This window comes from Tiliqua scincoides, chromosome 7, assembly GCF_035046505.1.
Source record: "Tiliqua scincoides isolate rTilSci1 chromosome 7, rTilSci1.hap2, whole genome shotgun sequence".
NCBI lineage: Eukaryota > Metazoa > Chordata > Lepidosauria > Squamata > Scincidae > Tiliqua > Tiliqua scincoides.
This window is the reverse complement of record NC_089827.1, coordinates 59,491,298-59,635,476: the sequence shown is the minus strand read 5'-3', so window position 1 is coordinate 59,635,476 and position 144,179 is coordinate 59,491,298. Positions and strand designations below refer to the sequence as shown.

At 44.4% G+C, this 144,179-nt stretch overlaps 2 protein-coding genes across 3 annotated transcripts; both read left to right on the top strand.

Annotated features, from left to right (window-relative positions):
* Positions 1-26,588: 26,588 nt before the first annotated feature.
* Positions 26,589-89,710, top strand: TCF20 (transcription factor 20). 2 transcript variants are annotated; one of them, XM_066634111.1, is made up of 6 exons: positions 26,589-26,724; positions 42,727-48,396; positions 75,197-75,290; positions 80,854-80,903; positions 85,258-85,385; positions 88,426-89,710. In XM_066634111.1, the coding sequence occupies exons 2-5, from the start codon at positions 42,763-42,765 to the stop codon at positions 85,339-85,341; spliced, it is 5,862 nt and encodes a 1,953-aa protein (XP_066490208.1). In that variant the 5' UTR covers positions 26,589-26,724; positions 42,727-42,762; the 3' UTR covers positions 85,342-85,385; positions 88,426-89,710. The 2 variants fall into 2 exon arrangements, with proteins under 2 accessions (XP_066490208.1, XP_066490209.1); XM_066634112.1 differs by lacking the exon at positions 85,258-85,385.
* An 8,977-nt stretch (positions 89,711-98,687) lies between these two features.
* On the top strand, positions 98,688-115,461 carry LOC136656787 (cytochrome P450 2D14-like). The gene is made up of 9 exons (XM_066633095.1): positions 98,688-98,997; positions 102,121-102,292; positions 104,439-104,591; positions 107,841-108,001; positions 108,097-108,270; positions 109,209-109,350; positions 110,297-110,484; positions 111,182-111,323; positions 112,104-115,461. Exons 1-9 carry the CDS (start codon positions 98,788-98,790, stop codon positions 112,280-112,282), a joined length of 1,521 nt encoding a protein of 506 aa, XP_066489192.1. The 5' UTR covers positions 98,688-98,787; the 3' UTR covers positions 112,283-115,461.
* The last annotated feature ends 28,718 nt before the right edge of the window (positions 115,462-144,179 follow it).

Below are 144,179 nucleotides of genomic sequence, written 5' to 3'. Positions count from 1 at the left end.
CCAATAGTTACTGGAGGTGAAAAGTTAACCTTAATGATACAAAAGTTCAAACCCTCCTTTGTTAAATAATAATTGCATTCTCTTAAAAAAGATCCTGGGCTGTGCAGAGCCCCATAAAAATTTTCTGAACAAGGTATAAACAAACTTCAGCTTCATAAGCTGTTCCTGAATACAGATGACTTCAATTCAGGCCTCTACCTCTGCATTAATAACTGGACTAGAATCATCTACGGAATCTGGTATAAACCAGCTCCCTCTCTGGGCTCTTTTTCCATATTGTTTCAACCATTTTTTTAAAAAAGAAAAAGCAGCAAGTGCTTTACAGATAGTCTTTAAGGTGAGCAAGTCTATTTACAGCTCTCCTAGTATATTTAGTATTGAGGGATATGCCCTGTCAACTTCTTTCTCAGGCACTGTCTGAAGAAATCTTTTCTGTAGGTCCTTCTCTTTCTATTGATTCTCTGCTGAATCCACTTCTATTAGCAGGTGGTATAGGATCTATCCCAACAGGTTCATGCTGGACCCTCTGTTGGCTACTTGCTTGTTTGTAGCTGACATACCAGTAATCATCCCATGCTTTTGCTGTTCTCAGATGTCCTTGATTATACGTATATTGTTCCATTCTCCATCTTCAACTAATTTGATAATTGATTCCCTTACAGTTCAAGGGATTGTCACTCCTGAATCGACCTTTTCAGCCACAATAGACGCTGTTCCAGAACGACCATTCAGAGCGTGATACCATAGTCTTCCGAGACTGAAGGTTGCCAACAATTTGCCAGACCTTATCCTCCTTTATAAAAGGTTGAACCCTCACAGTACCTCCTGGGCCAAGTTCTTGAAGATCCATGTCTGATCAATTATAGTACGGGGCTTGTCTCTGTTACTGCTGATTCTGTAATTGGCCAAGGGATGCCCTAATTTATCTTGCAGAAGTACAGTCAATCTTCGCTACTGGCAGATCTGCTTGTCTGCAGGGAGCAGGATTGACACCTCCCTCAATTTGCAGTCTGTTCTTGGCTATCTGCAGTCTGCAAGCCATCCACGGCCATCCTAAAGCTGTCTGAGGCATTCCTGAATGTATTCATGGGGCCCATTTTAAAGATGTCCACGCTAAAGATGTTCACAGGGCCATTTTAAAGGCCTTTGCACCATTTTGAAGATATCCACTGCATTCAGAATGCCGGCAGAGACCTTTGGAATTCTGAGGAGACCCTTAGAATGCAGCAGAGACCTTCAAAATGGCACCCACCAATAGCTATCTGCAGACATTCTGAAGCTTACCACGGCCATTTTAAAGCTCTCCACGCTATTTGCGGGTGCCATTTTGAACGTCTCTGCTGCATTCTGAGGGCCTCCACTGCATTTCTGAGGGTGAAAAGCTACTTCCAGTTTTTGGAAGCAAACCAGAAATGACGTTCTAAAAAGTGAAAGTAGCTTTCAGAGGCTTCTGCAGGCCATTCTGAGGCCTTTGGAGGCCACTAGAGCCTGGATTAGTGTCAACAAGACCCTGGAAAAGGGCCAACACAAAGGTAAGGATTTGCTTAACGACTGCTTCGCATAATAATGAGGTTTGGATTGTATCCCCATCATCAAGCGATGCATACCTTTAATGCAGCTTTGCATAGGCAATACCTGGTTGTGTCCTCCAATGTTATGATAGGATTCACTAAATGTATAACACTGCAAGCATCCCCACAATGTAATTCAATTAGTACAGTTTGATCCCCCAATAATATGATTGCATACAGTTGTATTGCCCAGGACTTGCATTGATTGTTAGCTCTCCTATACACAAAATGTCTTCCACTTCACTATCAGTCTCTACATTCACAGTATGCACTTCAGCTTTAAACTTATCTTAGACGTTTTGATGCAAAATGATCAATTTGTCATAGTTGTTGCATTTTCTCCCCCATGGTCTGAACACTTCTTTTTGTGTTCCATGTTTTCTTGCACAATATTTACACTGCTCTAACAAGTTCTATGTTGTTCCATCTAAATTCTCCTTCTGTTTCTTGTGAATTGTATGAATTGGATCCACTATATCTGTCTCCTTAGAGTTCTAATCCTGGCTTGAGACAGCTCTGCCATCCTGCAAATATCCAGTTTTCTCTAGCATCAAATTAGCTTCTCTCAGCAATGTCTCTCATACTCTAGTATCCTGGGTTCCATTTACAATCTGATCCCTTATCAGTGAGTCCTTAACAGTTCCAAAATTGCAACTTGCTACTAGTATTCTTAAAAAAGGGCAATACCTTATTGCTTTCCCCTGTTGCTTGCTCTCAGGTGAATAATCCACACTGGGCCCCAAAACAAGACATTATTACAGGTGGAGGACACTATTTGAGGGGTTTCTGCTCATAGCATCTCAATTTTCTCCTTCAGTCAAGTAAAAAATAATTTTATTTTCAAATCTTCCTCTACCTGTTGTTATAACGTCGACATACAAATTGAATTCTTCTTTCCAGGCCTTCCATGCTTGGGCTAGGACTAGCTTCTGTGTGTGCAGGTTCAATATCCCTTGTGGCTTCAGGCCTTCCATTTCCCCCTTCCCTTATTCTATTATAAGGCTTTCCCCCCCTTCAACTCACTGTTCATAGTTCTTGATCTCCTTAGGATTCAATAATGTCTGACACTATGCTTCAGGTAACAGTGATAGTGACTGCTTTCAATCATGAAGCCTCAGAAAATTTAAAACAAAATTACAGCCCAATCCTAACCAACTTTCCAATGCCAATGCAGCTGTGCCAAGTGTGCTCTGCATCCTGTGGTGGTGGGGGGGCAGTCACAGAGACCTCCTCAAGGTAAGGGAACATTTCTTATCTTTCCTCAAGGCTGCATCAGCACTGGAAAGTTGGTTAGGAGTGGGCTGTTAATATTGTTTATTTACATAAGAACATAAGAACAGCCCCACTGGATCAGGCCATAGGCCCATCTAGTCCAGCTTCCTGTATCTCACAGCGGCCCACCAAATGCCCTAGGGAGCACACCAGATAACAAGAGACCTCATCCTGGTGCCCTCCCCTGCATCTGGCATTCTGACATAACCCATTTCTAAAATCAGGAGGTTGCGCATACACATCATGGCTTGTACCCCATAATGGATTTTTCCTCCAGAAACTTGTCCAATCCCCTTTTAAAGGCGTCTAGGCTAGACGCCAGCACCACATCCTGTGCCAAGGAGTTCCACAGACCGACCACACGCTGAGTAAAGAAATATTTTCTTTTGTCTGTCCTAACCCGCCCAACACTCAATTTTAGTGGATGTCCCCTGGTTCTGGTATTATGTGAGAGTGTAAAGAGCATCTCCCTATCCACTCTGTCCATTCCCTGCATAATTTTGTAAGTCTCAATCATGTCCCCCCTCAAGCGTCTCTTTTCTAGGCTGAAGAGGCCCAAACGCCGTAGCCTTTCCTCATAAGGAAGGTGCCCCAGCCCCGTAATCATCTTAGTCGCTCTCTTTTGCACCTTTTCCATTTCCACTATGTCTTTTTTGAGATGCGGCGACCAGAACTGGACACAATACTCCAGGTGTGGCCTTACCATCGATTTGTACAACGGCATTATAATACTAGCCGTTTTGTTCTCAATACCCTTCCTAATGATCCCAAGCATAGAATTGGCCTTCTTCACTGCCGCCACACATTGGGTCGACACTTTCATCGACCTGTCCACCACCACCCCAAGATCTCTCTCCTGATCTGTCACAGACAGCTCAGAACCCATCAGCCTATATCTAAAGTTTTGATTTTTTGCCCCAATGTGCATGACTTTACACTTACTGACATTGAAGCGCATCTGCCATTTTGCTGCCCATTCTGCCAGTCTGGAGAGATCCTTCTAGAGCTCCTCACAATCACTTTTGGTCTTTACCACTCGGAAAAGTTTGGTGTCGTCTGCAAACTTAGCCACTTCACTGCTCAACCCTGTCTCCAGGTCATTTATGAAGAGGTTAAAAAGCACTGGTTCCAGGACAGATCCTTGGGGCACACCGCTTTTCACCTCTCTCCATTGTGAAAATTGCCCATTGACACCCACTCTCTGCTTCCTGGCCTCCAACCAGTTCTCAATCCACGAGAGGACCTGTCCTCGAATTCCCTGACTGTGGAGTTTTTTCAGTAGCCTTTGGTGAGGGACCGTGTCAAACGCCTTCTGAAAGTCCAGATGTATAATGTCCACGGGTTCTCCTGCATCCACATGCCTGTTGACCTTTTCAAAGAATTCTTTAAGGTTTGTGAGGCAAGACTTACCCTTACAGAAGCCATGCTGACTCTCCCTCAGCAAGGCCTGTTCGTCTATGTGTTTTGAGATCCTATCTTTGATGAGGCATTCCACCATCTTACCCGGTTTGGATGTTAGGCTGACCGGCCTATAGTTTCCCGGGTCCCCCCTCTTTCCCTTTTTAAAAATAGGCATGACATTTGCTATCCTCCAATCTTCTGGCACCGTGGCCATTTTGAGGGACAAGTTGCATACCTTAGTCAAGAGATCTGCAACTTCATTCTTCAATTCCTTAACAACCCTTGGGTGGATGCCATCAGGGCCCAGTGACTTATTGATCTTTAATTTATCAATGAGGTCTGAAACATCTTCTCTTTTAACCTCTATCTGACTTAACTCCTCGGTCAGGAGGGGCCGTTCGGGCAGCGGTATCTGCCCGAGGTCTTCTGCCGTGAAGACAGATGCAAAGAACTCATTTAATTTCTCTGCCATCTCTAAGTCTCCTTTTATCTCCCCTTTCCCTCCCTCACCATCCAGAGGGCCAACCGCTTCTCTGGCAGGTTTCCTGCTTCTAACATATTTGAAGAAGCTTTTATTATTCCCCTTAATGTTGCCGGCCATGCATTCCTCATAATCTTGCTTGGCCTCCAGTATCACCTTCTTACATTTCTTTTGCCCCAGTTTATGTTCCTTTTTATTCTCCTCATTAGGGCAAGACTTCCATTTACGGAAGGAAGCTTCCTTGCCCTTCACAGCCTCTCTAACTTGGCTAGTTAGCCATGCGGGCACCCTCCTGGATTTAGTGGAACCCTTCTTTCTTTGCGGTATACACCTCTGCTGGGCCTCTATTACTGTTGTTTTAAGCAGCCTCCATGCACTCTGGAGAGATTGGACTCTTTTTACCCTCCCTTTCAACCTCCTTCTAACCAGCCTCCTCATTTGAGGGAAGTCCGCCCGTCGGAAGTCAAGGGTTTTTGTTAGAGATTTGCCTGGTATTCTTCCCCCAACGTGCACGTCAAAACGGATCGCAGCATGATCACTGTTCCCCAATGGCTCAGTAACGTTTACATCTCTAACCAGGTCCTGCGTACCGCATTTATTTATTAATAAATAAAAATTTAAATAATAAAGATCCAGGATGGTGCAGTGATGCAGTTATTCATCTCTGTTAATAATGTTATTCAAGAGCAATGTCAATAGAATCCTTCCATTCAGACCTCTAGCTCTGCATTAAATGAACTAGGGTGCAATCCTAACCAACTTTCCACCACAGGCATAGTTGTGCCAGAGGGGCATGTACTGCATCCTGTAGTTGGTTCCCTTACCTTGGAGTTGCATTGCCCTTACCTTGGTGCTGGAAAATTAGTTAGGATTGTGACCCTATAGTTCTAAGTCATGGCCTAGAATAATATCTGAGAATAGGGTATAAACCAGCTCCTTCTTTGGCCTTTTTTCCCCATATTGCTACAAACAGCAGTTTGACCAGTCATTAGCAGGTGATATTTTTCACATCTTTATACCACCTTTCCTCTAAGAAGCTCAGGGTGGTGTACATAGTTCCTTCCCAAAATTTGACCTCACAACAACCTTGTGGTTGCGACGCCCCAGCTTGAGGGCCCTGGCCTCTGCCCCTTTAAGGGGAGGAGGCAGCAACACCATCCCCAGGATTGTATCGCTAAGGGAGCTGCAGGGGCTTGGCTGTACTTACCAGACCCTCCTGTGACCTCCCCGGGGGTGGGGGGAGCCCTGCGTGACCGTCTGCAGGGCTCCCTGAAGCTTAAGAAGTGAAAGTGGAGCAATTGTACTCCACTTCCAGTTTTGCCAAGGTAGGGTGCGATTGCTCCACTTCGCTTTCTAAGATTCGGGGAGCCCTGCAGATGGTTGCACAGGACTCCCCGCACCCCCGGGAGGCTGCAGGAGGCTCTGGTAAGTACAGCCAAGCCCCTGCAGCTCCCTTAGTGACGTGATCCCCAGGATCTTCCCCCCACCTTCCCCCTTCTTCCTCCTTCCGCCTGCCCTCACTGCCTCCCTCTGCCCCCAGAAGGACTTAGAGCAGTTTTCAAACTCCCTGAGAGTTTGAAAACCATTGTGTTAGGCTGAGAGATAGTGACTGGCCAAAGGTCACCCAGGAAGCTTCATGGTTGAGTGGGGATTTGAACTTGGTGCTTCCAAGTCTAAGTCTAACTCTAGAATCACTACACCATCCTGGATCTTTATTATTTAATTTAAATTTTTATTTATTAAATAAATAAATATTAGGAACTACTGTCTTAAGTCTCATGTCAGTGGACTCAATGGCAGAATTGCTACTCCAGGTATTTGACCCAGGGTCTTCTTCATCAACAAATATGGTGGCTGAGCTTCTGCATTAATAGTTGTACAATCTTATTACCCAATACTACACCCATTTGTGATGAGTTAGACCAGGGGTGTCCAAATTTTTTGGTAGGAGGGCCACATCATCTCTTTGACCCGGTGTCGGCGCTGGGAAAAGAAAAGAATTAATTTAGATTTCAAATTTGAATATATTTACCTAAATTTACCTAAATGAATATATTACAGGTGGAACTTATATGAATGAATGAAGATCTTGCAATAGCTCAAGGAGTATAAAAGACCTTGCACAAAGCAAAGCCAGCCTTTCCTTTGCTGCCACTGCTGCATCACAGATATGAAACAACAAGCAGTAGAGGAAGCCCTCACCAACAGCTCACACGAGAGGTTGAACAGTCATCCTCATGCTGAGAGCAGCCAGCACAGGCTTCAGCAAGTCTCCGGAGGGCCAGAGGCTCAGTGGTGACTGGGGGCTCCCCACGGGCCGGATTGGGAACCCTTGAGGGCTGCAAGTGCTCCCGGGCTGGGGTTTGGGCACCCCTGAGTTAGGCCTTCTGGGTTAAACAAAAGGATTAAATCTTACTGTGAACCAAAGAAAGGTTCCCATTCAGTCATGGAGGTTTTCATTCAATCATGGAGATTGCAATGAAAGGAGGAGGTAAGCTCCTCCTGAGTGTGTTGCCTCATGAAGAAGGTGAAAACATGGAAGAACTAGACCTTTTTTTTAAAAAAAAAAAAAGCTGTATATACAAATTAGAGTGATAAGGAAATGCTTGTAATACTTTTTGAGTAGCCAAGAAGCTTGAACAGGGAATCTCTGTGTTCTAAAAGTAGTATATGCCATTTGCATTTTTCTTCTGAGTCTTTTTGCAAGATAAATTTCTAATAGAAATTTTAAGCGTTTAATTTTATTTATAGATGTGATAATTTTCATTTACAAGGTAGTCATTTATCATGAAAATGGAAACATAGCAGGGCTCTACTTGTGTAGGGTCTTTACTCTGAACATCATTTTAGATCACATCATTGAATTCTTCTTGGTGCTGTTGAACCCTGCAAGAGACTTGGTCTGAAACTATTTTTGAACGTACAGTATTTCTTTAAAATAGGCCATTTAGATAGTGCTCATATAGCACTTCAATTCTGAGAGAACACTGACTGGTCAGCCACTAAGAATCTAATGATAAATCTTCTGGAAAGGGGAAATTAGTATTTTTCAAAAAAGTACTGATTTGAAATCTAGAAATTCTTGATATAATGTGTTCTGAAATTAGAATGTAAGCTTTGATAGAGCAATACATTAAGGCAGGGCTTTTCAAACTGGGGCATCGCGACACCCCAGCCTGTGGGCCCTGGCCTCTGCCCCCTTAAGGGGCGGGGGCAGCCTGGAGGCAGGGAGGAGGCTAAAGTGGAAGTGGAGCACGATTGCTCCACTTTCAGTTTCACCGCTGCGGGGAGCCCTGCCGAAGGTCGTGCTGGGCTCCCTGCACCCCCAGGAGGCTGCAGGAGGCTTGGGTAAGTTCACCCAAGCCCCTGCAGCCCCCTGAGCAGCGCGATCCTGGGGATCGCGCCACTGCCTTCCCCCCGCCCCCGCTGCCTCCCCCTGCCCCCACAAGCACTTACATTGGCTCAAACTCTCCATGAGAGTTTGAAAATCACTGTATTAAGGATAAGGTAGATTATTGTCAATTGGAATTTTGAAGTTCTAGAGCTTGGAAAAAAAAAACTACTCCTTATACTTGTAAATTAGAGTTTGGTCACATGCAGTACAGAACTGAGATTTCTGGAACCTGCTGTTTAATGTTTCAGCCCCTCCCACCAGAAATATTGGTGTTTTGATACTCAGTTCCTATTAACTAATGATTTGTGTGATATTTGTTGGAGAAACAGAATGCTTTTCAGTTTGGCTCCTGATGACTTTCCTGTTTGTTGAATGCAACTGATAGAAGGATTCTGGGATTCTTGGCACTGACGCAATGCCAAACAGCCACAGACTCTTTAAAATCTTTTTGGAGGTTTTATTTACATAGTTACAAGCCGATTCAGTTCAATTTGGATACAGATGTGCACTCCTTCCTTCTCATTTTGCTTCTCCCAGAACCACACCCAGAACTTCATATTAAATAACCTGAGACAACAAGACAACCATGTGACACTGCATGTCACTTCCACCTCCTTATTTGGGCATATTATGACACTGTTTAGTGCATGGTTCCAGGTCTAACTAGGAGGTCACTTTGCTCTGAAATCAAATGTTCTTGGCCCACAACTCTGGTTACACAAGTTCTTGGAATTCTACATGTTCTGTCAATGATCTCTTTAGGTCACTTTGATATAACATGATCTTTTATCTTTTTATGGGAAACACCAGTGTTTTTCTTAGCTCCTATTTCAGTTATTTTTCTTAACAAGAGAAGACAAGTTAACCCTCTAAAATCTGTATCAGTCCTCCGTTTTTTTTCTTTGGCCAAAATAGAACATTTTTGGCCAAATAGCTATATAGCTGGTTTGGGACAGTTACGCTTGTTTGAACCTTCTTTGTTAGGCCTACTTTGTTATGTAGGTGCATTTGGTTTTCTTGTTATGTGACACTGTGTATATGGCAGACTAAGGCACTTAACCACACCTTCTTGAGTGCACCTTAATAGCTTGGTTTTGAATTTTCACCTAGGCCAACTCCAGTGTCCTGCCTCTGGAACTGTGAGGGGGACACACTTCTGGTACTTGGGAGACCAGTCATGAAAGAGAGCCTGCTATGGTGATAGCCAAAGGTGTAGCTTAGAGGGGTACACAACAGTTTTCCAGGGAACCTCTATGTGCGCAAGGGGTGATAGACATTATGTATGATAGCAGTAGACTAAGATATATTTTAAAATACATATTTTACTACATAAAGTGCAATATCCTTAGCAATTTAATATTCAATTTTTACTATTTGATCTAATTGGATCAATAGATTTTGTTTTACTCTCATTTCTGTTAGTACTCCTATATTTTCACATAAATGATTGCAAAGAGCATCTGTGCCACCTTATTTTCTATGGGCTGCTGCCTTAGCCTTGCAATCTAAGCCAACTTAAGTCCCTTCAGACTTAAGTAACCTTACGATCACTGCCATTCTGTTTGCAGCTAAACTTCACATGGCCGACACAATGCTCAACGCACATTGCACTCTTTAAAGAGTACTATTTTGCAGAAGAAGTACTCCAGAATTGCTATCTTTTAACTTTTCTCTTAAATTCAAATAATACTAAGGACAGACCACTTTATATTTCTGTACAGTGTACACAGCTTAATCTATTACGAAGATGTTTTCTTATGTAGAGATATCTTATAAGTGTAGTTTGACCTTATGAACAGTTTTCTTACTTTTCATGTACGTGATTCTACTATGCATGGTAGATAATTTACTTTGCATGATGTAGCACATAGCACAAGTGTGATAAATCGGATAACTATTGTGGTTAAACACACCTAAACTGAATAGGGAATTCTTGAAAGGTATTTCTCAAAAGCTTCTAAGAGGAGACATTTTAACCACAGTGTAGTATTTTCTGGATTTTAGCACCTCCTTCAGTTAGGTGTTTCTTGCAATAAGTTACCCATTAACTTATTTTAGCTCAGTAGCTTATTTTTCTCCTCATTGCTCTTTTGATTGATTTGAACCAAAACAAAACAATAAACAGTTTGTTTTACACTTCAGAACCCCATCTACAACTTAACTCTTACACATTCACCCCATATACAATAAGAAAACAACATCACAAAACATAATACAAATTAAACATAATAAACACATCATAACATTGAAATGTGAAGAATGTTGGAACAATGGAAACACATCTTAAGACTTCTCATATCAACAGTTTAGAGCAGGGGTGCTCAACACGTCGATTGCGATCGACCTGTCGATCACGAGGCAAAATGAGTTGATCGCAGAGCCCTTAGTCTAGTCTAGACTCTAGTAGTCTATAGATCAGTGCCTGTGAGTCTACCCTTGAAGTCTGTCGCCGCTTCAAGAGCTCTCCACGCACGCTGAGCACCTCCAGCGGTTGCCTTTCTGGCCTTTCGCCTCTCTACGATGAGGCCCAGCAGTCGCCCGTCTAGCCATTTGCCCCTCTATGGTGAGGCCCACGCTTTTGTCACCGGAAGTGCTGTTTAGGAGAGGGCTGGGAAGCGGAAGTGGTTGTGGGAGGGCAGAGGGAGAAGTGCTGCTGGGGCGGGTGCCATAGCGGCCCTCGGAGGAGTGCCATGTCCGCCAGCACCGTCTACATGCTAGACCTGAAGGGAAAGGTATGGGGGGGAAGTGTGAGCAGCCTTGGGGCGGCGCGGGTCCCTTGCTCAGCAGGAAGGGGTCGGGGGAGCCTCCACCCTCCGCCTCAGGCCCCCAGCCCCTCCCCCACCGTTGTCATGGTGACGGACTGGGCTCTGCAGGAGAGCCTCCATGGACAGGGGTAGTCTACCTGCAGGCCATCTGGAAGCGAGGGGCTCTGGTTGAGCTGCTTGGACAAGGTGGGGGGGGCTTTGCTTCAGGCCTGGCGTGGCCTCTTTGCCCTCATTCTTAGCCTGCCTGTGCCAACCTCCCTGAGACTGTGAGATCCTCGCAGTGAGAGCTAGTGAGAAAGGCGGTGTCCAAATGCTTTAATTCAGTGTTTCTCAAAAGGTGAGTCATGAGCCAGTTTCAGGTGGGTCCCCATTCACTTCAATATTTTATCTTTAATACATTAGACGATGCCACCATGGTATGTGACTGCATTTGGGGAAACGTGACAGCTCTGTAGTTTTAACAGGCTCCTGTGTATATGCTTTCAACAAGGGTAGTCAATGGGACTTACCCCCAGTAAGTGTGGGTAGGATTGCAGTGCAGGATTGTTAAAAATGTTCCTGCTTGATGATGTCACTTCCAGTCATGTCATCACTTCCGGTGGGTCCTGACAGATTCTCATTCTAGAAAGTGGGTCTTGGTGCTAAAAGTTTGAGAACCACTGCATAATTTTAAATAATACTAATATTTATATTACCCATATTATTAGCTGCTAGGATGGGGGGGGAGAGAAACTGATTTCATCTAGGATAATTCTGTTATGGCAAATGCTATTATTGTAAAAAAAACTCTGGTAGATCTCCGGGCCTTGCTGGGTTTCAAAGTAGCTCTCGAGCCAAAAAAGTGTGAGCACCCCTGGTTTAGAGACTACAAACACTTTTACAGTTTGCAATTATTAAGGAAAGAGTCCCTTAGGAAAAGGTCTAATGTTCAGAGTAGTGCTTCATAGGCCATCAAACGTTTTATAATCTTTCTTTTCAAATAATGTCATAAAGTCCATTCCATTTTTTTTCTACGTCTGCAGTTGGTAGTTTATTCCAAGTGGACAGCTCTCAAGCTTTTTGTGATTATTCTTCACACACACAATCACTAGAATCTCATTGGACTTGTTAGGACCTGTGAAATAGTAAACTCAAGCAATACAAATTATTGAACTTATAATGGTCAGAAACAGAATGAAATGAAGAAAGCTTCATTTTTTTTTTATTCAGAACTGTCAGAAGGTTTCATTTTAGAAAAAAATACTATCCTGTTTTAACTTCACATACAAGGAAACACATTTTACCTTTGAGCAGTATTTTGGCAAATTCCTCAGAATTGGCCAACTTCCTAGAATTGGCTAATTTCCCAGAAACCTCTGGCAACTGAACTTCTCTGTTACTTTATGCTGGCCGCACAGCACACATTCACACACACATTTATAATTTTTCAAGTTACAGCTTTTACGACAATATGAAGATAAGAACATACAGATTAAAACAGGTAATTATCTAACTGGTCCTCCTCGACCTTTCTTCAGAATCTTCAGGTAATTTCACCTATCCTATCTAAAATCTATAGCTGCAAGGTACTAACAATGTACTAACAACTAGCTCACAGCAAGAATTTGAACTTTGTTTTACATTGAAGCGTATTAGAACTTTGAGTGATAGGAATATAATAACAAACCAAACTCACCCAAATTTGTTCTTTTGTACTTTTGTTTGTAATAATTATCATTTACTGGAACTTACTGACTTTCTTCCTTTGTTCTAATATTGTAAGAAATATTTACTCAAACTTCTTTGTTCTTGCATTGGCAAATCACCTTCTTAACACTTTCTTAAACATATAACCTATAATACATATTATCTTAACATACTACTGATAAAAGAAACAAAAGAAAACACAACATGACACACCACAACAAAATTAATCACTTCATCTGTTACTTAATCAGCTCTGTGTTTTTCCCTTTTAGAATGCAACCTTCCAATAGTGTTTTCCCTGTAAGCTAAAACTTTTAAAATGAAACTATAAGTTCCCTTTTCAGTAATAACACAACAAACAAATTATTTATTTACATATATGCTGGGGAGAGGAAAGAAACACTGATTACTGTATGTTAACTTCAGCTTTTAAAAGGACTCTAAAGGTTACTCTAACTATTCAAACAGATTCTGGTTTACAAATTTTTCTCTTTCTAATTGCTAAATAGAATGACAGACACCTATACTGTTCTTAGTCCAACAGTTTTTTGTTTTTGTTTTTCCTAGCAGATATGCTATACAGGACAGAAACAAGACTGTTTCAGGACATAGAACCAGCCTTTAAGTAACTTCTCCTTTGCATAAACTTATATTGTTTTACATTTAACTTTCTTTAAAACATAATAAGGAAATCCTTAAGGGAACATCACTATTACTTCATTGAGGGTAAATAGGCTGATCAAGCCAATTCATCCTCAATTCAAATCACAGTTGGATGTGCTCCCCAAAAACTTCCTTCAGTTAGCTTTACACATATATACTTTATTTACTGTTGTGCATTTACTGTTGTCCCAGCCAAGGTAAATTTGATAGAAATCACCAAGCATACAAAACTTAAGAAAGTGGTGCAGCCACTATTTAAATAATTTTAAGGAAATTAAAACATTATTTTACTTGCAAGTAAAAATCCTTTTTCAATTTTTGGTTTAACTGAGCACTAAAGCAATGGCTGGACAGCATTTCTGGGACTGCAGCTCACTAGCTGCTGGCAAAATGCTCAAAAGAAAACAAATATTGAGTAACACACAGAAAATAACAATAGATAAAAATCTATGCTTTAAAACACATTTATGGAGTTTAACACAACCTTCACCAATATAAACAGACTAATACAAGACAGAAACATGATGAGCTCATCACCTAAGTTCACAGTCACTTTGGAAATAACTTAATCAACATTTTTATAGCAACTAGCAATTCTAAATGGCTCTGCCATCAGCCCCACCAGCTGCAGCCAAAACTTTGGGCTTCTCCTTCTTGAAGGGTGCGCGGTAAAACCCAAGTGGCAACAACAAAAAGCTGAGCCTCCATCTGGAAGTGCTAATCTGTAAAAATAATTACTGTGAGGGAAGAAATTTGATGAAGAATACTTCATATTTTATTTTAGCTGCTTCTAATCTCTTTAGGGTTACTTCTTAATTGCCTTTATTCAAAATCAAGCCATGTGATTTCTGGCTCAATCTGAACAAAGAGGAAATACTGCAGCATTTTATCACATTAACTCTCACACATATGTCCATGGACACACTTCAAACACTCCACTGCGAGCAATCACTGCATTCACTCATACACAGATAGTATATTTTACATTAAACATGTTTTAATTTATAGCTTAAAGAATTCATCTCAAACCTATCGTTACTTACTTCAGATTTCCCTCCATTATAAGGTTCCCACAACTAAAAGCACATTTACATTACAAAATCTTACCTTTTCTCTTCAAATGCCAAAGTAACATTATCACTTTTCAGATACTAGCTTCTGTTAGATCTCATTACTGGATCAACAATGGGCAAACTTTCCCTTTTAAGTTCTTTTTAACTTTTCGCGTATTTGCTCTTCTCATATCCTTACCTTGCTCCATGTTGCGACTAACTGATTCACTCATTCACTAACTGATTTACAAAATCACACAGCACTGTTGCAAAATTCAAAAATTAAACACTGGGTGACTTACAGGGCAAAATAACAGTTTGCGCAAACTAGAGAATATTTACTTTTACTGAACAGACCAGTCTGGGATGACTGCTAAACAGAAAGACACACAGAGAGTTAGAAACACACACTTGCAACAGATTTAGAAACAGCCTATTTCAGAGCAACTTACTTGAACTGAAAAACCAGGATTTTCTCAAAAAACCCTGAAACAAGGGAACCAATTGCAATGCATTGCATTTTTACACCAGGGAAATCTCCCTAAACTGACTGGCCAGGCTAATTTACCCAGCGTGACAACCTCACTCCCAAAGAGTCCTGGTTCCCAATAACATCCTCACTGCCTTTAAGCAATAATGCTTGCTGACTCTATCTCGCCAGCTACTGCGCAGACCATTTTAAGCTAACCTTAAGCTAAGCAGAATGTTAGAGAAGCATAAACACAACCATTGAGACAAAAAGACAACAGGAGACAGATCAACAGGAGACAGACCAACATCACAGACACCAGACAGACACTTACGACAAACACTTACCTGTTTGCACCTCCACCCACAACCAGTAGAACATGCAACCAGGGGAGAAACAAAACAAAGAGGAAACCTGTATCCAAATGTCTTCTTTTTTTCATTTTTACAACTGCTTAGCAGAGAACAATCAGTGTCCCGGCGGAGTCGCCATTGATAGAAAGATTCTGGGATTCTTGGCACTGACGCAATGCCAAACAGCCACAGACTCTTTAAAATCTTTTTGGAGGTTTTATTTACATAGTTACAAGCCGATTCAGTTCAATTTGGATACAGATGTGCACTCCTTCCTTCTCATTTTGCTTCTCCCAGAACCACACCCAGAACTTCATTTTAAATAACCTGAGACAACAAGACAACCATGTGACACTGCATATCACTTCCACCTCCTTATTTGCACATATTATGACACTGTTTATTGCATGGTTCCAGGTCTAACTAGGAGGTCACTTTGCTCTGAAATCAAATGTTCTTGGCCCACAACTCTGGTTACACAAGTTCTTGGAATTCTACATGTTCTGTCAATAATGATCTCTTTAGGTCACTTTGATATAACATAATCTTTTATCTTTTTACGGGAAACACCAGTGTTTTTCTTGGCTCCTATTTCAGTTATTTTTCTTAACAAGAGAAGACAAGTTAACCCTCTAAAATCTGTATCACAACATCTCAACCACTGTTGAAAAGAGAGAATTGTACAGTTGCATTGCTATGTGTTTATTTAGGAATAAGTTCCACTGAAGTAAACATAGGTTGAACTGCAAATAAGAAAAATGGAATAAATTAATCTACAATGTAGAGAGGAGAATAGTGAACTACAAAACAATTATATATAGAATGGTAGAAATGATATAGCAACTTTAGAAATAGCTCACCTGCCAAAGCCATTATGCTTTCCATGCACCAATGCTGAATGTTGAGCGGATTGAATAAAATAGGTTATGGAAGTGTGTGCAGGGTCTAACAGGCAGCCCCATCCTATCCCTATTCCTGGCTCCGCCGCTGAGTGCAGCAGTGCCAAAATGGGTACTGCTGTATCCAGTGGCCCCGCCAGGGCCACCTGAGGTCTCCTTCGGGGAACTTTTGACCCCCCGAGGAAAGCCTTAGGCCCCAGAATGGAGCTTCTCAAGTCTGCGTCAGCTATTTTGCTAGCGCAGACTTGAGAGCCTCCGTGTCAGGTTTTGCAGCCTGGTGGAGCTGCTGGTTGCACCCCTTTCCTGGACCTGTGACACTTCTCCCTGCTCCCTGCCCCAAGGTGTTTATCACCACCTGAAGCTCTTACCTTGCTCCTGGTAGCATCCATATGGCACTTAGGAATGATGCTAACCCCCATCCTGAGCGGTCCAGCCTTACACTGAGCCAGTCGGATCTCTACCACCGATTTAGGTGGCGCAGATCCAACTAGCCACATGGGGCGGCTGCCATATGACACAGGGTAAGGAGAATGAATTTCCTTACTCTGAGTTGTGCTGCAACCCGGCCCAACTCTGCTCTGGATACAGTGCAGGCCAGCTGGCCTTCCTTCTCAACGGCAGGTTAGGATTGGACTGTTGGTTTGTTAGTTCACCTTGAACAGTTTCATGATGGATGAAGAGAGATCACAAGTGTGTTGTTCTGGCCCAAGGACTGTTCTCTGGTCTTCATAATTTGCTATGTATCTTCTAGGACTTTTTATTACCAAATATAAAAACATTACATAACAATCAATCTACAAAAAGTCACAATCAAATGAAAAACAAAATGAAAGACACCTGCCGAGAGGCTATATAAAAGGTAAGTCTGCACCATCCACTGCAGTGCTGTATGTTTCAAATAATTCAAAAAGAAATAAAATAGACCAGAATGATCAATGAAATTCTTGAGGTTTGTATGAGGAGTTGATTGTGGTATTAACATATTAAATATAGATTGATACCAAGTAGCAAAAGAGTCCAGTTTGCCCTGCCCTTTTGATAATTGCAGCTGGTGGGTGAGTGTTTCACATAATCTACCCACACTCAAGCATACCAAGAATCCACTGTATGTTTCAAAGTTGTCTTCCAGTATAGAGGAATTTCCAGTCATGGACCTACAAGAAAGAAAGTCCTTGTGAAGCAACATCATAGAAAAATCAGAAAAAATAGTTAAGAATGGGAGCAAAGGATCATATAAAATGGAACATTTAAGAATTTTAGACATCACCGTAGAAACCTTCCTTCCAGAATTTGGCTACCTTCCCACATCTATGCACTAGTCTTAGATAATTTTTTATAATTTTGGAAGAAAGGCTATAATCCTATACACACATATTTGAGAGTGATTTAAACACCTTAGGGCCCAGTTGTATCTAATTTTCCAGCACCAGTGCAGCTGCAATGCAGCCCTGAGATAAGGGAAAAAATGTTCCCGTACCTTGAGGAGGCCTCTGTAACTGACTCCCCACGACAGGATGCAGTGCACACCCCATGGGCAGGGTTGCACTGGCACTGGAAAACTGGATAGGATTGGACCCTCACTGCTATTCTGCTCAGTTTCAGGAATGTCAAACTCTAGATTAGTCTCCCAAATAAACTTCAACTCAGCTACTGTTCCTAGCATTCCTAGTAACAAAATACTATACCATACTATTTATATAAATAAATAATTAGTATAACTGAGAAGTAAACCAGTGGTGGTACTGGGGCTTCTGTCACTCTGGAATGGTGTTAACACTGCCCCAACTCAGAAGTAAATGTGATGTGCTGACATCACTGCAAATTACAGTCCTGCCTTAGTATCCATGGGGGTTCTTTTCCTGGAACCTCTGTGGCTGCCAAAAACCATAGATAAATCTGTGGGTCAGGGGCCTGCCAGACCTCCAGAGGTGTTCTGTACCTTTTTAAGGTCTTCCAGAGGCCTTAGAAGGTCTTCTGGGGGCTGGAGAGGCCCTGCACAGCCTCTCTGGTCTCCAGAACATCTCTGGACATAACTAGAGTGTCACATCCAGAGGGTATGGGGAGGGCAGCTCCTGCTGGCAGGCTTCCTGGGTGGCAAAGCTGGGGGGAGCAGTGGATGGTGGCAGTCCTCCCCCCAGCCGTGCTGCCTGGGGGCACTTGCACCCACTGACTCGCCTTCAGGTACACTAGTAAAGTCAACACTTTAGAAGAAAGATAATTTGGCACAACATTTCTCAACTTTTGCCTCCTGCTGTACCACTTCACATGGGCCACCTATTGGAAGTACCACCAGAAGTAACTGGTGATGATGTCATCACCAGTTATTTCCAGATTGGGATGTCAGATGCAACATGACGAACACCAGTGAGAGGCTTAGGGTGGACAGGAAGGTTTTTCTGAGTGCACAAAATGTGCATGGTGGAGCCCTGCCCACCAAACCTCCCACTGCTGCTTGTCATGTTGCATTCTGGTTTTGCTGCCAGATGCTAGGGGTCTGGGGGTCCTTAGAGTACCACCAGACATCACCTCAAGTACCACTGGTTGAGAAAACACTGATCTAGCACTATTAGACCTTCAAATGTTGTTAAAAGATCTTAAGACCTGCTGTTATATGTAGTAGGATTCGTGATACAGTTTAAGGCTTGGAAAATGGTATTAGTGTACTGCAGGCTCGGGTGAATTCCACCCCAAGGGCCAGATCCGGCATTCAGCTGAATCTGTCCCTCTGGTGACTGGGATGCTTTGTTCCACACAAATGCCTGTCCTGAGATCGGAATAATGCGATGCTCTGGCAGGCATTGTGACCAGATTGCACCACAGACACGACAGATCAGAGTGTCGCATCATCCTGATCTAGGGACAGGCACTTGTGCAGTGCTCCAGAATGCTCCACACATTCCCGGTGTGCAGTGGCCAGCACTTTGCCTGCCACTGGTGTACTGTATTGGTTATTTTTTCAACTTTTCTTTAATATGTATATTCCTGATAGTGGTTTCTCTGTGATGAAGAAATCTCTTTGCATTCTATAAAGGTTGCATATATCCCATCATCTAAATTTTTCTGTTTTGTAAGTTGACTGAAAAGCAGGTGAATCAAAGAAGGAACAAGGAGAAATCATGGGAACTAATTCTTATACCATGTTTTCCAGATTAAAATAGGTTTTAGAAAAGGATTATTAATCATACATAAGTGATGTGTTGTAATATGACAAAATCAGTATCAGAAGGACAAGGATTCAGTAGAATACCAACATATATCATAGTGAGCGTAAAAAAAAAAGATTTATAAGCTGAAGAATTTGGAAAATCTAAATTTGTAGGATTTTAGATTACAAAACCATCAGATGACCTATAGAGTATAGGTCTCAGATGTCCTATAGAGCCTTTCCAAACCAAGGCTTCTCATTGGTGTGTATGCATTGGCATCCTTCAGTCTTGGAAGATTATGGCATTGCACTCTGAATGGTGGTTCCGAAACAGAATGTCCTCTCCAGAGTGTGAAGTCTTTACCCAAAGTAGATATGGAGGACAGACTGTTTCCCATGCAGCAAATCCCCCCTCTCCACGTCACTGAAATGGTCCAATGGAAAGGCAGAAGCCAATATGGTTGGTTCCAGTGGCGTTGCAGGAGTTGCCAGAACGTGACTGCGTTCAGCCATGAACTGCCTCAGGGACTCCAGCTACAGATTTTGCCTCGAGGTTGACTCCTGAAGCCTTTTCCATAACTGGATGTAGCCACAAGACAGTGGAGGTTTGGGATCAGTTTTTCTTCTCTCAGATGAGCTGACTTCCCAGGCTATCGAGTCCCATCTACCCGGTGGTTGTTTAGTCGCCTCTTACGACAAGTACAGCCAAACTGAGGGCCTATTCTTATCCCCCATCCCCCAGGTGTGGTGTGGTGTTTTTTTTTTGGGTGTGTATAAACCAATAAATAAGCCTTTGCCATTTTACAGAAAGGCTCTTATTTGAAGTCTAAAAATGTTTAATTTCATAAAAGGTCATATGGTTTTGAGCAGGGAGTGACATTATTGGAAACACAATTATGTACAGAAGATGGAAGAGTTATTGCTAAAATGTATAAGTTAGGCCGCAATCCTAACCAATTTTCCAGCACTGACATAAAAGCAATGCAACTTTGAGGTTAGGGAACAAACATGGCCTTACCTTGAGGAGTCCTCCATGACTGCCCCCCAACTGCAGTATGCAGCACATGTCCCACTGGCACACCTCTGCCAGTGCTGGAAAGTTGGTTAGGATTGCACCCTTATTGTCATATTTCATGACAGAAGAGGAACCAATGAAAGACTACATGATTCAGTGGGTGAAAAATATGGGTCATGTCATCTCTGAACAGTGAGAGAAATTACAAACTAAATGAATGAATTTTACATTGAATATAAATCTTAAAGAGAATTTTTATTAAATGATGTACAGATGGTATAGGATTCCATGTAGATTAGTCGAAGTGTATGATACTATGCCAAAGAGATGTTGGAAATGTCAAAAACAAGAAGGTTCTTTTTTTCATAAATGGTGGACCTGTGGCAAGGTGAAAAAATGTTGGATCCAGAACCATCTGCAGATAAAATGAATTTTAAAAGTGAACATACAGATGAAAACAGAAGCCTTTTGTTCGGTTTGGTAGATGATCATGTTGGGGAAAAAAAACTTTGAAATGTTATTTTTATGTATGACATCTGCAGCGAGAATGCTTTACACACAATAATGGAAAACAACAGAAATACAGTCGTTTGAAGAATGGTGGATGAAGATTATGGACTTTGCCGAAATTGACAAATTAACAATTCTACTTAAAGAGAAGTCAGTAGTTACTTTTACGAATAATTGGAAAGCACTCATTGACGTTCTGCATACTAGAGGAAAAAAATGACATAATGATTTCTGGATTTGAGGACTAGAGAGAAATGAAGTAAACTATAATCTAAGGACCTGATCCAGATGGTTTGTACTGGCTCAGCACCAGCATGCCGTGTTGCAAACATTCCATAAGGCATGCTTGTGACACTGCTGGGAAAGTCAGCACTGGATGGAGGATGGGTGGCTGCCACCCAGAGCTCCATGCAAGTGCCGGGCAGCGGAGGGGTGAATGGGGGCATGGGGGAAGGTGTTCTGGAATGGGGGAGGAGGGGGAAGGTGTGGGGGGGAAGTGGGAGGGGGGCTGGATGGGCAGAGCTCAGCTCCACCAGGTCTGAAGCCCCATGTCAGGTCTCTGAGCCCGACACTGGACTACTTTACTGTGTCTTGGCTAAATAGCTGGTGCAGAGTCGAGTAGCCCCATTGCAGGGCCGCTTCCCTTGCTTGGGAGAATTGGACAGATGTCTCCTTTCCCCAGGGAGATGTTGGAAGCCACTCACAGCCACCTGACATCCATAGGGTGGAGCGGCAGCCATTTTGGTGCTACTGCAGCCTGAGCCGAGCAGCTCAGGATTAGGCTGTAAATAACTAGCTGATAATTTAAGAAGAAAAGAATTATATAAGAAGTGCAGATGGAGATGTACTGTAGATACCCACCTACAGGGTGAGAAATTTCTGCCAATAAATCAAGCTTAGATCATCAACTCACCTTATCTCCAAGGTCGCTCAGGGGGCAGAACTTTTCAACTCTGCAGAAGTTGCTTTTCAGGCAGCATTGCTTTTCAAGCGCCACAGGAGAAGCAATGCAGAGATAATTAGAGGGTTGTTAATCTATAAGGCAACCCCTGGAAAGCTGCAGCCAAAGTTAACCTTTTCACTGCTCCTGAGGCTTCCATTGAATTGCATAGAATTGAAGCCAGCCAGCTTCTCTAAATCTACAGTCTACTGCAGCCTCATTCAGTTTTGCAAATGCTTGCGTGTTGCAGAGATCTGTTTTTTTAAACACCAGGATGTCATCCTCGTTTCCATTTGAAACAAAGTCCCAGCTACAATTCAGTACACCATTTCTTAAGAATAACACCCATGGAAAGCAGTGGGTCTGCTTCTGAGTAAATAGGGTTGCAACTATGTGCAGCTGCACTCACAGACATTCCTTGTTGCTTGTCTCTCTGCTGTGAATTGAATTGCACACGCCCAGTTATACAGGTTGTATATGTTGAACCTCTGGCTTAACACACCAGACACCTTAGAGGAGGATTTGATTAATGGTTCTTCTGTAGTGGTTCTAAATCTTTGTTCACTTGCGTATCCCCTGGCAGCCCATTTCCATAAATTGTACCCCTCATATTAGCTAAATGTTTGTAATTAATAATAATATGAGCCTTCTCCTCCTCCATATTTCATATATTAATCACAGTATTTTTTCTTTTTATCTATTTGAAGACTATGCCTTTGCAGTGTTTTGCACCAGAAGTGTCCTGAGAAATTCTGGGTGGTAGATCACTTTTTTATGTTTCAGGTTTTTTTCCTGTGCTGGTTTTCAATCACTGATTCATACATGAATTGATGACCAAAAATTAGCTATTGGTGGGGCTTTCACAACCAACTAGCTACCTCCTTTCCTGCCTTGCTAGCCCTGCAAGGCATTCTGGAGCACTACCTGCCTTTTTCTGCTATTATTCAATTCTTTTTCAAACACTCCTAAAGGTCGAGTGTCCCTGGGGGTTCATGTACCCCAAGTTGGGAAACACTGTTCTGCTGGTATGTTGTTTACAGTGCACTTACTCTGATAATGTTTACAAAAAGGTTGTGAAGTCCAGAATTTAAAAAGTTAAAGAATAAAAATGTATCTTATGATCTTTTACTATATTTTTAATAAATTAAGAGACTGTACAGTTCTTAGGGAACAATTACTGGTAGGTTATTTTTCAAGATAAAAATCAGGTAAAATCAGACAGAACTATAGTTGGATGCCCTCCTAAGTTTAACCCCCAACTTATCCAAGAGTTATAGAAAATTCCTTGATTTTCACTCAAAAACCTGCCCTCGACGTACCTATGAGATGGACTTGTAGGTGAGTGTCTGTGGTATATTTCTTGATATTTGGAGTAGATCAGTGGTTCTCAAACTTTGAGGGAGCATTACTCCCTCAGTCAGTACCTGTGGGGGAGGGGCTAGGGCAGTGACGTGAGGGAGTGAGGGGGGTACTTGTGACATTTTACAATGAAGGGCTGCAGGAGGTGCTGGGAGCCCTGCGAAGCCCTCTGCAGCGCTCCCTGACGCTTGGAACCTGCAACAGAAGCAGGCACAAAGCACTTCCGTTTTGCAGGAGGTGCTTTGCGCCCACTTTGATTGCAGATTCTAAGCTTTGGGGAGTGTAGTGGAGGGCTGCACAGGGCCTCCTGCAGCCCGCTGCAGCCCTACATTGTAAAAAATAAGTCACAAGCACCTCCCTCGCCCCCCTTAACGATGTGATCCTGGGGATTGGGTCACTGCCTCCTTCCCCTTAAAGGGACGGGGGAAATGTTACATGAACTGGTGGGTTGAGACCCACCAGTTTGAGAACCACTGGACTAGATGGTAGGGAATTTATAGTTAATTAGGATACTCTGTATACTTACATGACATTTATAGGGTTATACACATTTTTTATAGATTTGATTGTTGTTTAGTTGTGTTATTAGTTTTTTGTATTGCATTTTGGTTTTATTTGCTATAAATAAATATTAGAGATTTAAAAAGATTAAAAAACGTTTAATTTCAGCAGCATTATCATTTTAACTGTTGTAAACTGGCCCAAGCAGGAAAGTGACAGTGTCAACCACTGTTGAGCTTTGATTTAATCTTGTGAAGTAGAGGTTTATAAAGTAGAGGTTTATACTGTAATTCAGAGTGCCGGCAGTATGAATGTACCGCTAGTATTGGGTGCTATATACATGCCGTAAGGCACAACTGTGACACCCTGTACCAAGTAGGCGCCAGCCCAGCCAGATGCTGCCAGCAGCTAGGTGAGACCTCTGGGCAGCATTGAGGGCCTTGGGGTGGGGGGAGGTGTTCTGGGGTGGGGCAAAAAACCAGAGTGGGAGGGGTGGGACTGATGAAGTTCTGCTCTGCCAGATTCTGAACTCTGTGTTGGGCCAGAAGTCAAAACAGCCGATGCAGGCTTGAGAAGCCTCATTGCAGGACTTGGGGCTTTCCCTGGAGGAGGGGGCAAAAGTCCTCTTCCCCTGAGACTCTGGTGGTTGTCCCTGGGCTGCATGATGCAGCGGTAGCTACTTTGGTGGCACTGTATCTGGTGGAAGTGCTGCCTTTAGCCCTGGGCTGCCAATTTCTCAAACTAGGCAATTTTTGGGGATGTGTGCCAAATATTTAAAAGAACTCTGAAAATATGTTTTTACTTAACAGTGATGTAAGTTGTTGGTCCATATAGGAAGATTCAAGTATAAGAAATGTGATACAGTAACGGTTTGTGCCCATTTGAGTGCTGGGCTAGATGTGGCATTGTTTCAAACAGCTTTTTTCTTAGTAAACCTACCTACTTGATTTCCTATATACATTTAACTGGAAACCTTATTACAGAGGGGGATGCATGAACAGAGGCAAACTGGAACAGGGACTTGGTTAAGCAAGTGAAGGAGGCAGGAGGGCAAAAGGTCTGGCTCAGCTGGTAGAGCTGCTGCCTTGTATGCCTGAAGATCTGAGGCTGCTGGTTTGAAACAACCGGAAGTACCCGAGAACTGACGACACGCTGATATACTGATGAGCTGACCCTCGGTGGCAGAGAGGAGTTGCAGTCGAGTGTGGAAGGCAAAGGGCCAGAGAGAGGCCAAACCGGGAAGGAATCCAGCTGGAAAGAGGAGTTCTATGAAAGACTAGAACTATTCAATTGTAAAAATCCCTACCGGGGGGGGGGGGGGGAGGTTTAGAACAGCCTGCCTATGCAAACCGCCTTGATTAAAGTCTGAGGAGAAATCTGACCAAAGAAAGGCGGTATATAAATAAATAAATAAGTACAGGTGAACCTTCATTATTTGCAAGGGTTCCATTCCTGGAACCCACATGAATACCAAATTTTGCGTGAAATGAAGTCACACAAAATTTGTGGTCCATCAAACTCTGAATGCAACCAGAGCCTTCCTCCAGTCACCTCTCGAGGCTGAGTCACCAGAGCCCTTTCTGAGGCTCATGGAGGCTGCACACAATCTCCACAGGCCTCAGAAGAGCCTCCAGAGGCGACTGGAGCACAACTCCAGTCACGTCTGTTGGCTTCAGATTGGGCCGAATGTGGCTGAACATAGAGCCAAATCCGTGGATGGAAAATCCGCAGATAAGTAGGCTCAACCTGTACTCTAGTTCCTTGCTTAAGCAGTGAGGAAGTTGAAAAACTGAATTGTTTGGATCAGTTAGTAAACAAGGCTGCACTGAGTATTCTAATATTTTACATAGCTGCACAGTAGAGTCAGGTCAGCCAAATATGTTTTTGTTTTTTATATAGGTCCGTAGGGTTTCATGGCCAGTAACAATGTAAGTATTCAATGTATCTGGGTGGAAAGACCATGGTTGTGTTAAAAGATTAAAATATACGTGGCTTTTATTTTTTATCTTTATTACAGCCCAACTTTCTGACTTTTCCCTCATGTTTACTAAGAATCAGGTGATGTTGGCAAGGGGCTAATTTTGATTCTTGATCCTTATGGCTGTTTTTCAGATTTCAGCAGGACACATGATAGGCAGGTGGGACCAGGAAATGTGAGCACACCCAGCTCCAAGATGAGGTGGTGGTGAACTTACAAAAGGCAGGGTGAGCAAACCGAGTGTTCTCCAAAGCAGCCTCCAAGTTCAAGAGACAGTGGTCCTGTGGAGGCAGGTGCCTGGCAGTCCTTGCCACCTTCTGGAACCAGGAATGAGTTTGAAACTACAGTACGTGCCCCAGACCTGTAGGTTTTGACCAGGGGCATGCAATGGGTGGGAGGCAGGTGAAGCAGAGCCTCCCAACTGAAGCCCTTCGCAAAGCGCCGCCGCATGAGGTTCTCACACAAGCTTGACCCACATACATTGTGTGTGGGCTGCCCGAGTGCCTGACATAGCAGCTGTGGCACTTCTCACGGGGCTCTGGTGGGGAGGCTCACCCGCTTCCCCACCCACCTGACACCCTGACAAAATCCTGGTGGCAACCTCCGTCCCTTCTGGGAAGGAAGCGGCACTTGTGCCCCCAGGGCTGCGGCCTCCTCCTGTCGCATTCACTGAGGCAGTGCCAGTCGGCGCAGGGCGGTCGCTCCCAGGAAACCACAGTGGTCTACGCCTTCGCCGCCCTTCAGCTCCCTCTGCAGCGTCACAGGCAGGCACGGGAGGAAGCTGGTGAGGGTCTCCCTCGAGGCTTCGCGCAGGCGGCAGACGTGCAGCTTCTGCCGGGGCGGCCCCACGGCAGGGAGAGCGCGATCCCAGGCAAAAGCAAGTCCCGTCGCGGTCCATGGGCCGAGAGCCCGTCCTGCACGCGCCTGCTCGGCGGGGCTGACTCCCGGGAAAGCGTGGCCAGGACTGCGGCGGAGGCACCTCGGAGGGGATTGGGCGCGAGGGCGCGTGCGCATGCGCGCCCCTTCGCAGCCGGCCTGCGCTCCGCCCCTTTGCGCGCGCTGCCCCGCCGCAGCCCCATTGGCTGGGCGCAGTCAGCTGACGCGGTGTTATTTCCTCTGTGCGCGAGCGTGTGAGGGAGAATGGAGAGGGGAGCTTGCGAGCCGCCTCCGTGGAGCCGTCCCCGGCCCGGAGTGGGGCTGTGCCGCCCCCCGCGCCATTGAGCGGCGTCGTGCGCCCCGCGCTCCCCGGGGCAGGAGGAGAGCGGAAGAGGTAATGCCCAGCCCTCGCGCGGCCCGGTGGAAGGGGCGGGGCGGACGGGAAGGCGGGGACGGCGCCTGGCGGCCCGGCCTGCCTGCGATGCGGCGGCGGGGCCGGTCTGCGGAAGCCTTTGTGGTTCCCGCCACGCTTCCTCCACCGCCCGCCTTCGGGAGCGCTGCGACGCTTCCTCGGAGTCCCGGTCCTCCCGCCCCTCCCGAGGTCCGGGCCGGGGGTGAAGGCGCCTGCGCTCCCCCGGCGCCCGCCCTCTTTCTTGCGGTGCCTCCGCGCCCCCGGTCGAGGGGAGCGGCAGTGCCTGTTGAATCCAGCCCGGACCGCACTCCCGTCCCCAGCTCCGGGTGCTCTGAGGCCGCTCCGTAGGAACTTCATTGTCTCGTCATTGTGCCCTTGTCCCAACTTCACTTGCTCCGTCGGTGTTTCTCAGAGTGAGTCGGGACCCACTAGGTGGGTCCTCTTTCATTTCAATGTTTTACTTTTCATATATCAGTCCCGATGCGCCCATGGCCTGTGTCTGCATTGGGGAGATGTTATAGCTCTGTACTTTCGATAGGCTACTATGTATATGGCTTAAGCAAGGATAGTCAAGGGGACAAGCTCGTGGGTGAGTGTGGGCAGGTTTGCAACCTGGGACTGTTAGAGCTCTTCCTTCTTCAGGATGTCTCTTCTGGTCATGATATCACTTCCGGTGGGTCCTGAGAGAGTCTCATGCTAGAAAGCGGGTCCCAGTGCTAAAAGTTTGCGAACCGCTGCTCCATCATGACTCTTCCAGTACATGATTAATGAAGTTATGCATCCTGTGTTGGGGGCGGGGGCGGGCGGAGACCTCAAACTAGAATTGAAAACCTTTTGTAAGTCTCCATTTAATTGAGCAGTATTAAACCTGAAATATTTCTATATGGCTGCCCAGAAACAATTCATTTGCAGTTTCTTCTGTGTTGCCCCAAGGACAATTGCGTGAGATCATTTTGAGGGTATGTTTGGTTCTGTTCAGGGTAATGTATTGTAAGTGCTGTAGCGGTGAGGCAGAGCCTCCCCTCCATAGTCCTTTGAAAAGCGCCGCCATGTGAGGTGTGCAAGCACTCACAACTCTATGTGTGGGTTGTGAGTGCTAGCACACCTCACATGGCGGTGCTTTTCAAAGGACTACGGAGGGGACATGATTGAGACTTACAAAATTATGCATGGGAAGGATAGAGTGGGTAGAGAGATGCTCTTTACACTCTCGCATAACACCAGAACCGGGGGACATCCACTAAAATTGAGTGTTGGGAGAGTTAGGACAGGCAAAAGAAAATATTTCTTTACTCAGTGTGTGGTTGGTGTGTGGAACTCCTTGCTACAGGATGTAGTGATGGCATCTGACCTAGACACCTTTAAAAGGGGATTGGACAAATTTCTGGAGGAAATGTACATTACAGGTTACAAGTCATGACTTGTATGTGCAACCTCCTGATTTTAGAAATGAGCTATGTCAGATGAAATGGAGGGCACCAGGATGCAGGTCTCTTGTTACATTTGGTGGGCCACTGTGAGATACAGGAAGCTGGATGAGATGGACCTGTGACCCAGTGGGGCTGTTCTTATGAACAGCATGTCCTTGTACTGTAGTCATATATTGGGAGCAGTGCTGAAGAGTTTTTTTTGGAATTGTTCTTATACTGTCTACGTTGACCGGAATTGCAAGTGGAAAATGTAGATTCTCCTATCTTCTCAGTTTAGGTTTCTTAATAAAACACACAAAAAACTTCATGTAAGCATGGGCACTGTTCACATTGTTATGCATACATGCTCTCTAACTTCATCATTACCACTTCAGATTCAGACCACTGAAACTGGCAAGAAACTAGGTGTTTGGCTATTTCCAAAACCCTTCCTAACAATCCAGCGTGCATTTAATCAGAGTTGGTATTAAAGTCTCAGGAATGGAGTGGAGAGACTTGGATTTAAAAGCCTGAGGCAGACAGATATTAATGATTGTACTATGCTTATCCTTTTCCAACCTTTTCTGTTCCAAAGGATGGTTTCTGGGACAAAGTTGTGATTACCCAATGTATGCTGTCCTGAACTCCTTACTGGGCAAGATACAAATGTGAGAATTTGACTGTCTTGCATCTGGCTTTCCAGTCTTCATAATTTGTTGAGTAGCGATATCGGGAAATGGGACTTGGTTAACTCACATGTTGAGTTGATCTTTTAACTGTAAATTTGCCAAATTCCATGCAACAGTAGATACTGCATTTTCTGGGTGTTTCACCAGTTCTAGTTTTGGTGAGAGTCTGTGATACCAATTTTAGTATGTAGTTAGACCACTGCTACAAAATGTAGCAATCCTGTTTCTTTTCTGGGGCTCAAAAGCATTTGTCCAATCTGTCAATATCTTAATCTAGCGCAATTTGATCTATTGAGAGTTCTATGTATTATATACTTATGTGGTATTGAGACTAGGGATAACTATCTTTCTGAGGACTTAGTTCAGTACCTCTTTCTGTGGAAGTAATCCAAGCATTTTCACTGTATACCTGTTGGCATATTGCCGAAACTCAACTACTTAAGTTTGCTTTTGGTGCTGGATAAGTACTGAATTATTTTGATTCTGGATGAGTATGCTTCTGCTTTTTGTTTTGGCTTAAATTTGTATTTTTAGTTCTACCTACCGGAAAAGGTTGGTACATAAGCCTTTAAAAATATTGTCATTAATTATGAAATCACCTTTTCTCAGATAAAATCATGAGCAAAGTTTCTACTATACCATGTTCAAACTTGATAGGGTACAGGCAGTGTGTGGGGAGCAGTTAAAATTGCTTTCTAGGTTGAATCTAGGCTGGTGCTTCCCAAATTTTATAGTACAGACCCACTTTTTAAAACTATTGTATCCACTAGAAATGAAAAAAGTCATTTATTAATTGCTTTATAATCGGGGTCCTGTGCTCCTGAGTCTGCTAGAGACCGTAGATGGTGTGTGTGTGTGTGTACATTTGCTAGACTCTACCTAGAAATGAAGCTTAAGGATTGTTCCCTTCCAACCTTCAGTCATTCTAGGGCAGGGGTGGGCAAACATTTTGGCAGGAGGGCCACATTATCTCTCTGACACTGTGTTGGGGGCAGGGGAAGGGATAAGAATTAATTTATGTTTCATATTTGAATGAATCTACATAAATGAAGTTTACTGAGCTTATTTGTAATACACAGGAGAACTAAAATACAGGCATGTAGAACCACATGAGAACTATGAACTGTTTGCCACACACCTCTTGCACAGTGAAAACATACAGACCAAGCAAGAAACACTTGGAGATGTAAGTTGTTCGGAGCCGTAGGGGGTAGTTAAAATAATGCCCAGGTCTTGCTCTAACTCGGCCCGTGGCTGGCATCTGGTGGTCACAGTGAACAGTTGTGGGCCAGCATGGGCTCCAACAAGTCTCCAACGGACCAGAGGCTCATTGGAGACGAGGGGCTCTCCGCGAGCCAGATTGGCAGTCCCCAAGGGCAGTAAATGGCCCCCCGGCCAGGGTTTACCTGCCTCTGTTTTAGGGTACCCAGAAGGCTGAACTGGAGATCAGTATGTGTAGTTAGGGACTTCCAGGCTAGCAAAAGACCGACACTTGATTCACACATGATCTATGGCATCCCAATTACTAGAGAAAATCAGAACATGTGCCACTTTAATTTGGGGGTATGAAGATCTCTACCTACCATTGGTTAGGATTCCAGCTAAGAATTTTTTTTTGCAAGCCAGGAAGGGGCTTTGCAAAGTGGTTATTCTAATGTTTCAAAAACTTTGTGACCCACCAAAAATTGACTCCCGGCCCACAGTTTGGAAAACACTGATTTAGGTTTCCATTTGCTGTGTCTGCTCTAGACGTGAAATTACAGGAGACAGCACCACTAAAAGTTCATTCACACAGAAGTTTGGAGATCTGCCTCTATGTACAGACAACTTTGGCTGTAGCTACTCCAGTAATTGTTACAGATAGTTCTGTTTGCATCTTCTCAGCAGTGTTACTGTCTTCACTTTTCCTTGGTAATATCTGGCTTTTTCAAATAGAGGAAGGAGAATGATGGTGCAGTGATGTTGGGAGGGCTAGAATGGGGTTCACTAGATGGCTGTAACAATTTTCTTGCTTGATGATGTCACTTCCTTGCATGACATCACTTCTGGTGGGTCCTGAGAGATTCTGTCTCTAAAAAGTGGGTCCCGGTGCTAAAAGTGTGAGAATGACTTCCTTAGGGTGTTGCAGCACACTCACAGTGCACCCCTGTGGCCCTTCCTACCTTCTCCCCTGGGTGCTGCCATCTTGGGTCATTTGAAATCTTGTGAGTTCCAAGATGACGGCACCTGGTTGAGCTGGGAAGAAGAGTTTGTGGGGGTATTATTATTAACAGTATTTATATATTGTTTTTCAACAAAAAGTTCACAAAGTGGTTTACAGAGAAAATCAAGCAAACAACTCATGGCTCCCTGTTCCAAAAGGGCTCACAATCTAAAAAGATGCAAAAGAACACCAGCAGACAGCCACTAGAAAAGACAGTGCTGGGGTGAGGAGGGCCAGTTACTCTCCCCGTTAAATAAAAGAGGAGCACCCACTTGGTATTGTAAACCCAAGTTTGGGAATTATTGGGTTTAGCTTTATAGGTTTCTTAGTATTGGGAGCAATTTGCAGTATGAATTAGCCACATTATTGTACTGCTTTTTCAACAAAAGTTCACAAAGCATTTGCAAAATAAAAGAAATGAAGATGGTTCCTTGTTAGCCCTTTAGGGCAATCTAAAAAGACCCACCAATAAATGACCGATTGCTTTACCACACCTTGGTGTAAGACAGGGGTTGGCAACCTTAAACATTCAAAGAGCCATTTGGACCCGTTTTCTGGAGAAAAGAAAACCTCAGGAGCCACAAAACCCTTTTGACATCTAAAATGAAGATAACACTGCATATATAGTTTTTTTTACCTTTATGATCTGCTGCAAGCTCCCCTTCCTGTGTTAACCAGACAATATACTTATTGTCAAGATAGATATATCTTGACTGAGGGCCCAATCCTATCTAACTTTCCAGCACTGATGCAGCCCAGACATAAGGAAACAAATGTTCCCATACCTTGAGGAGGCCTCTGTGACTGACTCCCCACTACAAGATGCAGTGCATGCCCCATTAGAATGGCTGCACCGACACTGGAAAACTAGATAGGATTGGGCCCTGAGACGGCACTCTGAGGCACACACAGGATGACCAGATGTCATAACAATAAAAGAGGACAAAGTCACCCCAAAATGTAGGATATTGAATAAAAATGTAGGACCACAAAATAAAAGCTAAAAACACTCATCTGTATTGATTATATATTGATCAATATATTTATTATATATTGTATTATTGATCTCATGTGCCTAATTTAAAATTACTTATTATTGAATTTAAAACTGTATTACATATAATTTATTAATTACAAGAGGGGATGTGTTGCCTGCTCACAGGGAAAAGCAGGACATTTAAGTTCTTTTCCAGGACTTGGGGCTAAAAAATAGGACATGTCCTGGAAAAAGAGGACCTCTGGTCACCCTGGGCACCCTTGAATTTAGCACTCTTCATTTTTCCCTGGTCAACCCCCATCTTGCTCCTGAAAGAGCACCCCTTTCTAAGGCTCCCACAGCCCCATCTCTGCCCTCCTGCTCCCCTTGGCACCCCAAAAAAGCAAGGTAAAGATGGAGTTACACAGGCAGCCCTTCCACAGCCTCCCTCTTCCCCACCCACCCACCCTTGCAAAGTGAACACTCCCCCCTCTCCCACTGCTCTGCCTCACCTATTGCCCTACAAGACAAAAGTGAAGTCATCCCCATTGCCTCACTGTGCCAAGCCCCACCCCACAGCTGTGTGCACAGGAGATGCCCACAAGGGGACTGCAGGCGCCTTCTGCCCTCTCCTGGGAGCTGCCCCTGCCTCCCCCCACCCAGGCAGCCCTGCCTGGGCTCCCCCTCCTGCCTCTGTGCCCCCCACCGATCCCCCACTGGAAGCCCACCCGCCTGGCGCCCCCACCCCTTGCCAGCCACACTCAGGGTGGCAGGAAGCCAGGAGGGGAGCCTGGCTGCTGTCAGCCACACTCACCATATACATGACGTAGAGGGCGCACAGCGCATTACGGGAGCAGGCGAAGCCCCAGCACACCGTCTTCCCAGGTAGGAGCGGCCAAACCCCCCTTTCCCTCCCCTGCAGCATAAAACAATCTCCTGCTCCCCCCAAGGGGAAAGCAGCAGCAGCCTTGAAATCCCAGCCTGCAGGAGCCAGAACAGCAGCAGCAGCTGGTCCTGCCCCTTTAAATCCCAGCCTGCAGATGGCTGAAAGAGCCGCATGCGGCTCTAAAAACACAGGTTGCGGATTCCAGGTGTAAGAGAAACACAACTTAATGGTTCCTCTTTACCTGGTTCTCAGGGGTCTATTAACTGGCTAAATTGATGTGTTTATAAAACTTGTATTGGTGTACCACTGCACTTATTTTAACTGTTCAGTGTTCATATGTGCGTGAAAAGGACTTTAGATTTCTTTTAAAAGAAATGTGCATTTTAAGCATGCATTTTAACAAGCGTGTGGAAACAATTTCTTGCACTTATTTCAGCTTCTTGGTTCTGTAGAGGTACACCTCTGCTTACGCATAGATTGGTAATTTTTATTCAGAATGTTAAGCACATTGCAAATCCACAGATTGAGTAACCCACTGGAATTCAGATGATCAGAAGTAATGGTATGTTAGGATTAGGAAAACAACCCACCAGGGAAATAATCTACCAAACTGGACTGTGCTTTCGAAGTATATTAGCTTTGTTCAGCAGCATCCAACCCCCATATTCAGAAAGTGTGTGAAAAGGATGCATCTGCTAACCACTCTCCCTGATATTGGCTATATTCCCTGGGTTCCTGCACTTTTAGCGTTTGTCTGCAACTGAGTGTTGAGGGCTCTACGGGCAAAATGCTGATCATGCCGATTTGCTAAATGTATGCAGCGTGATTTGTCAACAGGATTGCTTAGTGCTATTTGGTAAACATTTTGGTCATTTTGTGCTCTCAGTTCCTCTTACATCTTTTAAAAATTGTTCTTTGAGGTCTCTGTGTAGTCACCCTTATAGAGCATAATAAGGGCCTTGTTGGATCAGACCACAGGTTCATCTAGTCTAGCATCCTGTTTCGCACAGTGGCCAGCCAGATGCTTCTGGGAAGTAGAGGATGTAGGCAAAATAAACTTCTGTTGCTTCACTGAGCTGATGTTCAGAATTCATCTGGGTTCTCTGCCTCCTTAAAGCCAACACTGACATTGTTCTACAGCTTCAGCATTGGCTTGAGGGGAGATTTCTGACTCTTTGTCCATGCCTCAAGGGATGAGGCAGACTGTTTCCTGCTTGATGTTTTGTCTTGATTGCTGCAGCAATTTTGACCTTAGTAACTTTTCTATGGAAGTTTTCTTCACAGTAAATTTCAGCAGTTTTTTAAAATCTCCTTCCCCCTTTTTCATATTCTTTTAGCAAATAGCATGCTACATCTTTTTTTTTTTTGCATTGATAAAATAAAATAAAAATCTAGCAAGCAATTTTAATTTATCTTCTTGGTTATAGCATTTTCATAAAAGCACTGCCATTCCCTGACCCAGCCCATGGAATGCCGGGCTGTAAGTATTGAGAAAAATTATTCATTCATTCAGGAAAATTGTTCATTCCTAGTCCCTCTGATGCTCATGAATACTGGGAACCTTTGAAATGCTGTCCCTCTGGCTTCAGACCTAAGCACTGCCCCTCGTGCAGTGCCTGCTTGCTTGTTTGCTGCCACTTAAAACTTGTTTTCATTCCCCCCCATTTCATCTTAATCTCTCTGTGATGTGGTGTGTTTTTGTAGTAATCTTTGCATCTCCTTTCAAGGCTTATAAATAAGAGTACAGCATTTGATCATGGTATTTGTGAATTGTATCTTATTGGTCAGTTTTTATTACTGTTTTCCTTCCTTTGGAAACATTAGGGACTGCCTCAAGTAGAACTAGGATAGATGGATAAATTTTAAATCATAGGTTTTTAAAAATTGCCAGCTCAGGAAAAAAACTAGGTTCTTAAAATGGAAACTTTTTATCCACTATTTAAGTAATTTGTGAAGAAAAAATGCATGCATTTTGATTTGCTTCATTTTGGAAACCAGGCCAAGCATATCTGCTTTTTTGGTTTTGGGTCCTCAATTTACCCCAAAGGAAGGGAGGAATGTGCACAGAATCTTGACTTTTGTATGTGTTTCTAGACTAGCAGTTTTCAACCTTTTAAATCTTGCAGCACATTGGCAAGTCACTAAAATTGCTGTGCACCATCGATTTTTTACAAGGCATACTACATTGCAGGTGGGGGGCTCGCATCCCCCAGTGGCCCTATTAATGACCCCTAATCTCCCACTGCATTCCTGGGCACACTGGTTGAAAATAGCTGTTCTAGACCATGTAAATACAAAACTAACATGAGGCCCAGTATTGTCTCCAGCTTTCTAGCACCAATGCAGCTGCAGTGCAACTCCAAGGTAAGGGAATACATGTTCTTTTACCTTGAGGGAGGCCTCTGTGAATGCTCCCCCACTTCAGGATGCAGTGTACTCTCCATTGACAAGGCTTCATCAGTGCTGGAAAGTTGGATAGGATTGGGCCCTTGGATAGACAGGTTTAATGTGTGTCATTAGTTCTGTAGATGTTTGCCAGGATGGTAAACATGGGAATGTGGATCTGTGATGAGCTCTCTACATTAACTGGTTGGGGATTTTGTTTTGGGAGCAGAAGAACAATTGCCATCCATAGTTTCCACCGTTGTCATGTGGCAGAATGTGGGACAAGGAGCAAGAAATTTCGGTTCAAATCCCCACTTGGTCATGAAGCTCATTAGGTGGTCTTGAGCAAATCATCTTAGTCTAACCTACTTCAGAAGGTTGTTTTGAGAAATAAAATGGTTTGGGAGACATGTCGTCTACTTTGAGCATGATTTGGGGAGCATACTTCTCATATGTATATTGGTGTAGGGCAGGGGTCTCTAAATTTTTCAGCCAAAGCGCTACATCAAATATCTGGCACAGTGTCAAGGGCTGGAAAAAAATATAAAATTTAAATAAATATATTTGAATGAATGAATGAATGGGCTCAAATGCCCAGGATTTCTCCAAGTACCAACACATCCTAAGTAACAAAGCACACACATAAAAGGGCCCCCATTCCTCCACCTCCATTTGGGCTGGGGCTTGGAGACCCCTGGTGTAGGGGAAGCATATGTGATGTTACTTTAAGTCCCTTTGGGGAGAAAGGCAAATAAAAATACTGTAAATAAAATGTCATGCACAAACAGTGCTTTCAGCCAACCATGATGCTAGGGTGTCTTGTCTCATTCTTGGCAGTATGAATGTTTGGTTTGTAGTAGCCTTAAGCTAGATGTTAAGGTGGCATGTTGCCTAGGGTACCACTTGTCACACTTTCCTTTTTAAAAATGAAACAAATTTCTTCAGAATATCAGTAGTGATCTGTCTAATAGCTCCCTCAGTCTGGGGATTGTGTTGGTAGTGCAGCGAGAATGGGGGCCTAAGCCCTGCTGTCAGGGTCCACAACTGGAAACCCATGGCGCCTTACACCAGAGGTGTCAAACATATGACCTGTGGAGCCTATTTATATGGCCCAAATAGATGATGATTGCTGGCTCAGCTGCTCCATACTCATTCTGAGACCCCTCACCTCCTTTACTTCCCCACCTTGCCTCCCCAACCAGCAGCAGCTTTACACAGTGATGACAGTTGGCCTCTGGCTCACTGTGTGTGTGCGTACCTTCTCATGTGTCTAGCTCGGTGATTTTCAACATTTTTTATCTTGTGGCACACTAGCAAGGCACTAAAATGGTCAAGGCACATCATCAGCTTTTTGACAATTGACAAAGCACACTGTGTCAATGGGGGCTCACATCCCCCACTGGTCCTATTGATAAATGACGCTCTCCCAAATTCCTACGGCACACCTGGGGACCATTTGTGGTACACCAGTGTGCCACGGCACAGTGGTTGAAAATGGCAGGTCTAGTTACTGCTGGCAGCTTCACCTCCCCCAGCTCTATCTGTCAGCCATATGTCCACTGGGAAGAAACCAGCTTTCGCTCAACCCTTACCCAGGCCAGACAACAGGCACCTTCATCCCATGATCATACTACTTGCCTCATTTCTCAGCAAATGCTTTCAAAAAGCTTTGCTTGATGCTGAGTGGGGGTACAGTCTGTGTACCCAAAAATGTCAAGCTGCATAATGGAAGTTAGGGAGGTTGCTGAGTGCACAGTAATGGTAAGTATCAGAGCTGGGTCACTTGCAGAACTGGCAAGGAATTTCCCTTTCCTTACAGGTCACTGAGCAAACATTTTTTGTGTCCATGCATCAGAGCATCCTACCTGAGTGAAAAATAGCAAGAAAGGGGGGAGAAGGAGGGATTCTAGGCACTAGCTGTGAGGCAGCCTCTCAAGAGCTCCAAATGGTGCGTTCTCGATTTTCAAGCTGTTTGCTGGAATCTTGAGCTTTCACAGAAGGGTGAAGAAAATTTTATTTGCACAACTTGCTGCTTTGGAAATGATGTAAACTGCGATGCAGATATTTTCAGTCAAATGTTGCTTATGGCAAAACAAGCAGCACATTGGGTTTTGCTTTACAATCTTTTTTTATGGGTACACTGTTCAACACAGGGTTATGAATGCTTATGCCCCATTGATTTCAGTGGCTTAACTCTGGATTGTGGCTATAGTCCCAAACACACCCTTTCCAGAATATTTCTGTTTACTTCAGAGCAAATCAGTCAAACTCAAAAATGTTTCCAGTACAAATTTTTTGAAATGTAATACCATTGGTTTAGCTTACTGTTTTGCTTATGAGCGGCAGCAGTGCTGAATAAGTCTACCATTGCCACTACTTTAGTCGTGTTTGAAAACTACATGCGCACACACATACCATGAGAAGAAAAACATTGAAAATCATTGACCTAACAAACAATATTGAATTGGTATACAGAACTATAGGAGTATATGTGGATATAGCCGTAATAATTTACAATCACTATGAATAGTGCTTACCCCTTCGGTTTGTTATTGTCTGTGTGGTTATAAAATTTGATGTACAAAACAGATGCTGCAGCAGGCGCTATGAATCCTGGCTGGCTGGTGTATGAAATGAATTTGACACCCCTGCCCTGCAAACTGTTGCTATCTGTTTTAATCTGCCCCTTTTCTTTAGTCATATAACACTTCACCCTGAATCATTATCTCTATTTTTCACCTCTTCTTATAACCTCTCCAAAAATATACTGGGCAGATTTATGTTTTTCATCAAATGTGAGGTAGATGTTTGTATTCCTTGGTAGGTAGAGTTAGAAGTGCAGATTTTGAGTCATGTGTGTTTAGGCTGTGTGCTGTTGGTGCTGAGACTGCAGTTCTATGCATACAGTTGGAGCTCAGTATGTGCAGGAGATTCATTCCTGGACTACCACCATCCCGCTGCAGATACTGAGATCGACTGAATGGAGGATGAAGGACATCTGAAAGTGCCTTCTGGTCATGTCCAGGGGTGTTCTGGAGTGTGGGGAAGCTGCCTGCAACCCACTGTATGTTCAAGAAAGTAAGTCCAGTAGTACTTACTACTGAGTAAACATGAACTTGCACTGTATGATTTGCTTACAGGGTAGGGCAGTGGTATTCAGACTGGGGCATCCTGACGCCCCAGCCTGAGGGCCCTGGCCTCTGCCCCCCCTTAAGGAGTGGGGGCAGTGGGAAGGCAGCAACGTGATCCCCAGGATCGCGCTGCTCAGGGGGCTGCCGGGACTGGGATGCACTCACCAGTCCCTGCAGCATCGTCCTGGGGGGTGTGGGGAGCCCTGTATGAGCGCCTGCAGGGCTCCCCAACTGGTTTGAAGTGAAAGTAGAGCGATCGCACTCCAGCAAAACTGAGTGCATCCCAGTCCCTGCAGCCCCCCTGAGTGGTGCAATCCTGGGGATTGCATTGCTGCCTTCCCCCGCAAGGACTTACTGCGCTTTTCAAACTCCTGGAGAGTTTGAAAATCGCAGGGGTAGGGAATGAGCAGTTAATAGTGACTGAATATACAGAAATTCTTCAGCAGAATTATTCAGTTTTGTATAGTATTGGAAATTTTTGGCAGTTTAAGGGGGAGGGAGTTCTTAATCTTATTAAAGATGGAACTTCCTAAGGGTCCCCCACCATGTTCTTGGAGAAAATAATTTACACACTGTTACGCTAAGAACAGGATCTAGAATTGTATAACAATCCATAAACTTCCTTATTTCCAGAGAGCTGTAAAGTAGCAAAAAGTCTGATGAAACAGAAGGCCATTTCCTGGGTTCCCAATAAGTGTAAGTGGTGAATATGGGGCCTGTAATCTGTGAACCTGCCTAAGCTGAGAAGTAGAACAGGAAGGATAAGAATATTGTCATTGGAGACATTCCTGAAAAGTGGCAGTTGTAGATTTTAATTTTTCCTTGAAAAATGTAGATACAAAATGCTTGGCTTTCTATGAAAGAAAGAATAATCTGTATTTAAAAGGGGAAGCATGCTACCTTTATTGAGGGCTGGTTTCCATATCTGCAGATTTGGAAAAATGTGAGGAAGTGAGCCCTCCTAGATTTACCATTTCAGGCGACTGCTTGTTTAAATAATTTCTTGCCACCACATTAAAAAGTACCATGTTGAAGAGAAGGGTTCTAACCTTCTTTCTAATGTTCTGTTTAGCTAGTTACTTTGTCATGGAGAGCATGCAAACATGCTTTCCATTTGCTGACATAAGTGGTAGTTTCAAGAAAGGCTATATTGTGATATCTCTGAAATTGATAGTTGAGGCATAGTATCTAATAATTTGCCTACAGTTAGTAGAGGTGGGAGAAAATGGTATTAAAAAAATAAAAACACATAGTGCTGCTTTCTGTACTTCATTTTACATTTTTGTAAAACAACAACAAAACTCAAATCTGCAAAAAAAAAAACACACCCCATTTTTCTCATCTCTAACAATTAGATAATGGCTTAAATACTTTTTGTGTGTTTTCAAAAGGATCTCCATTGCTACTTCGTCTTAATACGCCTAGGTATAGCCTAAAGCAGGGTGGTTCATCGTGAGGCACGTGGGCTGTACACGGGCCCTTTTTGGCAGTTCTCAAAAAGTCCCACTGCTGCCTCCTGCTTCAGCTGCTCTTCTGTCTCGCTGCTGCACTATTCCAGCTTCTCCTTGGTACAGAGCAGCAGGGAGACAGAAAAGCCCCGCTGCACCCACCCACTCAGAACCTGAAAGTAATTGGTAGTGATGCCGTCATGTCACTGCTCATTACTTCTATATCTGCACACTTGGAGGAGGTGAGATCAAGATCTTGTGGCCCCCTAGCTGTTAAAAATTGGACCAGCCTGGTCCATTTCTGGTATAAGCAACAGCAGAATCCTATGCATGTTTACTCATAAGTATGTCTGCTAAGTGGTGCTTACTCTGAGGTAAGTATGCACTGAATTGTACTGTAAAGCTTTGGGCTTGTCCACATTTACCTGAAAGTAATCCCAATTGAACATTGTGGAACTTCCCTTCTAATTAAACATGTATATCATTATGCTATAAGATCTTTCTCAAATATCAGTTTAAGCCTGAAGGAGTCTGCAGAAAACGTGTGCCCTGTACTTTCAAATATCTGTTTCAGTAGTTCCCAAACTGTGGGCTGGGATTCACTGGTGGGTCATGACCTGAATTTTGGTGGGTCCCATAGCATCCAAGCAGGGCTTCCAATGAAAACACAGGTGTTGGAAGCATCGGATAACTCCCTTGCAAAGAGCTCCTGCAGTTTGCAAGTTTGCACCTTCATAGATTTCTTTGCATTTCCTTAATGTATAGTACTGTTCCCCCCCTGCTTCCTATTTTTTATCTCCCACCTTTCGTTTTCAGTGGAGTAATCTTCCTTCCCCATTCAACTTAGCCCTCCAAACCAGGTTTGAAAGTTTCTTCCCAAATACGTTTTCACAGCCACTGTAAGGAGCACAACTTACGGACAGAACTGCTCTGATGGCTACTGGGATGTAGCAACACTCATTGAAGTCCTCTGAAAATCTGTAATATTCTTTCACCTGTGCTGATGGCTCTAAGTATCTGGCATGGTCTGGACCAGCTTCTATTGCCATCTGTAGCAAGGAGATGGCTTGTTGAATTGATAGTGAAATCATAGCATTTGTTCATGTGTCTTCTGTACTGAAGAACATAGGACAGCACTGTTTGTAAGGTGCCCTTTTACATGTTGGAACCTGGTGTATAAGGTGGTTTTTCATGGACTTGTTATGACTATGCCCTGTGACACTTTGAAGGCCTACAACCATGTAGATGGGGCTGATCACATGAGTTTTACCCTGCCTCACTTGTATCCACTGTAAGTGGTGTTGTCTTTCCAGTGGAAATGGCAGTGTTAATGCCTGCACTGATGTGACTGCAGGCCACTTGAATCACTTTGGCTAATCTGTGGAAAAATTCACAGAAAAATGACTCCCATGGTGGAACTGACTGAAATGTATACAGCACTAGCTTTTTGATGCTGGGATGGAGGCAAATGTCTTTCTTGCACACTAATTGAATCTACATTGATTGCCAGTCACTTTGTTTCTGTTGCATGATGTAATTGGTTGTTGAGTAGATGTTGCTCACATCTGCTCCTATAACCCATAGGGCAGCTTCATAACAGTTGTTTGTCTCTTCAGGTGTGTTAGCTTTTCCCAATCCTAGCCAATGGATTTTTAACACCTTTATATTGTTGTAATGCTCAAGAATGAAAAGATTTGTGCTAAAGATTGTTGAGGAGATAAATGAATTGGTCAGCTGAAGTTGTTGACCCCTTCTCTAGCAGTAGGATCTTATCGCTTTAATTGTTTAATGCCTTCCTCATGTACCTGGTGTCTTGCAACAAATTCGGCTTCTACCAAACATTGCTTCAAACCAGTCTTGGAGCATAGACACTCCCTGCGGTTGAGTCCCTCCAGGGAGAAAGGCGGGGTAGAAATAAAGTTATTAATAATAATAGACACAATCTGTAATCTGAATTGTATAAACAGTGTTGCAGGGAAGCATCATGAAAGTGCTTCATGCGAATATCCTAGACTGTCTTTTCTTGCACAAACTTAACCTGCTGATTTTAAATGGGAGAACCTGGCTAAATGCAGAACGCATTCAAGTTAAAGATACATCAGTGTGAGCAGATAGGGGTGTGTTTACCTGACCTCAGTGCTTAAATTATAGGTGTGGGACACACGGCAGGGGGGTCCTTAATAAAGTCATAAGTCCTATCCCCTGACTCCCTCGTAGCCCCTTCATATTCTTCCCCCACATTTGTCTCTCTTAAATTAGCAGGTTTCACTAACGTTTGGGGCTACCCCCCTGTAGTTTAAGTGCTGACTAAAATAATTGACTTTTTCCTCAAGTTCAAATTGGTTTGTATGTCAGGTGATCTTGTATGTTTCAATTGGCTCTGGTTCTTGTTCATGTTTATTTTTCTAGCAGTACCTGTATCGATACACATGTGGTAGACGGAAAGTCCCCAACATTTTTGTGGTTACACTTGTTCAGGCATCTTTGTTGTGGCATGCTGCTGGCAGTATAGCACTGCTGTTTGGGAGAGGGATTGTTTTTTGTTCTAACAGTTCCTCTGCCTGAATATGATGTAAATTTAGCTATCTGTCAGACACTCTAAAATGCATTAAAGTTGGTTTCCCATTCCACCTATAAAGCTTTCAGTTTCCTAGGGTGGAAAAGATAGACCAAGTAACTGATTAAGAGAAGGGGCAGTAAAGAGGATCCTCCAGATTGGAATTGCGCCACCCCCCCCAAAAAAAACTCAGGCTGGTTTTAAAAAGCTGTAACATCAATTTAAGAAAACAAAACTGGTGACGTGACTGGGAAATGTCAATTGTTTTGCTGATATTTTTGTCTTTTTTTCCTCCCCCAGGCTGGCTGTTGAGCTGTCAGTCTGCAGCTGAACAGCATGCAGTCCTTTCGGGAGCAAAGCAGTTACCACGGAAACCAGCAGAACTACCCACAGGAAGTTCATGGTGCATCCCGGCTAGAAGAATTTAGCACCCGCCAGCAGGCTCAGATGTTTCAGAGCTTTGGGGGAGGTGGAGGTGGTGGTGGCAGCGGCGGCGGCAGCAGCAGCAGCAGTGGGCGCCGTGGAGCAGCAGGAAGCTCTGCCTCAATGGCTGGTGAGAGTTCTGGACATCAGAGTTGTCAAGGTTTCAGAAAAGAAGCCGGAGAATTCTACTACATGGCCTCCAGTAAGGATCCTGTGACAACAGGAGGACAGCAGCTTCCTCAGCGCAGGTCTTCAGGACCAGTGCAGAGCTATGGACCACCCCAAGGGAGCAGTTTTGGGAGTCAGTATGGGAGTGAGGGTCATGTGAGCCAGTTTCAAACACAGCACTCATCCCTTAGTGGGGTGACTCACTATCAACAGGATTATACTGGTCCTTTCTCTCCTAGAAGTGCTCAGTACCAACAGCAGACTTCCAGCCAGCAGCAACAACAGGTTCAGCAGATGAGGCAACTCTATCAACCTCATCAACCCTTGCCACAGGCATCCAGCTCATCTCATTTGCCAGCAATGCAGCGCCCTTCAGCCATTCCTTCATCTGCACCTGGCTATCAGTTGCGAGTGGGTCAGTACAGCCAACACTATCAGTCTCCCGCTTCTTCCTCTTCTTCATTTCCTTCTCCTCAGCGTTTTGGCCAGACTGGGCAGAACTATGATGGCAGTTACAGCGTGAATTCTGGATCACAGTATGAGGGACATGCTGTGGGTTCAAGTGCACAAGCTTATGGGACTCAATCAAATTACAGTTTTCAGGCACAGTCAATGAAGAACTTTGAACAATCAAAGTTGCCCCAAGCAAGTCAACCTGCACAGGGACAGGCACAGGCACAGCAACAGCCTCCCTCACAGCATGTAATGCAGTACTCCAGTACTGCTACTAAACTGTCTCTGCAAAGTCAGGTGGGGCAGTACAATCAAGCTGAAGTCCCTGTGCGATCACCCATGCAATTCCATCAAAACTTTAGTCCTATTTCTAACCCGTCACCAGCTGCCTCTGTTGTTCAGTCTCCAAGCTGCAGTTCCACACCATCTCCTCTCATGCCAAGTGGTGAGAATCTTCAGTGTGGACAAAGTAACGTAGCCTCTAGAAACCGCATCTTGCAAATGATGCCACAGCTTAGTCCAACCCCATCCATGATGCCAAGCCCCAATGCTCAGGGTGGAGGATTCAAGGGATTTGGGCTTGAAGGACTGCAGGAAAAGAGGCTTACAGATCCAGGACTAAGCAGCTTAAGTGCCCTAAGTAGTCAAGTGGCTAATCTTCCCAATACAGTCCAGCACATGTTACTCTCAGATGCTTTAGTACCTCAAAAGAAAAGCTCCAAAAGACCATCATCAGCTAAAAAAGCTGACAGCTGCACAAACTCAGAAGGCTCTTCCCAGGCAGAAGAGCAGCTCAAGTCTCCTCTGGCAGAGTCCATTGATGGTGGTTGCTCTAGTAGCTCAGAGGATCAAGGTGAGAGGGTGAGACAGTTGAGTGGTCAGAGCACCAGTTCTGACACCACCTACAAAGGGAGTAACTTAGAGAGGTCCCACTCCTCACCAGCACAAGCATCTCAAAATGAGCCCCCAAAGCTCAGCACCAGCCCTGCAGATGAGGAAGAAGCAGCCTCCCCTCCTGATGAAAAGGAACCCTTAGCAGCTGTGGAGTCTGCCCCAAAAGTCAATGAAAAGGCAGTTGGTGTAATAGTCTCACGAGAGACTATGACAGGAAGGGTAGAAAAGTCAAGTGGACAGGATAAAACCCAGCAAGATGAAGCTCCTACAGGTTCTCAAGGACCTCCTTCTGCCAGTGGGATGAAAGAGGCTAGTCAAATGGGACTACAGCAAGAACCACAAGGAGGGAGTAAAGGGAGCAAGAGTGGAGACAGCAGCACTAATCACAATGGAGATGGGAACAATCAGCTTGGACATGCTGTCATTGGCACCAGTTTTCCAGGCAGAACAGAGCCTTCTAAATCCCCTGGTAGTTTGAGATATAGCTTCAAAGATAGCATAGGGGTTGGTGTGCAGAGAAATGCTGGCAACTTCCCTCAGTATCCTTCAGGTCAAGATAAAGGGGATTTTCCAGGACATAGTGAGCGAAAGGGTCGGAATGAAAAATTTCCCAGTCTGTTGCAGGAAGTCTTGCAGGGCTATCACCACAACCCTGACAGAAGATATGCTAGAAATACACAGGATCATCATGGGATGACTGGAAGTCTGGAAAGTTCTATGCGACCCAATGTCCTGATCAATCAAGCCAATGAATTGAGTAATAGGGGTCTTTTAAATAAAAGCATAGGATCTCTCTTGGAAAATCCACATTGGGGGCCCTGGGATAGAAAATCAAGTGGCACTGCTTCTGAGATGAAGCAGATAAATCTGGCTGATTATCCCATGCCTAGAAAGTTTGAGATGGAATCTCAGTCTTCAGTTCATGAAGGGGTTGGGCTTTCTGAGAGGAGATCAGTTATTTGTGACATATCCCCTTTGAGACAGATTGCTAGAGATCCTGGGCCTCACTCTGTGGGACACGTGGGTTCCGATGGCAGGAGTGGAAGAAGTCCTGGTTCAGGTCAGTCAGTCATCCTTCCTGGTGGTCTAGTGGCCGTGGAAGCCAAGATGAAATCTCACACTGGGCAGATCAAGGAAGAGGATTTTGAACAGTCAAAGACCTCCATCAGTATCAACAATAAAAAATCAGGAGACCACTGTCATCTTGCCAGTTTTAAACATGAGTCTTACCGTGGGAATGCTAGCCCTGGAGCTGCAGCACTTGATTCTGCCTCAGACTACATGCTACAACAGGAGAGCCGATCAGCACAGCTGAGGCGGGGACCTGGTAGAATGGGAAGCAGCCGTGATGGAATGAGAGGTAAATCACCCTCTCAGTTCCATGATTTGGCTGACAAACTGAAGATGTCACCAGGTAGAAGTAGAGGTCCAGGGTCAGATCTTCACCATATGAATCCACACATGGTGCTCTCTGACAGGGTCAACAGGGGTTCCTTGCACTCTCCATTCCCCCCAAATTCTGAAAGCTCAGCTTTGGCATCGGCCTATCACACGAACACTCGAACTCATACTTTTGCGGATCCTAGCCAGGGATTAAATTCCCAGTACCACTACAAAAGGCAACTATATCAACAGCAGCAGGAGGAATACAAAGATTGGAGTAGCAGCTCTGCCCAGGGAGTTATTGCAGCAGCACAGCATAGGCAGGAGACAGCAAGAAAGAGCCCAAGGCAACAGCCATTCCTGGACAGAGTAAGGAGCCCCTTGAAAAATGACAAAGATGGAATGATGTATCTTCATTCTGGTTCTTACCACAATGCTGGAAGCCAAGAATCTAGCCGTTGCTTGTTGGGAAGTGATGGTGCTCTTCAAAATAAGTGTGCTGAAATGAAACATATGAACCAAAAGATTCCACAACATGAGTCTGGCTGGGACCTCTCCCGGCAGATGGCTCCTGGAAAGAGCAGTGGCTCTCTAGGGGCAGCCAATCAGAAGAGATTTGGTCCACAAGATAGTGATGCACACAGACGTGATGATACTGGAGATGTAATTAAATCTGGTAATGCAATGGGAAGGATCCCTGGCCAAGAAGATCAGTCTCCTCAGAATCCTTTGATTATGAGAAGGAGAGTACGTTCTTTCATTTCTCCTATTCCCAGCAAAAGACAATTGCAGGAAATGAAAAATAGTAGCACTGAAGAAAAAGGGCACCTACTTCCCTCAAAGGATGGAACTGAAAAAGCATTTAACTCTTATGCTCACTCCTCCCAAAACCAAGATGTTGGCAAGCCACTCTCAAAAGGAGAAATCTCCAGGAACCTTCCAAGTCCTGATAGTAGAAATTGCTCTGCTGTTTCCCTCACAAGTCCAGCTAAAACAAAAATTCTGCCTCCACGAAAGGGACGTGGATTAAAATTGGAAGCGATTGTTCAAAAAATAACATCTCCTAGTGTTAGGAGAACTGCTTCCACAAATTGTGCTGAAGCTGGTGTAGATGCAGTCACTCTGGATGACATTCTGTCCCTGAAGAGTGTTCCCCCTGAGGGTGGGAATGGAGCCAATCATGGGCTGGAGGCAGAAAATATAAAAGAAGAAATTGTGTTGGATCAAGAGAGCCAAGAATTAACCAGTGAAGTCTCTCTTATAGTATCTTCTGAAGAATGGCATGGTGATGGGGATGAGGTGGTGAAGAACGAGGTGTCTGAACTTGCCACTGTTGGCAAGGAGGGCTCAGTGTCTGCTATGGTCCCAGCACCTTCTCAAAAATCTGCCGGTCTAGGACGAACAGATGGCTCTCTAACTGGAGCAGGATCTTTAACCTTTGTTGAATCAAAAACTCTCCCCCCATCCAGTGTCTTGACTTCTGAACCAAATCCAAAGTCTGAAGAAAAAGACCAAGATGCAGTTATGACACCCAAACCAGACCCCTTTCCTCCAAAGGGGTATTTTCCTTCAGGTAAGAAGAAAGGAAGGCCCATTGGTAGTGTGAACAAGCAGAAGAAGAAGCAGCAGCAGCAGCAGCAGCAGCAGCAGCAGCAGCAGCAGCCGCTACCACTGCCACCGCTTCCACTGCCTTCACCACCTGTAGCACTGCAGCCATCAGGAGAACCTAAGCCTAAGAGGCAGCGAAGGGAGAGGAGGAAACCTACAGCACAGCCGCGGAAGCGGAAACCAAGGCGTGCTGCTCCAATTGTGGAGCCTCAGGAACCAGAAATCAAGTTAAAATATGCCACCCAGTCTCTTGATAAAACTGACACCAAGAATAAATCTTTCTTCCCTTATATTCATGTGGTAAACAAGTGTGAGATCGGTGCTGTGTGCACAATAATTAATGCAGAGGAGGAGGAGCAGAATAAGCTGGTGAGGGGCCGGAAAGGACAGAGGTCATCAACACCACCTCCCAGCAACGCTGAGAGCAAAGCACTGCCTGTGTCCACTTTCATGCTACAGGGTCCTGTAGTAACAGAATCCTCTGTCATGGGCCACTTAGTCTGCTGCCTCTGTGGCAAGTGGGCCAGCTACCGCAACATGGGTGACCTCTTTGGACCTTTCTATCCCCAGGATTATGCAGCCACACTGCCCAAGAATCCCCCTCCCAAGAGGGCCACAGAAATGCAGAATAAGGTCAAGGTACGGCATAAAAGTGCTTCTAATGGTTCCAAGACAGATACAGAGGAGGAGGAAGAGCAGCAACAACAGAAGGAGACCAGAAGCCTGGCTGCCCACCCTCGCTTTAAGAGACGACATCGCTCTGAGGATTGTGCTGGGGCCTCTCGGTCACTTTCAAGGGGTGCTGCTTGTAAAAAAGCAACCGGTGAGAGTGGCAATGTTGGCGAAAAAACCCCTTTGGACTGTAAGCCTCCCATGTCCACTGAAGGTGGCCCTGAGTTGGAGTTACAAATTCCTGAACTACCTCTTGACAGCAATGAATTTTGGGTCCATGAGGGCTGTATTCTCTGGGCCAATGGGATTTACCTGGTCTGTGGCAGACTCTATGGACTGCGGGAAGCTGTGGAAATAGCTAAAGAGATGGTGAGTACCACAAATAATTTTGTCATGTTTCTCTTGATCTATCTTAATTGTGTCCTGCTTAATCTTTTTGCCACATTTTCAGCATGCCATTGTAATTGTGTAGATTATTCATAATGTATTCATGTTGTGTTCAAAATCTGTTTACATTATGTGCAAAATTATTTTGAACAGAGTTCAAAATTACCTTGTGCTTTTTCTGTTGGTTTTGATCAGGAATACTCATGAACTCTCAAACCAGGTACCACCAGGGGTTATAAACAACATTCTGTAAATGGAAAAGATAAAGGACATGCTAGCAAATGAGACCTACTCCCCCTTTTATGTTTTAGTATTTTCATTACTACTTGGACCCCAATACTTTCTTCTCTGTTGCAGTGAAGCACTGAAAGTGTCTGTATTTTATAGGGAAATGATTAACTTCCTTACTCAGAAGGGAAAGGCTTATATTTGCTTTTGGAATTGGGATGAGAAGTGTATCTGCCAGAAGACATCCTTAGGCAGTGGAAAGATTTAGTTGAACTCCGTTCTATTTTACCTTGCTGCCAGAGGATAACCTTCTGGCTCAGTCAATATGAAATTAATTTTAGATGCCTTGTACATATGTATGTATAAGATGTGTCTTCTCTGCTCCAGTGATTTGTTTTTATTTGCTTCATCATTTCATTATTTCAGATTATACAGAAATGCAACACATAATTTAGTTTTCCTAAATGCAGTAGATCATTAAGGCAGTCTGGTCCTGGTTAGGGTAAATGGTGCAAGTCATTGTCTCCAAAAAGATGCAGATGGAATCCATGTTCTGCTCTAAAACTTCAAGCAAATGCTTTGGAGGCTTATGGGATACCATTGGTTTATAATTAAGACTCTCAAATTTAAAAATAGCTTTGTTCTGATCACGATTATTGGTTCCCTACTTGGAGAAGGCAGGATGTGTGGTCTGGAGGGTAGAGTCACCATTAAGCCTGAAGATTAAACGTCTGAAGGTTGCCAGTTCAAGACCACCAGAAACCTCTGTGAGCAGTGAGACTTGGAGAACTGACAAGTTGAGCTGAGCCCTTTTGGGTGAGAGCCAAAAGAAGCCGGCTGTAGCTTTTTCTGTGAGAGGGAAAGAAAGCTGTCTGCATGGGAGGCAGCATGCAGCCAGAAAGTTTACCAGACCATAATGAGATCCACCTGGAATGTAGATCTTCTTGAAAGACAGAACTTATTTGTGATTGTAAAAACCCCTCGGGTGTTTAGAAAAAGCCTACCTGTGTAAACCAGCTTGAATAAAGACAAAGGAGCAATCCAGTGACCAGAAAGGTGGTATATAAATACCAGTCATGATTTTATTTTAAAATATAGACTACAAACATTTTGTAGCTTGCAAAATACTTTACTTGATTCTTTCTCAAGATTTATCGACTTTCTATTGCTATGCCCAGCTGAATACTGACTAGGGTGGAAGAACTGTGGAAGTGTGGGCCACCTGGAGGTGGGGTGGGGGGGGTGAGGAGCCCATGGTTGCCTCCACATGCTTCCAAAGCAGCAGAAGGCTTAAAGTGACCACAACCTACTTCTGGTTTCATGATCACAAACCAGAAGTGGGTTGTGATAACTTTTTTTCAAGCATTCTGTGACTTGGGAACCTTGCAGAGATATCCACAGGCTTTCTAGACTCTCCAGGGGGCAGGCGCTGCCCCAGTAAGTTGAAAACACTATCCCTGGCAGTGGTGCAATCCAGGCAATTGTGTCACTGCTTCTCTGCGCCCCTGCAAAAACTCGTGTGGTTCCCAACTTCCCTATAGAAGTTTGGGAACTGGTGCTCTACTCAAATCATCACCTATATAGATGATGCTAGATAAATAACCTATTCTGCAGTAAACCTAAGTTCATGTTGAATCTGAACTGAAATAGAAACCTTTGTTTCCAACTAAAACCACCATGAAAGTTTCCATGTTAATCTTTTATATACTGAAGTGTGTGCTAAACATACAAAATGAAGAGTAATTAATGCCTCAAAGGATACTAATTCTGGTTAGCCATTTTATATGTATTGTGTTTTCAACAGCTTTTGGTGTCTGAAAGTTTAATGCCTAAACACATCTTGTACCAACGGACTGATCCTCGGTGTATTACACGTACAAGCTTCCGTGATTTTGTATGGTTTGCTTGCTGTGGTGCTACAATCTGGTAGGCAGAAGGAGACCCAGCCCTCCTCTCAAATTTGGAGCAGAAGTGGGTAGAGACTGCCTCAACAGTGCTGGCAATCCCCTCCTATTCTCCAGCATCAAGTTTGTGAGGAAAACTTTGGATTGCTTGGTTGTAATATTTTCAAGGTGTCTCTTGGACAGTGCGCCTTGACTATACAGGGCCAAAGAAACAAGTTCTGTACTGCCTCCTTTCTGCTCTTAAGCAGGAACACGAGGAGGAGGTGGGGGATGCTTTATAGCTACCTGACTTTGATAATTACTGAATACCTTTCCTGAGCATTGGGCAAGCAGGGCAGCCCTTACTCGCCTTCCTGCACTTGAGCTCTGTAGCTGAGCAGTGGATAACTGGATTGCCTGCTCTTGAGCAGTAATGTGAGTTGGAGAGGGGTTGATGTGCTTGGCTATCACTTAGCCGTGGTGTTCCAGAATGCCTCAACTAGTAGCGCCAACAGATTGCCTCTTGCCCTACTGATCCTGCTAAAGAGTCAGAATAGGAGGCACAAAGATGCACTTGGCTGCTCTTCAGCTGTGGTTCCCCGAAAGACCTTGGCAAGTGGTAGCCAAATAGATTGCCTGCGTCCCCTGTTCCTGTTCAACGGAGCAGCCAGATGGATCATGTTCCCCCACCCACATGTACTTCATTAGTGAGGAAGAAAAAATCCAATTTACTAAAGAAAAAGCAGAGAAAAATTGTACATATATATATAACATTGATACTTAAGGAAAAATGAAATTTTTAAGTAATTTATGCTATAAACCTTGTGAATCTGGTATCCATGAGTTCAGTTATTTGTGGATGCATCCCCCTCCCCACAGGTCCATTAACATTGTTGAAAGGCTTACTGGGGCAAATATGTTCTTACTTGTACAGTTCCTATAAGCATTCAAGCTTATAGCGATGTTCAGGTAGGCTGCCAGCAGCTTAAGTGCTTGAAAAAACTAGATTAACGCTAACAGGAAGCAGTTAACTTCTTACTTTCTGAACAACTTCCTGTTAGCGTCAATCTAGTTTTTTCAAGTATTCAGGCTACTGGCAGTCTGCCTCAGTGTTGCTATACGCTTATAGGGACCCATCCAAGCAAGAGCATTCTTTCATTGGTAAGACTTTCAACAATGTTAATGGGAGGGTGGGGGGTGGAGACAGGACTCCCCTGTATCAGCAGTTTCTGTATCTGCGGGGGGGGGGGCTGCAATTAATCCCGACATATGTGGGGGCCTGCCTGTATATCCATTCGTGATTGTCATCTACAAGCCATTTGTTCAACTGTTGGTAGAATTGTAAGGTCCTCAATCCTTTGTGTTATAGAAGGACATTTTCCTTCCATGTTTTGTGGAAAGGGTACTGAGAATCTACTGATGGCTTTTCTGCTCTTGAGCAGGAAAAGGAAGCATGGTTGTGTGTGTCCGTCATTGATCAATGGCCACAATTGTGGCTTGGTGACAAAAGCCAGGTGAAAATTGTGGGCCCATGAGAAAGTTTTGGCAGGGTGACAGGTGGCATTATGCGACCCACCAAAAATGAGGTTGCGACCCATTTGTCAGTCACAACCCACATTTTGAGAAATGTAGCTTTAAGGTATTATGTGCATTAATAATTGCATTGGATAGCACAGATAGCATCTGATGTTGGGGCAATTTTTAGTCAGATTTTCAAAGCTCTCTAGGAAAATGCATGGTCTCAGATACATAATTAGTTACTTTCTAGAATCTGACTTTATAGCATCTCACACAACCTAGAAAAAGTTGGTTTGAGGGTAAGTAGTATGTACATCATCTGATAGTAAGGGATCCTTGCATTTCACAAATCTGTGTGTCCAACTGTGTATTATTTCATTTAGAAGCAGGCACGCCTTACCCTGCACATAGTTCTTCTATGTCCCTCCAAGGAATTTTGTGGGAAGCTACTTTGTGTTGAGAGAGGAAACTAAAAGAAGTTGTTTGTCTTGTATTTATATTTGTATATCATTAGTTATATAGCAGGAGGTCTGGTCTAGATGGCAGGAGGTCTGGTCTAGAGGGTAGAACCTCCATTAGCCCGAAGATAAACATCAGAAGGTCATCAGTGCGAGGACACCTGCAGCTCCCTGATCGACTGAGAATGGCGAGACCTTGAAGCAGCTGACAAGCCAAGCTGAGTGATTCTACCTGCTCGTGGTGTGAGCAAGCAGCGTCTTGGCTCATGTGAGAGATGGAGCTGCTTGTCAGCTTGCGTGGGAGAACTGGAGGCCAGAAGTGAGACCAAACCAAGAAGATCCATTCTGAAATGTTGTTGGTTCTTGAAAGAAAGAACCTCTATAACTGTAAAAATCCCCTTGTGGCATTTAGATATGCCTGCCTATGTAAACCGCCTTGAATAAAGTCAGAGGAGTAATCCGATGACCAGAAAGGCAGTATATAAATACCGAGATTATTATTATTATTTATTTGTAAATAACAGTGAATGCCAATTGAATTGTTTCATAGTAACAGTTCATTCATTTGAGCTTTAAATTGGCCCATTCTGTCTTCCTATTCTAATAAATGCTTCTAAGTATTTTTGATATGACCCTTTTTAAAATCTCCCACTTTATTTTCATTTTTGAGCTTGGTTGAGGGAGAGAGTATAACTAGAAATGTGAGCTTAAAAAGTATACTGTAATAGCCATTGTGAACTTTTTGAAACTGGGAATCATTTAGTTTTGCTGTGTAAACTGGCTTCTCAGCTTTTTATTGAAAGGCAATTATAAATATAAATACTTGTAGTATACTACTTGCAGTTGATCCTTAGTGTGTTTATTTGACAAGAAGTTTACGTACTCCTTATTACCAGTTTTTTAGGATTCCAGATGTGCAACTCAGTTCTTTGTATGTTGGAAATAATCCTACTGAGTTCAGTGGGACTGACTCGCAAGTGAAGTGTGCATGGGATTATACCTTAGCCTGCTCTTTTGGTCCTTTTAATAAAGAGCTGCCATGGTGTCATCTAGTATGTTTTTGTTTTAACAAAGTCCGATTTCATGGACTTGTTTGACAAGTATGTTGGGTCAACTAAGTCCTAGTATTGAAGAGGCAGAACAAATAAAGTATAGGCTAACCAGTTCTTGCACTAGTATGTAAATGCAGGGTAACCATACTTTGGGTCCCTTTGGGGGAGAAAGGTGGGATCAAAATACTGTAAATGAATACTTGTCATTGCCTTATGTTGTATTTAGTTGTAGGTAGGTAAGATTACTTGTGTATGTCAAGCAGGAATACATGGGACTAGGATGAATTAAATACAGTGCTCATTTCATGTTTAACAGATAGGGTCACCACCTTCATTGGTCAGCCACATAAAGATAGCCTGGGAATTTAAGTGGATTAAAGTTTGGGTTTAAGCTAGACTTTATGAACCTTCACAGCAAAATTCAGAACTATACTTAAAATAAAACACTTACTAAGGAACAGTAGAAGAGAACTGTATAGGCTTGTATCCTACATTTCTTCGAACAGAAGGCGCTTCTGTTCATGGTGGAGGGATAAGACAAGACATGACATGCTTCTTTCCAATTTCTCTTTAACTCTGCAGCACTCTGCCCCCTTGGCAAGCCTGTTCTGAACTTCTTGTGATTCTGTAGTGCAATGGTTCTCAAAACTTTTTAGCACCAGGACTCACTTTTTAGAATGAGAATCTGTAAGGACCGACTGGAAGTGATGTCATGACCTGGCGTAACATTGTCAAGCAGGGAAATTTTTAACAGTCCTAGACTGCGGTCCTACCCACACACACCCAGGAGTAAGTCCCATTTACTGTCATTGTTAAAAGCATATACATAGTAGCCTGCCAAAAGTACAGTCACATACCATGGTAGTATCAAGTCTAATATATTACAAATAAAATACTGAAATGAATGGGGCCCATTTGAAATTGGCTCACGACCCACAGGTTCAGAAATACTGCTGTAGTGGATTTGCCTTTTGGCAGGCAGCTTTGCTGAGGCAGTGATGGGGAAGTTGACCTATGACTTTCTTCTGCTGGCATTCCTTAGAATACAAATCAAAATCCCACATATAGACAAGCACAAAAAATAACACATGTACTGAATTGCTTGCTTAGTAGTAGGTGCGTTAAACTACAAAATGGGGGCAAGTTATCTGAAATTGTTTCAAACTTGCATAATTTAATCATGAACTTGTTCAGATGATGCTACTTTACTGCCCTCTTGTCTTTAAGATTTGGCTCACCTGCTACTATAGATAGTACTGACTGCAGTCAGAGAATGTGGGATTATTTATCTTCCTGATCATTCCACATAGAATTCAATAAAAAGCAGATTCTGTATCACATGGTGCATATATTGGGGGTATAGAATAGAATGTCATTATCAAATGCTGTGCCAACCAATAGACCTTTCATTAATTGAGGCTAGATGATGGGAATGAGATTAATTACTACTTTTGGGCACTGTGCAGAGCGACACAACAGCTGCCATTTGTTGTTTCTAAAGGTAGCAAGAAATGCTGTGAGAAAGACAGACCAGTCATTTCATATCTCAACCTAATGAAATGAAGTTGGTAGTAGAACCCTTGCAACAAGATGGAGAGCTTAATTAATGTAATACAAATTAAGGCTGTGTGTTGAGTTTTCTGCAAGTCATTCTTAAAATAAATTTACAGATGAGGAGACTTAATTTCATATTATGTTCTTGGGACTAGGCACTTGTATTTTGAGTCCAAAGTCTCACCCTGAGTAGTCAGTTACCTGGAGCAAGGTAGGACTAGACAGGACTGCTGGCCTAGGCAAACTAGTGTAGCAGTCAAACTGCCATGACTCCTTGCCAACATAAGCATGAAGCGTATAGTAGAGAGCAAAGCAACAGAAAGCAAAAGCAAGAAAGGTTAAGGCTGACAAGATGAAAGGAGAAGAAACAAGAGTGATGATGTCATTGGAGAGAAAGGGAGGTTAGTGATGATGGAAAGAGTTATTTAAAATAGTTGGTACTTCTTCCTGACAGACTCTTACCTAGCATTTTTGTCTCTAAAGCAATATACTTTCTTTGGACAGGTGGCGCAAGTCTGAGTAGAGCAGAGTGGCTTGAAGCTGCTCCAAACTCCCTGGGAACGGGTTGGGATCCAGCATAACGGCTAGGTCCCAGCTCCGTCTCCTGCTTCCCTGCCCCAGTAAACTACCATATGAATAGTGTACTATTCAGGGTCACGCTATAGGAAAATTGCAGAAGTGCCAAAGCTGAAGTACTAATAAAAACCGACAGAAATAGTTTATTTTCATAGGTTTTCAGAACGGCCACTTGAAAATCGCCACAGCGGGCCATAGAAATAACAGATGGCAATTGATGGGTTTGTGTCTGCAGGATAGTGAAAGATGGGTCTATAATATGTAAGTACCTCTCTAAGTAACTTCTCGTTGGAGACTGTGAAGCTTGTAAGTCTGGAAGGGATCTACAAGACCTGTCTATCCTTTCTTTCCCTCCCCATCCTTTTTAGTATTTCAGATCTGTGTACTTAAGAGTTTTCATGTCCCAAGGATCTGTGTTCAGTTCTAGTCTTACTGCAAAAATTGTTGCTTGGAACTTCTGTTCCCTTGTCACTTTACCCATGTGCTCTTATGTCAAGAAATTTGCCACAGACTCTTGTTGCACTATTTGAATCTTGAGAATGAAGTCTCACTGTCTTTTAATGAAAGAGCAAGTTTAACTCTCATGGCCTTTTCCATCTAGTTATTGCATTAAACAAAACATTATATAGTTATGTTGAACAGCATCCAGGCATCTTTTTTCAGATAGTGGTTCTGTTTTGGAAATGCTGTATTTTCTCTTAAATTGCTTGTTGTGCATATGCAGTAAAAAGAAATGCATTTATGCTCTCCAAAATGGTGGTAGAGTGCCTATTGCAACATGTGAAGCACCCAGGCCTTTTCATACTTTATTACAAGAATTGATTGTGGGGAAGACCACTGTAACCAGTTATCTGTCTTTTTCACTTTTGTCCCTTTGGAGCTACTCTTTAAGTGCTTATATCTGTTTTAGAACAGAGAAAACCAAGACCAGTCACTGTGAAATTTTTTCCTCTGACTGCCAGTGTCATAATGAAGACTCAAGGAGAAGGTGATTATAGATTTTTAATGCCATAACTTTGCATTTCAAAGAGATTACTGCCATCTGCTGGGGAATGGATGTAGACCTGTTGTGAAACTGGACATTAAGAAAAAGGTGGCAGGTGTAGTAATTGTGTGTTTATTTTAAATTCTTGTCCCATTGGCATTTTCTTTTTAAAACATGCCCCCAAGCACCTAAAATACAAATCATTAAAACCAGTCTAAAAATAATGCAGCAGATCAAGCCATAAAAGGTGCAAACCCCTAAACCTCAGAACCAGCAGTAAACAGAAGCAGCAGTACCAGTAATTGAAAACCTAATCAGGAGTCAGCACTTCCACTACCAGTTTTCCCCAGATATCCTTGTTCTCACCAGGTGACAAAAAACTAGTAGGACCAAACATATTGATATTTTTCTTGCCTGGAAGGTTGCTATTGACTTCGTTACACCCCAAGTACAGGGTGTGTGTACTCTGTATCCTCAGCTTAGGTCTTCTGTCCTCCTGGTTGAAAAAGCTTCAGATCCATTCTTGGTTGCTTTTAAGCTCTGCTGTTGGTTCTTTTTCCCCCTCTACTAGAGTCCCTATTTAATAGTTTTAAGATTCTTACTCTACAGCAACCATTTTCAACCAATGTGCCATGGCACACTGGTGTGCCATGAGTGGTCCACAGGTGTGGCACAGGAATTTGGGGGAAGGTCATTTATTAGTAGGGTCAATGGGAATTTGAGTCCCCCACTAGCAGTATGGTGTGCCTTGTCAATTGTCAAAAACCTGATGGTGTGCCTTGACAATTTTAGTGCCTTGTCAGTGTGCCATGAGATTAGAAAGGTTGAAAATTGCTGCTCTACAGGAACCTCAAGCACCAATTGGCAAGGGCATGCATAAACATTTTACTAACTTTGTGAGACAAAAAAAGTAGCATTCATTCAGCTTTATTTAGATTTCTTCTGAATTTTTCTAAATTTTCTTGTGAGGATTTAGTGAATTGTCTCCTGAGCAGTGAAAGTGCAATATTTCTGCTTAAGCTTTTCACTCCTTCCCTCCAAGGGAGGTTCTCCATAAACCCTCCAGCTGTTCTAAGAATCAAGGTTAGAATACAACCATTGTTGTCATACTGTTGCCCTGCCCAAAAAGTCCCCTAAGTTGGTGGCTCCCAAACTTTTAAGCACCAGGACCCACTTGTAAAATGACAACCTATGTGGGTCCAAATGACAGGACCCACCTAGGTTTGAGACTTTAAATAAATCTTTCTATATCTTTTTTAATTTACAAGTAATAATAACCAGAAAAAAGATGCTCAAACATTTATCTCTGTTTATTTAGACACACTTGCAAAGTGCAGGAGCTCAGCTCTTTGCAGGACACTTAGCAATCTGATTTTTGAACAGTCTCAGGTCTTGAAGCAGTTACCTGATCTTTTCATCACCCATGTTTTCATTGGAGGCGCTGCTTGGCTGCTACAAGACCCACCAAAAATTGGGTCGTAACCCATGGTTGGCAGCCACTGCCGTAAGAAGTTTACACAGCTGAAGAAATTAAAATGTGGGCAGTGCACTTTTACTTAGAAACTACTGCTTTGAAAGTTACCCTTTGATGCTTCAGTAGCAGAGAAGGATTCTAATAATTTTCTAGAAAACATCTAATTGAATAGGGTAAGGTGGTGTGGGGTCTCCCCTCCTCCCTTGGGTGCCCTTATCCATAGGAATCCTGCTTCAGCTGCTGGTCCTGTCCTTGTGAAATAAAAGGACACAAACCAATACCAGATGTGATTAGTTGTTGGTTACAAGTTCCTGTAACTTTCATAAGCAATCTTGTTGCTGCACAGCCTGCCCTTTTTGCATAGTCTTTTTAACACAACTGTTGTCTTTTTCCTTCCGCTAGTAGCCACTTTGGAATCCTCAAGCCTAGATTGGGTGGAGTCCTCTTTTCCTGTTCTCTAAGTCTGGGAAACTTGGGGTTGGTAGAGGGATGGCCCTGGGGAGGCCAGCTTGGGGGGAGGTCTGCCCTTAGTGCCTGAAGATTCAAAGTCCCTTCTTGCTTCTGGCTGATTCTTCTCCTCCCCAGCCTGCTTCTGTGGTAGACCTGGGAGGCCCCTCCCTTACATCCCACTTCCTCTTTTAAGGAGCTGCTTCACATTGGCTGGGCTGTTGCCGCACGTGGCTGTTTTGCCAAATTCCCTTTACAAACTTGCCTAGAGAACTTATGCCCACTTTAAGCTAATTGGTTCCCTTCTTAGCTCAAAATAACCCTAATTCTGCAGAAAGCACTGCTGAAGGCTCACCTAAAGAATATATAAATATTCTATAACAATAATAATAATAATACAGTTTTGTTCTTTAGAGACCCATTGCACCCACTGAGCAGCCATAGGTCATCAGCTGCATAAATCAACCTGGCATGTGGAGAATTTGTAGCAGCTGCTGTCTAGTGGTGGCCTGCTTCTTATATTAGTGTTGACAGCTGTTTTGCAGTTCTTGTTTGGATTGCAGCCTGTATACTGTATTGTAGTGTCCCCACAGAAGTGCATAGACTGCATCTCTCTGCCTGCTTTCTTATTCAGTGGTTCTCACTGGATTCTGTGGCAGAAAGTTAACTAGCTGCAGTGGGAGTTGCAGTTGTCATGGGTAAAACCTTCTCCCTTATATCTCATACAGGTGATTCTGATTTCTAGGGTAGGTAGTAGATTTTGTCCCTTCCCCTCAACTGTTTCTGGGAAGCCACTTTTATTTTAAGCCATCTCTTATACTGCTGTTTGTGAAATTTCGTTGTGGTTTACAGAGTTAAACTCACATCTAGTAAGTTTCTTCCAGTAAAACAGCAGTAAAACCATCACAGTTACAGAAACAAACAGCATTCAAAAGATGTTATGAAAAACAACAATCTCCATTTGAAAGGATTTGAGCCTGGAGCCTGGGCAAAGAGACACTTTTTTGAGTGGCTCCCCTCATATTTAGCAAAGGGAGAATAGATTCATCCCTGCACTGTGTCTTTTCCAATGGCTATTTGCCGATGTTCTGTCTGCATTTTGTTTTTTAGATTGAGCCCTCCTGCAGCAAGGAACCATTTATTTTATTTTCTCTGTAAATGCTTTGTGAACTTTTTGGTTGAAAAGCTGAATCTTAAATATCAATAAATTGCATTTTTGGGAGAGATGTCAGAACAGTGGGGTTGCATCAGAGATGGCCCTGTTCTTTGTAGAGTCTAATGCAGCAGGGATCAAATGTGGGCTGGGCAGAAATGGGTTAAAGAAAATTGGGACTAAGAACCAGCTTTTCATTTATTGTTATATAAACCACTTTCAACTGTTCATTAAAAAGCAGTTTGTAAATATTTAATAAAATGTTGGCTTATTGATACAGTATTACTATCAGGCTGTTTTAAATATGTATATAAATAAAAGTTTCTAAGAAGCAAATGAAATGTAAAGAAGAGCAAGATGCAATCTCTTACTTATGATGTAGATATGTGGGCATTGTATTGTACTTCATATGTTTCTGGTTCTTATAGTATGATGGGAGGGCACGGATTCAAGTGCACATCATGAACTGAAGACTTGCAAATGTCCTGCTGTTCCCTGAGTAATTGCACTCATTGAATCTGCTGACCTCTTGTTAATTTCCTTATCCAGAACCTTGCCTGTTTCACTAATCTAGGCAGGGAGGGGACATATCCTATCCCTCTTTCCTGGTCTGATTTCCTGAGCTAGGACTGCTTGGACTTGCGCTAGTGATTTTGCTGGCGCAAGCCTAAGTAGCTCTTTAGCATTTGCTGGGATTTACTTTTGAGGGAAGAGGACGAATGTCACCTTGCCTCAGACAGACCTCAAGCAGACTCTTCCCACGCTGGATTCTTTGGAGGCCGTTTTGGTGCTGCTGTTTCTCAATGCTGAAAGTTAGGATTGGGCTGCCTAACAAACATCTCTTCGTATACTTCAGGTATAGGAAACCAACCAGGGAGATGGAAGGGCCTATAGATGGCAGAAGGATTACTGAAGGACGAGAGGGAGATGGCAGAAAATCTAAATCAGTTGTTCCCAACCTTTAGGAGCCTTCGGACCACTGAGGCAAAAACTGGAATCATCGTGGACCACGAGCAAGCCCCCGCAATCCCTCCACACACAAAATACAATTAAATTTGTAATTAGAGAAGATTTATTAGAGATTTATTATTTATAGAGAAGATTTGGGTTGCTGCTTTTGTTGCCCGCTGTGATTCTGAGTAGTCCATTCTCTGGTGGTCTATGGGGAAGCATCTTCTGAGTGAGTGCTCCCCCATGAACTAGCAGAAAGGGCAGAGAATGACTCCCCACAGCCAGCTGTGGGCAGTCCATTCTTCGCCCTCTCTGGTGGTCCTTGGGAGAGTGCTTGCTCTGTGAAACACTGAAAGCGATAGAAGGCTATCTTTTTTTTCTTGAAACCTAGCGGACCAGTTGTTGGCCATGGACCACAGGTTGGGAGCCAGTGATCTAAGTGAATGCTTTGCCTTGCTCTTCATTCCAGAAAACGTTTGGCACAGGGATATAGCCTCCCCTGTCCTGCTCTAATGAAAATAGCCCTAGAACCTCACATGCCTCCAGTGACAATAGCCTCACATACAGGTAGAGCTTAGAGCAATGACAGCTCAGCCTCCCCTGTGATTGCACAGATGTTGGGGCAGCCCCACTGAATGCCTTATAGCAGAGGACTTAAATGCAGCTCAAATCAAACCCCTTCCCTGCCATGGTGCTCTCTCTGCCTCTATTGCTTCCTACTTTCACTCTGCCTTTTAAAACTGAGCGCACTGAGCTGTTGCTACACCATTCTTTCTGGAAGCAAAGGAGTGACTGGGCATCAGAGTAGCAGTGAGTGGCAGTTGGCCACTACTGTGTAGGCAAAGATGAGGAGCTGCAGCCACCTGCTTGCCTACTGGGCTGTTGGTGGGTCCCATGTTGTAGGGTTTGAGTTGAAAACCTCTGTTCAACATGATGCACACAAGTGGGGCTCCTTGTTGCGGCTTCACATTCCCCAAACACCGGCCAGTGCTGGGTGAGCGCCAGGCTAGTGCAGGACAGGCGCCCAACATCTGCTGCTCGGTGGACTCACGAACTGTCGAGCCACGGCACAGTAAGCGGGGGAGGGGGTGTGGGGAGGGCAGATGGGAGGCGTGCCAGGGGAGGGAGCGGGGAGGCGGGCCTGGTGGAGCTCAGTTCCGCGTTCGTGAAGGGCTCGGCGCCCTACACGAATGGCTTTACTTTACTGCTGACCTTTTGGTCAGCGGTAAAGTGAGTAGCCCTGTTGCAGGGCTGCTTCCCTTACCTGTGGGAAGGGGATGAAAGTCCCCTTCTCCCCAGGTGCCGCCGGCGGTAGCCCGAGGTGTGCAGGATCCGGTGGCAACTGTTCTCGGTGCCGCTGAGGCTCGGTGCCCCAGTCATCTCACCCCAGTGTGCTATTTGAAGCAACCATTTCAGTCACCCACATTGTTGTGAGAGGAGGCATAGGGACTTTAAAGGCTGAGGATTCTGCTCTGTGTGCAGAAAGAAATACAGGTAAGCGTCAATGTTCCGACCAGCAACAGTCCGCATGTGCGATGGCCGCAACTAATCCCTGTTCACCCCTCCAGCCTCCAAAGCCGAGGGGAGCTATACTCCCCTCACCTCTGGAGGCTTTACATAATGTCAAGCTTCACTTGGTGACAGGGGTGGGGGGTGCCAGTTGCACTCCTGTTGCTAAATGACACATCATTGTAAACAAAAATACCAGCACTTGGTTCTAAAAATTCTATTTTGCAACATAAGGATGCAAGTTGGCGGGTATCTAAAAAGCTTGTGTGCTACCCATCTTTCAACAGCTTTTTATACATTCAAAAGGTCTGTGCAGCACAGTATGTTTGTTTTTACATAGTTGATTATTACTAGTAAATATGTCATTAACTATTTTAGTTCCTTGCAGGAAGAGGGATTATTGGTTATCTCTTGTTTTTCTCTCGGTAAGGTAATATTATCTCCGTAACTTGGTTGCCTGGGGTCCTTCTGAGGTATAACAGGAACAGTATTTAAAATCAGTTGATGTTCCCACTTAACAGCTTGATGGACTTAGTGGATTCCTTCTTGCATCCCCTTGTATTCTTGTAACTCAAGGCTCTTCCCTAAATTTTTCATTGTTTGTTCACTGTCTGTGTTTGCTCCTGATGTAGCAGGAATCTCCTTAATTTACTTATTTACCCTTCCCTGGAAGACAAAGGATGAGTGAGGAATTATTCTGCTTCCCAGCCCTTTGCCCTTTTGATAAAGTTTCAACTAATTGTATAGTTAATTAATTGGGGTGTCTCTAAAATGTCTAATAGACAGAATACACTTCATTCAATTTGTTTTATAATATACTCTTATTTCAACATGGATAGGTCATCCCTGGATCAGACCAAAGATCTGCCTCAGTCCGCCTTCTGTTTCTCATAGTTGCCAACTAGGGAAGATATTGGAGATAAAATGGACAGGGTCATAAAGTCTTTTATGTAAGACAGTGATGTAGCTGCATTTGAAATGTTGCATATAGTTCTGATCCCCCATTTTAAGCTGTTTCTGCCCAACGACCAAATGTGTACACCTGTGGGCTGGGCAGAAAGGGGTAAAAAAAACAAAAACCAAAACAGCAAAAATTACAGATAAGCTGGGAATTAATACCCTGTGAACAAGACTTGTTTCTCACTTTCACGTTGTTGCATTATCTGGGATTCAGTCTGTCCAATTATCTGCCTGTTTTCCTTGGACTATGGTGCAGCAAAGAGAAAAGGCATTAAGACTTCTTCATTGGGACTGGCAAGTGGTTTCATTGTTAAGTTTTGCTAAAATTGAAGCATCAATAGTTTAGGGATCAGCCAGTTGAAGATGAATGAACGAGAGACTGGTTCAACTAGTTCTACAGTGTATTCACATGTGCTCCCCCTTGCTGCCTCCACTACTGCTGCCCCACTGTTTGCAGCTGCTGTGATGATGCCACAATATTATGGCAGTTGTACATATTTACTCTAGCTCTTGGTCTTAAGGGCCTCTGAATGCTCTTTCTGCTTAACCGTGTAAGGCCAGAAGACTAAGGATGTGTGCAGCCAGCATAGTGGCGCTGCTTCCTTTCAGCAAGAGTGTAGAGCACTTTATGTGGACCCTGTTAACTCCTGAAAGAAGCAGATGGCTTCAGGTCCCAGGAGGTGGAGAAGCTGTAACTATTATGCTGCCAGTGGACTGTGGAAAGCAGCAGCATCTGCCAGATTGAAGACGTGTTCAACAGCAGGGGAGCTGGCAGCAGTAGCAGATGAATGCTACCTGGCACAGTCAGTTAACTGCATTTCAGTAGGAAACTACATTTGTGTGGGTGGTTGAGGATAATCTAGCGGGTTGGGCAGACTGTACGTGGGAAATAACTGCTCCCTGTAGTCCTTTTTTTCTGTTCATTAAAAAAAAAACTCCTATTGAGCATTTAATAAAAGTAGGGAGGTGGTTTTTCTTGTACTTTGAACAAGGGATGTGGCAAACAAAGAAGAACTGAGTAAACACTTGCCCAGAGTTTTGTGACCAGATTCTTTTTCAGAATAAAGAGTAGTTGGGCAAGTTTATGGTATTTCCAAAAGAGTCCATGAAAGGTCTTCAGTCACAAGGAGGAGTTGTTGTAAAAAGTTAAATTAGAAAATGAAGTCTGTTCAGTTTCTACTTTCACCTTTTTTATTGTCTAATGCCCTGCTGAAACTTTTGTAGGCTTGGAAGATGCCGTGCTGTGATGGTTCTGTGCTCTGTGGGAAACAGTGCAAGGAAGATGCATGTTAGAATATCTTCTCATTTGGATTGTTGGCTCTATATACCTCAAAAGAATTAAACAAAGTAGAACTTAATTCATGTGGTAAACTGGTAGTCTGAATGAGTCGTCTCATATCTGGGAGAGAACATTAAAGATAGAATTTGGTATTTATTTTTGATCTGGAAAAATTCCAGTTGCCTCTTTTCCTGAGCACTAAGAATTTGAAAACTTCTTTCAGTTCTTTAGAACTGATACTGAAAACACTTTGATGCTTACTTTCAGAACTTTTCCAATGTTCAGTATACACTTTTTACTTGTCACATGGTAAGATAATGTTGGGGGAAAAATAAATGCCTGGTTGCCAGCATCTTATTTTTAGATGTTTATCCTGCCCATGACTGAGATTATTTTTAAGGTTTCAAGGGCCTGGAATCCAATTTCTAGGCAGCAGAATGACATGGCAACTGGTACTTCTATCCTTAGTGATCTAGTGTAAAAATAATTTTTGCCATTGTTAAGACAGATCTACAAATAGCGACTGGACCTGCTTGCCAGCATTTCTTTGTCCCCATCACCATTCCCTGCCCTCATTCACATCCTTTGCTATGCAGTGAGGGCTGGGAGGCAGCAAGTTCATTTTCACTGGAACATGCTGAAGGTGAAGACAGCAGGAATGTCTCTCATCTTCTCCATACCTTAGCACAGTGTTTCTCAAACTGTGGATCAGGACCCACTAGGTGGGTAGCAAGCTAATTTCAGGTGGGACCCCATTCATTTCAATATTTTATTTTTTAAATGTTAGTATATTAGTATATTTGATGCCACAATGGTATATGACTGCATTTGGGGAAATGTTACACATTTCTACTTTTAACAGGCTATTATATACTATATTCTTTTAACAATGATAGTTAATGGGACTTACTCCTGGATAAGTGTTGGTAGGATTGCAGCCTAGGATTGTTAAAAAAAAAAAAACACCAAAATTTCCTGTTTGATGACATCACTTCCGGTCATGACATCACTTTCAGTGGGTCCTGACAGATTCTTATTCTAAAACGTGGGTCTTGGTGCTAAAAGTTTTGAGAACCACTGCCTTAGCATAAGCCAGAGCTTGGAGTGAGGATACTACTGGCCATCCATCTCACCAAGAGGCCAGTGGCCAAGCAAGTGAAATTGTGTGTTGTAAAAAGAAACATGAAATCATGGGAGTAATAATAACTAGAGATTTTTTCTTTCCTTTGTGAATCTATTCAGATACACCACAGAACCTGACATTTCCAAGTAGAAACACTTGCTTCATGTCCACTTGTTTTTAGAACATAAGACTAGCCCTGCTCTATCGCCAAATGTACTTCTAGTCTAGCATCCCTACAGCGGCCCACCAGTTGCCTTTGGTAAGCCCATAAACTGGAGGTAAGCCCATAAACTGGAAGAAAGACCTACATAATACTGCTGAACCCAGAGATAGCAAATAGTTGTCATCTCTGCTAGCCATTGATTGGCCTGTCCTCCACAAGTCTATCCAGTCCCTTTTCAAAGCCATCCAAGGTAGTGGCCTTCACCACATTTTGCAGCAACACATTCGATAGGCTAATTATGCACTATGTAAGTACTTCCTTTTTTTTTCCTGCCCTCAATCTCCTATCAGTCTGCTTCATTGGCTGTTCTAGGATTGTGGAAGAGGGAGAAAAACTTCCCTCTCCCATACCATGCATAATTCTATAAATCTCAATCACGTCCCCCTTTAATTACCTTCCAAATTGAAATGCCCCAAGCACTGTAGCCTTTCCTTATATGAAAACCACTTTAGCCCTCTGATTTAGCCCTCTGTATGTTGCTGTCTTTTGCACCTTTTCAAGCTTAACTTGAAGTGTGATTAAAAAACCTGTACACAGTTACTGTATTCCAAATGTGGCTGCACCATAGACTTGTATGGAGCAATGTTGCTCTTAATCCCTTCCCTGATTACTCCTAGCATGAAATTGGCTACCTTCTCAACTGCTACACATGAGGTTGGCATTTTCACTGAGCTCTCCACTTCAGCCCCAAGATCACTTTCCTGGTTCATAAGCAACAACTCAGATTCTATTAGTGTAGTTGTGGAGTTGAGATATTTTGCACCAGTGTGCATCACTTTACACTTATTCATAGAACTACATTTGCTATTTGGTTGTTTGTTTGCCCAGCCTGGAGAAGTCCTTTTGGAGCCCTTCACAACCTGCTTTGTTTTAAAACCCTCCCCACCCCCCATAGTTTGGTGTTATTTGCAAACCTGGAACATTTATCCCAACTCCAGATCACTTATGAATAAACTAAAAAGCACTGTTTTCTGAGACAAGTCCTTGTGAGACCCTACCTCTTGGTTCCCACAACTGTGTAAATTACCCATTGATTCAGACTCTTTGCTTCCTGTTTTTTAACCAGTTACCAATCCAGAAATTTTATTTATTTATTTATTCACATTTTTATACTGCCCTTCCTCCACAGAGCTCAGGGTGGTTTACACAGCTGCTCCTCCCCTCCTGCTTGTCCTCACAACAACCCTGTGAGGTAGGTGAGGCTGAGAGAAAGTGACTGGCCCAAGAAATGAACCTGTCATCTTATTCCATGAATGCTAAGGTTATTCAAGACCTTTAGGAAGGCCTTTGTTAAAAACTTGCTTTAAAGTTTTTTTAAAAATCCAAGTGGGGCCTCAGTATTCATGGGGATTCTGTTCTTGGACCACCCCCCCCCATGGATACCAAAAATCGCAAGTAAAGAAATCTGTTTTTTTTTTGCTCCTTTCACCCTCTACTAGCTTCAGACTGATTTCTGGAGCCAAAAAAGCTGTTTCCTAAGCGAAATTGGAAGTGATGTTAGGGCTTGGGGAAGCCCCCAGAGAGAATCCGGAAAATTTCAGGAAATCAGAAGTTGTGTTTTTTTGGCTCTAGGAGCCGGTCTTAAGCCTGCAGTGGGCGGATGCGCACTGCCTCTATGGACTTCAGAAAACCCTCTGGAAGGGACTGGAGCACAGCTCCAAGTCTGGCCCAAGGTGGATCCGGGGGATCGGAGTTGAGCTAGATCCGCAGATGTAAAATCCACCTGTATATAGTGTCAACTGAATTGCCTCTGTCCATGTGCCTGTTGACATTCTGAAAGAACTCAAGTATCTGAGAAACAGAGGGGATAGGGCAAAATGTTCAGTTAGCCCAGGTATTCACAATCCTCCCCTCTCCCTTTAGCCTTCCTTTCTCCTCTCATTCTTCTATATGCTTAATTTTATCTTTATTTACATGTTCCACCAGTTTACCTAGAACAGACGTTAAGCTGACCAGCCTGTAATTTCCCAGATTTCCCCCAGATCTCTTTTTAAATACCAGTGTAACCTTGGTTACCTTCAAGTCCTCTGGAATAGAAACTGATTTAAAGGACAGATTACATATTTTTGTAAAAAGACCAGCAATTTCACATTTTAAATTCCTTAAGAACTTTTAGGTCAGGGGTTGGCAACCTTAAACATTCAAAGAGCCATTTGAACCCGTTTTCCGGAGAAAAGAAAACCTCAGGAGCCACAAAACCCTTTTGACATCTAAAATGAAGATAACACTGCATATATAGTTTTTTTTACCTTTATGATCTGCTTGCAAGCTCCCCTTCCTGTGTTAACCAGACAATATACTTATTGTCAAGATAGATATATCTTGACTGAGGGCCCAATCCTATCTAACTTTCCAGCACTGATGCTGCCCAGACATAAGGAAATAAATGTTCCCATACCTTGAGGAGGCCTCTGTGACTGACTCCCCACTACAAGATGCAGTGCATGCCCCATTAGAATGGCTGCACCGACACTGGAAAACTGGATAGGATTGGGCCCTGAGACGGCACTCTGAGGCACACACAGGGTGACCAGATGTCATAACAATAAAAGAGGACAAGTCACCCCAAAATGTAGGATATTGAAGAAAAGTGTAGGACCACAAAATAAAAGCTAAAAACACTCATCTGTATTGATTATATATTGATCAATATATAGATTATATATTTATTATATATTGTATTATTGATCTCATGTGCCTAATTTAAAATTACTTATTATTGAATTTAAAACTGTATTACATATAATTTATTAATTACAAGAGGGGATGCGTTGCCTGCTCACAGGGAAAAGCAGGACATTTAAGTTCTTTTCCAGGACATGGGGCTAAAAAATAGGACATGTCCTGGAAAAAGAGGACCTCTGGTCACCCTGGGCACACACTGGGACGGTGCATGCTAAGACGGCACCCTTGAATTTAGCACTCTTCATTTTTCCCAGGTCAACCCCCATCTTTCTTGCTCCTGAAAGAGCACCCCTTTCTAAGGCTCCCACAGCCCCATCTCTGCCCTCCTGCTCCCCATGGCACCTCAGAAAAGCAAGGTAAAGATGGAGTTACACAGGCAGCCCTTCCACAGCCTCCCTCTTCCCCACCCACCCACCCTTGCAAAATGAACACTCCCCCCTCTCCCACTGCTCTGCCTCACCTATTGCCCTACAAGACAAAAGTGAAGTCATCCCCATTGCCTCACTGTGCCAAGCCCCACCCCACAGCTGTGTGCACAGGAGATGCCCACAAGGGGACTGCAGGCGCCTTCTGCCCTCTCCTGGGAGCTGCCCCTGCCTCCCCCCACCCAGGCAGCCCTGCCTGGGCTCCCCCTCCTGACTCTGTGCCCTCCACCGATCCCCCACTGGAAGCCCACCCGCCTGGCGCCCCCACCCCTTGCCAGCCACACTCAGGGTGGCGGGGAGCCTGGCTGCTGTCAGCCACACTCACCATATACATGACGTAGAGGGCGCACAGCGCATTATGGGAGCAGGCGAAGCCCCAGCACACCATCTTCCCAGGCAGGAGCGGCCAAACCCCCCTTTCCCTCCCCCGCAGCATAAAACAATCTCCTGCTCCCCCCAAGGGGAAAGCAGCAGCAGCCGGTCCTGCCCCTTTAAATCCCAGCCTGCAGGAGCCAGAGCAACAGCAGCCCGTCCTGCCCCTTTAAATCCCAGCCTGCAGGAACCAGAGCAGATGGCTGAAAGAGCCGCATGTGGCTCTAAAAACACAGGTTGCCGATCCCAGTCTTAGGTGGATGCCATCTGGACCTGGTGATTTGTTAATGTTTCTTTTGTCAATACAGGTGTGCCCCGGTATCTGGGGGTTCTGTACCAGAACCCCCTGTGGTTACATGAAACTATGGCTACTAGGGAACGTCTCCCACTCTGTGCCACTGAGGTCTTCCCTGGGCCTCCTAATGCCTTATAATATTTTTAAAATGTCGCTACTGGTTTTTCAAAAAATCCGAACAGAATTTTTAAACCTCCAGTTGTCATTCTGAACCTGGCAGAGACCAAAGGCGGATGCACGCAGTCTCTACTGGACTCAGGACCTTTCTGAGGCGAGGGGAGTAGAGCTCCCCTCACCTCTAGATGGGGGGGGCACGAGCCCGATGCACAGATAAGTGAAACCGCTGATACGGGATCAGCAGATAAGGGGGTGCCCTGTACTCTCCAGAACTCCATGCCTTGTCACTTCACAGAAGCAAATCATTTAGCTTTCGTATAATCATCATATCCTCTTTATTATTTCTTTTTATATTCTCATTATGTAACAGTCTTACCATCTCACTGGCAGGTATCTGGCTTTTGATGTACTGAAATTAAAGGACCTCAAGTAGCAGGTCTGGGGAAGATCTTGCATTGCCAGTTGGGCAGCCCTGGGTCTGACAGTGCAAGGTACCTCTTCTGCAACTGGGGCAGGGGTTTCCTGTATTGCATTGTTGTGGGGCCATAGCCAACAGCATTGCAACCATAGGGAGTTTTCCAGGTTGGATGCAAAACAGGGATGTTTACAAGTAGTGTTTAATGAGTGGCTGGTATGCTGCATATGGTCAAGGCAGAAGGGGGATGAAGATGTAGCAGGTTTACTTTTGGGAGTTGATGAATACATTGCATGTTGCCCCTTTCCATACGTAGCGCAACTGTGAAAAATAAAGCATACCAGGTTATTGCTGTGACTTGGAGCACTTTTGACCAGTGCTTTCCTGGACTTATTGGTCAGAGTGACCCACACCAGTTCTTTCTGAACTCCTCATTTTTGTAAAAACAGACAAAAAACAAACCCCCAAACTGAAAACATGAAACAGTTTTCTAACATATCTACCTATTGGTAATGACTATGGCTGCATCTGTGGACACTATACCACCTTATCACCTACCTAGTACACTTTTAAAGTGATTATAATTTGTAAAAATGAACTCTTGGAATAAAAACACATAACGCTACTTTCTGCACTTCTCATTTTTACCAAAAAACAAAATCTGTGAAAAAATAAAACTAAAAAAGCACACCTCTACCTCTATGACTTGAGACCTGGCTACTGGCAGGACTACCTTCTTCCACATGTCCTATCCATTTTGTGCATAATCAGTATAAAGCGTCTGTTGCCTGCAGAACAGCACAAACAAGGGCTTTTCAGCATCTATACCCAGGTTATGGAACTTTGTCTAGAGTAGTGGTTCTCAAACTTTTAGGTAGATTTACTCCCTAAGTAAGTCTTTGTGGGAGGCGGGCAAGGGCAGCAACGTGAACTCCAGAATCGTGTTGCTGGGGAGGGGGCTTGAGCAAACAGCAGGAGGAGTGGGGAGTCCCGTGTAGCCCTCTAGGACTCCCCGAGTCTTGGAATGTTAAAATAAATAAACAAACCAGTGCGAGCCACCTACTGGCTGCATTCACCAACTGGAAGTGGTCTGCACTCAGTATTTTTGAACATTCCAAGTCTCGGGGAGCCCTGCGAAGGGCTGTGCAGGGCTCCCTGCTCCTCCTGCTGCTCCAAGTCCACAGTAAATAAAAGTGCCCCCTCTGAAGTAACGTGATCTTGGCAATTGTGTTGCTGCCTCCCCTCTTCTCCTGCCCCTTAAAGGAACAGGGGAAGCTTTACTGGAACTGGTAGGTCGTGACCCACCAGTTTGAGAACTACTCTTTAGAGAGAACTTTGGCTATCCCAGATCTTAGTAACCTTCAAATGGGCAGTGAAAGCTCATTTCTTTTGGTTGACTTTTTGTCTTTGTTTTGTTTTTAGTTGTTTCTTTTTGGTTGCAATTATTAGCGTGGTTTTAAGGAGACCTTTTTAAATGTTGAGTTTTTAAATTGCTTCCTATCCTTTGCAATAGTATAGAACAGGGGTGCCCAATATGTCGATCGCGAGCTACCAGTCGATCTCGAGTCGAAATGAGTAGATCGCAAGCTTCTCTCCCGTCCACGCATCCCTAGGAGTGAGCCCCTGGCAGGCTTGTGAGCCCAGGGAGCGAGCCCAGGGAGTGAGTCCAGGAAACCTAGGGAGTGAGCCCAAGGAGCCCAGGAAGTGAGCACCTGGCAGGCTCCTCCCTGGGAGAGGAGCCGCTGGCAGGCTTCTCTCCCGTCCACGCATCCCTGGGAGTGAGCCCCATTGACTCTACTGGGGCTGACTTAACTTTACCCTCTTTTTGCACTGGTATATATGGAGATCTGCCCCCCCCAACTTCCATCTGTTGGTTCTGTGTGCAAGGGGTTTTGCACTGGTCTTGCTGTGATGTCTATACAGAGATCTTCCCTCCCCCCCCCCACATTTCCCCTGCTTTTGCACTGGTATGTATGGAGATCTGCCCCCCCCAACTTCCATCTGTTGGTTCTGTGTGCAAGGGGTTTTGCACTGGTCTTGCTGTGATGTCTATACAGAGATCTTCCCTCCCCCACACCTTTCCCCTGCTTTTGCACTGGTATGTATGGAGATCTGCCCCCCCCCCCACTTCCATCTGTTGGTTCTGTGTGCAAGGGGTTTTGCACTGGTCTTGCTGTGATGTCTATATAGAGATCTTCCCCATACCTTTCCCCTGTTTTTGCACTGGTATGCATGGTGATCTCCCCCCCCCCACACACACACACTTCCATCTGTTGGTTCTGTGTGCAAGGGGTTTTGCACTGGTCTTGCTGTGATGTCTATACAGAGATCTTCCCTCCCCCACACCTTTCCCCTGTTTTTGCACTGGTATGTATGGAGATCTGCCCCCCCCCAACTTCCATCTGTTGGTTCTGTGTGCAAGGGGTTTTGCACTGGTCTTGCTGTGATGTCTATACAGAGATCTTCCCTTCCCCACACCTTTCCCCTGCTTTTGCACTGGTATGTATGGAGATCTGTCCCTCCCCCCCCCCCAACTTCCATCTGTTGGTTCTGTGTGCAAGGGGTTTTGCACTGGTCTTGCTGTGATGTCTATATAGAGATCTTCCCTCCCCCACACCTTTCCCCTGTTTTTGCACTGGTCTGTATAGAGATCTGCTCCGCCCCCCCCCCCACTTGTATTGGAATCTAGTAAGATCTGATGAGGACGTAGATGTGGTGTCAGCAGCAGTGGCCCCTTTAAGGGTAAGGCCTGGGCATCCAGCAGAGTGTGCTGCACAGCTGCAGCCACTTGAAGGCAATAGGGCCCTCAGGGATATAAGAGCACCTGAGGCAGGAAGGGCTCCACTTATTTATGTGAGTCAGCCTTTTCCTACCTGAAGATCATTAAATCCAAGTACCAAGATCATTAAGTTCCACCATGCCTGATGAACATTTGGAAGTGTGCTTGAGGCTGGCTGTCAGCAGCTACTGTCCGGACTATGCATCCTTGGCTGATTCACTTCAGTGCAAGTCATCAAAGTAAACTCAAGTAATTACAAAAAATGTTTATAGTTAATTATGTTGTGTTGTGCAATATTGGCTCATGCGGTTATGCAAGGTACACCAACATACATTGTACACATAAATGTTATATGTTATGATGGTGCGAACATTAAAAAAACTCTGGTAGATCTCCTGGCCTTGCTGGGTTTCAAAGTAGCTCTCGAGCCAAAAAAGTGTGAGCACCCCTGGTATAGAAGAAAGGTCATGTTTAGCAATCATATGAGAGCAAACATGACTGCAATAAACTGAATGGGGGGAGGGGAGAGTGACATCAAAGAGAAGACCAAAGCTGTGTGCCTGATCTACAGGCACAGGTGGATGGTGACACCATCAAACAGAAAAGGCATCTGAACGTGTAAAGGGCACTTGAGTGGAAGAGTTCAGTCTTGGACAGATAGAGCTTCAGGTGCCATGAAGTGGAAATACCAGAGTGGGACTTGGAGATTTGAGATTCGATGGAGGGAGAATGTTCTGGGGTGGGGAGGTAGAGCTGGGTATCATCAGTGTACTGTAAACCATATGATTTGGTGAGGTCCCTCCGGGATAGAGTGTAGAAGGACAACAGCAGAGGGTCAAGCCCTGAGAGACTCCAGTGGAGAGAGGGAAAGCAAATGAAGGGTTTCCCTTTATGGAAGAGAACTAACTTGATGACAGAATTGCAACTTGGGGGAAAATGAGTCAAGTGAGTGAGACTTGCAGAGTTTCAGTGGAGTGTTGGAGGCAGAAAAAAAAAGGATTGGAGGGGTCCAAAAACAAAGTTGGAGGAGAAAAAATGGTGACAGTGGCAGAAATTACTTTTTGAGTTGCATAGTAAAGAATGCTTTCCCTTTGTATTTTCCTCTCTATTTTAGTTGATCTTTGATAACATTGTACATTGAGGTATGTACATAACATGAATGTACCTAACTTGAATTTTGTTGTTGCTGGAGTGTGCAAGGTAGTTAAATGGGGTATAGGTAGATGCTTAAGAGCTGACCAAAAGGGAGGCTCACTAAGATGGCTGTGTGTTAGTATCTTGAATGGTGCACTCTTTTTTTTTTTAAGTGGCAGGATATGATAATAAGCACAAAGATATAAATATTATATTACAAAAATGGAGCAAAATATATTCTGCAGTGTACAGCTTTTCCATCATTGTAACATTATGATGAGAAAAGCAAAGTTCCTTTCTTCTGTGCAGCTCTAACAGGTATGGGATCTTGTTAGATGAAGCCTGAGGAACTTGGAAGCCCTACAGAGGTAGCAGGGAGGCACACTGCAGGCGCAATCCTAACCAGATTTCCAACACTGACATAGCTGTGCCAGTGTGGCATGCACTGCATCTTGCGCTGGGGAGGCAGTCAAGGAGGCCTCCTCAAGGTAAGGGCATGTTATCTTGGGGCTGCAATGCGGCTAGGCCAGTGCTGGAAAGTTGGTTAGGATTGCGCCCTGAATTTCACAATGTGGAAATTAACCAAATCTACTTTGCAGGGTGGAAAGTGAAGCAATTTTGGTCTGGGCCTCAGTTGCCCAGCCAATCTCCTTTGCAGGGCATGAATGACTGATGTAGTGGACAGACCATAGCACCAAGCATTGTTTTGCCTCTCTCCTTCAATGGAAACAGCTCTGCCTTCTGAGAAGAATAGATGTTGTTGCAGCTGAGAATGACTGATGAGGCAAGATGAGGAGGATCCCAGCACCGCTCTTCCCTCCCTCTTTCTGGGCTGCAGTCCATAGATGGGCCACAGTGGTGGGCTTCTAAAGGTTGTGGAGTTGTGATGTGCATATAACAGTGTATTCTTTAAGTCGTTTTGGGGTAGTTAAGGATTTTTTGTTTTTACATGGGATGTGTGTTTAGGGTTTGTTTTTTTCCACTCACAGTTTTGTTTGACTTAAAAAGCTGTTTTGGGTTTTTCTCCCCCCCAACCAAGTATTCAAACTCCTTGGAATTTTCTTTGTGGGTTTTTGTTAACGTAAGGAACTAGTGTCTGGTCAGATGGAATGTTATATGATGGCAATAGAAGAAAAATCTAAGGTTAATATATAAGCTATAAGAAGTTCTTTCCATTTTTTCCCCAGAAATGTTCTCATTGCCAGGAACCAGGAGCCACCTTAGGCTGCTACAACAAAGGCTGCTCTTTCCGATACCATTATCCGTGTGCCATCGATGCAGGTAAGAACAAGACAGTAATGTAAAAAAAATTTTTTTACTGACTCATTCCAGAACATTGTATAAGAGCCTTTATTTGAAAACCACAGGCCACCAAAGTGGAAAAGTAACCCGTGGGACAGAATTTGGTACCATTTTATAATAAATTGCAGTGAACAGTGGAAAACACATCTTCAAGCATCAGATTTTGTATTCACAGTTGTCAACCAAAAACTAGATGCTGACCTGTGATGCAGAGATGAAAGCCTGTTTCCTCATGAAAAAATGTTTTATATTTTTCTGCTGCAAGCCGAACTCTAAGTGTCTTTACTTATGTGTTCTTTGACTTTCTTACATGAGGGAGTTTAGTGATTTGCAATGCATGTTTTCTGTCTTAATATAGGGGGATATAATCATATGGCATTTGAAGTGCCAGAGATGGAATTATACTCAAACCTAGAGACTGGCAAGAGACCAAAACTACAGACTAGTGAATAGGGTTAGAGAGGGTAGCTCTTGAAGCTGTTTGGAAACTGTTTCTTTCAGGGCATCTGCTATGACGACATGATTTGTGTTTTCTATCTGTTGCATCTTTTTTATTGGATTATAAAAATCCTGGTTGCAGATGCTCTTGTTTTAAAATATGCTTGTATAGTGCCTGTCATGATTCATCCCTGACCTGAGATACTTTGCATGGGTGTGCAATAAAGCCTTTTCTATGGTTTGTGGAACTATTGTGTTGTAATAAGCTGTCCCTATTCACTGCTACAAAATGGCTTTTCCAGGGGCTGTTTGCTGGTGACTTGTTGTGTCTTTGTTTAGATTGTGAACCTGCTAGGCAGGCAACCATGCCTTCACTTATTTTCCTATGTTGATCAACTTTTTTTTAAGCAAAAAGTGCAATATAAGTAGTTTTTAAGAATAATCTCATGACTGAGACCCATTTAGTCAAGGGAGAGATGTCTTAACAAAATTTTGAGTGTCAGTTTGTGATATTGTCCTTCGAGCAGAACTATTCAGACGTGACGCCCCAGCCTGAGAACCCTGGCTTCTGCACCCTTAAGGGGAAGGGGCAGGAGGAAAGCACGATCCCCAGGATTGTGTCATTCAGGAGGGCTGCAGGGACTGGTATGTGCTCACCAGTCCCTGCAGCAGGATACTGGGAGTGCGGGAAGCCCTGCGTGAGTGTCTGCAAGGCTCCCCAGCCTTCCAAAAATGAAGGCAGAGCAATCGCGCTCCATTTCCGGTTTTGCGGAGGTGGAGCACGATTTCTCTGCTTTCACTTTTAGAAGGCTAGGGCGCCCTGCAGATGCTTGTGCAGGGTTCCCTGCACCCCTAGGACGCTGCTGCAGGGACTGGTGAGCACATCCCAGTCCCTTCAGCCCCCCTGAGGATCATGTCGCTGCCTTCCCCCCACCCCCGCAGCCTCCCTCCCCTTCAAGGACTTACTGCAGTCTTCAGACTCCCTGAGAGTTTGAAAAGCACAGACTTAGAGGAGTGGAATATTCATATTCAGAAGAATAAATGTTACCCTGGATTTCTAAATGACTGGGAGGACCAACAGGGCAAGGTTGACTTCAGAACATTGCAAGTGCCCCAGGGAGATCTTGCTGGTTGTTGTTGGAGTTAGATTGCTGGATTGGAGGAACTATGGGCTCATTCACAAGTGCAGTTCTTGTGTTTTTATAAATTGTTTGTGTTTGGAGGATGTAGAAGGCTTCCACTTTCAGCAACATTTGACTATGTTTGCCTGTAAATCTTAAAAAGTAATATAGATGTGCCCCAGTATCCACTGGAGTTCCAGTCTGGACTCCCGGATACTGGGGACACCTTTAAAAAGATAAGGGAAAGGGAAATTCCTTTGTATTTCTTTACCTGATCAGTGATTGGTGGCTACCTTGAATGTTTTAATTTTGTTTTCTTGTTGGATTGTTTATGCTAATAAAGGTGGAATGAATGAATGAAAGATAAGGGAAAGTTTAAAAAATCTTGGTAAAACAAGATTTTTTAAAATGTTCCCATAGCTTTTTAATTGGTGTCCCTGATATCCATGGTATCCGTGGATAACTGAAACTGTGGATGCCAAATCCTTGAATACCAGGCGCATGCCCATATTTGGTTTGGAGAGTTCCTGTATTGGGAAGAGATGATTAAATGGTTACTGCCTTGTATTATGCATTTGTAGAATGAGATCACGCAGTTATCCTAATTCATTGTTTGCATTGTAGCTGCTGACTAGGCTACATACTCCTTTTAGTGCATTGTGCTAATTATTTTAGCCTTTTGCATACTTTGTTCTTTTTAGCTAGCATTAATGGAAAATGGACTTGTTGCCTTGCAGCAAGGGTAGCTGGGCCAAAATCAGAGTGACGACAGATTTTTTCCTTGTTAGTCTCATGTTAATTACTGCAACTTTTCCAACAGATTGCAGCAACAGAGGAATTTGATAATACCTCATATTTCAAGAGGGTTTCAATCAGCACGTGTTTATTTACCACCATGAGAGTTGCTTGGAAGTTGTAGAGAATTCTAAGGATGAGCTCTGTAAATGGTTTTCTAAAGTCTTGCTTCCTGACGATACTTCTGAAATATAGTAATTGGAGAGCAGTTGGAAATAATGCCAGACATTCAGCATAAACAGGTGTCTAAGAGTGGAACTAAAATCTGCACTCATGAAGAATGTCTAGGGAGAAGCATGTGGTTTTTAAGCCTATTTTGCTGTAGCTAAGTTTGATTGTGGAATGAATCTGTTGAAAAGCCTTTGTAATGACTTAAGATTTTGGAAAACGGGGTTTGCTGTGGCTGCTTGGCTAGTGAGCACCTTAATTTGTTTTATACAAATGCCAAACAGTAGTGTTGAAACCACTTTCCTTTCCATATGATACAGAAAGCCTCACAAAGTATGGAAAATGTGTTTGCAGTAAACCATTTATGGTCCCCATAGCAGACACTAATACTTGAAGGAGAGATATGCCTGCGAGCACAAATGTTTGCTTACCTTGAGGAGGCCTCCTTGACTGCTCCCCACCACCATAGGATGCCGCTCATGCCCCATTGGCATGGCCGCATTGGCATTGGAAAGTTGGATAGGCTTGAACCCTGTGGTTCCTGGACACATAGACTGTCTGCAGACATAAATCTTCCCTTTGAACATTATTTGAAATTTGAAGTTGACTGTTTGCTGTGGTGTCATCAGACATCTTGAAGTAATGGAGAAGCATATGCTAAATACAAATTCATAAATGCATCACAAAGATTATCTTTCTTAGAGCCCAACCCTGGGCTCAGCATGCCGGCTCATGACATCAATAAGTCACCGGGCCCTGATGGCATACACCCAAGGGTTATTAAGGAATTGAAGAATGAAGTTGCAGATCTCTTGACTAAGGTATGCAACTTGTCCCTCAAAACGGCCACAGTGCCAGAAGATTGGAGGATAGCAAATGTCACGCCTATTTTTAAAAAGGGAAAGAGGGGGGACCCGGGAAACTATAGGCCGGTCAGCCTAACATCCATACCGGGTAAGATGGTGGAATGCCTCATCAAAGATAGGATCTCAAAACACATAGACGAACAGGCCTTGCTGAGGGAGAGTCAGCATGGCTTCTGTAAGGGTAAGTCTTGCCTCACGAACCTTATAGAATTCTTTGAAAAGGTCAACAGGCATGTGGATGCGGGAGAACCCGTAGACATTATATATCTGGACTTTCAGAAGGCGTTTGACACGGTCCCTCACCAAAGGCTACTGAAAAAACTCCACAGTCAGGGAATTAGAGGACAGGTCCTCTCGTGGATTGAGAACTGGTTGGAGGCCAGGAAGCAGAGAGTGGGTGTCAATGGGCAATTTTCACAATGGAGAGAGGTGAAAAGCGGTGTGCCCCAAGGATCTGTCCTGGGACCGGTGCTTTTCAACCTCTTCATAAATGACCTGGAGACAGGGTTGAGCAGTGAAGTGGCTAAGTTTGCAGACGACACCAAACTTTTCCGAGTGGTAAAGACCAGAAGTGATTGTGAGGAGCTCCAGAAGGATCTCTCCAGACTGGCAGAATGGGCAACAAAATGGCAGATGCGCTTCAATGTCAGTAAGTGTAAAGTCATGCACATTGGGGCAAAAAATCAAAACTTTAGATATAGGCTGATGGGTTCTGAGCTGTCTGTGACAGATCAGGAGAGAGATCTTGGGGTGGTGGTGGACAGGTCGATGAAAGTGTCGACCCAATGTGCGGTGGCAGTGAAGAAGGCCAATTCTATGCTTGGGATCATTAGGAAGGGTATTGAGAACAAAACAGTTAGTATTATAATGCCGTTGTACAAATCGATGGTAAGGCCACACCTGGAGTATTGTGTCCAGTTCTGGTCGCCGCATCTCAAAAAAGACATAGTGGAAATGGAAAAGGTGCAAAAGAGAGCGACTAAGATGATTACGGGGCTGGGGCACCTTCCTTATGAGGAAAGGCTACGGCGTTTGGGCCTCTTCAGCCTAGAAAAGAGACGCTTGAGGGGGGACATGATTGAGACATACAAAATTATGCAGGGGATGGACAGAGTGGATAGGGAGATGCTCTTTACACTCTCACATAATACCAGAACCAGGGGACATCCACTAAAATTGAGTGTTGGGCGGGTTAGGACAGACAAAAGAAAATATTTCTTTACTCAGCGCGTGGTCGGTCTGTGGAACTCCTTGCCACAGGATGTGGTGCTGGCGTCTAGCCTAGACGCCTTTAAAAGGGGATTGGACGAGTTTCTGGAGGAAAAATCCATTATGGGGTACAAGCCATGATGTGTATGCGCAACCTCCTGATTTTAGGAATGGGTTAAGTCAGAATGCCAGATGTAGGGGAGAGCACCAGGATGAGGTCTCTTGTTATCTGGTGTGCTCCCTGGGGCATTTGGTGGGCCGCTGTGAGATACAGGAAGCTGGACTAGATGGGCCTATGGCCTGATCCAGTGGGGCTGTTCTTATGTTCTTATGTTCTTATGACTGTCGCAAACATGCCATAAGGCACGTTTGAGGGCCCTACCGCTGAGCGAGCGCCAGTTGTAACCAAGCACAGACCCAACCTCTGCTGCTTGGTGGTTGCGCAGACCGCCAAGCAGCGGAGAGGTAAGTGGGGGGAGGCAGGGAGGAATTGTTCCGGGGAGGGAGGAGGCGTTATGAGGAGAGGCGGGGAGAGGGCGGGGGGGAGCGTGCCTAGGAGAGGGAGCGGGGCGGGAGGGAGGCAGAAGCCGAGGAGCCACTGGTGACTACCTGAAGTGTGCAGGATGCGGCAGCAGCCATTTTTGCTGTTGCTGCAGTCGCGTGCCCCGGGCAGCTCAGGATTGGACTGCCCATTTCATATTCTTAATGTTGAGAGAGTGTTCTTCATTTTTATTGAACAGCTTTGTGATAATTTGGCAGTTTGGCTCTGCATGTTGAACAAATTCCATTCTCCTCTTTTATAACTTCTGCGGTTTCTATGAAGATCAGTGCAGTCCTTCCTATGTGAAGTTGTGAACCCTTGCGAGCTGAATTAGCAGACGTAATGTGATATTTTGTTTTATTTTAGAAGTAATCTAACATGCTGGTTTTTTTCTTCTCTTTTAGATTGTTTACTAAACGAAGAGAATTTCTCAGTGAGGTGCCCCAAGCACAAGGTAATACAGATATTATCCATTTGGTATTGCGTCTTGCTGACTTAATTTTGTAGATAAATCACAGTTTATTTAAGTTGATTTTATATCTGCTAATGCATTCTAAAAGGATACACTCATAGGTTACCATCTCTACAGGATAGCATCTTTCAAAAAGATCAGAAGATACAAGAGTTTTCATATGCTTTTCCAATGGAATTTATTGGCTTCTGTATTGCTACTTGCCCCGTGAAGCTACCTCCATGGTCTAGATTTTGTCTTGAGCATTTATTTTTGGCTATGGCATTCAACACATGTTCTGCTAAAAGTGGTTTACCTCTCTGGAAATATTCTGAGAAAGGGAAATTCTCCAGTGGGCTCTCCATGGCACGGTCAGTCTGGAACAGGTGGTTGCTCCTCCCTCTCAGGCAGGCAGGTCAGGCAGAGGTCCCGGTCAGCCCAAATCTCCCCTTTTAGAAGTGGGTGGTTAGCTGATGGGAACAACTTTCCAAATAATGAATCTGTTGGAGATGAGCAGTAGTTATTTATTTAGTTCCTGTTCTGAGCACGCTTGGCCAGCTAATTCCAATCCACTTGGCTCAGTCTCTGGACAGATATAGTTAAAATACAATTCAGTAAAATAACCTCAAGTAGCTAGGCAATCTGAAATATAATTTCTGCCATGGTGCAAGTGGGTATTAAATATAACCTACAGACCGAATTTACAGCCCAATCCTTCCAGCAGTGTAAGGTCCTTTATGCCTGTCACAAAGTGTAATGTGCCATTCAGTGCAATCTGGCCACCGCCACAAGTGGCAAGCAACCAGGTCCATGCACCAGTGTATGGAGAAAGAGCTCAGGTGCCTCTAAGTCAGAACAGGGGGTGGGCGGAATGGGGTGGAGATCTGGATGGAGAGCAGGGCGAGGGAATCTTTGGCGATGCATTAATGATGTGGGGAGGCATATCTAATAGTTCCTCTAATACCCAGGATGCTTCACAACCTATCCAGAGTTAAGGGTGTGCGAAACCTCTCCTTTTGTCTCCAAAATTAATTGAGTTTTTGAAGTGTTAAGGTCAAAAGTTCAAAAAAAACTTGAGGGGCCTTTTAAGTATTTTGATTAGAAAAAAATGCTAGAACCTGACTCCTTCCCCCAGTTCCCCAAGCCTCTGTTGCTTCCTGCCTTGCTTGTCAGACCCTCCCCACTTCCTTAGCACAGATAGAATGTTATTTAGGAGGGGATAACAGTCCAAAGTCCAGCTGAAATGTCTGCGTGACTTCCTCTTTGCCGACAATGCAGCTGTCACTATCCACTCTGCCAAAGATCTCCAGCAGCTCATGGATCGTTTTATCAAGGCCTGCCAAGATTTTGAACTGACAATCAGCCTGAAGAAAACACAGGTCATGGTTCAGGATGTGGACTCACCTCCCTGCATTACAATCTCTGCGCATGAACTGGAGGTTGTCCATGACTTTGTGTACCTTGGCTCTACGATCTCCGACACTCTTTCTCTCAATACCGAGCTAAACAAACGCATCGGTAAAGTAGCTACCATGTTTTCCAGACTCACAAAGAGAGTCTGGTCCAACAAGAAGCTGACGGAACATACCAAGATCCAGGTCTACAGAGCTTGCGTCCTGAGTACACTTCTGTACTGCAGCAAATCATGGACTCTTCGCTCACAACAGGAGAGGAAACGGAATGCTTTCCACATGCGCTGCCTCACAACACAGTCCTGGAACGTGCTGGAATCCCTAGCATGTATGCACTGCTGAAACAGAGACGCCTGCGTTGGCTCGGTCATGTTGTGAGAATGGATGATGGCCGGATCCCAAAGATCTCCTCTATGGAGAAGTCGTGCAAGGAAAGCGCCCTACAGGTAGACCACAGCTGCGATACAAGGACATCTGCAAGAGGGATCTGAAGGCCTTAGAAGTGGACCTCAACAAGTGGGAAACCCTGGCCTCTGAGCGGCCCGCTTGGAGGCAGGCTGTGCAGCATGGCCTTTCCCAGTTTGAAGAGACACTTGGCCAACAGTCTGAAGCAAAGAGGCAAAGAAGGAAGGCCCACAGCCAGGGAGACAGACCAGGGACAGACTGCACTTGCTCCCAGTGTGGAAGGGATTCTCACTCCCGAATTGGCCTTTTCAGCCACACTAGACGCTGTTCCAGAACAACCATTCAGAGCGCGATACCATAGTCTTTCGAGACTGAAGGTTGCTTTCATCAGGTGGAGTAGGACAAGGTAGCAGAATGGGAAATGGCTACAAATGATGCTCTTATCTGTCATTTTCTTCCTGGTATCATCAACCAGTCACCTCTGTGTGAGCTCCACAAATACTGTGGAGAAATGGTGCTCTTTGAATGATTATCTGCATAGTCACACAGTTTCCCTCCTTCCCTGTTACTGACATTGCTTACATTTATTTGAATTGATACCATTTAAGAGACATATAAAAATAATCTAAAGTATCGTTTTGAGAGGAAGGACAAGATCACCAGCTTCCTGACTGAATTCTAGAGTTCTAGAATATTCCTGGATTGGCATACAGAACTATACCAAGTGCAGATAAATTTTTTTGGGGGGGGTACATGGGGATGAAAGTACTTATGCAGTTAATGTCTTTCTGGTCTTAAGGGTCATGAATGCCTTCCATTTTGTTGCCAAGTGACAAGTAATATGAAGATAAAATCTATGAATTTATCTCTGTAACTTGGGATTTATATGAATTATGTCAGTATTTGCTCTTAGGCAGTGAGATGGAACAGCAGCATAGTTGGGATCTAATTGTTTCACTCCAGGCCATCTGACCAGTGTTAATTCATTGGGAGTGTTGGCAGAAGACTAGTTAGTGGGAATTTAGAAGGGTCTTATGAGACGCTAATACCTTGTGAGACAGCCTAACATAAGCTGAGGCCCAGGTTTCCACAGCATTTTTGTATGAAAATGGGTATTCAGCTCAAGCAGTTCATTTCAGTAGTTTCTTTGCTGCATATTTTTATTCTTAAAGTATTTATGCTCTTTTTTAAATTCATGAATCTACAAGTTAGCCTACAAAATTCTTAAAAACCACAACATGTTAACAGCAAGATAATAACAAGATAATAACAAACAGAAAAGAACAATACCAAATTCATAACTCATCATTTGAGTAAATGGCTCTTCCCTGATCTATTTTATTGCTCTATCATTGACCTGATCCAGATGTTTTTTCACAGAGGAGTATGGTAACATGTGCTAAAGAATTGGAAGGCATTTTCTTTGAATCCTATTCCTCTTGTGTTTTGTACTGATAAGTGGGTGTGGTAATTCCACTTGAAAAATCACTAATGTCCTTATTTTTTAAACTTACAAAACAGGGCTGAGTGTGCCATGAACTTATACATAAATCTTGTGTATCAGGCAGATTTGCAAATGGTTTTTATTTTTCATAATTCATTCTGCTCCTGGTGCATGTAGACTGGCGCAGGGCACTGAAATCCCATTCCCCCAATCACAGATAATCTCACAAAGCCCCTCTCTGGCAGTAGATGTTTTATCAGACAGTGCACATGGGTACAGTTTCACACCAGTCTTCACAAACAAAACAGCTAGAATCTGCTTTAAAAAGAAAATTAAAGCTGTTGTTTTCAGGTTTCTGATTCTGTACACATTAGCAATCTTTGCTTTTGTTTTTTCTTCATTTGTACAGAACCAGGGCGTATGTACAGCCCTATTTTAGAATCTACATTTTCTTCTAGTGGAAGCCAGCTGTCCTGCTCAGTCAGAGGTCATAGTGTAGGAAGAGTTGCTTTCACTTAGCTTTAATGGATATACAGAAAAAAAAACTTACTTAAATTGAGAGGGCTTTCAGACATGCTCTTTTAAGCTGATGTTAACACCTGTTTTTTGTAATGAGCTAGCTCTTTCAGTTAACATGTGAAAACAAGGTGTTGCTTTATTCTGCTAAGACCTCCAGCAAATTTAGTGTCAGTTCTGACTTTCCCGATATAAATGGTTAAAAATAACTTGCACTGAGGAGTATCAGTCTTTGTCAAAATGTATTTTTGGATCAGTCAAGGAAAATGCATAAAAATATGTTAACGGCAAGATAATAAAACACAGTATTTAGTGCCTTGTTTTAGTGCTCACCTTGTCAGTTCTCTGATTATGCAGAGGGTGCTGCTTTATTTTCTTGCTAAACACAGTGTGCTCCTTACATGGTCCTCATGCTTCACAAAAATGCCAACTGCTGTCATGTAGAAATCCTGCCTGAAAAATCTGTTTGGTTCCAGTACTGATGCTGCTTTCTCTCTTTCACTCTCCATTCTTATCTCCGCATCTTCCCTTTATCATCTCCTTTCCCCTTCACTACCTCCTTTGCATACTGGACCATCAGCCTCCCCTCCCTTGCTCTCTACCCTCCTTGCAGAACAAGATGGTGAAAGGCAGCCTCAGCACAGAGCAGTCGGAGCGGGGGTGAGGGGGGAAATGTGTTCGTGGGAATGAAAAAAAAAGCAAGCACAGGTGAGTTGAGGGAAGGACTGTTAGTTTTCCCTCTCACCTCCTTTCTAGTTTGAGGGAGAAATAGGTGGTGATCTTACCATGCAGTTTTAAACTTGGACGCCTTTTCTCTTCAGGTTGCTGGTTTTACCGGTGTATTTCTGTCCTTTTTTCTTTACCAGTGAAAGACAAAATTGAACTAATGCAGTGTTTCTCAATGTTTGACCTCTGTTGTACCACTACACATGGTCCATCTATTCGAAGTACCATCAGAAATAACTGGTGATGACTTCATTGCCAGATACTTCTGGGTTGGGAGGCCAGATATGTTGTGACAAACAACAGTAAGAGGCTTTGGGTGGATGGGAGAACTTTTTCAAGCACAGAAAAGCATGTTTTGGAGCCTCCTGCTGCTATTTGTTGTGTCACATTACTGATCTCACTGCTGGGCGGCAGGTGTCCAGGGGTCCTGCGAGTACCACCAGGTGCTATCTCAAGTACCACTGGTGATACTCATATCACTGGTTGAGAAACAGTGAACTAATGCTCTTTTCTTCAGTATGCTAAATGACTAACATGTTTTTTCTATTGGTCCTCTGTTCCATCTACTTACATGAATACTAAAGGGTTAACATTTCATCACACTACCATTTGGATAGACCTGTTAAGGTTAGTATTTTTTTGAGCCTCAGCAGGTCAATCAGTTTCCTATTGGGCAGTAACCACTCTTGTCCAAAGCTTGGTGCAGGTGGACTAGAGCAGTGGTTATCACATATTTAACACCAGGACCCACTTTTTAGAATGAGAATCTGTCAGGACCCACCAGAAGTGATGCCATGACCAGAAGTGACATCATTAGCAGGAAAATTTTTAGCAATCCTAAACTACAATCCTACCCACACTTACCCAGGAGTAAGTCCCATTTACAATCATTGTTAAAAGAATATCATAGTAGCTTGTTAAAAGTCAGGTCTGTTACATTTCCCCAAATGCAGTCACATACCATGGGATCAAGTCTAATATATTAAAAATAAAATATTGAGATTGGCTCGCAACCCGCCTAGTGGGTCCCGACCCACAGTTCTTGAGCAAGCCCTGAAGAGACTATGCTCTTCAACTCTGATCCAGGCAGTGAGGTACATTGCAACAACAGGATTGGGCTGCTTGTGTCTGAACATATTTCAACCAAGTGTGATTATATGTGGGCTGATGTGTTGGTATGGTGGTGTTTTGTTTTCACCTAATGTTAGTATACAATTTTGCATTGTATATATCTACTTGGAGTTCCTTGACAAGAAAACCAAGATATAGATTCCAGTCATGACCTGTTGATATCTGTGGGAAGGCTGTTTTAAAAAGTACAGCATGTTATAGTTTTCAAATACATGCTTAAAGTGGAGCGACGGTTCTAATACATGCTAGTGAGAATGAATAGCCAACCAAGGGTGAAAGTTGAATTCATCTGCGGCAGAAGGGTATGAGGGTGGGTTCATGGTATGGCTGAGTCTGGAGTCTCTTTGTCCGATGCTGAAAAAAGTTAAGGGTAACTGAGGCTCAACTGAGATGTGCATTTACCTTGTCTATGTTGCCACACTTTCCTGTCCAGCTTCAGCCCCATGCAGAGGCATTTGTTTTATTGCAAAGCACATCAGTGACAATTTGGTTTGAAAATCTTCTTTTTGGTGTCATTCTTGGATGACTCTCTATTGGATTGATGTTTAGATTGTTGCTGTCCGATAATTGTCCAGAAAGAAGAAGATGATGATGATGATAATAATACAGGTATTTTATATACCGCCTTTCTAGATCCTCAGATTTCTCCTCAGACTTTATTCAAGGCGGTTTACATAGTCAGGCTAATTTAAATCCCCGTAGGGATTTTTACAATTGAAAGAAGGCTCTATCTTTCAAGAGCTACAACAATTCAGATGTTTCGTTCTGATCTGGCCTCCATCCTCCTACGCTCAGAGCAGATGGAATAACTCGGCTCAGCTTGTCAGCTGCTTCAAGGTCGCATGGTGCCAGTGGCCTCGAACTGGTGACCTTTGGATGTTATCTTCAGGCAAACGGAGGCTCAACCCTCTAGACTAGACCTCCTGCCCCGTAGATGTGACGTCTACAGCCCTTTCTCTAGTGGCCAGATGTCTGTGTCAAACTGCACCACTGGGACTGTTTAGCAAAGGTGCATCCTGTGCTTAAATTAGCCCCACACTGTGTGTTCTCCACTAGCCAGTGGTGTAGTTGGGTGGGAAGCAACAGGTGGAAATGCTCCAGGCACCACACCTGCAGGGGTGGCGCTTCCAGTCTCGCCCCCCAACAGCCCATTTTTTAATCTGTTTTTTAAAAAAAGGAAGCAGCTGGCAGCTCCACTGGTTTCTTTCCCTTTACCCTCATCCTGATGAAGGAGGAGTGTCTCAGAAATGCACCTGGAGTGCCTGTAAGTTGCAGCCACTCTGGGCGCAATTCCATGCTGTTCTGGACTGCCCCTTCCTCTCCTCCTTTATAGGAGGAGAGGAAAGACATGGCCAAGAGTGGCATTGCGCTGGGAATTGCATCCCCTCATGGCGTGATTCTGCACTGCGATGCAACATTATGCCGGGAGAGGCTTCAATTCCTGGTGCAATTCTAGAAGTGATTGCAGTGACATGAAGACATCATCACAATTGTTTCTGGGTAAGGGAGGAGAGGGGTGGCAAAGTGGGACGTGGCTCCAGGCGGAAAAAAGCTGGTGTCACTGCCACTAGCCTTATATTCTGGGCTACAAGTGAGGTGAATTCTGTCATGGACACCTGGACAGAAATAAATGGACTCTGGTTCTCTGTATTTCATGTAATCTCTGCAGCGTGGCTTCCTTTTTATTATTTTCTTTAAAAAACTTGCTTTTTAAGAAAGAAAAATTATTGGTAAACTTCTAGAAGCCGTTTCTCCAAGTGTAAGAACTTCTGGCAGTATTGCTACTATACATGTCTCTTTGGCCTTTATGTTAATTTTGCTATGACAGTTAATGGGAAAGTTATATGTTTAGATATTTTTCTAAGAGCACTTTTATCTGTTTGTTCTGCAGGTTAGGCTGTTGAGATAAGAAAGCTGCAGACATTCAAGATGGAATGGATTCTTTCCCACTGTGCAGTCATGCCCCCTCTTGATGTGCCTGCCAATGCCAGCACTTCCTTCATCAATTCTTTCATCACACTTGACCGACAACATCACAGAATATGATCAAGGAGTCTGAACCAGCTGTTTTCATGGACACAATCTCCATAGTGACTATGGGAAGGGGAGGGAAAAGGTGGGGAATTAAAGAGGGAGGGATAAAATATATATATAGATATATATATATATATAAAGATCTATTTTTAGTCTTGATAGACTTGTTTTAAATGAAAGGTGCGCTATCCCTTTTTATGCATTTAATTCAATTTTTAAGATCCACATACGTTCCAAGTTGCTCATAAACAAGTATACATAAAATCCAAACAAGGCCTTTGAAAATGAATCTCATCTTATTTTAAAAGGAGGTCTGGAGTTATGAGCTTGCTTAATCAAATTTGTCTCTTCACTCCAACTTCCGTAACAGAAAACCCAGGTTTTAAAGAATGCTGATTTGTTGTGTGTGTGTTGTCTGTAGGGGCAGAAGGTAGGAGTGAATGATTGCAAGAAATGAGATGTTTGTATTTTGTGTCTGTATGAAGGGGGGATTTTTTTTTTTCCATGTTAAGAAACACTATTTATTTTTATTAAGAAGAAAAGCCTGAGAAGCATCGGGAGACTCCTATGTCATGTGACTTGTGAAATCAGAGTGACTTCTACTAGCTTCATATACAGATGCTCTGACTTTAGAGACATGACTCTCTCTGAACCAAAAGGTAGGGGGAATTTGAGCCATTCTTGGCATTGACAAATACTCCAAAATCATTCCAAGGAGCTGCTGCATTTTCAAGAGCAGTTTAGAGGAGGATATTGGCTTGCCTATTGGAAAGGGGCATTCAACAAAAAGTCTGAATGTTGACATACTCTGTGTGTGTTAAGCTGACCAGGAATATCCAATTAACCCTTCTCTTCTCTGTGTTTTGTTTCTAAGAAGGAAGGGAGAATGTCAATTTAGCAGCCTGCACCACATGGTTACTTATTTTTGTTTGTTTGTACATTGTGTAATTTTTAAACATTTGAGTTTAAGAAGTAAAACTTTTTCTCTTGTTAAGGCCTTAAGAAGGGGTTAGTGCATCTTTCAGGGGTCACTCTGCCATGGGAATAAAATAGCTGTTTCACAAACAGTTTTATATATAAAAAAAACCTAAAGCAAACAAAAAAAATCACAAAAAAACCTAATAAACTTCATTTTAACCTTGCTTCTTCTGTGTAATTTCATGTCTTTTGCCCTCCTTATGAACAAGTCTCATTTCTGTAGTTATATTTTGAATTGTTTACACACACATACTTGCACACACAACTATCACTAACTATTTTAGATGGGACTTCATAACCTGGTGTAGAGCCAAAGATCAACACCAATATGCAAGAATATGCAATATGCACCAATATGCATATCTTTATCTGGATATTCTCTATCCAAGACCATCGGAACTGGTCTTGGTAATCTAAAATATCTTTAGTAGGTTTCTGCCTCCTTGATGAGTTCAAGGCTAGCTTTTCTTTATCATTTCAGTATGTCATCCTGTCAACTAGGCTGACAGTAGTTGACAGGATGTTGACTAGGCTTACAAATACTCGTTTGAGTGCGAGACAGAAAGATGCATATCCAAGTCAGGACTGATGAACAGACTCAGCAACCCAGTACTTAATCCTAAAGAAAAGATAATTGAATTTGAAATGCTGTTAAAAGAAAATACAAGATCACAAATGACTGTTCACCATTTGAACAGCTGTCTTAATGTGGAAAGAGCTGTGCAGTCTTTACGGGTTCATCCTCATAATAACCTTACTGGGTGTCAGGCAGCCCACTCCCAACGTTCCCTGGAGCAGGCAGGCCAGCAGGCCTGTGCTGCATCCAGAGTAGGGTTGGAGCTGACTGTGGCACATTAATTAATTCCCCTTGCTCCAAGTAACATGGCAGTGAGCCAAATGGGACTACCTGAATCTGCACCACCTAAAGAGGTGGCGTAGATCCAAGCAACCCATGTTAGGCCAGGCCACCTGCAAGGGGGATTAGAATCAGGAGTAAGTATTGGATCCTGGCGCCACGCTGCTCCTGGGTCCAACCTGCCCACCACCCATCCACCCCCAGCCCAGAATGCCCTCCTCCTGCCCTTCCCAAACCCCTGCGCCTGCGGCCTACCACCGGTGCAAACTTACCTGTCTGTGCAGGCGCAGAGGCAGGATCTAGCTTCTGTGAACCAGTGCACATCTGTGCGCTGGCCCAGCTGACTGAAGGAAGCGCAAACATGCCTTACAACATGTTTGTGACACTCCCTGGCCATGTAAGGGACTTACACTGGCCCAGCACAATCTTAGGCTAATGACAGAAATAAATTTTCTAATGAATAATTTATTTTCTAATAAATGTTTTCTAATGAACTCAAGCAAATAAATGTTGCCTCATATTTCTTCCAGATTGATTCAAAGAGGATTAAAATCTGTTTAACATTTTCTCCAGTTTGAAGTATATGAAAGGATCGTGTTAATGAACCTAAGAAGAACTGGGTCAGACCAAGGTTCTATTGAGTTTGGCATCCTGTTTCCAACAGTGACCAGCCAGATGCTTCCAAGAAGTCTACACACCAGATGTGAGGGCAACAGTTCTCCTGTCTTCTTTTGCAGCCCAGCCTCTGGTTTTCAAAAGGCTACAGCTTCTGAATCAGAAGATATCATTTAGCAATTGTGGCTAAAAACTGTTAAACAGATAGCCATCAGTTGACATACCGAGGAATTTGTCTAATCTTTTAAAGCCACTTCAAGCCAGTGGCATGACTATACAGTACGAGACAGGAAATTTCATGAATTAATAATCTGCTGTGGGAAGTTCTTTGGTTTGTCCTGAAACTGCTGCTTATCAATTTTGTTGGATGCCCCAGGTTTTCGCATGCTGAGGAGCAGGAGAGCAGTTTTTCTGTATCCACTTACTTATATATGTATCTTGTCCACCCAAAGGTGCAAGATATTTTAGTTGGCTAAAGCTCATCTAAAGAAAACAGGAAAAAGAGTGAAGGAGGGAGAAGTCATCAGTCATGCCATAGAGCAGGGGTGTCAAACATAAGACCTGGGGGCTGGATGTGGCCCGTGGAAGCTTTTTATCTGGCCCTCAGGCTCTCAGCTGCTGAGGAGTGCTGAGGTTTTACTGCTAAAAGGGCAGCCCCCCAGAAAATTGGGCTCTCCCATATCTTGAAATATGATAAAGATTTGCGTGTTTTCTGTTATTTGCAGCTAATGAATTTCTAAGTGAAAAAAGTGCTTACTTTTGGTCATTACTTCGTGCCTAATGACATCACTTCTGGCCCTCAGCAAGCATCATGAATGCCATTTGGCCCTCAGTTTGAACAGAGTTTGACACCCCTGCCATAGAGTAGTACCTTTGTTAACCTTGGGGATCTGTTTCTGGATGACGAAGCTTGGTCTTAAACAGCACTATTGGAGATTATTGCCCCCACCTACCCAGAACGCACTGTTCCCATTGGCTACAGTGGCTGTCAATCAACCGGCCTTTTCAGCAGCACCGCCTCTGCCGAGGTGCCAGGTTTAGGTATACACCTGGTTTAGGAGTACGATAGGATGTCAAGCTGGTTTTGTCATTAAGTCAGACGACCCTATGATAGCAGCAACCCTAGATTTTTAAGTGCACACAAAGGGAGGTTCTGGATTGTTAATTCTTGGCGTGTGCCCATGCATTCATAGGAGTGCAGGAACTAAGCCCTCCCTGCCACTTCCTTTGGACAATGTGAGTAACCAGGGCCAGGCCATGACCTACTGGCACCTGAGCCAGATGCAGCCCTTCCCCCACTTACTGGTTAGCCTCTGTTCTTTTGACTCCCTGGATTGGAAAAGGAAGAGACAGATAGAGCAGAAAAGGAAGTGTGGAGGAGAGAAGAGTGGAAGGCTAGAGTGGTGTTTCCCAAACTAGGTTGCAACCCACTGGTGGGTAGCATGCCCATGTTACCTGGACTTGACACTATGGTCCTGGTGGTGATGGAAAGCTTTTGGGAGGCCTGGGAGGCCTCTTCTTATTTGCTAGTGACCCACTCTATTGGCCTCAGGGCTTCAGAATGATCCGCAGAAGCATCCAGAAGTGACTTTCAGTTTGTGATTACAACTTGTGGTTTGAAGTAGCTTCTGTGGGCCATTCAGAGCCCCACAAAGGCCAATAGGGTGGGTCACTAGTGCAGTGTGGCCTGCAAGAGGCCTCCAGGGCCTCCCCAAAGCATTCTGGCACCGCCAAGAGCATCTCATTGTGATCCACCATGGAGGATGAAGTGGTTTGTGGCACTGAAAAGTTTGGGAACCACTGGGCTAAAGAGCTTCTAGTGCCTCTGCACTTGCTTCATCCTCCTCTTTTCCAACCTAAGGAATGCAAGGAGGAGGGCAGTGGAGGTGAATGGGCTGGTGGAGATGGTGACCCCCACCAATCCGTTGCCTTAGGCAACGGCTTCTGTTGGCCTCAAAAATAGGTTAGTCCTGTGAGCAGTTAAGAGGAAAGTATCCAGCAACTTGCTTCAGGGACTTTGTTTTGTTTTCCACTTGTCAAGCTTTGCGCCTGCTTTTTGCCAATTATCCAGCCAGTCCTGTTTCTCACTTTTGATATGAGTTTTGCTTTTGGAATCTCTGCATCCCCACCTTTCTTTCTATCTTTCTTTCTTTAGACCTTTAATAAGCTCCTTTTTGTTGTTGATTGCCGGTCTGTCTCAATTCATACACAGCAAGTGAGCCATGCTTTCCTAGATTGTTCAGTTTTCAGTACTTTTTGTTTATACTTTTATCTAAGCGAAAATCCTCCAGATTTGGGACCAGTTCAGAAAGGGAGATGTTTCAAGTGGCCTCTATCTGATTTCCCCACCCTTGAGGGCCAGTGAAAGCCTTTCAAGTTCCCAAGTGCCTGCAGACCTAAAGCAATGGGAGAGGGAAGGGAGAGAACAAGAGCTGGAGGGTTGTCACTACATGTCTAGGCGTTCTGTCTGTTTTGCCCTTTGCTCTATTACCAAAAGAACTGGCAAAGGGAATTATTAATTATTAACTTAATTGTCTCCTTGAGGCATGTGGGGGTGGGGTGGGGGAGTCCTTACTTTTAACTCTCCGAGAGAGTGAGCCAATATGGTCAGTATGGAGCACACAATACGGCTGTATTTGATATATGGATCTTAAACTGGGTAACAGGTCAGCATAATGCAGAGAACTAAGAAGACACTGAGGGCCCAATCCAGCACTGGTGCAGCCATGCCAATGGATCCTACAGTGGGGAAGGGGAGACATAACCTCCTCAAGGTAAGGGAAGGTTGCGTCACAAGGGTCTGGCGCAGAGTTCGCTTTTTAACAAGAGTTTCAGTGTGCATGTCCAGTGAGTCCACAGCGTGGTCCTCGCGGTCTTGGCAGCAGTCTGGATCCAGCAGCTGGTGGAGGACTCTCTGATGCTCTGCCAAGAGGGGTTCTTAGGTAATCCCCAGTGGTGCCCTGTAAGTCTTGTTTACCCCTGAATATACGTATATAGGTGGCCACCTGGTTGGTGCTGCCTGGAGTGGTCTTTGGGGCCAGCCAGTCTGGTACCCCAGCTGGGGTTCTTCCACAGCCTCCAGGTGCCCCCTGTCCTTTTCTGGTCCTGGGGCTGATCCAGCTTCCCCTGCCCTGCTTCCAACAACAGGGCGAAGGCCCCGAACAGAGGGGCATCTCCTGCCCCTCCAAGGCAAGGGACAAAAGAACATAAGAAGAGCCCTGCTGGACTAGGCCAAAGGCCCATCTAGTTCAGCTTCCTGTATCTCATAGTGGCCCACCAAATTCCCCAGGGAGCACACAAGACAACAGACACAACCTGCGTCCTGGTGCCCTCCCCTGCATCTGGCAATCAGAGGCAGCCTGCCTCTAAAACCAAGCACATACCTACTATGACTTGTAACCCATAATGAACTTCTCCTCCAGAAATTTGTCCAATCCCCTCTTAAAGGCATCCAGGCAAGATGCCATAACGACTTCCTGTGGCAAAGAGTTCCACAAATTAATTACGCGCTGGGTAAAGAAATATTTTCTTATGTCTGTCCTGACTCTCCCAACACTCAACTTTCGTGGATGTCCCCTGATTCTGTTGTTTTGTGAGAGGGAAAAGGGCGTCTACTCTGTCCACCCCTTGCATGATTTTGTATATCTCAATCATGTCCCCCCTCAGGTGCCTCTTTTCTAGACTGAAGAGGCCCAAGCGCTTTCCTCATAGGGAAGGTACCCTAGTGAATTTGCAGGCAGAGGAAAGGTGATGGGGCTGCTGCTGCCTCCCTGGCCATCCTCCAGGAGCCCGAGCCCAAAGAAGAGTGACCCCTCTCCTTGGCAGCTGGGGTCCCTATGAGCCCAGCTGCTGAGCCTCCACCACTTCCACTCTCAGGGAAGCACTTCTGGAGCCCAGGCGGCCATCAGGAGCAACCGTGCACTGGCTCTGTGGCTGTCTCCCTGCCTGGCACCCTGCCCTTAGGCAGGCGCTCAGAGCTCAGGAGCGGTTCCAGGCTGATTGTGCCAAGTGTCCTGTCAGCCCCCCAATGGCTCCCATGGTCAGCGCTCCCCTCAGCTGACACTTGAAGGGGTCTGTGCCGGTCCACCTCCCAGGCGATTGAGCCCAATCCTGCTGCATGGCAGGTGCCCAGGCTATAGTGAGAAATTAGTGCAATTGTGCGATAGTTGGGGCAATCTTTGGCATCACCTTTCTTTGCTAAAGGGATAAAAATAGATCTTTTCCAGTCTTGAGGCCATTTGCACATGGACCATATCTCTTGACATAGGGCAGTGATGGTATTAACTGGCACTGGTCTTGGCAATTCTGCAGATATCCTATCAATACCGGGAACTTTTTTATCTGGCAATTTCACCATGGCATAAGAACATAACAAGAGCCCCACTGGATCATGCCAAAAGCCCATCTAGTATCTCACAGTGGCCCATTGGATGCCTCAGGGAGCACACAAAACAACAAGAGACCTACATCCTGGTGCCCTCCCTCACATCTGGCATTCTGAGGTAGCCTATTTCTAAAATCAGGAGGTTGCACAAACCCATCATGGCTTGTATCCAGTGATGGACAGAAATTTGTCCAACCCCCTTTTAAATGCATCTAGACCAAATGCCAGCACCACTTCTTGTGGCAAGGAGTTCCACAGATTAATTACACACTGTGTAAAGAAATATTTTCTTCTGTCTGTTCTAACTCTCCCAAGGATGGAAGAGAAGGAAAAGAATGCCCCCCATCCACTTTATCCATCCTCTGCATAATTTTGTCTATCTCGATCATGTCCCCCCTCAGGCACCTTTTTTTCTAGACTGAAGAAACCCAAACACTTTCCTCATAAGGGAGGTGCCCCAGCCCAGTAATCATTTTGGTCACTCTCTTCTACACCTTTTCCATGTCCACAATATCCTTTTTGAGATGTAGTGACCAGAACTGGACTCAATACTCCAGGTGTGGCCTTACCATCGATTTGTACAATGGCATTATTATATTAGCCATCTTAGGGCACAATACTTTCCAGCTTTGACATAAGGACAATGCAGCTCTGAGATAAGGGAACAAACATTCCCTTACTTTGAGGAGGCCTCCGTGAGTGACACCCAACTGCGGGATGCAGCACGCATCCCATTGGCATCACTATGCCAGTGCTGGAAAGTACTGACATAAGGGGTTAGGATTTCGCCCTTAGTCTCAATTCCTTTTCTAATGATCCCAAGCTTAGAATTAGCCTTCTTCACTGCCATCACACATTGGGCTGACACTTTCATCAAGATGCCTACTAGCACCCTGTCATGAATATGTACAGGCCTAGTAGCATTGCAAGGCCTGAACCAAGTAACCCAGTAACACAGAAGGGGCTTGCAAGGGGCTTTCGGTCCTAGCTGCTAAGAATTTACAATTCAATGGAAGGTGATTATGTAGCACCTAGGCAGCCAGAAAGAAGCCCATCAAGGATGGAATGCAGGTAGATCTCCAGGGGGGAGGGAAGAGCTGAGAGGGGAGCTTCCAGCCCCACTTCCAGAGGACAGGGTCTTTGTTCCTTGTCTCTTGGTGAGAGAGGTGGTGGGTGCACATCCTGCCTACCAGGACCATGTGGCCATAGGTAACTGGCCTGAGGATCTACAAAAGAAGCTGACCCAGGTGAGGGTTAGGAAATAATAGTTAGCCAGTTAGCTTTGTTGTTTTATGCTGTTATGTTTCCTAGAAGTTTTATGCCTCTAGCATATGCTGCCTTTTGTAACCTTTTGTAACCCTATGTATTTAATAAAGTAGAAAATCTTTTTACCATGTTGGTTCATTGTCTGTTAGGGACAAAGGTTCAGAATCCTGCCTAGCCGTTCAGCAAGCTACCAAAAATCCTCATTGTGGACTAGTAACTTGAGGACTGAGACTTTAAGTAAAGAAAGTGCTCAGTGCCTACAAGGGATACAGTTAAGCCTAAAGGGTCTTGGTTTCCCTGGACTGAGGCACTGGCTCTTACAGGGTGGTGGCAGTACTACCGAACAGGGATCTTTGAGGGCTCTAGGGTTCAGAACCAACAACTCTGAGCACCCAAAACCCTGGGAGTGAGACCCAAGTTTACGACACACCCCAAGATCCCTCTCCTGATCTGTCACAGACAGCTCAGAACCCATTAGCCTATATGTGAAGTTTTGATTTTTTGTCCCAGTGTGCATAACTTTACACTTAGGGCACAATCCAGACCAGGATTGGGCTGGCGCAAGTCTCTTGCCACGGCCCAGAAGGGTCACAAACATGCGCCTCCTCGAGAGTCAGCTAATATGAATTCAGCCTCCACGCTGACGGAGGGAGCAAGCCTTGCATTGGCCGAGCTCAGCCAACGTAAGGCTCTGGGGTGGGCAAACAGGAGGCGGGGAAAAGGCGGTAAGGGACCATGTCAAACGCCTTCTGACAATTCAGACATATAATATTCAGAGGTTCTCCCACATCCACATGCCTGTTGACCTTTTCAAAGAATTATAAAGTTTCCTGAGGCACAATTTACCCTTACAGAAGCCATGCTGATTCTCCCTCAGCAAGGCTTGTTCACCTATGTGTTTTAAGATTTTATCTTTGATGAGACATCTTTGATGAGACATTCCATCATCTTACCTGGAACAGATGTTAGGCTGACTGGCCTATAGTTTTCCAGGTCCCCCCTCCTTCCCTTTTTGAAGATTGGTGTGACATGGCTGTTTTAAGGGACAAGTTGCATATTTTTAGTCAAGAGATCAGCAACTTCATTCTTCAGTTCTTTAATCATACTTGAGGGATGCCATCTGGGTCCGGTGACTTATTGATCTTTATCATTTAGGTCTGAAACATCTTCCCTTTAACCTCCATGTGACTTATAGCCCAATCCTAATCTGCCCCGGAGCAGGCAGAACAGTTGGCACCTCAAGCAGATATGAACCACCGAACAGTGAAGGGGGGGGCGTTTGGGGGCAGGGGGTGGTGGGGAGAGGGTGGGGAGGAGGTGTTCTGGGGGGAGGGAGCGGGGTGGCAGGACGGTGGGACTGGTGGAGCTTTGCTCCACTGGATCCAGAGCCCCTGTGTTGGGTTAGCCGCCTGACATGAAGACTCTTCATTCTATGCCAACCTTCGGAGTAGCAGGGCTACTTGCTTTACCCAGGGGAAGGGGACAAAAGTCCCCTTTTCCCAAGGAGGAGGCAGCTGCTCCCTGAGTGTGTTGAGTGCGCCATTTTTGGTGCTGCTGCAGCCCTGCACCCTGGGCAGGTCAGGATTGGGCTATATGTTAGTGCCCCTCCCTAGATAAGGGGAGATTGTGACTTTTGCTCAGTGTCTGTAGCTGCAGAGGGGGAAACAGGCTGGATGGAGCAGTCCAAACATTCTGTCCAGCTCACAGTTCAACCACCTATTTATAGCTACTTATAACTATATAAGTATAAGCCTGAGAGCAGGGCTGTAACACTGATAGTTTAACAGTACCTAATAACTGTGATGGCTGCTTTATAAATGAAATGCAGTGATGCCAAGAGAAATCTGAGGCCCTGATAGGAAGAAGGCAGAGCACAAACATCTTCTTTTATGAGGGCTGAGTTAGCCATCATTACCACTCCCACAGGGTTTTCATTGGTGGTTGTGGAGGTATGCTAATAGGACACTTGAGTCTGGGAGCTGGGCCCCGAGGAGAGAGGGCACAGAGCCAAAGCAGAAGGAACAAGAGTGGAAAACAACCGATCCGGGGCCAGAAAGCAACGGAAGACAGGCAGGAAGGGAGAGAGAACACAAACAGATTGACTTGGGAAAAAGCAGGCCATGGCACTGTTCATATGGGTGTCTTCCCTGCTCACGGCCATATGGAATAACCTGACACTGCTGGGCTTCTCTCTTATTTTTTTTGTCTTCTTCTTTGATTTCATGAAGCGCCGGAGAAGCTGGAATCACCCTCCAGGGCCAATCTCCCTGCCCTTCATTGGCACCATGCTGCACATTGACTTCAACAACCCCCACCGTTCTTTCACCCAGGTAAGTGCCAGGAAAAGGGTTCCTTTTGCCTAATGGGCTGCTGTCTCCTTGCAACTGGAAAGAACCCTTGCTCTGCAACCCAAAGAATATTCCTCTCAGATGCCTGTAGAAATCCTTGGGTAAGGTTTTTCGTTTATAGTGTTAGTGTTATATAATGCTATTAAGGTTCTCAGTAGTTCAAGGTTTCCAGAGATTTACTGGATACAAATTAACTTTCACCAGTGGTGTCGCTAAGGTGGGTGAGTTGTGTGAGTGTCATCAAGTTGGTCAGTGGTTTTTTGTGGTTACTGGTCAGGAGGCTCAGCTCCAGGGCTGGCGAAGGCTTGCAAGTGGAGGTCTCTCTGCCGAAGGCACTGGCCTCTGCGTGGTTGCAACATACTTTATGGTACATTTGTGCCCACGAGTCTCCCTGTTCCACTGGCGGGAGCTGGATTAGGATTGAACCATAATGCTGCAATCCTAAACACACTTTCATGGGAGTAAACCCCACTGAACATAATAGGACCTACTTCTGAATAGATATGCATAGGATGTGTGTTCAGTATTTAGTTCACTCTTAGTGCTGTATTGATTCCTTTTATGCTGGTCTGAAACAGAAAAAAGATGTTTGTCACTCTTAGTGAACAAGTATGATAAACTTAGTGAACACATTGTTTGGTTGAATCAAGAATTGCTGCAGATCTGTTCATCTTGCATTTCCTCAGGTATCTTATTAACCTCAGACATGTTACTGCCTGCAAGCAGAGTATTTTCATGTATACAACTTTCTTTCTGTACTTTGAATAAAAAGTGTTTGTCATACTTCGCCCTGCCCTGCATTCTAATCAGAAGCTCACAAAGTTGGAAAGTATTCCAGTTTACTCCTGGAGGTGGAAGAAATTGGCATATTTTCTGCATCTTGTATAAAGCACATGCATTTCCCATACACCCAGAGCAAACATATTTTGTTTTGCATTCCTCACTGAATGGAAGGGAAGCCAACACTACCTATAGCAGTGGTTCTCAAACCTTTAGCACTGGGACCCACTTTTTAGAATGAGAATCTGTTAGGACTTACCAGAAGTAGTATTGTGACTGGAAGTGACATTATCAAGCAAGAAAATTAACAATCCTAGGCTGCAATCCTATCCATACTTACCCAGGAGTAAGTCCCATTTACTATCATTGTTAAAAGCACATACATAGTAGCCTGTTCAAAGTACAGGTCTGTAGCATTTCCCAAAGCAGTCACATATCATGGCAGCATCAAGTCTACTGTACTAAAAATATTGAAGTAAATCAACACCCACCTGAAACTGGCTTGCAACCCACATAGTGGGTCCTGACCCACAGTTTGAGAAACACTGACCTACAGAATTCTGGGTAGAGACTAGCATTTGTTTACTAGCTCTTTGCTAATAGAGCATTGCCCCCTTGTGGTTATTACAGAAACTGTAAAGCCCCATTCCTGTATACACCTTTCCTTACAGATACCTAACCCATTCCTAAAAACAGCCCTTGTAGTGAAAATCTGGATAATGAGTACAATTATGATATAATTATATAATTAATTAACTTATTCCAAAGCCATTCTAGGTTCACCCAAAAGCCACCCTAGATGCCTAATGTCATAAGGAATTGCGTAGTTTTGGATAAACCTAAAGCAAGGGATAAGTCTTTTGGTCTTTCACTATGTTAAGCGCACTTCAGCATCTTAGGCTTCAGCTCCAAATTAATCTCTCTTAAAACTCTCTTACATTTCACAGGTTTTTCCACTTTTCCCATTCTCCTTCTCACTCTTCTTCTTTTCTTTTGAACCCATATTGCAAACAATCAGAAGAATTGTGCTCTAATGAAGAGGGACAGTTACTCTCCACCTGCTAAATTTAAGAGGGCCACCACTTGAAAAAGTGGCTCTTTACCCAGTTACCCAGGGTAACTGTATTTTGATACATGGGCATATGAGCTGACTCGGGGCCCACTCCTATCCAACTTTCCAGCCCTGGTGCAGCTGCAGTGCAGTCCCTAGGTAAGGGAAAAAATGTTCCCTTACCTTGTGGAGGACTCCATAACTACCCTCCCACCACTGGATGGAGCACAAACCCCACTGACATGGCTACACCAGGGCTAGAAAGTTGGTTAGGATTTGACTTTTGCGGGGGAGGCACAAGTAATTAGCTTTTCCCAGGGTGCAAAATAGCCTGGGAGCCTTGGTATAAGTGAAGATCCTTACAATGAACATAATGATAGTGGGGAAAGGGTGTATTTCAATTACAATGATGATATGATGGTGAAAAATGTATTATAGTTCTAGATAGAAAATGGCATAAAAACACAATTCACTTGACTGGTAGGATGTGGCGGTTGAGTTCATCGTGTGACTGCCTCAGATACATCATGCTTGGAGTACCAAATAAGGCCATACTGAACATGCAAGAAACGGATCTATGATTGCCATAGCATCAGTGGAATGAAGTCCATTGCCATAGCATCAATGAATGTCATTGAAGTGTGTCTGTATTGGAGATGTAGAATTAATGTGTCCTTTGGGATGTACTGATGACCTGAGTGGTTTGTTCTGACAGAATTTGCAGGCTCAGCTCCCATCATACCCAAGATTCTCTGTGTAATATCATTCTTACTATTCATTTAGTGGGTTGCCAGCTCCCCTTACTAGCCTTTTATTTGACTTTGGTAGCCTTCATTCAGGTAGTCAGCCTGCGTGGGAGAACTGGAGGCCAGAAGTGAGACCAAACCAGGAAGATCCATTCTGAAATGTTGTTGGTTCTTGAAAGAGAGAACCTCTATGATTGTAAAAATCCCCTTGAGGGATTCCTGCCTATGTAAACTGCCTTGAATAAAGTCAGAGGAGTAATCTGATGACCAGAAAGGCGGTATATAAATACCTAGTTGTTGTTGTTCTCTTTGCAAGTTTTTAAATAACACATCTCTGTACAGTTCTGACCCAGGAATGCCTTCCTTTCAGGAGGTCACCTAATTCTTCCTGTAACCTGTAAGAAGTTTTAGAAGATGATCTTGAAACATTTAGTAAAAGACATTTCTATTCAGTAGGTTTTACCATTTGATGTACATTTTGGGTGTGTGTAACAAGAAAATATATTTTGCTTTTTCTTTTCTTTTCAGCTAAGTAAGAAGTATGGAAACATTTACAGCCTTCAAAATTGCTGGAGTAACGTGGTGGTATTGAATGGTTTCAAACTGATTAAAGAAGCCTTGGTGGATAAATCGGAGGATTTTTCTGATCGCCCCCACTTTCCTGTCTACAAATGGCTTGGCTGTGGAGAAAACAATCAAGGCATGTTGTAGGATGCTATGTTTTAGAAGGAGAAAATGAAAAGAAGTCTGAAGCGCTTTGCTTCAACCACTGATCAAGCTAGCACTGCATATGTGGTACACCAAAACCTATTGTTAGGTAGTTCTGATATCCTTCCTTATCACCCTGCTTCAAGGTGGCTAAAAAATGTAAAATTAATTAAAACAGAGAGAAGCAAAACAACGAAACCAGCAGACCCCACCCCATTCCACAGCAGTACCCTGTACCCCACCGAAAGGTCTTTAAGGTAGGTAGGGGTGTGTGTGTGTGTGTGTGTGAGAGAGAGAGAGAGAGAGAGGTATTTATTTTAAAATAAATCTATCCTGCCATTCTTGCCTATCAAGGCAACCCAATGCAGCTGTACCTGTTGAAGTTTCTGAATGGTGCTCATAGGCTGCTTCAAGTAGAGCACATTATAGTAGTCCAAGGGGGGGAGGGGGTTTGACTTTAGAGCAAGGATAACTCGAACCAGGTCAGACCTCTCCAGAAAACCCATAGCTAGTGAATCAGCCAAAACTGATAAAAGGCACTCCTCATCGCTAAGGCCACCCGGGTCTCTAGATTATGTGGATCCAGAAGAGCTTCTGGATCCTGCAAACTCCAAACCTGCTCTTTAAGGAGGAGGGAGTGCAACCTCATCAAGGAGAGCTAGACACCATCTCTCAGATCAGTAGAAGTATCTTGTTCAAAACAGGCCTTATCCCCAGTGCCGTCGCTAGGGGGGGTGCATGCCGCACCAGGTGACGCGCACTGGGGGGTGATGCTCTAAAATCGTGATGTTTAGGGGTAACCCATCATGTTATATACCATTGGATGTGGAATTTCCAGCAGAATGCAATGCAGAAAACCAGAGTGAAATATCAAAAGTTATTGGCAAAAAAACAGAAAACAAAAAATGCATGGAGCCCAATGGAATGTGAAACCAAGCTGTATCGCGTGTTTACTTGCGAGTAGGTGAACTTGCCTTAGTGCATCGGAAAGGGCAGGCTGAGAGTAATCCAACAGCACCAGAATGGTCCTGATCCAACTAATGTAGCCCCCAAAAAACACCCGAGAAGGGCTGGTTTCCCCTTATTTAATTGTTTTATTTTAATTTAATTATTTATAATTATTTATTTTAATTTGCTTTATGATGGGTCCTGGACAGATTGTCATTCTAAAAAGTGGGTCCCAGTGCTAAAAGTTTGAGAACTGCTCCAATAAGTTGTTAGTAAGTTGACACCCTGGGGGGAGGTGACAAAACTAGTGATCAAAATCACTAAAATCACAGTTTGTAAAAATAATACCATCATGTTATATATCAATCAATGTGTAATTTCATGCAGAATGCAATGAAGCAAACTGTGTTGACAAATCTTTATTCTATCAAAATAAAGACCAGTGGGGGCGGGGCGATGGTAGACACCCCGCCCACCACCTGGGGTGGTGCCCCGCCCACTGCATGTGGTGATGCCTCCCGCTCCGGGTGACATGAGCCCTAGTGACGCCACTGCTCATCCCATTTGTCTTCATTGTTCTAATGTGGTGGCAAAGTCTTCAGTACATAGCAGGAAGCTGTTTCAGTTTGATCTCCTCACCACTATCTCAAGCCTCTTATGTTTTCCTTTTGTTTTATCACGACACACACTTGTTTTCCACCCTCATGTTTTGCGAAATTACATGATGTGTTACCTGAAATGTTTCCCTCGCCCTGCCCACAGTACTCTGTCTCCAGTCTTCTAGGCTCCATGTGACTGTTCATTGTTACATAGACGGGGCCCAACAACAACATGTTGTGAATTATCTCCAGCTCTGAACAGGAGTGCTCTTGTTCAGACGTCCAGCCAGATCCCATTTCCCCCTCCCAGGCCTGAAAGCCCTATGTGGGACTTCTTGGTTTTGGGTCTGCAGATTCTCAGGTTCTGCCAAACTGAGGAGACCATAGCGGCAGCTGGGTCTCTACACAGGAGACCTCCAGCTGCCTCTCTGCCTGCATGGGATACATTCATGGCCATTCACCAGTGTCATATTGCCCACCAGTGTTGTGGGTAGTTCAGTTAGGATTAGGCTGCCCATTTTTTTTTAAAGATAAAGAGGTGTTTATAAGAAATGTCATAACAGAGTCCCTTTGCTTCTTTTCCTTTGCCAGGATTGATAATGGCAAAGTACAGCCATGAATGGAAGGAACAGAGGAGATTTACCCTTTCCATACTGAGGGACTTTGGGATGGGGAAGACATCCCTGGAGCATCTAGTGATCGAGGAAGTTGGACATCTGTGCTCTGCCTTTAGCTCTGAGGAAGGTTTGTCAAATCCAGGTGTACCGAGAACAGGAAGAAAGATGAATTTAAAAACCAAGCAATGGCTTAGAGTTGTCCTCCTCCTCCTAGAAGTTTGTGGAACATTTCAAATGCCATCAATTTCCGTACTTGGTTGTTTTTTTGAGGTTCTGTATCTCTCTGGGAGCAGGATTACTTCTGCCTCTAGATAGGGTAGTATGTCTGATAAGCTCTGTAGTGTGGTCAGTTTCTGCTGATGACACCCCAGTAGATTACTTAAATGAATGATGCAACTAAGGCCCAAATTCTAGGACATGTGCTGCATCCTGCAGTTGGGTGGCACTCATGGAGGCCTCCTCAAAGTAAGGGAATGTTTGTTCCCTTACCTTGGAGCTGCATTGCCCTTATGTCAGTGCTGGAAAGTGGGTTAGGATTGCGCCCTAAGTGTGTGTTATTGTATACTTCTGTGGTGTTTTTAGTCTGGAAACTGCTTTATGACTCTTTATGAAAGAATTTATTATCTACTGCCTTACTGGTACGTAATTCCTGTCCAGAAGTTTAGGTTAAAATTAAAAATAAGAATTCAGAAGAATGCTGTCCCTGTAGGAATGAGAAACAACTGCCTTGGGAAAATGCAGAATCTCTTTCCTTGGAACATTAAAGGAATGATTAACAGCCCAATCCTGAGCTGCCCGGGGCGCCCAGGCTCAGTGGCACTGAAAATGGCTGCCGCCAGATCCTGTGCACTCCGGGCTACCATGGGAGGCACCTCAGGAGAAGGGGATTTTCATCCCCTTCTCCCGGTCAAAGGAAGCAGCCCCGCAATGGGGCTACTCACTACCGCTGACCAAAACGTCGGCAGTAAAATTTAAATTACTGAAAGGCAAAAACTGAGTCACCTGAACTCAACCAAAGTATGAGCTTTCTTATAAATGAAAAACAGGGTCTTATGAATCTTCAGCTGCAATCCTAACCACACTTTCCTGAGAGTAAGCCCCACTGAACAAAATTGGACTTCCTTCTGAGCAGACCTAGTTAGGATTGTGCCCTTAGTGCAGTATTTAGAAACTAATCAAACCATGAAGTTATACCCTCCATTGTAATGGAGGGAATGATTTCCTTGGAAGTACAGGTGGAGCCTTGATATTTGTGAGGGATCTGTTCTTGGAACCTCCGCGGATACTGAAAACCAAGGATACTGAAATCAGATGTTTCAGTCCCTTTAAAGCTTCTGAAAGTGACGGGAGCTGGGCTCAGGTTGCCTCCGGAGGCTTTCTGAAGCCCACAGAGGCTGTGCATGTCTGTCTGTGGCTCTGCAGGCTTCAGAATTGCCTAAAAGGTCAAAAAACTGCGACTTGTGGTTTCCGGAGGAAAGTTGGAAAATACATTTTTAACGCCTTTTCACAGTCCAATCCTGAGCTGCCCTGGGCGCCCAGGCTCGGTGGCACTGAGAACGGCTGCTGCTGGATCCTGCACGCCCCAGGCTACCGCGGGAGGTGCCTCTGGAGAAGGGGACTTTTGTCCCCTTCCCCCGGGTAAGGTAAGCAGCCCTGCAATGGGGCTACTCACTTTACTGTAAGGCAGTGTTTCTCAAACTGTGGGTCATGAGCCAATTTCAGGTGGGTCCCCATTCATTTCAATATTTTATTTTTAACATATTAAGCTCAATGCTACCATGGTATGTGACTGCATTTGGGGAAATGTTACAGACCTGTACTTTGAACAAGCTATTCTGTATATTCTTTTTTAACAACGATAGCAAATGGGACTTACTCCTGGGTAAGTGTGGGTAGGATTGCTACAAAGGTTTGTTAAAAATGTCTCTGCTTGATGATGTCACTTCCGGTCATGACATCACATCCAGTGGGTCCTGATAGATTCACATTCTAAAAAGTGGGTCCCGGTGCTAAATGTGTGAGAACCACTGCCGTAAGGTAAAGGCACACATGTAGGGCGCAGAGACCTCCACGAGTGCCTTGGATCTTGCAAAGCGGAGCTCCACGGACCCACCTCCCTCCCTCCCCTGGCACATCACCAGCCTGCTCCCCTCCCCATGTCACCTCTGTGTCACGCCTCCCCCCTCCCAGAACGCCTCCTCCTCGCCCCGTCCCTGCCCCCACTTACTGTGCTGTGGCTTGGCAGTCCAGGAGACCACTGAGCCGTGGAGGGTGCGTGACCAACCCGCACTAGCCCAGCATCTGCTGGCGCTGGGCTAGCACGGACGGGAGCCCGGCGGAGAGGCTCACAAACGTGCCTTATGGCACATTTGCGACAGTGCTTGGCGGCACGAAGCCGTGCCGCTGAGCACAGGATTGGGCTCTAAGGCAGTGGTTCTCACACATTTAACACTGGGACCCATTTTTTAGAATGAGAATCTGTCAGGACCCACCACAAGTGATGTCATGACCGGAAATGACATCATCAAACAGGAAACTGTTTAACCATCCTAGGCTGCAATCCTACCCACGCTTACCCACCAGAGTCAAGTGACCCATGTTTTTCACTGACTCGAGTCTGCCTGTGCCTGGATATACTTGCTTACTTTTTTATGGTGTGAAAACCTCATGGGGTCATCATTCAGACGGAGCAAACAGCAGGGAAGTTCCAGCCAGGAGGCAGAGAAGGGTTAATGTTTTTGTTTTGCATCAACCAGGAGGCAGAGTGGAGGTGGGAGAGAGCTCTCTTTTCTGTCTCTGAAGGAGCAGGTGATCATTGGACGAAGGATGGGTGGTCAGATTTGTTTCTTTGAATGAGGGAGGATAGAAGGAGGAGCCCAAGGGGGTTCTTGCCTTAGAATTGGCTGGAGGAGCCCAAGGAGAGGGAGGAAGCAGTGAGGCGGGGGGGGGGTGGCAGTTTGTAGCAAGCACACTTTCCAATCACATGGCACCTTTTGGCTCCGTTGTTACTTGGGAGAAGGAAGCCTCATTGAACAACTGGAGCAAATGGGACTACTTCTGAGTAGAGCTGCAAAGCATTGGGTCTTACTGGTGAGCCTTCCAGCTGCTGTGCGTGACCCTCCTCCTTCTTCTGTCCCACTCTCATGCAGTCTGTTCGATGCCCTCCCGCCTTGTTTATAGATGGGATGGGACATCAAAGGAGTGTTTAAAGAGAACTCCAACACACAACCCACTGGCAGCAGCTCTGTTTTTGTCCACCCGTTGAGATTCATTTTCAAGTTGAGTCATGGAGGGCAGAGATTCATGACCTGAGTCAAGCCATGTTAGATTTGCCCATCTCTGCTAAATGTCATGTTTGTTGTGCTGTCTTTTTCAGGTCATCCATTTGACCCACAACGTTACATAAACAATGCAGTCAGCAATGTGATCTGCTCCCTCACTTTTGGCAATCGTTTTGACTATAAGGATGAGAAATTTGAAAAGTTACTTCTACTCTTAGGAGATGGTTTAAAAGAGGAAGCTGGATTCTTGCCTCAGGTATGATAACGTGCTCTTTGAACAATGGCACTTCCTGGCACCCCAGGATTCTGGATGCTTGATTTTTTCTTCTCTCTCTCTCATTGTGGCATCAGTTCCTTCACGAGGTGCCTTTTTTGCTGTACATCCCTGGAATTGTGGAGAAAGCCTTTCAACATCAAAAAGCTTTATATGCCTATATACATGAGCTTGTGAAGATGCACAAAGAGACTTTGGATCCTTCCTGTAGAAGAGACATCACTGATGCATTTTTGGAAGAAATGGAGAAGGTACGATTTGGGTTTTCCCAGGGTTTGGGCTATGACATGTTGGTGAGGAAATACAACCTTCTAATTGGTCATGCATTAGAACACACACAGCAATTCAGTGAGGGATTCCTTAATTACACTGGAGGACAGAACTATACCATGAATGCTTTACTAGGGTGACCAGCTGTGACAGTGTTGCACCTGAATTGCACAAGAATCACTGCACTGTGGAGTTCTCTGACTTTTCTTCCATATAAAAATGACCATAGGCTGAACGGAGCATCCCTATGTGGGGCTGAACACAACCACCTTGGACCAGCCCAAGTTTTCCCAGCACCTGTGGAGGTGCATCGTGCTGCTTCACTTTACCTAGTGAAGTATGGACCTCTCTTTCTCCCACTCCCTGCATTGGAAAATAGAGAGAGGAGTGAAGCAGAAGTGTGGAAGAAAGGAGAGAGGTGGGCTAGAGCATCACGCTACATCTCCTTCTTTTTCTGAGTCAGGGAGTGGGAGGAAGAACATAAGAAGAGCCCTGCTGGATCAGGCCAGTGGCCCACTGAGTCCAGTTTCCTGAATCTCACAGTGACCCACCAAATGCCTCAGAGAGCACTCAAGACAAGATACCCATAACCTTCTGTCACCACCTTGCATCCAGCATTCAGAGATAGGCTACTTCTAAAACTTGGAGGAGCATTGGACCAGCTCCCACTTGTGGAGTCCTCTCCTTCATAAAGTTTACAAACATGTTGTGACAGGCTGACTTTATATTGTAACTCCCACACCACAAAATTTGTTACTGCTGGCAGGAGGGGGGCATTTGCAGTGTGTTTGCATAGTATCATGAGCGACTGTTCTTTCAGAGGGGAGAGAACTAGACATAGAGATGCTATATTGGGAAGCAGCCTTGTGGTATGAGTAATGTGTGGTTCTGGCCTCAGGAAATTATTTCTTTTCCTTAGAGAAAAGATGATGTAAACAGCAGTTTCAATGCCCAAAACCTCTCTTTCGTAATTGCTGACCTGTTCTCTGCTGGTACAGAGACCACTACTACAACTTTGCGCTGGGGATTGCTCTACATGATCCTCCATCCCAGTGTCCAGAGTAAGTGCTACTACTGGTGATTGGTCTATCTGTGTATGAGTTCCTGTCCATTCAGGTATTCTGAGGAAGTCCTTCTTCTACCTGTGACATAATATGAAATGGACACAAAGTGTAAACCCTTCTCTACTTTAGCCTTAATACTATGGAATTCTCTCTGGTTGGATGGAAAACTTGGCACCTGATATTCCTGGCTTTAAAAGTTTCTGTGGAACCTTTCTTTATACACTGTCCTTTAGTAAGCTGAAACAACTTTGAACAGGAAGCCTGCATTGTGTGTGGCTTTCTGCTTTTATTAGCTGTCAATTTTTTTAAAATTGAAGTTGGTTCTTCTTAGGAAATGTTGGGTGTGCATGAATAAAGGCTCGTGCACTGTACATTATGAAGACGAACTCAGTTTCCAAATGATGGCCATATTCAAGCCAATGTAGCTGTTCAAAATAAGGGAGAGCTAGCTAGCTAGTGTGTTAGGGACAAGGGTTGTAACTCACCCAACATGTTATCAGTCAGCCCAATGCTCATATAACTCAATGGTTGGTCTAAAGATGGTTAAAAAGACATTACAAACTCAATATTGGGATAACTGTTTTTCATTCTTAACAGCATAGCTCTCAAATACTGCCATGGAAAGTGAGACTGCTATGTCTTAGCAAGTAGCGTTCAGGGCAGTGGCAAGTCTGAAGGCAATTTTACCAATTTGCCAAATTAGGCCTTGCACCAGAAGGGGCTGTGCACTGGAGCAGCTAGCAGAGTGCCCGCAGCCATAGCCTGCATCTCACTCCATAGCTGATGCTCCAGCTCGAAATCTTCCATGCCAAGGCGTAGCGAGGAGAAAATGGTGAGCGGAGCATTTCTACTGGGCTGAATGTGGAAGACCTTCCAGACTCTGCATTGCCAGCTGTAGAGCACTGGAGGTTGCGCCCTTCCCACTAAAGGGCTTCTTTTCCAGCTAAGGTCCAAGAAGAAATAGATGAGGTGATCGGCAAGAACAGGTCACCCAAAATGGAGGACCAGGCAAACATGCATTATACTCGTGCTGTGATCCATGAAATCCAAAGATTTGGAGATGTTGTTCCAGCTGGTGTCCCTCACATGACATTCCGAGATACAGAGTTGGCTGGATTCTTCATCCCAAAGGTATGTCAGGGCAGGAGAGGAGACGTAATGCAGTGAAATGGGCAGCAATGGACAATGTAAGAATGGACCGGATCGGTACCATGACAGATGATTAAAATATGTTGCTTTTTTGTCTTGCGCATATCCAGAAGTGAACTTCTTTAAGGCTTAATCAGAATCTCCTCCACCTAGAAAACGCTCTCCATTACATGAAACTGGTGAACTTTGAGACATACAGGACTCCCTCACAGCCAATTTATTACTATTAAAAATATTTATACGCTGCTTTTTGACAAGAACAAGTTCACAAAGCGGTTTGCAGAGAAAAATCAACAAACTAAATGGCTCCCTGTCCCAGAAGGGCTCACAATCTAAAAAGATGCAGAAGAAATACCAGCAAACAGTTGCTAGAAAAGATACTGGGGTGGGGTGAAGAGGGACAGTTAAACTCTCCCCCTGCTGAATATCAGAGGAGCACCACTTGAAACAGGAGGATCTAGCTGAGATACCAGCATCCAAAGCTGGGGTTTCTAGTATTTTGCAACACAGTCTGAGGCAGAGCTGAGTTTAGGTTTACGTTTTGGGGTTTGTTATATCCAAAGTATTCCACAATGCCTTTCCTGAAGGGGAGATATTTGATAAAAAAAAGATTATCAATCTTTGTTGTTTCTGAAGTGCGTGCAGTTCTGAGATGCATTTTGTGTCGGCATGCTTTTAGGGCACCACAGTTATCACCAACCTGTCGTCTGTGCTGAAAGATGAAGCCATGTGGGAGAATCCACACCAGTTTTACCCTGAGCACTTCCTGGATAAAAATGGGCAATTTGTCAAGCGGGAGGCCTTCCTGCCTTTCTCTGCAGGTAAATCCAAGGGAAGGAGGACTAGGAAAGTTCATTCCAGATTCTGTTCTAGGTTTGTCCTCCCCAGGTTTGTGAGGAATAATCTCTCTCTTTCGCCTTAGCCCAAACTGGTCTTCTCTAGAGGACTATGTTGGCCCATTTCAGTGTGATGCTCACACCATCTTCTTAGCAAGAGAAATGAGACTGGTCTGTGCACAGATGGTTGCTTTTCAGAGAGGTTGAATTAACAGGGGTGGCATCAGAGTTTGGCCAGGTTGGGCACTGACCAAGGACCCACACCTCTCAGAGGGCCCACTTGGTTAGGATAACCCCTGATTGTATTGTGACAGCAATAGTGCCCACATCTCCATTAGAGGTCAGATGGGATACCTGGTGCCAGAACTGAGAATTTGTCTGGTAGAACTTTGTTAAAAAAATCTTTGCTTGGGAAATCTGCTGAGAATCTCTAAAATGTCTGAGCTCCTTCAAGCCCAAACCTGGTTAGTAGTAGAGTTAGAACTCAGTCATGTGCCTTCAGATCACTACTGTGTCCAGAAGGAAGACCTTTATAATTTTACATATTTTGTAAATATTTGGCAAAATGTGCACTTTCCAATATTTTTTTAAGCAAATATTTAACCCTTGTGGAAAAACTACGCATTCACAAGTGTAAATTAGGATCAATCAAATTAAGTGGTGTCAGGCATGGGGGGTATCCTTGTGTAACTGATACAAGAATGACTCCTTACTAGCAAAGTGAGCAGGGATTGATTTTTGGCTTGACCTCCTGTTTCTCTTCAGGTCGGCGTGCATGCGCAGGAGAACAGCTGGCCAGGATGGAGCTTTTCCTCTTCTTCACCAGCCTTCTGCAGCATTTCACCTTTCATATGCCAAAGAATCAGCCCAGGCCAAGAGAGGATGGATGTTATACTTTTACACTTATCCCACACCCCTATCAGATCCAGGTTGTTTCAAGATAAGGGCAGATGTCCCTCTCAGTTCTTCTTGATGTTCTGAGATCTTTCATCTTTCTTATGTCATTCTTAAGTTCGCATATTATTATATCATATAATAAAATGTTAAGGGAGTATTATATTATGTACCTGTGGAAACAGAAAATAGTGAAGCTGCAATCCTATGCAGTCTTTCCTGGAAGTAAACCCTACTGAACACAGTGAGACTTACTTCTGAGTAGACATGCACAGGATTGTGCTGTGAGCCTCTTCTCACTGTATGGTCACATGACTGGTGCTCAATGTGGTTTTTAGTAAGCTCAAAAGGCAAGTGATTCAACATACTCTCTGCATTTGTGTTTGATCTGACCCGGTCCATCTGTATGTGTGAATACTCTTTATATTTGTCATATATGACTGAAATATTATTTTAAAGGTTTCCCTGAAAAACACTGTAGAGATTTGGGTGACACAACAGTTCCCTTCTGGACAGAAAGCAGGAACTACATAAGACATCCATAAGAACATAAGAAGAGCCCTGCTGGATCATGCCATAGTCCCATCTAGCCCAGTTTCCTGTATCTCACATGGACCACCAAATGCCCCAGGGAGCACACAAGACAACAAGAAACCTACATCCTGGTGCCCTCTCTTGCATCTGGCATTCTGAGGAAACCTATTTCTAAAATCAGGAGGTTGCACATATACATCTTGGCTTGTAACCCGTGATGAACTTTTCCTCCAGAAATTTGTCCAATCCCCTTTTAAAAGCATCTAGGCCAGACGCCATCACCACTTCTTGCAGCAAAGAGTTCCACAGACTAGCTACATGTTGAGTAAAGAAATTCTTTTGTCTGTCCTAACTCTCCCAACACTCAATTTTAGTGGATGTTCCCTGGTTCTGATGTTTTGTGAAAGGGAAAGAGCATCTCTCTATCGACACTATCCATCCTCTGCATAATTTTGTATATCTCAATTATGTCCCTGCTCAGGTGCCTTTTTTTAGACTGAAGAGCTCCAAACGCTGTAACCTATCCTCATAAGGGAGGTGTCCCAGCCCAGTAATCATTTTGGTCATTCTCTTCTGCACCTTTTCCATTTCCACAATATCCTTTTTGAGATGTGGCAACCAGAACTGGACTCACTACTCCAGGTGTGGCCTTACCATTGATTTGTGCAATGGCATTATGATATTAGCCATCTTATTCTCAATATCTTTCCTAATGATCCCAAGCATAGAATTAGCCTTCTTCACCGCCGCCACACATTGGGTTGACACTCTCATTGAGCTGTCCACCAGCACCCCAAGTTCTCTTTCCTGATCTGTCACAGACAGCTCAGAACCCATTAGCCTATTCATGAAGTTTTGATTTTTTTGCCCTAGTGTGCATTACACTGAAACGCGTCTGCCATTTTGCTGTCCATTTTCCCAGTCTGGAGAGATCCTTCTGGAGCTCCTCACAATCTCTTCTGCTCTTCCTCAGAAAAGTTTAGTGTTGGCTGCAAACCTGACTACCTTGCTGCTTAACCCTGTCTCCATGTCATTTATGAACAGGTTGAAAAGCACCAGTCCCAGGATGGATCCTTGGGGCACTCTTCTTTTCACCTCTCTCCATTGTGAAAATTGTCCATTGACATCCACTCTCTGTTTCCTAGTCTTCAACTAGTTCCCAATCCTTGAGAGGACATGCCCTCTGATTCCCTGACTGGAATTTTCTCAGCAGCCTTTGGTGAGGGATGGTGTCAAACGCCTTCTGACCATCCAGATACATCATATCCATGTTGCTTCTTCCTCCCATTCCATTTATTCTACATCCAACCTCGGGAACATTGAAAGAGAAGCCATGTTGTGACAACTGTTATCTCAGAGACACCTGTTTACTAAGAAGTAACTGCATCAAAATGCAAATTAACAGTATTTAACAGTATTTATATACCGCTTTTCAACTAAAAGTTCGCAAATGTTTTTGCCCCACTGACAGCAGGACTCCATGTTTCTGTTCTGTGCCTTCCATTTCATTAGTTTCCAGGCAATAAAAAAGCCTTTCAGCATAAAAGTCTCAAGATGCTGGTTGACATGTGTCAAATTCTCCAATATGGTGAAGAAGCAGCAATGGCAATAGCCAATGTTTAGCCTACCATTGTCAAAATATTGGATATGTGAATATAGTGACTTCTTTTAATAACTCAGCTACAATTCACTGGGAAAACCCAGAATGTAAAATCTAGACTGGTGAAGAAAACAAGCACAAGGTATCCAAGGAGAGTTTCTAGTGCAGGAGTATTAAGCCCGTGGGCCAGATGTGCCCCCCAGAAGCTCTTTATTTGCCCCCATTATAATTGGGCTCTTCCAGAGCCACCCTTTCAGCAGTGCAGCTTCACTCTGGACATCACAGAGCACTTCTCAGTTGCTAAACTACAAAGTGAAACCTCGGCAGAAGCAGCACTGCTGAAAAGGTGACCAGGCCTTCCCATACCTTGAAAGTATGATCAAGATGTGCATACTTTTGCTTCCGCCAATTGCAGCTGATGAGTTTCTACTTGGGAACTTATTACTTGATGGCTTATTCCTGACCATCATCTGCTTAATGATGTCAGTTCTTGCTTAATGACGTCACTTCTGGCCCCTCAGCCATGAACATTATTCGGCCCACAATATGAAATCACCCCATTCGAGTGCCTAGTCCATCTGGGCCTAAGACTGTTCAGGCTCTTGAGGGACCACACAAGCATAACCACTCACATAAGTTCTGCTTTAAAACTGTTATCCCAATTTGCTTTCCTGATCTCCTCTTCCTGGGACCTTCTGGGCTTGCCTCTTATTAAGGCCCAAGTGCCACTAACTTGTGCGCTCTGCCTTGTTTTGTTTTTTTTTGCTTTCCAGACTAGCTTCTAAAAATGAATAATGCTAATAAATAAAAGCCATAGGCCCTCTGTGAAATTCTGTATTAGTCAAATGTTTCAGATACCTGAGTTGAACCTGTTTTATCACCAACCCCAGAATTTTCTTTTAACCCTTAACCCCAAATCTTAGTGTACCCCCCAATCCTGACTCCCAGTTCCACTCTTGCACCTCCCTCTTAAAACTGGATCACAGTGTACCCCCATGATTATGACCAATGTATCTTTAAGTGTCCTCAGATTATCTTAATAGTCCTTATAGCAATCCTGCAAGCTCTCATAGTTCTGGAATATATCCAATTTAACCCCATAATCAAGGGAATTGCGCATTTGTAAACCGCTTTGTGAACTTTTAGTTGAAAAGCGGTATATAAATACTGTTAATTTGATGGTGTGTTCCGATGTCCTGCTCCAAGTAAGTTTCTGCAGCATCTTTGTTGCTTCTGGTTCACTTTACAATAAAAGTGTGGTTGGCTCACAAATTGCCTGGAAATACTGGCATTCCTGAAAGGGGGTGGGATGGGAAATGCTAAGATTTTCAGGTGCCTGAACACCAGTGTAAAGCGGCCCCCTCGCCCAAGCCATGAGAGAACACCAGTGCCTGGAAGGACTGTATTCCATCAAGTAGCATCTTAAATAGTCTAAAAAGGGACTTCTTTCTTCCTCTTTACTTGAGGGTCTTATGTTTACTGGTCTCTAGGATATAATTTGACTGCACATCTTCTTCACCAATAACCAGCATATTGACGTGTGGTATTGGCAGTGAAAATCTCTGACTTTTGTTGACAATTGGAAACTATTCTTGCGTGCGATGGGGAAATGGGTTTAATGAATTATGGATTTAATGAATAGATAATTGATATATAGATAATCTTTTTCTTTGTTGCTGAAAATGTATTTTAGACATAACCAATTGACTGTTTAAGATATGATACCTAATATCTTATATGATCTTGTAGAAGAAGAAAGAAATGTAGATTCAAAACTCCATACTTGCCATACAACTTCCAATACCTGTTATTTTTATTTCTACTTTTATTTTAATCTCTATTTCTAACTTTCTGAGTTTGTATTTGTTAATTTTTGGTATTTGAAAATAAAATTTTAAAAAAGGAAATAACATACAAAAAAGGAAAACCTCTGATTCTGCCCTCTTTTTTGGTCTAATTTTGTTCACCCATTTTGGACCTTCTGATCACTTTGAGGACTGCTGCATGGATTTCAGCATCCTAAAGGAGCTGCTGAGACAGTCCAAGGTAGTAGCCATTATTGCTCTACTGTTGTTGGTTGGTCAACCATGTTGACCACTTCCTGACATCTAAACCAAGGGCCTGGCTTTGAACCAGCTCATTGCACTATGAAGTCCACACACAAACTCCCTCTTTCCACCAGAAAGGTTGAGAGGAGCCCTAGACACAATTATGTATTTCAGTGCCATACAACCCTGAATGCTGTGGTAGCATCTCTTTTGCCCAAAGATCTCGTTTGCCCCGAGCCAACGTAGGATCTCCTCTATGGAGAACTCATGCAAGAAAAGCGCCCTACAGGTAGACCACAGCTGCGATACAAGGACATCTGCAAGAGGGATCTGAAGGCCTTAGGAGTGGACAGATGGGAGTGGACAGGTGGGAAACCCTGGCCTCTGAGCAGCCCGCTTGGAGGCAGGCTGTGCAGCATGGCCTTTCCCAGTTTGAAGAGACACTTGGCCAACAGTCTGAGGCAAAGAAGGAAGGCTGTTCTGCCAAATCCCAATCCACTGGGCCCTGTGCCCGCTTAAGGCTAATTAGCTTCCTTTGTTAAACTCACAAGTGCAGCAGGCAAAAGTCAGAGTCCAGTCCCAGTCCAATAAGTGCAGATTGCCAAAGCAGAGTCCAGAAACAATATGCCAGGTCACAGTACAAGGTCCAAGGTCCAAGGTCCGGTCCGGTCCGGTCCAAGGTCCGGTCCGGTCTCCTCTGGATCAGGTAGCATCTCCCTCTGGGTTAGGATAGCCTTTGGTCCTTCTGAAGCTGCCTTTTATCCTTTTATCCTGAGCTGGCTGTCTCATAATCCAAAATGCAGCTCAGCTGTGAGCTACCTTGCTAGCCCCTTGTTAAGTCCAAATTAGGCTCAGCTGAGCCATCTCTTCAGTCCATGTCCATTCAAAGTCCCATCAAGGTCAAATGGAAGCTCAGGTGTCCATCAGAGTCCCATTGTCCTTGATTGATTACAGCTGTGGAGCCAGCCCTGCCCTTCCCAGAGCTGTCAACCAGCTGTCAAAACATGGAATCGCTGTCAACACCACATCATCCACCTGATGATCTTCTGATTTTCCATTACACCTCTGTCTATTGAGCCAGAAATGAAGCCACGTGGCTGCATTTACTTGCGAGTAGGTGAACTTGCCTTAGTCCATCGGCAAAGGCAGGCTGAGAGGACTCGAAGGACGTCAGAATGGTCCTCATCCAATGAATGCAGCCCCCAAAAACACCCAAGGAGCTTCCTCCCTCCCAGCTGCAAGGCTATGGAGCCCTATGGGAAGCAAACAGCCACATGGTCGCATTTACTCATGAGTAGGCAGACATGACTTGGCTGGTGGTAAGGCCAGGCAAAGGGGAACGTGAGGACACCAGAATGGTCCCGATTTGATGGAGCTGGAGTGCAACAAATGCTTCAGAAGGCAGCCTCTCTCTCTTCCCCCACTAAAAAGGACAAAAAAGTGGCTTGAACTGGTCAGGGGAATGTTTTCTATTTTGCACTTGCAAAGCCAGGTGGGTCTTTGCATTGATATGCCTGAAACAGAAGGACACTGGGGAGGGCTGGAAATCTCACTGATTCTTTTTGGGGGGTTGTTATTGCAGGCAGACTACAGAGTAAGTTCCATTGACCACTATGGGACTTACTTCAGAGAAGACATGCATAGGCTTGAGCTCACAGGCTGCAATTCTACCCACACTTTCCTGAGAGTAAGCCCCATTACTTCAGAGTAGACATGCATAGGATTGGGCTTACAAGCTGCAATTCTACCCACACTTTCCTCAGAGTAAGCCCCACTGACCACAATAGGACTTACTTCAGAGTAGATTCACTTGGTGGAACAGGACTGGCTCCTCCTTATTTAATTATTTCTTTTATTTTAATTTAATTATTTATAATTATTTATTTTAATTTGCTTGATGATGTCACTTCTGGCCATGACATCACTTCCAATGGGTCCTGGACAGATTGTCATTCTAAAATGTGGGTCCCAGTGCTAAAAGTTTGAGAACTGCTGCAATAAGTTGTTAGTAAGTTGACACAGGGGTTTTGTGTGTGTGTGAGACTCTACCAGTTTTCAAAATAACTAAAATCAGAGTTTGGAGGAATAAGACCATCATGTTATATATCAATCAATGCATAATTTCATGCAGAATGCAATGAAACAAACCACATTGAAATATCTGTGTTCTAACAAAAGGTAGAGCTAAAAAACCACTGGGGGCGGGGTGATGGTACATCACCACGCCCACCACTTGTGGTGTTGCCCCGCCCACTGCATGGAGTGACGCGCAGGCCTTCTGCACCGGGTGATGTGAATCCTAGTGACGCCACTGAGTTTATGAGCTTAGACTCTCCACAGGAGAAGGACCTTAATTGCAGTAGCTCCTGATTTATGGAATAACCTCCATGTTGGGGTCAGAAGTTAATTAGTCCTCCTTCTCTGCTTTTTGTAATGTCAGGAAGAGGTTTGGTTCCCTATCTTTAAAAAGGGAAAGAGGGGGGACCCAGGAAACTATAGGCCGGTCAGCCTAATATCTATACTGAGTAAGATGGCGGAATGCCTCATCAAAGATAGAATCTCAAAACACATAGACGAACAGGCCTTGCTGAGGGAAAATCAGCATGGCTTCTGTAAGGGTATGTCTTGCCTCACAAACCTTTTAGAATTCTTTGAAAAGGTCAACAGGCATGTGGATGCGGGAGAACCCGTGGACATTATATATCTGGATTTTCAGAAGGCGTTCGACATGGTCCCTCACCAAAGGCTACTGAAAAAACTCAACAGTTCGGGAATTAGAGGACAGGTCCTCTCATGGATTGAGAAGTGGTTGAAGACCAGGAAACAGAGAGTGGGTGTCAATGGGCAATTTTCACAATGGAGAGAAGTGAAAAGCAGTGTGCCCCAAGGATCTGTCCTGGGAACGGTGCTCTTCAACCTCTTCATAATTGACCTGGAGACAGGGTTAAGCAGTGAGGTGGCAAAGTTTGCAGACGACACCAAACTTTTCCGAGTGGTGAAGACCAGAAGTGATTGTGAGGAGCTCCAGAAGGATCTCTCCAGACTGGCAGAATGGGCAGTAAAATGGCAGATGCGCTTGAATGTCAGTAAGTGTAAGGTCATGCACATTGGGGCAAAAAATCAAAATTTCACATATAGGTTCTGAGCTGTCTGTGACAGATCAGGAGAGAGATCTTGGGGTGGTGGTGGACAGGTCGATGAAAGTGTCGACCCAATGTGCAGCGGCAGTGAAGAAGGCCAATTCTATTCTTGGGATCATTAGAAAAGGTATTGAGAACAAAACGGCTAATATTATAATGCCGTTGTACAAATCGATGGTAAGGCCACACCTGGAGTATTGTGTCCAGTTCTGGTCGCCGCATCTCAAAAAAGACGTAGTGGAAATGGAAAAGGTGCAAAAGAGAGCGACTAAAATGATTTCGGGGCTGGGGCGCCTTCTTTATGAGGAAAGGCTACGGCATTTGGGCCTGCACAGCCTAGAAAAGAGACACCTGAGGGGGGACATGATTGAGACATACAAAATTATGCAGGGGATGGACAGAGTGGATAGGGAGATGCTCTTTACACTCTCACATGACACCAGATCCAGGGGACATCCACTAAAATTGAGTGTTGGGAGAGTTAGAACAGACAAAATAAAATATTTCTTTACTCAGTGTGTGGTTGGTCTGTGGAACTCCTTGCCACAGGATGTGGTGATGGCATCTGGCCTGGATGCCTTTAAAAGCGGATTGGACAAGTTTCTGGAGGAAAAATCCATTATGGGTTACAAGCCATGATGTGGATGTGCAACCTCCTGATTTTAGAAATGGGCTATGTATCAGAGTGCCAGATGCAGGGGAGGGCACCAGGATGAGGTCTCTTGTTGTCTGGTGTGCTCTCTGGGGCATTTGGTGGGCCGCTGTGAGATACAGGAAGCTGGACTAGATGGGCCTATGGCCTGATCCAGTGGGGCTGTTCTTATGTAGTGTTTTGTCCCTGCTTGTGTTGGGGGAAACTGGCTGTCAATGCATTAGCAGGCTCTGGATTCTGTTGCAGGGCCGTGTCAACACCCAGGGCTCTCTACAAGTATCCCTTCCCTTCCCTTCCTTCAGCCAATGCAGATCAGAGCCCCCTGGCTACTCACCTAAGCGGAACCCCTTCTGCCAGTCCAGTGTAGAGACTTTTTTGATCTCATCTTGTGTTGGGGGAAACTGGCTGTCAATGCATTAGCAGGTTCTGGGTTCTTTTGCAGGGCTCTCTACCAGGATCCCTTCCCTTCCTTCAGCCAGTGCAGATCAGATCAGAGCCCCGGACTACTCACCTGAGTGGGGCCTGTGCTGTCAGTCAAATGATGCCTGGGCGCCCCCCTGCCTCCTTCCAGCCTCAACATGGATGGTCAGTAGCAGAAGCCTCACTGCAGGTAGCTGGGGGAGTGAGAAGCATCCAATGCTGTGCTTGGAGCCCTCAATATTTAATGTTGGTTAGCTGCCCTCTGCTGGAGGAAAAGCAACAGACATGCTTTACTTCCCTTATTCAAATAGAGGAGGCACAAACCTCCTTACTTCTAGCCAAACAAGAAACCTGCATCCTGGTGCCCTCTCTCCCTTGCACAACCTCCTCACTTCTAGCCCCACAGAAGCCTGCAGCCATTGTTGTCTGCCGTCTAGTGACCGGACAGTGATATGTGCCTGCCTTGACAACTTGTCACAAGACGATCTGTGCACTTTCCCATTCCAGCCTCTGTAGTAACACTGAGAATGGAGTCCAAGAGAGCAACTGCAGAGAGAGAATGCCTGGGGGACAGGGAGGTGAAGGTCCTGCGTATAGATTTTTCTCCACACCTCTTCCTCCAGCCCAGAATTCATGGCTCAAGTTGCCTCTCACAACTACCTCTGTGGATGATGCTTCATGCTGCAGAAGCATAGAGCTCCATATGCGGGAGGCTCACCAACATGCTCAGCCACTCTTGCTTATGCTTCTAAGCTGCGACAGGGAGGTCCATCTGAACTTGGATGGCTCTGCCAATGCTTTGATTTGTCTGGAAGAACAAGAACAGTGCCTCACTCCCATGGCTGACTACATCGCTGGAAGGGTCCAACAAGGCAATGAGGCTGGAGGAGAGAACACCTTAGATCAGTGGTTTTCAAACTGGGGCATCATGACGCCCCAGCCTGAGAGCCCTGGGCTCTTCTCCCTTAAGGAGCGGAGGGGAGGGAGGCAGAGATGCAATGCCCAGCATTGCACCTCTGATCTGGGCTCAGGGGTGCACTGCCACTCACTGCCACCTGCAGCAGCAGGGGTTGGGGGAGCCTGGCACCTCAGCATAGGATTTCAGCCTATGATTGTTAAAAGTTTCCTGCTTGATGATGTCACTTCCAGTCTTGACATCACTTCTGCTGGGTCCTGACAGATTCTCATGCTAAAAAGTGGGTCCTGGTGCTAAACGTTTGTGAACCACTGCTCTCGAGCATCAAACACTGGGCAAAAAATAACATGAAGGCATTCTCTAGGAACGGCTCAAATCTCAAAAGGGAGAAGAGCAAATGTTGTGGCAATCTGCCCATCTTCCTTGGGCCTGGAACAGGAATGCAAAAGGTGAAATGCTGCAGGAGGCTGGTGAAGAAGATGAAGACCTCCACGTTCGCCGGCTGTTTTCCAGGGCAGGCACAGCAACCTGCAGGTAAGACAGGAGAATATTTTGTGAATGAGAACAAGAGGAAGGAGAGCACAGTGTCCATCTGCCCCCCCACCCCAGGCCAATTTCCAGAATCACTTTGCATTAGGCTTCAACAGCCACATCTGTCAGACAGCTCATCCTGCATTCAACCTCTTCAGCCTGTGCCAAGCTAGTCGTATGTGCCAAGCTAGTCACTGTACTTCTATGGGCTTAACTCAGTCCAGCTTTGGCCTTAGCACATCACCACAAATTCACATTTAAGGGCTGCAAACTGGAAGAATATGGAGGCTCTTGGGATCCATGTAAGCAAACACATACACACATTTCTCAAACAGAAGCCAGTAGTAGGAAGTACATACTTTATGTCAAACTAACTTTGACAGCTGAAGCCCCGCCCCTTTTACCAGAAATCCCGCCCCTAAGGGGGTTCAAGTGACCCCTCAAACAACTCTCCCAAGACTGTCAACCACTAGGGAAGGGTTTTGTAGCACCCCGACATTTGGTTTGGCGGGAAAAGGAGCCCCCCAATAAAGTGTTGGAAAGGGGTTCATGTGACCCCCTCAAACAACTCACCCTGTTCCCCTCGACCACTAGGGAGGGGTTTTGTACCACCCCGACATTTGGTTTGGCGGGAAAAGGAGCCCCCCAATAAAGTGTTGGAAAGGGGTTCATGTGACCCCCTCAAACAACTCACCCTTTTCCCCTTGACCACTCGGGAGGGGTTTTGTACCACCCCGACATTTGATTTGGCGGGAAAAGGAGCCCGCCAATGAAGTGTGGGAAAGGGGTTCATGTGACCCCTCAAACAACTCACTCCGTTCCCCTTGACCACTAGGGAGGGGTTTTGTACTACCCCGACATTTGGTTTGGCAGGAAAAGGAGCCCGCCAATGAAGTGTGGGAAAGGGGTTCATGTGACCCCTCAAACAACTGCCCCATCGCCGCCGACCAATAGGCACAGGTTTCATAGCTCTCGGACCACCGTGTGGAGCCAATGGGAAAAAAGGGGGGAGTGGGAACAGGTCCGGACATGTCCTTGTGTTTAAGGCCCAGGGCCTTTGGGGGGAGGGATAAACCCGTCCAGCCTTTGCTGTTGCTGCTGTTTCTGCCATGGCCTCCCCTCTGAAAAGCTCTCCCACATCGCCTTCTGAGATGGAGGCTCCCCAGTTGGAGTGTGAATCCCCTGCTGGGGAGGAGAGTGAAAACCACACTATGGTGATGGTCAAGATGGAGAGCCCCGAGGAGAAGGAGAACGTGCTGCCTTCTGAGGGGGGGAGACCCCGGTCAGGCCCATGGATTCTCAAAACTACGTTCGCAAACTGTTCAAGATGGAGAGCTGCGATGAGCCGGAGACCCCAGACAGACCCACTGATTCTCAAAGCCTACCGCAGGCACCTATGAAGAAGAAGCAAAAATGTAGGCGTTATGAGGATGACGAGGAGGATGAGGAGGATGACGTGTTACCGTTTCCATCTTTGAACCTGGTTTACCAATTTGCAATGGAAGAACCACCTGTACCTAGAGAAACTGAAGCAGAGGTAAATCATTGTGCTTGAGTGCATATGTGAGTGTGTTGCCTGAAATGTAAAATCAAAAATACTTATTTGTGTTTTTTTTGTAGGCTATTCCAAAGAAGGATGTGAAGCAAGACGCTTTCAAAACGTTACAAAACATTTTAGGGGTTCTCCCGCTGGACAGACAGAACAAAAATCTGACATCACAAACACAACAAAGAATCATGAAAAGTATGCTGAGGGCAAGTTTGTTCACCATTGTGAAGTATTGTGTATCAAAATTTCTCCAGGTGTCCTGTGAGGGATGTTGAATGAAGGCCCCAAACCAGGATGCCCACGTTTGCTTGGACTGGACTCAGGAGTTTATTCGAGACATGTTGCGCAGGGTTATGAAGAAATTGGATATTGGAAGTCTGTTGCACACGTGTATCTGTATTGCATTTTCATTAGGTTGTCTTGAGATCAAGCAGGAATTTCCTGAATACGTTATGTCATTATTGGATCATGTATATAAATTTGATTCTGAACCCCATAAAATAGCCGCTAAACTGCTTCAACCACAAGACCGTGTTTTTCTTTTTTCTGTTGAAAGAGTGGTCAAAGCCAAATCTTTTTGGTTTTATCTGAGATGAGCGGGTGGGGCTGATTTATTGATATCTGATTGTATGAAATAAAATACAGGTCTTGCATGCTAGGGAAAATGAACATAATGTAGAAGACATGAGGGATGTGAGGGAGGGGTTGTTTATTAAAATGTGCATGTTTAGGAATAAAAATTATATTCTTTATATGAACTTTTGACTGTTCTGTTGCTTACAGGGGGGCTTTATTTCAATTGAATTTTAGAAGACATGGGCTTGGGGGCATGGGAGAATAGAACCTGCTCACATAGGGGTTACACAAAAAAAAAAAAAAGGACTGAAAATCAGAAGCTGATCAGACACATTTCTTTTCTATATGGGAAAACAATTTCAGCTATTTTATCAATCCATGAGACTGGGAATAGAATTTGGTGTCTGGTTTTTTTGCACGTGCAAAAATCCAGACACAGGTCAAAACTGGGGTTAATCCAGGACTATTGCATTCCAATAACTTGGAAATTTTTCAAACTTTTTGACATGGGAACAGAATCTGTATCTGGATTTTGCATGTGCAAAAACCAGACACAGGTCAAAACTGGGGTTAATCCAGGACTATTGCATTCCAAGAACTTGGAAATTTTTCAAACTTTTTGACATGGGAACAGAATCTATCTGGTATGCACAGATGTGAGATTTTCCCTATAAAAGCAGGACACATCTTTTTTTGCCACACCACACCTTTCCAAAAGAAAGAAGGCTGCAGATTTTGGTGAGTATATTATTCTCTGATCATGGGTTATGTATGATGTGTGTGTGTGTATGATCCTATTAGGAAGCATGTCTTGAAATTTTGTCCATTAGGACAAAATGTCTGGATTTTTGTGGGGTCTGATGTCTTTTTTTTTATTCTGTGCATGCTCAGGGGTTAGTATTGACAGGGGTTTTTTAAAAAAAATCCTAGCTCTCTCTCTCTCATTCTGGTCTGGATTTTTGTTCAGAGTGAATCTTTTTTTTTTATTCTGTGCATGCTCAGGGGTTAGTATTGACAGGAGTTTTTTTAAAAAATCCTAGCTCTCTCTCTTTCTGGTCTGGATTTTTGTATGTGTGAGGGTGCTTGGTCCTCGCCTTTTTTCATGGGATTTGACTGCCCCCTTGTGTCAAACTGTTGAGGGGTTTATTCAAGGGTTGAGGGGGCTCTCTTGAATTTTGACCATAGGGGCAAAAAAAATGTCTGGATTTTTGTTCAGAGTGAATCTTTTTGTGGGATCTGATGTCTTTGTTTATTCTGTGCATGCTCAGGGGGTATTTTTTATGACAGGAGTAAAAATCCCTACCTCTCTCCCCCCTTCTAGGTGTGACTGTTTGTCAGAGTTCAATAATTATGCAGGGTTTTATTCAAGGGTTGGGGGGACTGTCTTGAAATTTTGACCATAGGGCAAAAAAAAGTGTCTTTTTTTTCAGGTGTACAGTGCAAAAAAAAAAAAATTGTTTGACTGATCAGTGGTGGAATGTCAGAGGAAGATGAGCCAATTATTTCACAGGAATCTGATGGTACTTTGAATAAAAAAAATAGCAGTTTCCTAATAATTTTTTAAAAGTACAAGATATATTTACATGTCTTCTTCTGTTTCAATTTAGTGCTGTTTCTGGGGGCACTGCAGGAATCAACTGGTTAACCAGGTATTTGCACAGCTGAATTTTTATTTTCCATTTCCTCTGAATACTGAGCAAATCAAAATGGTTCTTTTTTTTCAGATCCCCCTAGGCAGTCAGGCGACAATTCAGACTGCAAGAAAAAGCCTTTCATATTTCGAAAAGGTAAAACTGAGCCTATTTTTTTAATTAAGTTTCCTGAGTCTCTTTTAAAAAAAATAAGTAAAGTGACCCTCCTTATTTTTCTTTTTTTAACTGTAGGACTTCCTTCAAGTACCAGATTAACCCCCCCCCCCCAGTTCTGATGGCTTATACTCAGCACCCAGTTCTGGTTTGTGTTACTTTACCTCATATTTTATTTAAAAATCAAGAAACTGGGTATCCTACATAATCCATAATTATTTTTACTGTTTTATTTCTTTCTTGAAGGAGAATCATCTCCAGCCCTATTCAAAAGAGGTAAAAATTCTGTTATTGCTCCCCTTTTTTTTATTGCACATTTATAACCATTTAATATAAAATTAAATTTCTGATCATTTCAGCTAAAGGAATTATTGATACAGCTCTTACCGACAGATGTGATGGTGGTTCAAGCGTCTTTAAAAGAGGTAATATTCATGATTAATAACAAGGAAAAAAACGTATTGGCATCTACAAAAAAAAAAAAGATTTTCCTTTGTTGTTCTAGTTGCTAGAGGGTCACCAAAATCCAGCACAGGGGGAGGTAATCCTAGGCCTTTTTTTTTTTTTTTAAATGGAGGTCAGTTTTTTTTTAAAAAGAAAATTGATTTTAAAATTTTGGTTTTTTCCCACAATAGGAAATGCTGAACCTGTGCAAAATCACGCAGGTGTTAATGGACCCCGAGGAAAATCTCCATTGAGTCCAAAGCCTAGCACGTCCAAACCACCTGCTCTGGACAGTCACAAAAAAGGTAACCACTGATCCATGATCAGCTTGAATAAAATACAAAATATGGATATTAATAATGATGGGAAATCCTATGCCACTATTTTCTAGCGCTTTTAAATTTTGGTTTTTCTCACACTCAGGAAATACTGGGCCTGTGCAAAATATTCTTCAAAGAAAAGCTGCAGGGGGGCCTTCCACTTTTAATGCAGCTAGCAACCAGACAGATGTGATGGTGGTTCAAGCGTCTTTAAAAGAGGTAATATTCATGATTAATAACAAGGAAAAAAATGTATTGGCATCTACAAAAAAAAAAAAAGATTTTCCTTTCTTGTTCTAGTTGCTAGAGGGTCACCAAAATCCAGCACAGGGGGAGGTAATCCTAGGCCTTTTTTTTTTTTTTATGGAGGTCAGGTTTTTTTTTTTAAAAGAAAATTGATTTTAAAATTTTGGTTTTTTCCCACAATAGGAAATGTTGAACCTGTGCAAAATCATGCAGGTGTTAATGGCCCCCGAGGAAAATCTCCATTGAGTCCAAAGCCTAGCACGTCCAAACCACCTGCTCTGGACAGTCACAAAAAAGGTAACCACTGATCCATGATCAGCTTGAATAAAATACAAAATATGGATATTAATAATAATGGGAAATCCTATGCCACTATTTTCTAGCGCTTTTAAATTTTGGTTTTTCTCACACTCAGGAAATACTGGGCCTGTGCAAAATATTCTTCAAAGAAAAGCTGCAGGGGGGCCTTCCACTTTTAATGCAGCTAGCAACCAGAAAGGTAACTACCTGTATAAATTACATAATAGGAATATTTTTAATGGGAAATCCTATGCCACTATTTTCTAGTGCTTTTAAATTTTGGTTTTTTCTACATTCAGGAAATACTGGGCCTGTGCAAAATATTCTTCAAAGAAAAGCTGCTGGGGGGCCTTCCACTTCTAATGTAGCAACTACTGCCAACCAGAAAGGTAACCGCTTGTATAAATTTATCCACTAAATTTGACAAAAAAAAATTTCTTTACTCCTTGGGACAGGATGCCTTTAAGAGGGGATTGGAGGGAAAAAATCCATTGTGGGTTACAAGCCAGGATTTTAGAAGTGGACTATGCAAGGGTGTTACGAGCTGCTATGCACAGCTGCGTGATGTTTCTGTGCCTCACGGCCGAACCACAATCACCCCCGGAGACAAGGAAGACTCAGAGGCAGAAGTCATCCACCACACTCCTCCTTTACTGTATGTACAGATATTTACAATGTCCAAGTAGTACAACGGTACACGATCCACTCTTCCAACCAACGTAGCCTCCGGCTCACAATGCTCTGCTTCTCCCACACACTTGCTTGCCTCTGCTGGACATTTATATTTCTTGCAGCCAATCACAGCATTTGGAATTACTGCATAGTCATGCTGACTGTGCAGCTGCTGCCACACACACACACACACACGCACACACATGAGATCACCTGATGCAATATCACCAGATATTGCATCAGCATGAAGCTCCCAGGATGCTGTGCACTCCTGGTTTGGCCAAGGCTTCAGGCCTGATACTGTGCAGCCAGTAAATTGCCAGTCAGGCCGGGGTTCAACCCGTGACACCCCTCCTAATTTCTGGCTGTGCAGTGCATTTACATTCATGGTTACATTTCCCTCCAGCAAAGCAACATTTTCATTACAGTGGGTACATTTCAGTATTTCATTTACATTCATCTTTTCACAGCATGTTACACACGTTAGTTTACGTTTTCTTTCCCAGGGCATGTAATGCAATTTATTACACTTCACAATTTCTTTTGCTGTTTTCACATTACATATAGTGACAAAATTTGTTTCACCATCATAACCATACCTTTTGGGAGGCATTCCTTTATTTGCCCTTTTGGAACGCCTAGGTATTTCTGGTTTGGTTTCTTTCTCTGAGTCTGGCTCTGATTTTGGCAGTTTCAGGGTTAAATCTTCCCTTTGCCTCTGCTCAGCACTCGGCCCCTCCAGCCTGCTCTTATCTGTCTGCCTTGGGAGATCGCCGGCTGGTGTTCCAGGCAATATTACTGTGCTTTGCTCTGGTTCTCTGGCTGTGAGTCTGTTCCACCCCTCGGACTCATTAAACACAGCTGATTGGGAGATTATCAATTTACAATTTCTGTCACAGAAACGGTAAGCTTTTGAGCCAGTGTCATAGCCCAGAAACGTCAGCTTTTCCGTTTCACTCCCAGCTTTTTTGTCCCTTGCGGATTTGGACCCAGGCAGACACACTGAAAGTTCGGAGGTGTTTTAGGGAAGGGGGTTTCCCGTATAAAGCCTCATACGGTGTCTTATCAATTCCAGACGTCCACAGACGATTTATTAGATATTTTGCCTCAGCCCAATAATGTCTGCCCAGATTCGCGTCTGACAACAATGCATTCATTTTTGTTTGCAATAACCCATTGTGTCTTTCTACCATCCCGTTTTCTGCAGGCACTCCCCTGTTTGTTAGCCTGTGACATATGCCCTGTGCTTTCAGCCAATTTTCCAATTCTGCACATGTGAATTCTGTGCCTCGGTAGGTCTGCAATTCCCCAACCTTACGGGCATATTTTCGTTCCACGAACTTCACCCACTCACGTATGCGCTGACAGGTGTCAGATTTACTTTTAAGTGGAAAACAGTAACTGAACCTGGAATGGTGATTGATCAAAGTCAGAGCGTATTTTGCTCCCCCCACGAACGTATCAAGTGGCCCTCTCAAATCTGCTGATACCACTTGAAACGTTCTGTCCGTTTGTCTGTCACTCTTCTTGTTGACAGGACAGGCCTTGATTTTACCTTTTTACAGGTTTGGCAATCAAGGTACCTTTGGCATTTCTCTAATTTTATGCCACTGGTGTTCTGCACCATCCTTTCTAGCACAGCATAGGATGGATGCCCCAGTCTCCTGTGCCAAACGTGACAGCAACTGTCATGCTCTGCCTCATTTCTGCAGAGGTTTGTGGCACCTTCAAATAGTGTACTGTCAAGTACGTAAAGGCCACCTCTTTCTGTGCCTTGCGCACAGACCTTATCACCATGCAAAATTTTACATTTCCCTTGGTCAAATGTTACACAATACCCCATTCTGTCTAACACAGCAACACTCAGTAAATTATGTCTGAGCTCAGGTACATACAATACATTGCATACAGACCCATCAAATCCCAGCACCGTCACTGTGCCCTCCCCCTGCACTGGGGAGTCGAGTCCGTAGCTAAATGTACAGTAGCTTTTGAAGTTGGTTGCAGGAATGTAAACAGTTCTTTCTGGCAGGCCACATGCTGGCTGGCTCTGCTGTCTAGCAGCCACTCGTGCTCGCTCTCCTGCTCCACCAGCTGAACGATGGACATGTAGGAGCTCTTGCCGCCCCTCCTCCACCTGGTATCTTTCCTCCCTGCAAAGCGATCTTTCAGGGAGGGACACTCACGTCATAGATGCCGTGTGGATCCGTAGGCATAGCAACGCCACACAACAAACACTCCAGGGCTCTCTCCATTTCCCTGGACAGTCGCTTTAAGTGGAACATCCTCCCTCGCTGTAGATGCCTTGGCAGTTAGCCCACGCTCCCGGCGGTTATCCGCCCTCTTCATTTCCTCCTCCATCAACCTGCCGGTTAGGTAGGACAGAGTTAGCTACTGCTCTGGGAGGGCTTCCAAGGTCATTGCCATCATGTCATACGATTCGTCGAGGGAAGACAAAATTATAAAAACTTGTTGCAGTTCTGAAATTTGAAGGCCTCGTTCCTCTAGGTCGGCGCATAGCTGCCTCATGGCATGTAAATGGTCAGTCATGCTCGTGCCAGGTTCCAGGCACTTTCGGTACAGCCTTCTTGTTAGGCTGACCTTCGACACGGCTGAGTCAGACACATACACCACACGGAGTGCATTCCAGCACTGGTGCGCTGACTCCAAGCCGCAGATGTGGAGAAGCTGAGAGTCTTCCAGACCCAATATGATTGTGGCCAGGGCTTTCTCATTTGCTGTGGTCATTTCAGGGCTTTCATCCAACTGCGCAGTCCAAACAACATGCCACAGTGACTCCTTCACAAGTAGGGCTTTCATTTTCACAGCCCAGCCCCTGTAATTGTGCTCATTTAGCCTTGTGAGTGGATATCCTTGGACTACTGCCATCATGCAGTTCCGTACGAAGGTCCCTGAGATAAATGGCGCTCAGCAGACTCATCGGGGTGTTTTGGTTAGGGCAAAACTTGGCACAGCAAATGTAAATTAAAGTTCCGTGCTCTCAGCTTAGAAGCAGTCACGTGCTGGGCCCATAACCTGTTACGAGCTGCTATGCACAGCTGTGTGATGTTTCTGTGCCTCACGGCCGAACCACAATCACCCCCGGAGACAAGGAAGACTCAGAGGCAGAAGTCATCCACCACACTCCTCCTTTACTGTATGAACAGATATTTACAATGTCCAAGTAGTACAACGGTACACGATCCACTCTTCCAACCAACGTAGCCTCCGGCTCACAATGCTCTGCTTCTCCCACACACTTGCTTGCCTCTGCTGGACATTTATATTTCTTGCAGCCAATCACAGCATTTGGAATTACTGCATAGTCATGCTGACTGTGCAGCTGCTGCCACACACACACACACACACACACGCACACACATGAGATCACCTGATGCAATATCACCAGATATTGCATCAGCATGAAGCTCCCAGGATGCTGTGCACTCCTGGTTTTGCCAAGGCTTCAGGCCTGATACTGTGCAGCCAGTAAATTACCAGTCAGGCCGGGGTTCAACCCGTGACAAAGGGAGTCTCTTTTTTACCTGGTGTGAGATACAGGTCGCAGGACTAGGTGGGGGCCTATGGTCTGTTCTTATGATAATAAATTGCCTATTTCAGTTATGTAGTCTCCCCATTCAGTAAAAAAATGTTTATATCTTTCTAGGAACTGTCACTCCCATGGGCAGACCACTCCCTGACCGGAAGCATCCTGCTGCTGCCTTGTCTGAAAGTGAATCTGAAGATTTTGCTCTGAAGAAAAAACAGAAGAAAACCAGAAACCTTGACCCAGATGAATGTTTTGAATTGGGTAGATTATTGAACCAGTGTATGAATTCTGTTATTGAGAAGGAGAGAAAACTCTCAGCTCAGCTTAGCTACTGGAATTCAGAGTTAAAAAAACACTGGTGCTCGTTGTTTCAGGGCAAGGGGTTTGATAAAGAGATGCTTGTATCTTTTCAAGAAAATATTAAAAACTTCCACATCTATCCTGATAGTCTGCAGGGGGACCTGAGCCAGACACCACACAAGTCTCCATCTGCTGCAGGGGTGAATCAGGTTGGGGCAGGCTTCCCACACTCCCCACAGGACTCCTCTGATTCAGAGGATGATGATGATGATGATATAGGGCTTTCTCCCATCCCCCAGGGGCCACCTGTTCCTGCACCAGATGCAGGTGCTGATATGGTTGAAGACCATTCTGATAGTGGCTATTCCTCCAATCCAAACCCTGTGTCCGATAGTGGTTATTCCACCATGAACACTACAGGGGGGGAGGAGGAGGAGGAGCCTGAACCAAGAGTCTACCTGGAAAGGGAGGGTCGCTGTGAATGGCATGTTCCGAGACTACCTGTCTCCCGATACACTTTTTCCTTCCGTTTTGTAAACTTGGGGCGCTTAAGTCACCCTTTGTTGGTGGAACAAGCCATAACCAATAGCATACAGCAATTGTTGGACGAGTTACATAGCGAAATAGATCCGGCAGACTTAGTACAACTGCGTCTTGAGGGGGGCGGGTTAAATAACCCTCTCTTCTCCTTGAGGAGACACATCAGTGCTCTGGATGCTGCATCATTTTTTGCTAACATAGGGAATCTCATTCAGAGCAATGCAGAAGTTCATCTCCATGGGCTGTTGCGTCTCATTGTTTCTGTTATTATAAACAGGGGTGGGAGGGGTCAAAGACTCCTAAGCACTGTCCTTTATAGCAAGATCATAGAAAAGAAAAGACAACACCTTGTTGACCTGAATAATGAGGACAGCAACCTTTGCTTTGGGGGGAGTCTCTTAGCAATCATAAATGGCCAAGGGTATACTGATTTTCATTTATTACAGATGGCAAGACAGCTGTATGCAGCAGTTGGGATTGCCCCTGATAAAAAAATTCTGTTATCAGACCTGGGAAGATTTGAAAGGTATTTACAAGTGAATATAGGGGTTGTCCTACATGGTGATAAAGGCTGGGAAATCTTCGTATCAGGCCCACTTATACATGATAAGTCCTACTTTCTACTGCTACACGATGAGCATTATGGTATTCTAAACATGAAAGGATTCTTTGGTTCTAGAAATTACTGCTCCATCTGTGGAACTCCTTATGCTCATACACACACTTGTAGGTTTCACTGTCGTTTTTGTTTACGGAGACAGTGTACCAGGGAGGTGGAGGTGCGGTGTGAAAGCTGCAGACTGATATGCCCTTCTCGGACCTGTTTAAATATCCATAAAAAATTAGAGGCCAAAGAGGAGATTGACTGTTTCTCTAAATGGCTGTGTGAAGAATGTGGAGGTTATGTCACTAAAAGACACAAATGCAAGCCACGAAAGTGCTTGGAGTGTCTCAGTATTCCTTTACCTGACCATCTCTGTTACATTCTCCCTCCTAGGGAACCTGAACTTTCAGACAAGTATATCTTTTTTGACTTTGAGTGTACTCAGGAGACAGGAATTCACCTTCCCAATTATATATACACGATGGGGACAAAGGAAGGGAAAACTTGGGAGTTTAAGGGCGAAGGCTGTCTTTCAGACTTCATTTCAACTTTTATCTCCCCAAAGTTCAAAGGATTCACCTTTCTGGCACACAATGCAAAGGGGTATGATAGCTACTTTATCTTAAACCAGCTGGTGAAGGAAAGGATGGAGGTGAAACTTATTGTACAGGGAGGTAAACTTATGTGTGTGACGGTGAAAAAATTGAAATTAAAATTTATCGACAGCTTAAACTTCCTCCCCATGAAGCTTGGGAAACTTCCCAAGGCTTTGGGGTTTGAGGGCTGTAAAGGATATTTTCCCCACTTTTTTAACACTGCTGAAAACTGGGATTACCAAGGCCCTCTCCCCCACCCAAAATTTTACGGGTATGACACCATGATGCCTGATGAGAAAAAAGATTTTCTCACGTGGTATGAGGAAAATAAGAACAGCATTTTTAATCTCCAGAAAGAGCTAGCGCATTACTGCCAACAGGATGTAAAAATATTGAGGAAGGCCTGTATGTTGTTCAGGGATGAAATCCTACGGATGACTAAATCGGGAGGGAGGGACGGGCTGGATCCGTTTCAATACTTAACCATAGCTAGCGTCGCAATGGCCATGTTTAGATACATGTTTTTAGAAAGCAATGCCATCGCTATTCTACCATGGGACAACTACGACTTGATAAAAAAGCGATTTTCCTCTGCGGGTATACAATGGCTGATGTATCTGGAGCATAAAAAATCCATTGAGATCAGACATGCTCTGAAAGGGGGAGAATTTCAGGCAGGAGAATATTATCTGGATGGTTACACAGTGATTGGGGGCAAACCGACAGCTTTTGAATTTTACGGGTGTTTTTATCACTGCTGTCCCATTTGTTACAAGGATACGGAAATAAACCCCCTCAGGAACACAACCTACCGTATGCTTTATTATGAGACCAAGCGTAGGGAGTATGAGATCAAAGATATGGGGTTTGAGATCATTACCATTTGGGAACATGAATGGAGGGCAATGTTAGCCAGTGATGCAGTGCTTAAAGCATTTCTATCTGAAATAAACTCTCCGCAACCTCTGCAACCTAGAGATGCTCTGTTTGGTGGGAGAACAAACGCCATTATCCTCTATTTCAAGCCCAAAGAGGGGGAGGAAATATATTATGACTTCATGAGCCTGTACCCTTATGTAAACAAAACAAAGAAATATCCTTTGGGGCATCCTGAAATTATCACCAAGAGCTTTAAGCCCCTGTCTTGCTATTTTGGTGTCGTGAAAACGAAAGTGCTCCCCCCGAGAGGACTCTTTTTCCCTGTATTACCGGTTAGGGTGAGGGGGAAGCTCATGTTCCCTATGTGCCAGAAATGTGCAGAAACGAGCCAGCAGGAACCCTGCCGTCACTCTGATGAGGAACACGCCATCATAGGCACATGGTGCACTTTTGAGGTGATGAAAGCCCTGGAAAAGGGGTACAGGGTCTTGGCAATTTCAGAGATATGGGATTTTCCTGGCGAATCTGACGAGTTGTTTTCTTACATTAAAATGCATCTACGTCAGAAACAAGAAGCCACGGGCTATCCCTCGTGGTGCACGGATGAGGCGAAGAAGAAACAATATATCTCTGATTATCGTGAAAAAGAGGGCATTGAATTACGCCCCCAAAAGATCGCGGTGAACCCCGCAAAGCGCCAGATAGCAAAGTTGTTTTTAAATTCTTTGTGGGGAAAATTTGCTCAGCGCTCTAACTTGCTGAACAGCAGCATCATGAGGGACCCTACTCAGCTTCTGGAGTATGCCTTCTCACCTGCCTATGAGATTTCAGGGTTTGAAATTCTTGACGACGAGGCGGTCACTGTTTCTTGGAGACACTCTAAAGTTCGGTTCAGCCGCCGTGGGAGAACAAATGTACTAATAGGGGCTTTTACAACCGCAAACGCGCGATTAGAACTTTACAACTTGCTGGAACAGTTGGGTGACAGGTGCTTGTACCATGACACAGATTCTGTGATCTTTGTACATCATGAGGGGGACTGGCGTCCCCCCCTAGGAGACTACTTAGGGGATCTGACAAATGAGATTCCCCCAAATGAGCGCATCACAGAGTTTGTGTCAGCTGGTCCAAAGACCTATGGCCTGAGACTGTCCTCCGCGAGGTCTTACATGAGAGTGAAGGGCATTACGCTCCACGCCCAGAATTCTGAAAGGGTCCATTTCGATAGTCTGAAACAGATGGTTCTGGACTATGGAACGGGGTCTAAAGAAATTGTTCTGCAGCAGAGGGACATTCTGAGAAATAAAAAGATGTGGCGTATCGAAACAGGCAGTCTGAAGAAGATGCTAAGGGTCGTATATGATAAGAGGGTCCTTCTGAAAGACTTCAGAACTCTACCTTACAGGTATTAAGATGGATGTGCGGTGGAAACACCCTTTTTTGGCCATTTTAGCAGGGCCTAGCAACTGCAGGAAAACGTATTTTATAAAAAACATGTTGGATCACACGCGTACTGTGCTCTCTGTTGTTCCTGAAAGTATTGTATGGTGTTATGCATGCTGACAGCCTATGTATAAGGAGCTCCTTCAGAAGTACCCCCACATACGCTTTATGGAGGGGCTCCCTGTGATGTTTAATGATGATGAAATATTACCCCCAAATAAAGTGAATCTTGTTATCGTGGATGACCTCATGGCCTCTGCTTCTTCCAGCACTGAGATCGCTGATGTTTTTACCAAGTATGTGCATCATTGTAATTTAAGTATTTTTTTCATCACACAGAACATTTTCTTCCAGGGAAAATCCAATCGCACCATTACCTTAAACGCAAAATACATGGTGCTCTTCAAAAACCCCAGGGACAAACTACAGATCGTTACACTGGCGCGTCAGATGTACCCTGGAAATGTTCAGTTCTTTCTAGAGAGTTTTCAGGATGCGACAGCAAAACCTTATGGCTATCTGTTAGTAGACTTAAACGCTTCCATGCCTGAGTCTTTCAGATTGAGGACGGGGCTTTTCCCACCAGACTGGCCAGTCATCTACACTATGAAAAAAAAGAAACTTGGAGCCCTTTACAAAAGCAAGTGAGTTAACCCATAGGGCGTTCAAATGTAAGCGCGTCCTCCTCACGGCAACATGTCTATCTGCGTGAGAAGAAATCTACCCCTTTTACAGCTGCTTATCAAGGCCCCCCTGCGACAGAGAAAAGCCATTCTGTGCGCGGCTCCTCACGATCTCATCTCGGCTATCTCTGAAATTGCACTCAACACTTTAAAAGGTAACATTCCCTTATCCGGCAGTCAGATTTCTCAACTGAGAAAAAACCACTCACTCATCAGAAAACTGAGTAATAAATGGCTATCATTAAGAAAAAAGAAGCAGCTGGTAAATCAATCTGGATGGTTTCTAGCTCCCTTGTTAAGCATAGCTCTCCCCCTAGTCGCAGAGCTTTTACGTAACCATTGATGCAACATGCTGAAAAAATGTTCCTTGTACCTAGCCACCAGTTAGAGCAACTGAAAAATCCTTCCCCAGGAGAAGAAAACATCAGAACTACAGCCCTCAGTTCCTTAGATGCTGACATGCGAAATGTTTTACAGAGAAGGGACTTAACGGAATATGAAAAGGCGAAACAATATTCCGCTCTGCTTCAAAAATAACTAATTCATGTGAAACAGGGAGAATCTGAAAAAGGACATCTGACCTTGTCGTTACCAGCAGCAATGCCTGCAGAACAGGCTGAGACAACTACCAAAGCACATGTCTCTCCAGCTCCAGACAGTGTATATCATGAAGTCTTGGACAGTTTGTCTGTCAGATATAAACACCCTGCAAAGATAGTACTAAACAAAATGATGCAAAACAATTTATTCGTGGAATGAAAAGGGGGCTTTTGTTTACAAAGGGGAAACTATCCCTGGCTCCAACATGCTGGACTTGGTGAAAGGAATCACACAAATCCACGCACTGCCAGCTGCGCGCACCCCTAAGGGTTGGGATGTCTTTCTGAAGGCAATGGCTGAACTAAATATCCCATCCACAGTTGTCGGCAACCCAGGAAACAGGACCTCTTTGGACCACTTGAAAAACCCCAGCCCCGTGACAGAATTAAAACATACCCCCAAGGCTTCCAGAAGATCTTCTAAAAAGCAGAGACAATCTAGTTCTGTACCGTGGCTGACCTTATAAAAAATAAAAGCACTTTTTAAAAAAAACAAAAAACACGCTGTTTTGACTTTTTTTTTCTTTTAAACCCCCTCAGAGAGGGGTATCTTTTTTATTGAAAACCATGCCCATGAAAATTACTACATGACACACAGGTTTGGGGCTGATAAAAAAATCAGGGCGCTAGTCGCAACAGGTACTGCTTCTTTTTTACAAATAGCAGTACCATGCGATCGTTCCTTAGCAAATCATGGGAATAGAGTTCTTGAATCTGGTTGAAAGTAAGCCCTTTACAGCGCTGGTGCAGAAAAAACACACAATGGTATCCACAGGTTGCAGAGTCCAGGGGCTGTACTTGTTTTGCTTGATATGTCGTTACAGGGCCACATTTTCTTAAAAAATCCATGATTGCCTTGGGAAATCGGGGATGGTCTGGCGGATGTCGGTAGGAGTCGAAAAACTCTACGTGGTTTTCTTCTGGCAGGTACAAGGCTAGCCAGTGCTCTCCCGGGCGATCATAAGGGTCTGTGTTGACCACCAGCCCCACGGGTCTCTGTAGCTGGTTCGCTTTAGGAAGCTGGTCACAAGGAAACACTCCCTTGAATACCTTACGGGTGGCAGGGTCAGCGGACAGCAGCCACGTTAACTGCAGAATGTCCATGTCACATATAATCAAACAGAACATTCCTCTGGTTATTTATTTCGATTATGTTGTCAAAAACTCCGTAGACAATCATGTTAACAGTCTGCAGGAGGGGTCTGGCAAACCAAACTTCTGCCCTAAGGTTCCCCGTGTTGATCAAGGAATAGTGCTCGCCGCATTCCTGGTCAGGGGACAGGTCGAAGGCGAAGAGCGTGTAGCTCCTCGCAAAGTCTTCTCTGTTGACTATCAGCCCCTTGTCTTTCATGTGCTTACCAGAGGCGTGCACCAGGCTCATGTACTCCTTCACACAGCTTCCTTCTTGAAAGTCTGGCTGAAATGGCTTTGTTGGGATTTGGTACCCCGACAGGTAAATAGCAAAAAAATTGATGTCATAATGCTTAAAGTTAAACGGGTTTTTGCCGAAGGTCCCGCTGAAAGCGTCGTTGTCCACCAGGCCGATTACGACCATCTTTGGCAATTGTCCCAGAAACAGGTTCTCCTGGTTACTGATGCGACTCCCCGCCAGGAGACTAAACACTTTCATACTAACATGGTCCACAGTTACTTGGCGGTTGCTGTAAGCAAAGCTTCAGCGTGCCCCAGCCGTACCCCCGGGGCGACTCTCACCTTCTTTACAAACAGCGACGCCGTCAAAAGCTTCAACTTGTAGCATACGTTGGCATCGTCCGTCATCATGCAGAATCTGTCTTTGCTCCGGGTGAGTTTAATTTTCACGTCCACCCTGTTTAACAACAGTTTTTCTTGAAAAAAGAGGTCTGCGTGGAGATGACCCAGGAGTTCTATTTTTCTGCTTTCAGCAGTCAGTCCTGCTCTTTTAATAAACCCTTGGTTTTGCCCATCCAGGTCCGCTGAGTCATGTTCACCAGGTGTGTCTTTGTAAAACATTCCTGCAGAGAACTGGCTGGATAGTGCGTCTTCGCTGTAGTTTAGCACAGACTCGATGAAAGCCCTATAGGGATAGCAGTTGTTGCTCTGGCTGATGAGCCTGTCTCCCAGGGTCACGTCCAGCTGACTAAAAATGGAAGCGATAGGGTAGTTCACCAACGCCACTGCTGCCTGTCGATCAATGTTACCCCATCTTCTTTTACAATTTTACACCTCAGGTAAAGTAGAGTGTTGTTTAAATCCAAATAATCCTCCCCATTTCCCATGATGAAAAACTCCAATGATGAAGACTCCGTCACAGTCGTCAACGGAGGCACCTCCACATAAACGCTTCCTTCAATGCTGGTCTGCGTAGGGGCTATTTGGAACAGGTCTAGTTCGGATTTTGTACACTCTTCTGAGCACCCGTGAATAAAGGCCATGGTCGTTTTTTTTAAAAATATGTCTCTAGAGAGGACTCTCTTTCTGCACCTCAGCTTCCGAGCTTTTCTCTTCTGTGTAGTCCTTCGACTTTTAGCCCTTCTTTTAAAGGGACGGGGTGGTCCTGTCAGCAGCGCTCGTGATGCTTTTTGTTTAACCGCTTTCCTTCTTTTCACGTACATCAGACCCGACCCCTTCTGTGGTATAACTTTATTTAATACGGCCTGAGAAACGTTTCCAACCACGTCCCGGGTAATATTGCGGGCAGCTAATTTAATGTGTGGTTTAATAATCTCTAACCCCCTCCTCAAAAGGGGAACCGCCTTTCGAAAAAGACTTCGGAATATGCCTCTGACCCCCGCTCCATACATAACAGGTGCTCCATGAAATCCTTGAAGTCCATGCCCAGCCTGCACCCTGTAGTAGTTGGTAAAAAGGGCTGGGTCCCCGTAACGTTTTAGAAGGACCATGTTTTTTTTTTTAATATCCTGTTTTTTCTGGGACGGAAGTGTAGCTTCACAACCACTTTGCCAAAACGAAATGACACGTTTTTGTTCTGGTCTGTCTTTATCTCCACGGTGATGCTGTCTATATGGTCCCTGCATATGCCAACATAGTGCGGTCTATCATAAGTCACCTTAACTCGTTCACCGTTCTCGCCGCGAATAGGAACACATTGCAACAGAGGCACATAAAAGTCCCCCACCACCTGGTGGTCTATAATATCTGTGTAAACGTACAGAGTGCTAAAACCTCCTGTAATATCCGCCGTGAAGGTAGATTTTCTGGTAGCTGAGCTCGTGTCCAATCCTAATATATGGGACTGTTCCGCTTCTGCTTCAACTTTGTGAAGCGGTGGCGCATTAAGATAGATCTTCCTATCCACAGAATCATAGGACAGAGATGTATCAACCGGTGGATTTAAATGGCTCCTTATTAGCTTGTACATATTATCCAGTAAATCAGGTACTGAAGCATAATAACCCCTCCGTAGAGTGAATAGCCATTCTGTCCTTCCATCGTCAATTTGAAACTTTCTATCGTCTGTGAGTGTGTCCCAGGTGTGAGGGTACTGTATCTCCGCTAACCCCACTTCCCACTCCCCCGGCAGATCCAGAGAGCACGCCAGACGGATCGTGAAGGTAGCACTGCTGTTCTGATCAAATATTTTATTGCAGGCGTTGCTAGGAAGGGTGATGTAAAAATCATTTTCTGCCATTTTCCCCCTTCTCTACTTAGCTTCACACAGTTCAGAGTCTGCGACCCAACTATTAAATTTGTCAGACCACCCTAACCATTTCACCAAGTGTTGCTTTTTCTTACCCCTCCCCCTCGTAGCTAGAACTTTTTCAACCCTGTAAACCCTATCCTCTCCCGCCCTCACTCTCTGTAATTCTTCAGGATAGAAAGTCCCCGCAATGCTCTCTCCCTCGTAATCTTTTAAGCTGCACACAGGTCTTCTCCCCTTGCTGCTGACTTGGTCAACTATGAAAATCTCACTGGTAAAGCTTTGTTCGTAACCTTTTTCAATACCCCCTTGAGCTTAGAGATCCTCACATGATCTCCTTTTCTGAACACAGAAACCTCTTTTCCCCCTCTAACCCAATCTCCATACACTGTGTTCCAGACAGCCCCGGCATTGGAGTGGTTCACATCCACAGGTCGAACCCTGATCGTTCTGTGCACAGTATGGTTATAACTGCTTATAAGTTGCTGCAGAACTCCTGTGTTCTGTAAAAGTGTTGTTAGCTGTGAAAAATCTCCACATTCTTGATTTTAATGTTCTATTAAAATGTTCCACAACAGCCGCTTTGACCTCATTTCCTGTAACAAAGTGATGTACGCCGTGTTTTTTTAATAGTTCTCTCACAGTACGGTTTAGAAATTCTTTACCAGAATCAGTCTGCAGTTTGTGAGGTATTCTCCCCTGCTTGAAGATGTGTTGAAAAGCGGCTGCCACCTGCCTGCCTGATTTGTCTTTCAAGCTTCTGGCCCATTCGTATTTGGAAAGTATATCCACCACCGTTAAAATGTACTTGTGTCCCGCGTTGTACTTAGAAAACTGTTGCATATCCACTAAATCAGCCTGCCACTGCACATCCATTCCCGAAACAACCGTTTTGTTTCTCTTAAATCGTACTCAGTGCTGTTTGTGCAGTGTGTAAGCATCTTGCTCTGCAAGCCAGTCCCGAACATATTTTTGAGTCAGAGATTTACTTTGCTTTTTGGCCTCTCGAAAGAGCGTGTTTACCCCTCCAAAGCTCCCGACCACCCCAGGTGTATATTATATATTTTTTAAAATTTCGTCATGCTTTTCCATGGCTCCAGTTGGCACAGAAACGCGCACAATCAGATAACGTAATTCTATTTTATTTTCTTCTTCACAGTTATTTTCATTCCTCCTCCGGCTTTTTAGGGAAGCAGGAACAGCCTAACGGCTCACTGAGAGTCATGCGCCCAAAATCCTCTTCAATTTCATTAGACAAAGATAAAAAATCATGTCTCACTCGGCTTTTGGTTGAGATGTCTACTTCATTTAAAAATATATTTTAGAACCCCCTGTGAAATTAAATACAGGGGCATGTCCTGGCATGCCCAGACATGTTCCTGAAAGCCTATTCCTATTGGTTCATTCCTCCCTCCTCCCCCTCAAAAAAACATACATTGTGGGTCTTCCATTTTCTTTTCTTTTTTAAAAAATCATACAAAGGTTTTCTTACATCTTCTTCACTTGTCATGAACACTTAGACAGCAGTGCCCTCTTGCAAGAAACTTTTGATACTTTTTTTTAGAAACCATGGTATATACATACTCAAGGTAAGTGTAATCCTCCCCATTCACCAATGTATTAAGCCAAACCAGCGGGTCAGCAAAGATAATCATGCTAGCAAACAGGCTTAAAATATAATCAACGGTTGTGGCGGTCAGATGCAAAAACCGAAAACTGTAAGCTATATTAATCACATTGTTCAGAATTTCCTTCAGGTAGATTCTTTGACACACAACTTCAAAGAATCCTAATCTATCAAAATTACTCCATTTTCTGCAAAAGTGGGCTTCCTCTTCCTTGGATTTAATTTTACATCCAATGCAGCGGTCAAGTAAATACCCCTTATAGCAATACTTAAGAATCACAAACACTGTAGCTCTGATCAGTGATTTCATAGCGCCTGAGCGGCAATTGGGGGTGAAATGCTCCACCCGGGGCCTTCTGAAGGCCTAAAATTTCACGGAAACTTGTACGGCCTTTTTCTTCTTGATTTCCTGGAAACTTCCGGGTGTTTGGAGATCCGGGACATTCTTTCTCCTTTAAAAAATATATTTTAAAAAAAACAATCTTAATTTCAAGTCCATTAATACAGTTGCAATGAGGATCAACCATAAATGTAAAAATGTTACCTGCGCAATCTTAATTGCTGCAGCCTTAGGATACTCGGACACTGAGTGGAAAAGCACAAACCCGCAGCCAAAGCCGGCTGGGGGAAAACGCACAGTCTCTTCATCCCAAGCCAGCTTGAAAAGAAGCTCCATAGGTATCGGCCTACGAAATTCACCACTGGCATCGATTTCACAGCAGTGGCTTTTCTTCCTCGGAGGAGAATCCGTCAATCGCTCAGAGCCTGAAGCCCGGTAGGGAAGATTCTCAAACACTGATCTAAGCGCGCTACTATTAGGCGATTCGGGTCTGACCGGGGTCTCCCCCCTCAGAAGGCAGCATGTTCTCCTTCTCCTCGGGGCTCTCCATCCTGACCACCACCATAGTGTGGTTTTCACTCTCCTCCCCAGCAGGGGATTCGCACTCCAACTAGGGAGCCTCCATCTCAGAAGGCGATGTGGGAGAGCTTTTCAGAGGGGAGGCCATGGCAGAAACAGCAGCAACAGCAAAGGCTGGATGGGTTTCTCCCTCCTCCCAAAGGCCCTGGGCCTTAAACACAAGGACATGTCTGGACCTGTTCCCAATCCCCCCTTTTTTCCCATTGGCTCCACACGGTGGTCCGAGAGCTATGAAACCTGCCCCTATTGGTCGGCGGCGATGGGTCAGTTGTTTGAGGGGTCACATGAACCCCTTTCCCACACTTCATTGGTGGGCTCCTTTTCCTGCCAAACCAAATGTTGGGGTGGTACAAAACCCCTCCCTAGTGGTCGAGGGGAATGGGTGAGTTGTTTGAGGAGTCACATGAACCCCTTTCCAACACTTTATTGGGGGGCTCCTTTTCCCACCAAACCAAATGTCGGGGTGCTACAAAACCCCTCCCTAGTGGTCGAGGGGAACGGAGTGAGTTGTTTGAGGGGTCACATGAACCCCTTTCCCACACTTCATTGGCAGGCTCCTTTTCCTGCCAAACCAAATGTCGGGGTGGTACAAAACCCCTCCCTAGTGGTCGAGGGGAATGGGGCGAGTTGTTTGAGGGGTCACATTAACCCCTTTCCAACACTTTATTGGGGGGCTCCTTTTCCTGCCAAACCAAATGTTGGGGTACTACAAAACCCTTCCCTAGTGGTGGGGGGCAGTGGTGGGGGTTGTTTGAGCGGTTACATGAACCCCTTTCCAACACTTTATTGGGGGGCTCCTTTTCCCACCAAACCA

Bases quoted from the DNA above. Each gene is read 5' to 3' on its own strand.
- TCF20 (XM_066634111.1), top strand. From the start codon at position 42,763: ATGCAGTCCTTTCGGGAGCAAAGCAGTTACCACGGAAACCAGCAGAAC. The intron at 75,291-80,853 runs GTAAGAACAAGA...CTTCTCTTTTAG, and splicing joins TCCGTGTGCCATCGATGCAG to ATTGTTTACTAAACGAAGAG. The intron at 80,904-85,257 runs GTAATACAGATA...CTGGACCATCAG, and splicing joins TGAGGTGCCCCAAGCACAAG to CCTCCCCTCCCTTGCTCTCT.
- LOC136656787 (XM_066633095.1), top strand. From the start codon at position 98,788: ATGGCACTGTTCATATGGGTGTCTTCCCTGCTCACGGCCATATGGAAT. The intron at 98,998-102,120 runs GTAAGTGCCAGG...TTTTCTTTTCAG, and splicing joins CCCACCGTTCTTTCACCCAG to CTAAGTAAGAAGTATGGAAA. The intron at 108,002-108,096 runs GTATGATAACGT...TTGTGGCATCAG, and splicing joins AAGCTGGATTCTTGCCTCAG to TTCCTTCACGAGGTGCCTTT.